We start from the raw sequence: 106,670 nt of genomic DNA, 5'->3' as shown, positions 1-106,670 counted from the left end.
GGTTTGTTCAAAGTTATTAGGTATCATAAAGTTCTCTGTTGAAGTTGGTTTATTATCTGCCTGTTTACTACAATTCAGCACCTGTATTCATCATTTTCTCTCCATCTCAAAGTTTAGTAGAAGATTTTTCATGAATACAATGCTTCCTCTATCACACCTGGCTTGCAGGGTAAAAGTGGACAGTTCACTTAAAGCCACATCACATCTAGTGGTGTGTTCTGGATTGGATGACTTGAACTCCAACCAGAGAGAGCACTTGTAAAATGGAAATGCACTGTAGAGTGAATGGTATGCCACGCCCTGTGCCAGCCACAGCCCAAAGGCAAGGCACACAGGGCTAGGAGCCTGGGAGCTAAGAGTGGGTGCTCACTAAGTTGAGTCAAGAGGCACTTCTGCCCTCTCTTGGGTGGAGGCTAGGGTTTCCAATGGGAATCATTTAGCAATCATTGTGTAGTGCTGTTGGATTGAGAGTGGATGACTTAACTCAGGCGATCTGATTCTCCATGAGGGCTCTGGACAAGTTGCCTGGCTTCCATGTCTCCATCAACTATGGGTTTGGGATGAACAGGGCAGACCTCATGCAGCTTCCATGGGAGTCATTCAAGTCCTTGCATCCAGGTCTTCTGGGGCCATTCATTTTTCCACACTGAGTTAGCATCAGAAACCTGGAGTAGCAATGACTGGCAGTGTATATTGTATTGTCAGTTCAGTTCAGTGCAGTTGCTTAGTCATGTCCAACTTTGTGACCACATGGACTGCTGCATGCCAGGCTTCCCTCTCCATCACCAACTTCTGGAGCTTGCTCAAACTTATGTGCATCAAGTTGGTGATGCCATCCAACCATCTCATCCTTTGTTGTCCCCTTCTCCTCCTGCCTTCAATCTTTCCTAACATCAGGGTCTTTTCCAATGAGTCAGTTCTTCGCATCAGGTGGCCAAAGTATCGGAGCTTTAGCTTTAGCATCAGTTCTTCCAATGAATATTCAAGACTGATTTCCTTTGGGATTGACTGGTTTGATCTCCTTGCAGTCCAAGGGACTCTCAAGAGTCTTCTCCAACACCACAGTTCAAAAGCATCAATTCTTTGGCACTCAGCCTTCTTCACAGTCCAACTCTCACATCCATACATGACCACTGGAAAAATCACAGCTTTGAGTAGATGGACCTTTGTTGGCAAAGTAATGTCTCTGCTTTTTGTTATACTGTCTAGTTTGGTCATAGTTTTTCTTCTAAGGAGAAAGTGTCTTTTAATTTCATGGCTGCAGTCACCATATTCAGTGATTTTGGAGCCCAAGAAAATAGTCTGTCACTGTTTCTATTGTTTCCCCATCTATTTGCCATGAAGTGATGGGGCCAGATGCCATGATCTTTGTTTTTTGAATGTTGAGTCTTAAGCCAACTTTTTCACTTTCCTCTTTCACATTCATCAAGAGATTCGTTAGCTCCTCTTCATTTTCTGCCAGGGTGTCATCTGCATATCTGAGGTTATTGATATTTCTCCGGGAGATCTGTACCACCACCCTGTGGCTTCCCATACCTCTTCAGTTCAGTTCAGTCACTCAGTCGTGTCCGACTCTTTTCGACCCCATGAATTGCAGCACCCCAGGCCTCCCTGTCCATCAACAACTCCCGGAGTTCACTCAGACTCACATCCATAGAGTTGGTGATGCCATCCAGCCATCCCATCCTCTGTCGTCCCCTTCTCCTCCTGCCCCCAATCCCTCCCAGCATCAGAGTCTTTTCCAATGAGTCAACTCTTCGCATGAGGTGGCCAAAGTACTGGAGTTTCAGCTTTATCATCTTTCCTTCCAAAGAACAGCCAGGACTGATCTCCTTTAGAATGGACTGGTTGGATCTCCTTGCAGTCCAAGGGACTCTCAAGAGTCTTCTCCAACACCATGGTTCAAAAGCATCAGTTCTTCGGCACTCAGCTTTCTTCACAGTCCAACTCTCACATCCATACTTGACTACTGGAAAAACCACAGCCTTGACTAGACGGACCTTTGTTGGCAAAGTCCAAGGAGCGATGACTGCGTGGGCACAGGAGGGCCAAGAGGAGCTACTCCACGTTCAAGGTCAAGAGGGGCGGCAGTGAGGAGGCAACCCTCGTCCAAAGTAAGGAGCAGCAGCTGCGCTTTGCTGGAGCATCCATGAAGAGATACCCTATGTCCAAGGTAAGAGAAACCCAAGTAAGACAGTAGGTGTTGCAAGAGGGCATCAGAGGGCAGACACACTGAAACTATAATCACAGAAAACTAGTCAATCAGACCACACAGACCACAGCTTTGTCTAAGTCAATGAAACTAAGCCATGCCGTGTCGGGCCACCCAAGACGGGCGGGTCATGGTGGAGAGGTCTGACAGAATGTGGTCCACTGGAGAAGGGAATGGCAAACCACTCCAGTATTCTTGCCTTGAGAACGCCATGAACAGTATGAAAAGGCAAAATGATAGGATACTGAAAGAGCAACTCCCCAGGTCTGTAGGTGCCCAATATGCTACTGGAGATCAGTGGGGAAATAACTCCCATACCTCTTAGGACCCTGAATAAGGCCCTGCATGGTCTGGCATCATCTCCTGTCTTTCTCCTCCCTTCCTGTGCTCCTGTTCCTCAAACCGACTGTGTTTCCTCCTATCACAGGGCCTTTGCAAATGCTAGTCCCCATGCCGGGTCGTTCTCTGTGATGAACAGACTTTAAGGTGACCCCCTCCAACCCCACCCCACGATCCTTAACTCCTGGTGTTCACACCTTTGAGTGTGGGTGGGACCTCTGACTTGCCTGTAACCAATAGAATATGGCAAAGGTGACAGAATGTTACTTTTGTGATTATATTACGTAAGATTCCATCTTGCTAGAGCCTCTGACCTTTCTCTAGTCAGGTCTCCATGTCAGAACACAGCCCTGCCTCACCCCCAGAGAAACTGTGAGATAGCAAAAGTATTCTTTTGGGGGGGGGGGGGGCGGGCACTGCACAGCTTGCAGGATCTTAATTTCCTAACCAGGAATTGAACCTGGGCCCTCAGCAGTGAGAACGCTGAGTCCTAACCACTGGACCGTTGAGGGAACTCCCTCAAAGGTATTCTTTTAAGTTATGTTTGTTGTTTAAAAAGAAAAAGCTGGGTAAATGCATTACTATTTTCTATATGCAGCACAGAAAACCAATATATTCTCTAATATTCACCTAGTTTATGCCTACTCATCCCTCACCATTCCCACCCCACTGAGATTTCTCATCAGCCAAGATGCTAAGGCTGGTCTTCTTATTAGAGGTTCTCAGGCCATTGTGTGCCTCGCCACTGCATGACTTACATAGTTAGAAGTGTGTGATTATTTAATAGCTTCCCCTCTCCTCCAGATTGTGAGTGCCAGGAAAGCAGCCTGTCATGGTCTCTGTATTTCCCAAGAGACAAGCACGGTGCCTAGCACAGGTAGGTGCTCAGTAGATATCTGTTGAATAAATAAGTGATTTGTAGAACATTCAGGGTCAGGGTATAGACAGGGGCTGGATTGTTCAGTGGCTAGAGGTTAAAATGACTTGGGTAGAAAATGGATTTTGTAGTACTAAAAACTCACTTTGGGGATTTCCCTAGTGATCTAGTGGCTAAGACTCCAAACTCCCAATCCAGAGGGCTGGGGTTCTATCCTGGTTCAGGGAAAGAGACCCCACTGCAACTAAAAAACTGGCATGCTGCAACAAAGATTGAAGATCCAATGTGCCAATACTAAGAAGCGGCCCAGTCAAGTGAATAAACACACGTATTTTTTAAAAATCTTGATTCTATTGTGACGGAGCTAGACAACTGAAGCTAAAAATGCATTTGGGGGGCATCTTTGATGGAAATAATATGTGTCCATACAATAGTCAGATGAGCCACCCCATGGCTTGGCATAAGGATGTTTCTCTTCAAAGCTCCAGACTCCTTTCTCCTTCCAGAAGAATATCTTGTATTTTGATCACCAAGCAACTCTCTTGACAGTGTCCTTCCTATGAGTTTCCACCTTCATGGTCAGAGAAGGGACAATGCAGGGGGAGGAGAAAACGGTGTGGCACTCTGGCTGATCACATCTAATTCACAGATATTATTATTTGGCTCACATATCATTCAAAATCACCTAATGAGTTTCCCACATTAAAAACCTGGAGATCCCTGTGCAGAACAGCCAGGCTCCTTGAGGGGGGCGGGATCACGCAGGACTCTCCAGCTCTGTTTCCCAGAGCGTCAAGGAGCAAGGAGGCTGCCTTCTGAGGCCAAATTGTCAGGGTCGGAGGGGAGCTGTGGGGGGTGCCCTCTGCCTGTGCTCCACCCCACTTCACCAGCGTGCACGCCTCTTCCCTAGACAGACTGTAGTAAAACAGTACATGAATCAATAAAGAAGTGATGCAAGACGCTAGCCTAAGAAAAAAAAACAAAAACCTGGAGATTTCAACATGAAAAGTGGATTTCTGGCTCTTCCTGAAAAATGAGATTTAATAATTCTTGACCCAGAGCAAGAGCATATAGATTGGATGCTGATTTACAGCTGCCCCACGTGGTGGGCCATTTTCCAGTCTTCCCCTGCCTGCTTCAATCACTCATGCTGCTGCCTGGACCCCAGAAGCATCTGAGTTTGCTATACTTAAACTAGATATTCTCAAATTTTCATCCAGCCTGGGATTTTTACATCACTGTATGTACGGAGCAGAGGAAATTCCCTTGGGACTTCCTCTAGGTTCCCCTCTCTGACTGATCCCAGTAAATCCACCTTCCCAAGTCTCCTCAGAAAGAAGCGTTACTAAACCCATCTGCTTTTTGCCTCTTTTCTCACTTCCCTGTCTCATCTACTCTGTCCACCCCATCATTATTGTGTTTCTAATACTCCTCTGCTTCTGCCTTTAGCTTTAAGGCCCCCGGCATTCCAATAGCAGGGCTCCTCAAAGCCCAGCCTTTTCAGGCATTTCCGTAAAGACTGTGTGTGACTGTGCCTTGCTGTTGCTCTGGAGGTGACATGAGCTTTAAAACACCAGAAGACAGATGAGTGGGATGTTCTTCTATAAGATTCGGAAGGTCCCCTAACAAATGCAGATGACCTAAAGAGAGTCCAGGGAGATGGCAGTCCAGTTAGAAATTCATTACAGCATTCACACCTGCAGATATGCTGCTAAGTTGTTTCAGTCGTGTCCACCTCTGTGCAACCCCATAGACGGCAACCCACCAGGCTCCCCCGTCCCTGGGATTCTCCAGGCAAGAACACTGGAGTGGGTTGCCATTTCCTTCTCCAATGCATGAAAGTGAAAAGTGAAAGTGAAGTCGCTCAGTTGTGTCCGACTCCCAGAGACCCCATGGACTGCAGCCTACCAGGCTCCTCCATCCATGGGATTTTCCAGGCAGGAGTACTGGAGTGGGGTGCCATTGCCTTCTCCACCTGAAAATATTGGGCTGGCTAAAAAGTTCATTCAGGTTTTTTCTGTAACATCTTATGGAATCATTAAAAAAAAAAACAACTCTCTTTAAAAGCCATGTAATAAGAAGTCCAAGGAGTTCTCTGGTGGTCCAGTGGTTAAGAATCAACCTTCCAATACAAGGGACGCAAGTTCAATGCCAGGTTGGGGAACTAAAATCCCACATACCATGGGGAAAGCCCGTGTACCACAACTAAGACCCAACACAGTTAAATAAATATTTTTTTTAGAAAAGTCCAGAGCTCTGAGGTTGTTGGAGTTGATTCAGGGCCTCTCATGGTCAGAACATGGTACTCAAGGCTGCAGCTCTTATATTTACATTTAAGGCAGAAAGAAAGTTTGTCTTATTATATCAGGAAAGTGAACATTTGCAAAATACCCCCAGCTGACTTCTGTTTTTCTTTCATTAGTGTTAGGGGTTCAATTATGGCCTTCCCCAAAAAAGGTATGTTGGAGCCCAAACTTCCAGTACCCATATATATATATATATATATATATATATTTTTTTTTTTTTTTTTGCCACACCTGACCAGGGATCAAAACCAAGCACTTGGCAATGAAAGCTTGGAGTCAGGGCCACCAGGGAATTCCCTGAAGACTGTATCTTTAAAGAGTTAAGCAAGTTAAAATGAGGTCATTAGAGTGGGTTCTAATCCAATAGGGTGTCTGTGTAAAAAGGAGAAACTTGGACACAAAGGGAAGACGATGTAAAGAGACATTTGGAAAGACTATTCCCTGGTGGTCCAGTGGCTAAGACTCTGCCCTCCCAATGGAGGGGGCCCGGGTTTGATCCCTGATCAGGGAACTAGATTCCTCAGCCCACAACTAAGACCCGGTGCAGCCAAGTAAATAAATAATAATTTTTTTAAAGACAGAGAGAGAGACATTGGGAGAAGACGGTCATCTGCAGGCCAAGGAGAGACACTGGAGTAGATCCTTCACTCCCAGTGTACTAAAATTGCCCTCCAAAAGAAATTGCCCTGCTGACACCTTGATTTCAGACTTGTAGTTTCCAGAACCTCGAGACAGTTCATTTCCATTGTTTAAGCCATACAGTCTTTGGTACCTTGTTATGGCAGCTCTAGGAAACTGTTACAATTGACCAGACCACAACACGAGCTTTCCCCTAGTTTCAAGAGAGAGCAGGGAAAATGAGCGTATAGTTGGTCTGTTGTTGTTCAGTTGTTAAGTTTTGTCTGACTATTTGCAACCCCAAGGACTGCAGCACACCAGTCTTCTGTCCCTCACCATCTCCCAGAGTTCACCCAAGTTCATGTCCATTGAATCAGTAATGCCATCCAACCATGTCATACTCTGCTGTGCTCTTCTTTCAATCTTTCCCAGCTTCGGGATCTTTTCCAACGAATCGGCTGTTTGCATCTGGTGACCAAACTATTGGAGCTTTAGCTTCAGCATCAGTCCTTCCCGAGACTATTCAGAGTTGATTTCCCTTAGAATTGACTGGTTTGATCACCTTGCTGTCCAAGGGACTCTCAAGATTCTTCTCCAGCACCACAATTTGAAAGCATCAATTCTTTGGCATTCAGCCTTCTTTATGGTCCAGCTCTCACATCTGTACATGACTACTGGAAAAACCATAGCTTTGACTATACAGACCTTTGTCAGCAAAGTGATGTCTTTACTTTTTACCCTGGTGCCCCAAACAAAAGTGAATTCTACTGATGAGAAAAAAAGAAGGTGGTGGATGTTGGAATAACAATCGATAGCATCAGCCAAAGTCCTGGGGAGTCAGAGGCGAGAAAAGCCGATCTCCAAGAAGGTGTGAAATGAATGGATGAACGACTGATTTCCTGGCCTGCTGATAAATGAACGATTGATCAATAAACAGTTACTAAGCATGTAGGGTCTCAGTCCTGTGCCATGCAGAGGATACTTGCACAGTCAGTCTTGACTCTTCCCTCAGTCAGTTCATAATTAGACTGTAAACATAAAATCTTCATTTATAAACCGTATTTTCCTGGACCCCAGCAGTTTGAGCATGAAAGCGACTTAGCACACATGCACACCTACATTTTGATAGGTGGAGACTAAGCTAAAGAAATAAATCTTGTTTTTCTTGCTCAAACTGCCGGTGCCCAGGAAAATATGGTTTATAAAATGTAGGCACTTCTACCCTAAATCCCTCCTTTGGGCAGAGATCACTAATTGCTCCCCAGTATCCATTTTCCCCTTCTTTATAGTTATAAAATTCACAAGTGTTAGCTGGGCACAAGAACACTCAGCCATGGACTACATTTCCCAGCCTCCCTTGTAGTTAGGGGTGGTCACATGACTAAGACCCAGCCACAGGATGTAAAAGAGTGCTCATGTGGGTCAGCTCCTTAAAGGCAAAGTGGCTTGCTCCAGACACTTTGTTTTCCTCTCCCTGACAGCTTAGAAATAGTAGCCTTGGACCCAGAGAAAGAAGGAACATTTTGAAGGTGACAGAGTAACTGGCCATCTTGATTTTTAGACGATCTTTTGGAGCAGAGTTTGCCTAGACCACCTTTTTCATAGGAGAGAAACTATCTTATCTAAGCTGATGTGGAGGTATTTTTTTACAGCCACCTAGGTGAACCCTAAGTGATATATTCCATGAGAATACAGTAGGGGTGACTCATGTGTATTTTCAGACGTACTTGTCCTTCCGCACTGCTAGATGGGATACTCTCCACTCTGGCGTATCCTGCGTGTGATTTGATTCCAAACCAGTCCTGTCTCTAGTTTTCGGTTTCTCACTGAGACCCAGAAGCTAGGGGCAGGGTTTGGGTGGGGCAAGATCTAAAGAGGCGCTTTCAGACCTGTGTAGGATTGGCAGCGGCGAGTAAGCGTGAAACCGAGTCCCCCTAAAACTGAGTCCCCTTCCTGAGTTTTATGATTAATACCTCTATCCAAAACTTTACGCTCTTGCTTGCCTCCTCTGAACTCAATCCCTTTCCTGTCCCCTTTGACTTCAGTCCTGTGGTAACTGAACACCCATTAACTAGAGTCAGATGACTAAGACTGCTGTTGTTGATAATATCGTTAATGTACTAAAATTGCTGTTGTAGAAATCATTAGCGTACAAATTCAGGCTGTTTCTCCAGGGCAAGATGAGCTCACAGACCTCTTAGCCATGGGCCAATTGGCTGAGAACTGTAAACTAGAGACATCCTGACTCTTGAAACCGTGATTAAGAAATGTCACAAGACGATGATTAATCCCAGCTTCTTTGTTCTTCCCCCTTAAAGCATCCCTCGCTCAAAGACCGAGTTGAAGTGGATCTGAGACTTGTCTCCCACTTCTTAGCTGCGCATCCTGCAAATAAACTCTGACTTTGCTGCAGATACCTGCAGTCAAGGTTTGTCTTTCTGTGGCTGTGGGCACATGAACCCTCCTTAAATTTTGCATCATTGTGTTCCTAAGTCTCCTTAGGAACCTTAGTTTTCCTAAGCCACTCTAGTCTCAGCCCTGCCAGAAGTCATAGCATTTTCATTTAAAAACTTAAATATATGCTTGTTCTTTGTCCTAATTGCTAGGAATTCTTCCTTTGGAAATAAACAGGGTTCTAAACCATATGTTCAAAACGATCATATATATAAATATAAGACAGGAAGGACATGCACCCAAATGATAACAGAGGTTATCTCTGAGAGATAGGGTTATAGATTATTTTTTCCATCATGCTTGTGGGTTTGTGTGTGTGCTTTACACATTTTCTGCACTTCACAAGTATGTTTTTGTGGCTAGGCAGAAATAACGTTATATTTAAATATGACCCATTGTGCTTAGGCTAAGCACCTTACTGCCCTCTTTCCTTCTGGACAGCACTTTCCCATGAGGCTTTCTGATCCTTCATGCAAACAGCCCCACAGAGACTCACCCCACAAGCCTCTCAGACAGGCATACACATGTCTGAATCTACAGAGAGGCTGAGACAGGCCTGTTGGGGTGCAGTCTTCTCTGAGGGCACTGTAGGACGGGATATGATGATTTAAATGCCCCTCCCCAACTTCCACCTCCTCTCCCAGGGGTTGTTCAGGGAATCCACACCCTTGTGGAAGGAGTCGGATGGACAGGAATTGAGTCCCTGACTTTGCCAGGTACAAGCCATGTGACTCTAGGCAAGTTATTTCGTCTCTCTGCTCAATCTTCACATCCCTAAAATGGAGATAACACTGGAGTTATAGCACAGTGATCTTCTGGAGCCAGTAAGAAGATGTATGTGAAGTGTGGATGCCAGTCTGGCATGAGGTGACTCAGCAAGAGGTAAGTGGTAGCATTCTTATTGATGCCCTGGTACCTGTATCTCCCTCATCTCAAACACGGTACTGGACATCCTGAACTCTTAATCACCCTCCACCCCCAATCTCTTGCTTTCCAGGCCTGGGTCATGGTAGCACCCAGGAAAGGCTTACCTCTCTTTCAATCTCTCAGTTCAATCCACCTCCATGTCCTGATGGTTCTGCCTTCTAACTATTTTAACATCCTTCTGTCTCCTGTCACCATTATCTCTCCCCTGGAAGACTGAATGCACCTCTAATTATTCTTCCCATGTCCACTCTTGGCCCCCTCCAATCCTTCTCCACATCGCAGCCACAGGAATAATAAAATAGAAATCAGCTCTTGTCACTCCCCTGTTTAAAACCCTTTTTGACTTCCAATTGCATTTAGACCATACAAGGTTACCAAGCCCAGCCCAGTCTGCCCAGTCTGCTCTCTGTACCACTCTCATCCTTTGCCCTCTCTCCCACTGCATGCCAGCCTCACAGACCTTCTCTTGGTTTCCTGAAAACACCAGTGCTTTGTAGCTTCAGAGGCTTGAGCTTTAGAACACCTGCCCCAGATACTCTTCTCCCCTTCTTAGCCTGGCCCTGCTCACCCATACTCTTTGTTCAAGCCCCAGCCTAAATGCAGTTTCCACAAAGAGCCACCCCACCCCAACACCCAGTCTAAAGCAGGCCGTCCTGTTGCTCTCTTCCCCTGTACTCTCCTTCAAAGCCCTTTTCACAAACTACCCTGATCAGGATATATTTGAATGTCCTTTTAATGTTTGTCTCTAATACCAACACTCCAGGAAAGCAGGGACCATATTTCTTTTGCTGGTTACTGTTTCCATAACACCCAGTGAAGTAACTGGGACAAAGTGTACATTAAATAAAATATTTGTTAAAAGAATTAGTTACATATCAGAATAAAAAAAATCTCTGAATGTTAATATATATGCTATATAAACTCAAAGCAGATCATATTGGAATTTGGGTCAGTGAGAATTTATTGTGGGCTAGTTTGGCCTGATGAATCATCTTGGAAGAGGACATCCCTGCTAGTCCAGTGGATAAGAATCTGGCTGCCAATGCAGGGGACATGGGTTCAATCCCTGGTCTGGAAAGACTCCACATGCCTCTGGACAACAAAGCTTGTGCGCTGCAGCCACTGAGCCATGCTCTGGAGTCTGTGCTCTGCAACAGGAGAAGCCACCATAATGAGAAGTCCTTGCACCACAGCAAAGACACAGCAAAGAGTAACCCCTGCTTACCACAACTAGAGAAAGCCCACGCACAGCAAAGAAGACCTAATGTAGTAAAAATAAATAAATGAATAAATTAAAAAAAATAATCTTGGAAGAGCAGTAAGCATCCATCTAGCTATCCATCTACCCATAAAGCGATCCACTCATAAATCCATTCATTCACTTAACCATCCACCCACTTGCCCAACTGTCCATCCATCATTTCATCCAACATTCATTGAACACCACTTAAAATGTTGAAAGGTAAGGATCTCATATAAATGTGATGATAACACTGTATTGTAAAATTACAATTTCTTAAGAGAATGTCCTCACAAAAAATAAGATAAATTTGTGAGGTAATGGATATGTTAATTAGCTAGTAGGGGGAATCCTTTCACAGTGTATATTTATGCCAAGTTACCACGATGTGCGCTTTAAATATCTCACAATTTTATATTTCAGTTATGCTTTAATAAAGCTGAAATTTTAAAAATGTTGAAAGGGGGGAGAGGGAATAAATTAAGATTTTGAGATTAACAGATACAGACTATACTATATAAAATAGATAAATACAAGGACCTACTATATGGCATAGGGAATTATATTCAATATCTCATAATAATCTATAATGGAAAAGAATCTGAAAAATTATATGTATATAATAATCACTTTGCTGTACACCTGAAAGTAACACAACATTGTAAATCAACTATTCTTCAATTTAAAAAATGAAGAAAGAGCTGAGCCATCATCTAGGACAGTGGCTGATGAGCATTTTTGATTTACAGTTAAAAAGTCCCACACTCATTATCGTGACTTGGTACATTCATTCATTTATATAAAACTGAAACAAAAGTTTTGTTAAATAATACCCTTATCACATGTGAACCTCCCTGTTGTATTCCATCCTGTTCCATTCCATTCTGTTCCATTCACAAGACATGTTAGTATTACCCACTACGGCTGGCAGTTTCTGAAATGGCTCCCAGTGATTCCAACCTCCTGATATTCATACCCTATGTAATCCCTTCCCTTTGAGTGTGGGCTGGACCTACTGACCTGCATCTAATCAACAGAACACAGCAGACATGGTGAGGTGTCAAGTGACAGGAAGTCCTGGATTAGGTTACAGAATTAGGTTACTGTGACTTGTGTACTGACAGCACTCTGTCTTGCTGACGCTCCCTCTTGCCCTCTTCCTTGCTTGCTTAAATAAAGCAAGTTTCCATGTTGAGGGATGCTCTGTGGAAAGGCCCACATGGCAAAGAACCGAGGGAGGTTCTTGCCAACAATTCATGAGGATTTGAGGTCTTAGTCCAACAGCCCATGGGAAGTGGATCCTGCCAGCAACCCTGTGAGTGAGGCAGGAAGAGGGTTCTTCTCAGTTTAGCCTCCGGAGATAGTGAGAGACGCCCAGATTCTTGCCCCACAGAAACCAGGATAGAATAAACGTTATTTTACCTACTAAGTTTGGGGTAATTGGTTATGCAGCAATAGATAACTAATACAGTCACTAAACTGGCTTCCCAACTTGCTGATGAGTACTGACTTATAAATGAAAAAACACTGATCTAGTTCTAGATGCAAGTTCTGTGCTGGGGCGGGGAGGGGCATCAAAAAGAGACTGAGGATGAATAAGTCCCGGTCAGTGCCTTCAAAGAGCTTTAAGTGTTTTTTGAGGATCCATAATTTAATAGGATGCATGTATTTGTGGGGCAGAGTTCAAAGACAGAAGAAGTAAGTAAGAGGTTTGCCCAGGCTGAGACAGACCACCGTGATGAGCACAGAGATATCTTGTTTGGGGATTCTTTACAGGGAGAAATACAGCCTTCACAGGAGGATGCAGAAGGATTCTTCCACACTCAGAAATGCTTGGGAGAGGAGGATGTGACCACGAAGAACTCTACTCAGGGGAAGGATCAAAGCGACCACAAACCATGTCTTAAGTCTACTGTGGTTAGAGTCTGAGGATTACTCAGGAGTCTCAGAGGAGGGAAGGCGGGAGGATGACAAAGACGTTATAAGGCGTACATACAAAAATATGTGTAAAATGCCAAGAATGGTGCCTGATGCATACTAAGTGCTATGTGTTGTTATTCCTGTGGTTTTGTTATAGTCATCTGGTCCTGCTCCTAGCAGTGTTCATCGGCAACGTCGAAATGATCAAACTCAGTGACTTTTCTCAGCTCTTCCCTCCTCGCCTCCCTGCAGCGTCTGGTTTCTCTGCTGCCCAAGTTTCCGCTGAAGCTCTCCAGACCCGCACCTTTTATGAGCCCTTTCTGCCCTCTCTGCCGGCTGACTTCTCCTCTCTCACACCCAGCATCCATCTTCAGATGTTGCTCTAGTGTCCGTTCTCAGACCTTGCCAGTTCTCACCGTGCCCTCCCCTCTCTTCTCTCTGAGGATCCTTCTTGCACAGCTTTCAGCCAGGGCCTCTGACCTATGAGACTGCAGCCCTGACCTCCAGCCCTGGTCTCTCTCTGCACCTCCTGACCTCACCTTCCAAGACTTTGTTGGACAGCTCCAAACGGACATCTCCTTAACATCCTTCTCGGCATATTCTACATCCTTCTCCTCTTTATTCACCCTACACCAGCAAGATCTCCAGGTACCTTAATACTGTGCAAGGCACAGCCTAGACCCCTACACCTGACACCTCCCCCATAAGTTTTGTTGTTACTGTTTAGCTGCCAAGTCGTGTCTGATTCTTTGTGACCCTGTGAACTGCAGCACACCAGGATTTCCTGTCCTTCACCATCTCCCAGAGTTTGTTCAAATTCATGTGCGTTGAGTCAGTGATGCCATCCAACGATCTTATCCTCTGTTGCCCCCTTCTCCTCTTGCCCTCAATCTTTCCCAGCATCAGGGTCCCTTCCAATGAATTGGCTCTTCGCATCAGGTAGCCAAACTATTTGAGCTTCAGCATCAGTCCTTCCAATGAGTATTCAGGGTTGATTTCCCTTAGGATTGGCTGGTTTGATCTCCTTGCAGTCCAAGGGACTCTCAAGAGTCTTCTCCAGCACCACAGTTCGAAAGCATCAATTCTTTGGCATTCAGCTTTCTTCATTGTCCAGCTCTCACATCCCATACATTTCCCCCCACATCAGTTTCCAAGTGCTGTAGGGTCTATCTCAGAATTATCTGTTGAATCTGTCCTTTTTTTTTTTTTTTGTCCCCTCTACACCTACCCTCAATTTGGCCCTTCTCTTCCTCACATCGACCATCAAAAGGGTTTTCTCATGAGTCCTTCCATAGTTTTGAGAACTAAACTGTTGTGGGCTGTATCAGTAAACAAAGGATATTACAGCCACCAAGCCATCACATTACGGCCGCCTGGATGGTGAGCCCTGAGGGAGCTCAGGATGGAGACAAACGGGCAGCCCACTGCCAAGCCCATCCAGCAGTCACCCCCATCACCACCACCCCATAGCACACCTAAGGAAATCTAGGATGGGAAAACACCAACATTGCCCCCAGATAGCTGAGACGCATATCAAAGGAATGATTTCAGTGAGCCCAGACTCTTGGATCTTCCTATACACAGAGAAGTGTTAACTTCCTTAACTTGAGATATCTAGTTTTCTTTTATTAACAATAATCTTTGGATGTTCCAACTACTTGGTTTTGCTGCAAAACCTCCTATATACCCTGGCTTCCCCTTTTCTTCTTTGGAGCAGTCTTCTCAGTGCTGTTTGAGATGCTGTCTCCTGGGCTTGAAATCCTAAGAATATCTGACAGATAAAACATAACTCACAACTTTTAGGTTCTGCATTTCTTCAGTCAATAGTCCAGTAGTTATACACGCAGAGTTATAGAGATAGGCTACCTGAAATTGAATCCTAGTGCTTCCACTTAGTAGCTCTATGACCTCTGACAAGCTCTTTTATTTCTTCATGGCTTGGTTTCCTCATCTTTAAAATGGGGCTACTAACAGGTGTGTGTGCCCGTGTAAGTATGTATGTATGCATGTTTGTAAAGACTGAGTAAAGTAACAGCTTAGTAGAAAAAGTGACATTTTAGTATAAATCATCATTGTTATTATTACCATTTCAAATCATCCCATGCGCTGTTCCGTCCTCTCAGAGTGCTTCCCTAGTCACAGCACTCCCTTGCTCAAAGGCTTCCAGAGATCTTCTGTTACCTATTATGGGAGACTGATGCCTTCACGGTGTCAAAATGCTTACTCCTCCCTCTATCCACGCCCTTGGTGCCCTTCCGCATGGACTCCAGGCTTGGCCATGTTTTGGTTAATCAGGTAATAGAAAATCTGTGCCACTAGCAGAGGTTTGAAAAGTGCTTTCACTCTGGGCTTGCTTTTCAGCCTGGGCTGACCCCCTGGGCTGAGACCACGTGGAGCAGAGGCCCATCAACCAACAGCGAGCCCTACTGACAGATGCAGTTGTGAGTCTGTCCTGGATCATCCAGCCCCAGCCAGGATTGTAGAGACCAGCTAAACCAGTTCAGATGGAACTGCCCAACTTAACTACAGATCTGAGAGAAATAATACACATTTATGGTTGTGAGCCACTCACGCTCAGTGAGGTCTGTTGCAAAGCAACAGCTAAGTGAGACCCGGTAAGTAAATCAAGTACGCCCTCGTCATTTTGGCAGTGAAGGCTCTCATGGGCAGGTCAGTGCACCCTTTCCTAGTAATCCCACTCTTTCCTTCCCTCCAACCCCCAACCCAAGCCTCCAGCAGGAATGCACTGAACTTGCTGACTTCTGAGCCTTTGCTCACACTGAACCCTCCTCCAGGAATGGTCTTCCCTCTCCTCCTCCTTTCCTACTCTCCCTGGCTTCTCACTCTTCTTCTGTGCCTATTGAAATTTAACTCACCCTAAGATTTACTTTGGCCACCTCATGCGAAGAGTTGACTCATTGGAAAAGACTGATGCTGGGAGGGATTGGGGGCAGGAGGAGAAGGGTACGACAGAGGATGAGATGGCTGGATGGCATCACTGACTCTATGGACATGAGTTTGGGTGAACTCCGGGAGTTGGTGATGGACAGGGAGGCCTGGTGTGCTGCAATTCATGGGGTCGCAAAGAGTCGGACACAACTGAGCAACAGAACTGAACTGAACTGAACTGAAGATTTATTCAAGTACCATTTTTTTTTACCCCCTGCAGTTGGTGGGCACATTAGGAGCAGCCTGTTTTTGGAACTCTTTACTTGGTACTGCTGAACTCAAATTTCTCTTTATTGCAATATGACAAGTCTTTCCCAAGGAGCTGATTCCTGGAGCTCCAAGAGCACTGATGTGAGAACTAGTCCCTTTTCAAATCTTGTTCAATCATCTTGAATTAACCAAGGCACTGGCATGCTTTACCATCTCCCTAACATTTGCTAGACTTGTTTATAAAGAGAACAAGTCTTTATAAGTCCCAGAAGCAGGCCTTTAGCAGGCAACAATAATTTTCTATAATTTAATAACATTGATTCATTGTAATTATATTTTAAAATGTTTTCTACTTCTATTGAGATACAAGTGACTTATTGTTTATTTTAATGTTACTTTCTATAGCAAATGATATGAGTTTCCATTTGTAGTAATAATACAAAGTTTCCTTTAAACTAAAATTTTTAAAAATTTGAAATATAGTTGACTTATTACTGCAGTGTTGTGTTAGGCACAAGAGTATAGGAAAGTGATTCTGATATATATGTACATACATATATATGTATTTTTTTCAGATTCTTTTCCATTATAGGTTATTATTGGACATTGAATATAGTTCTCTGTGGTATACAGTAGGTTCTTATTAGTTATCTATTTTATATATATTAGTGTATATATGTCACTCTCATCTCCTAATTCATCCCACTCCCTCTTTACCCGCTTGGTAACCATAAGTTTGTTTTCTAATCTGTGACTCTGTTTCTGCTCTGCAAATAAGTTCATTTTTCTAGATTCGACATGTAAGTGATATCACATGATATTTGTTGTTCTCTTTCTGATTTATTTCACTCTGTATGACAATCTCTGGGTTCATCCATGTTGCTGCAAATGGCATTATTTTGTTTCTTTTATAGCTGAGTAATATTCTGTTGTATTTATGTACCACATCTTCTTTATCCATTCCTCTGTTGATGGATATTTAGGTTGCGTCCATGTCCTGGCTATTGTGGATAGTGCTGCAGTGAACATCGGGGTGCATGCATCCTTTCAAATTACCATTTTCTCCAGATACATGCCCAGGAGTGGGATTGTTGGGTAGCTGTACCTATTCTGTTAATAGGGTGTATCTGTTAATCCCAAACTCCTAATTTATCCCCCCCTTCCCTTTTGGTAATCATAATTTGTTTTCTAAGTCTGTAAGTCTATTTCTGTTTTGTAAATAAGTTAATTTGTATCATTTTTTAAAGATTCCACATATAAATGATATCATAGGAAATTTGCCTTTGTCTAACTTACTTCACTTGGTATGATAATCTCTAGATCCATCCATGTTGCTGCAACTGGAATGATTTCATTCTTTTTATGTCTGAGTAGTATTCCATATACATATATCACATCTTCTTTATCCATCCATCTGTAAATGGATATTTAGGTTGCTTCCATGTCTTGGCTATAAAATAAACATTTTTTTTAAGTTAAAGGAAAACTGAATTTAACAGAGTACTCTTGCCTGGAAAATCCCACGGACAGAGGAGCCTGGTAGGCAACCGTCCATGGGGTCACGAAGAGTTGGACACGAGTGGGCAACTTCACTTTCACTTTTCACTTTCATGCGTTGGAGAAGGAAATGGCAACACACTCCAGTGTTCTTGCCTGGAGAATCCCAGGGACAGGGGAGCCTGGTGGGCTGCCATCTATGGGATCACACAGAGTTGGACACGACTGAAGCAACTTAGCAGCAGCAGCAGCATGTAAACTGTATTACCACCTCCCTCCAAAAAGTCCTGATTTGTAGTGTGTGCTGGTTTCCACACTGTAAATTTTGTTACCATGCTTATTTCCAATAACCTACATGATGCCACTAAATACAGGGTTGGAAAAAGAAGTGTGGGATGCACCCTCTGGGTCCATACAGGTGACTCAAGCTCATTGTTGAGTGGCTCAGATATTGCAAATATCCAGAAAGTGCTATGGCAATGTCTGAAGCTTGAGAAACACTTTGTTGTAGTCACTTTGTGTATTAATCTTATTCTCTATAGCAAACAGCAGGCATCTTTAGTGGACTGACTACTTCTTGGTCTTCTTTGCAAAGCCTGCACTATCTACGGGGGGGCTCATGGTGGTGCCTTTCACTAGGCTAAGCTTTCTGGAAGAGGGACTGGGGTGAACCACTCTTCTGTTTAGGATGGCAGTGACTTGGAGTGACCTTGAGCTTCTGGCTATGGTAACTTGGCTCTAGGCAGAGGTGTGGCCCCAGGTAGAAGACTTAGGGAGGCAAAGGATGATGCATGGATCTGCCTCATCCATGTCACTGAGACTTCATGTTTTGTTTCTACCCAAATGTACTTTTCCCTCAAGGGGTGTATGATAAGAACAAATGTAAGGAGAACAGAATGGAAAAGGAGAGATTGAAGGGGCCTTGGATCACTTTTATGACAGACGACCACAAACTGGATGGCTTAGCAACAGTAGTTTACTATCTCACAGCTCTGGAGACTGCAAGTCTGAAACCAGATGTTAGCTGGGTTGACAAATCAAGACGAGAGTCATAAGGAAAGGATCCGTCCCAGGTCTCAACCCTTGGCTTGATTTGTAGATGGCCCTCTTCTCCCTGTGCCCCTTCACATTGTCTTCCCTTTATGCTTCTCTGTCTGTGACCAAATTTCTCCCTTTTACAAGGGTATCAGTCTTACTGGATCAGGGTCTACGCTGCTCACCGCATTTTAATTTATTACTACAAAGACTCCATCTTGAAACAATGTCATCTAAAGCATTGGGGGTTAAGATTCCAACGTATCTTTTGGGGAGGATGCAGTTCAAACTGCAGGAGGCCTGGAGATTGATTCTAGTGATTCTCTGATGGGAAGTGTTCCCCATCAGGGCTCTCAGTCATAGGAGTTGAACTGTTGGCTCTGTTCACAGGATATGTCCCTTCCACAAGTGCCCTGAGAATTTGTCCTGCTCAGTGGAGGGGTACACCCTCCAGGAAACAGTCAGATGACAATTTTGTCATCACACAAAATTGTTTCCTATCTGGCAGGCAGCTTACTAGGCTATCAGGCTTAATAGGGACTGTTTGCGTCCCGGCTAACATCTAAATCTCTCTCTATTCACAGGTAAAGACAGATGGCTTTTAATCAGGTGACCAGGTTTGGACCAGGTCCCTTGGGGACCCAGTTCTTTAAAGATGCTCTGGATTTCTTCAGAGGAAGCTGTTTGGGGCCAACCGAACTTCTTCCCTGAGAAGCCTCAGTGGGACTTCCCCTCACACAGGCTTGTCTTCCTGATGCCCTCTTTTGCTATTCTGAAACCAAAGGTGGTAATGGATAGCTTATGAATGAGGGCTAAAATTCTGCCAATTAATTGCATTGAATGAAGTTTGTAAACATTGTGAATGGAAATTTTAGCACTGTCAACAAGTATTTACTGACTACCCACTACGTGGTAGATATTGTGGGAATATTTTTGAGTACAGCGGTAGGCTGCAAAACCAGCCCCAGCTCTCTATCCATCCCTGTATCTGTGTTCCTTGCAATGTGACTTTGCTGCTCCTGCCATCAGGAGATTGAATAAGGGTGTTGCTGTGACTTGGTTTAGTCAATACAACTATGGAAGTGACACAGTCCAGGTTCTGACTTCGGCCTTGAGAGACCTGCATGATTCCAGTCTTGCTCATGGAACCCTGCAGCTGCATGTGAACCAGCCTGGACTAGCCTGCTGATGTATGAGGAACATGTGGCCTCACGTTACCTCAGTTGATAGTCACCTGCAAGAAGCAGAGCCTCTGGCTGCCTAGCAACTACCCCAGAAGCATGAGCGGGTCCAGCTGAGTCCAGAAGAACTACCCAGACGAGCCCAACCTAAAATCCTGACCCACAAGAATCATGAAATAAACTAATATGTTTTAAAGCCACCCCTAAGTTCTGGGGTATTCTATCATGCAGGAAAAAAAAAAAAAAAACCCAAACTAAAAATATACTGATTGATACAAGCACTTAGCACACGCCAAACTCTGGCTCTGGTTTATTTGAAAGCAGGCAGAGTCTTGGGAGCAAAGACCTGTACAAATGTGCCATACTGGGTGTGATGCAGAAAGTGCTGTGGAGAGCAAACTCACCAGGAATAGAAGAGATGGCATGTGAGATGGGGAGGAATCATGTCCCTGTGGAGTAGGCTGGTCCAGGATGAAATTCCTGAGAGAGGAGAATGAGTGAACATGGGAAGAACATGGGAAATTCCAGGCTGGGGCCATTGGTGGTATTTACCGAGCACTTAGCTTGTGCATGGAAGCATTACACAGGCCACCCCAGGTCTGCATGAGGCCAAGCAGGGGAGAGAAGACAGCCATATTGCTGTAGCAGAAATTAGTAGAGGCACCCCATTACGTTAGTCCGTTTTCAGCTCTTACTCTTCTGCCCATACAATCAGTCTCCTACAGATGTTTTGTTCCCCCTCTCTTGCTTAATTGTACTCTGAAAATGATTGCTTTCTAGCCAAAGTTGTCCTATGTACCTAATGTTTACTTCTTGAAGACAACACTCCCTAACACTCCTTTTCTTTGTGAGTATTCTTCATGCCAGAAGGAAGGTCACACAATGATGACCTCAAGGACCACCAGAACCTGTTCTGGAACCACCTGCCGCCAGCCCTAATGATCTCAATGTCTCTAGGAGGAAAGAAGAATGCAAGACTACATCAGTCCCGATCCTTATCGACAGCCTGTTTTCCACTCTGAAGCTACAAGACCATTTCCTGTTTCCCAGGAAGTAAGGCACAATCTTGAGGGCCTTAGCCTGCTGTGGCCCCCTCTGCCTGACAAAATAATAAAGCTACTCTTTTCTGCTCCTCCAAAGTTCAGTCTCCACTTTTCTATTCGGCACCAGTGAACAGAGGCCAAGTTTTTGGCAACTGTATATAGAAGTTGGCCAGAAATGTCAGGCTGGTTTTAACTGAAACAGGAGAAGCAGAGTCTGCTTTGTCTAGGGTAGTGAGAATCTTGGCTTGGGCAGATGGGACTTGATCTGTTTGCTATTTATATCTGGTTCCTGGCATGTGTATAGCAGGGATGATGATGAGGGTGGGGAGAGGCCTTTGTAATCTTCCCAGGAAGGCACAAGGAGTCAGAAAACCTGGCTGCTGGCCACCCTCCCTGCAACCTCACCCCATGAGTGGCAATCTCTTGAGGGAAGAGTCTGTGTTTGATTCACATTGGTCCACCCTATGACACAGGGCCTTGCATACACTAGGCATTCAGTTTTGCAAGACTTTTTCACAGGTGTTTCTCATTCCCTTCCCTTTATTCCTACTCACCCACTGAATTAGTTTCCCATGGCTGTTGTAAGAAATTGACACAAGCTAGGTAGTTTAATAATGGAGAAGGCAATGGCAGCCCACTACTCCAGTACTCTTGCCTGGAAAATCCCATGGACAGAGGAGCCTGGTAGGCTGCAGTCCATGGAGTCGCTCAGAGTTGGACACGACTTAGCGACTTCACTTTCACGCATTAGAGAAGGAGATGGCAACCCACTCCAGTGTTCTTGCCTGGAGAATCCCAGGGACGGGGGAGCCTGGTGGGCTGCCGTCTATGGGGTCGCACAGAGTTGGACACGACTGAAGCGACTTAGCAGCAGCAGCAGCAGCAGGTAGTTTAATATGAGAGAAACTTATTCTCACAGTTCTGAAAACTAGAAGTCTGAAATCAAGGTGTCAGCAGAATTGGTTCCTTTATGGAGGCTCTGAGGGAGCACCCGTTCCTTGATTCTTCTTAGTTTCCCATCCTTGTCCACAATCCTTGGAATTCCTTGGCTTGTAGACACATCATTCTACCCTGCCTCCATCTTCACAAGGCCTTATGTGTCTATGAGTCTTTGTGTTTCTTCTCTTCTTATAAGGACATCAGTCACGCCCTATGCCAGTATGATCTCATCTTAACTAGTTATACCTGCAATGACCTTATTTCCAAATCAGGCCACATTCTCAGGTACTGGGAGTTAAGAATTCAACATATATATATATATATATATTTTTTTTTTTTTTGGTTGTGGGGAGATGCAATTTAACTGATAACATCCACCGAGACCCAGGTGAATGTGTATTCCTCCTCTAACTGCCCCAATCCCCAGGGGCAGAATTAAACATTATTCTTCAGGGTTCCCACATATTTGCACACACGCTTGTTTATTGGAGGGTTTGACTTTGACCACCATTGCTGGTTGAGTTCAGGGCCTCATCTCTTTGGTCCTCTCCACTGTGCCTAGAAAAAAATATATGGGAAGGGACTTCCCTGGTGGGCCAGTGGTTAAGAATCTGTTTTGCAAAGCAGGGGAGGTGGGTTTGATGCCTGGTCCGGTAACTTAAGATCCCACGTGTGGTGGGGCAACTACTGAGTCTGTGCCCCCACGATGAAAGATCCTGGGTGAAGCGAGGAAGATCCCTCCAGCCCCAGTAAGACCTGATGCAGCCAGGTCTTGGTTTACCTTCAAAAAAAAAAAAAAAGAATCTATGGGAAATCCTCTGTAAACTTAGGTCACTTAGGTTTATGAAGCAGCCACCGTTCCCTGAGCCATCATGCCTGGCACCCCACTAAACTTTTCATGTGTTAATCCTCACAATGACCTGTGAAGTAGATATTTATACATTTTAATTTCTATTTTATAGAGAAGAACATTGGGATCTAGAGGGGAGAAATAACTTAGCAGTAGCCAGAATTAATTGCCTCTAAAAACCTGCATGGGCGCCTTGAGGCATTACGAGAAAAGCTTCCTTGTCCCCATCTCCCTGATCTGGCTAGTTCAACTCTGCTCCCTTGAGAAAAACAAATCCGGACACTCAGTCTTATTGATCCTGGAAACTGTTGCGCATTCGGTTCTACGGCCATCCAGAGCGTTTTTGCTCCAGAAGTCGAACACAAAGCGGATCCACCCTGCGGACACGAGCGCGCGGGCAGCCTTTCCCGGCGCACCGCTGCCGGGCGCGGCGTGGGGAACGGCACACTGATTGGTTGCACAAGACAGCCTGCTCCCGCCTCGCGGCCGCGCCTGCCACAGCTATTGGCCAAGCGGCCGCGCGCTCAGAGCCCGCAGCCCCTCGAGCCCCTCCCGGCCGGTTTCAGCTAGCCGCTGTTGCATGGGGCGCCGCCGGCGGCCGAGGGAGCGTGACTGCGCTGCGCAGGGCGCTAGGAGGCATTGTCGCCGTAAGTGGAGCGGAGATCGGCCCGGAATCGGGCACCACTTTCGTGCCCCGCAAAGTAAACGTAGTCTGAGGCTAAGCGCTGGAGGGGCTGGGGGAGAGAGGGAGAGAAATGTCCTTGTTTCTGAAGAGTACCCTCCCCTCCCCCAAGTCACCCGGTGGAAGGAGCATTGGTGCACCAGTTGTGACTTCTGCAGTGCCAAGGGGCCCGGCGCCAGGCCGCTTCTGGCTTGCAGACTGCGGCTGGACCGCAGCTGGCTCGGGGGAGCCGGCGCCGCGGTACCAGGAAATAGGGAGCCTGGGGAATCCGTTCCAAGAGGGCCTCCGTTCCCCGTGGGAGGCACCCCTGTTCGAAGAGGCTATTGTAAATTTCGTTCTCAAGCCACACTTTCAGGATTTGCTTCCGCTCTGGGGAACTGCCTGTCTCAGAGCGTGCTTCTCGGCCTCGGGGTACCGCGGGAGTCCCCGGCCCTAGGCGATCACCAGCGTTCTACCCCTCTGCTGGCTTTATTCTTTCCAGTCCCCGCCTGCCGAACGAGCGGAGGGCCGGCGACGAGGAGCCATTGGCTGCGGGCGCCGGGGGGTGGGGAAGACGGTGAGGCGGGCCCCTAGAGCGAGGCTTGGGGACCCTGCCCTGGCCACCGCGCTCAGTCCTGGGAGGTGCGGCCCGAGGACTCTTAGATGCCCACACTGAAGCGTGCACCGGGATCGGCGAACTCCGTGGCTCAAAAACAGGGCGGCCAGCCCGTCGCGTTCTCGCCCCAGCGGGCTTCTTCCCTTGGGTGGAGAAATGGGTCAACTCTGTCTGGCCTCGACAGACAGAGGCGCGCTCCCCCGGGCCTTCGGGTCTACTTGGGTCCAATCCAGCCGAATGCTTCTCACTTCTCCAGTGGCTCCTTAACTTGGCGAGGTCCAGAGGACCCGCTGCAGCCAGCGGTGGGGGGAGCTTGCACACATGGCGCAAGAGGCTCCAGTTGCCCTTCGGGGCGGCTGCCAGGCTCTAAAGTTCCCAAGTGACCACACCAGTAACTAAATATAGGAGCAGCTGGTGCGCACGGGGTGTTGCAGCAGCTCCTTAGCACAGATCTCGGGGCTTCAGATAAGGTAGAATTCTCATTGATGAGGGCAGGAGCCCTGTCGGAGGGCTGTGGTCAGTGTTTAAGCAAAAATCATCTCTCCTAGCATGATCTTCCTTTCATGGAACTGAATGAGAATGGGCAGCCAGAGTGGTGGTGCTGACACGAAGATTTTGGTTGACTCAAATTGTTTGTTTAGTCAGAGGCCCCTCACATTCTAGGGCAGCTCTGCCTAAGGGGCTTCACACTTAGTGAAGAGTGGGCTCATACCTCTCTCCATCACTCATGTGTAACTCAGACAATTCTCTATTTTTCTTTAAAACAATTTAAAACCAAAAAGAAAAGAAGTGCAATTTGGTGTATTCCACCCACAGCCCCCCAACCCCTGGCCCAAGCCCCTTTCTCTGTCTGCTCCCGTTATATGCTCAATAAATTCTTGCTACTTTTTGGTCAAAGAGGTCCAGTGTTGGGTTGGTGCTGAAAGGAGCTGACAGTGAAGTTGGGCAGCCTTGTAGGATCGCTTTTGGGGGCACACTCTAGACTCTCATCATCTCAAGTTTGTTCTTCCTTCAATTCTGGGGCCCTCCTATCCCATCTTGGGCCTCATATGCATGTGGTCCTGTCACCCTCCGGTCTCAGCCCTGCCTATGCCAAAGAGTAACAGGCCTTGGTCACCTGACTTACAAGGGGGACTGTCAGCTGGACTTTATAAGGAATTCTCCCTTGGTGGAGGGGTGGTTTTGGGTGAAGGAAGCGTGGTTTCCTACCCAGAGAGTGGAGTGGTGATTTTAGGCAGTTGGAACCTCTTGGGAGTCTAGGGCATATCTGTGCTGTATGCAGAGCATCCTCTGGAATGTAAGGGCCCTCTTCTAGTCATTTGCTTTGACAGCCAGATTTTACAGGCTCTTCCTGTTCCTGCTTTGAGGTCCAATCTCTGACCCATATTATAGGATGTCTGAGCTTGCCACCACCTGGTGAGGTTTTTAATTTGACTAGTTTTTAATCAATGGGTTCTGACTCTAAGGCGCTACTGCTCCCACCTGGTGGCAGCTGATAGAAATTACAGGTATAGTGCCTGATTGAAAGTAGTCAGTAGTCAACCTAGCCAGTCCCACCAGGATTAGCACAGACCCTGGGTAAACTTGGAGATTTACCTTCCCTTTACCTTCTTTTGTGAGGCCAGGGTTGCCTTAGTGATGTTCCTTAGAAAAGCCTTCCTCATCAGAATCATAAGTCAGAGCTCTTTCTTATATTTCCTTCCTCTCTGTGCTTTTGCCCTGTACCTTGTGTATGTTAGTCGCTCAGTGGTGGAGTTGCTTTTTGTGACCCCTTAGACTGTAGCCCACCAGGCTCCTCCATCCATGGGATTTTCCAGGCAAAAATACTGGAGTGAGTTGCCATTTCTTTCTCCAGGGGATCTTCCTGACCCAGAGATTGAACCCAGGTCTCCCGCATTGCAGGCAGACTCTTTACCATCTGAGCTACCAGGGAAGCCCTAATCTATGCTCAATACATGTTTGTGATTATTGATGACGAATACTGGAGATGAGTAAAGAAGGGAGAATGGTATGTAGGAAGAAGCCTAGTCTGGGAGTTAGGAGATTTTTTTTGTTTCTGTCTAGCTGATTTACCTCTCTTCTTGGGTCCTCAGGATTCTCATTCATAAAGGCATTCAACTTAGTCCACAAGTTTCCAGCAGCATTGCTGTGAGTCAGGCTTAGGAGGATGGTCTTAAAGGTAGGAGGGGGAAGGTGTTGAGTTCAGTTTGCCGTAGTCTGAACTATTCCCTACTGTTCTACCCTGGCACATCTTATGCAAATTGCCTACCTGGCCTTGTTATGACTCATGACCCTTCTATTTAGACGGTATCTTTGTTGTAAGAGTCGGTTGACTTGTATTTAGATTTGAAACCCAAATGATGTCTGTTTATTGATGTCACCATTGGGGGATACCAACTGAGCATTTTTTCAGTATGTGGTATAAAGTGCAGGGGGAAAGCACAGTATATATCTGCTCCCTGTCTTAAGTTGCCTGCAGGCCAAATGGGGGGACAAGTATGTATATCTTTAAAAGCTCATAAATAACCCAGGTTTGTGCTAAGTCTTTTAAGTGCTACTGAAACTCAGGGAGGAGAGAGTGCTGAGGGTTGGGGCAATCTGGGAGGATTTCCTGGAGATGAAGCGATGAGAAGTTCTACTCATTCCTTAAAGATGAGTTCCACTGACTTGTTTGTTCAGAGTCATATGGATATTTAACTGGGATTAGGTGCTGGTGTCATGTCTGCATGTGTCCTGCTTCATCCTTTCAGCTAGCATTTAGGAAGTAACTTACGTGTCCTGAGCCCTGATCTAGAAAGGTATGTATTTTTTGTTCAGTCCTCATTTGAACCCAGGGTGGTAGGTATTACTAGAGCTCTTACTCAGATGAAGAAACTGGGGCTTGGAGTAGTTAAGAATCTTTCCCAAGGCTTCTCAACTAAGAAACGCCAGAGCTGGGCATTAGGCCTGTGTGTATCCTTGGCGAGATGCAAGCACACACTGAGCTCATCACTGACTCTCCCTGAGCAGCTGAGTGGGCTTGACTGGGCCTCCCTGTCCATTTGAGCTCATGTGGACTTTTCCTTTGTATCTGTTGGCAGCTCTGAGCAGGACCCTCACCCCCTTCTCTCTGCCCTTCACATTGTCCTATCTTTGACTCTCAGATGTGTTCATTAGAGCTCCTTGAGCTGTCTGTGGATCTGGGATTGGGAGTCAGGAGCAAAAAAGGGCAGTGACCTTGGCCTCAAATTCATTTTCTCCATGAGGTGCTGCTTCTGGCCATGTAGGTGACTTTTGTAAGGAAGAGAGCACTGGATATGGACTTCAGTTAGATTATTGCCATCTACTTACTTTGTTTGACTTTGGCCAGGTTCCTTGAGTCCTTCTCTCTGCCTCAGTTTCCTTCTCTGTAATAAAAAGGAGTTGGAGGCATTTTCTGAGTCCCTTATGTCTTCATTTTGATTATGTCCTCATCTTTTTTTTTTTTTTTGGCTCTGCCACACAGCATGGGGGATCTTAATTCCCAGACCAGGGATCAAACCCACACCCACTGCAGTGGAAGCATGGTGTATTAACTACTGGACCACCAGGGAAATCCCATCCTCACCCTTCTTTAAGCCTCTTCTCTCCAGTGATCCAGTCTCCTTTCTCTCATTTTCCTGCCCCTACTTTCTTTTCCCCTGGGGTCTTGCCGATAAACTCAGCATCAGGGTGACAATTAGGTCTGTGACTAAAACTGTAACCTTCCCTCCTTACTGTCTCATGGGGGAGGGAATTCTTAGAGACCACCCACTCTCCAAACGGTGAGGTCTGACCCAGCAGAGATTTTGTGTCCCCATTTCCCGGTCGCGGAAGGAGCCTGGCAAAGGTGATTGAGGAGAACTGGGAGCTGGAGAAGTGGACAGGGCTTTGAGGCTGTGGGATGGAGGGACAGGTGTCTCTCCGTGCACCTGGCTGCACCCTGCCTCCTCCCCGCTGCCCTGCCAGTTCAGTGAGTCACAGGCCAGCATACACCAGAGTCCTCACACCTGCCTGGACACGAGTTGAGGTCTTGGCGAGGTCACACATATTAACCCTCCAAGGAAGTTGGTTGGGCTGGGCTGATGGGTGGATTAGCGGCTCTGAAGGCCAAGCCTGATGTCGCCTGGGCTCTGGGCCCCTCAGGAGGAGGTGAGTGGCCTGGGGCCCTCCCTGTAGACTTCCTGGGTCCCCGGGGAAGGCAGGTCAAGGGTGGGTCCTTGGCTGATTGCGGATGGGCACTTCATGGCCCTGTGTCTTCCCAGGCGCAGGTTCCTTTGTGAGCAGCAGACCAGCCTGGTGGCTGGCGACAGAATACCCGCGTCTGCATGCTGAGGAAGATGGGTGAGGCCGTGGCCAGAGTTGCAAGGAAGGTCAACGAGACCGTGGAGAGTGGCTCCGACACCCTGGGTGAGTGAGGGCATGGCTTTTCCAGCTGCAGGGCCCTCTCTCCGTGGTTTATTTAATCAGGCTGGAAATGAGATAGAAGGGGAAGGTGAAAGACACCGAATCAGTATGCACCCTTCGGCATAAAGGGCAGTGTTCCATGGACTTTATTGTAGTTGTGCTCAGTTTGTATATATGGGGTCCCAGCATAAGACATGTTTCTTGGTATGGGTCATAATCAAAGAGGTTTGGAATGCCCTGAGTAGGGGTGTCATCTGCTGGGAGCCTGTCTGCTTCCTCAGACTATTGACAGCTGCAAATATGTATGTGCCCTTGGACCAGGTGATGGTAGACAACGCTCCAAGTAGCCCCAGGACGTGCACAGGTGCCTCATGAGTGTGACCTTGCTGAATCTTCACAGCCTCCCCGTGATGGATGTTACCCACCAGGCATGACTAGCCACAGATTTCAGATGAGGAGATGGAGGGGGGAAGGACAAGTGGGCTTTTTCCAGGTCACCCAGCCAAGAGGCCCCTTTTCACTCCACTTTTTTAATTGAATCATGTCATATATTGTTGAACTGGTCATAGCATTTTAGCCCATGTAGCTACCCTAGGGCTGTAAGCATATAGACAAACCATCCCATTTAGTTGAATTCAGTAGACATTTATTGGGGATTCTCTGGTGGCTCAGATGGTAAAGAATCTGCCTGTAATGCAGGAGACTTAGGTTTGATCCCTGGGTCAGGAAGACCCCCTGGAGAAGGGAATGGCAATCTACTCCAGTACTCTTGGCTGGAGAATCCCATGGACAGAGGAGCCTGGTGGGCTACAGTCCATGGTGTTGCGAAGAGTCGGACACGACTGAGTGACTAACACATTCACTTTCAGATATTTATTTATTTTCCACCATATATAAGAGTGTGTGTGTGTGATCTGTGTGTGTGACCCTCTGGGACGTAAGTGCCCGCTTAGAGTCACAGGTGTGTGGCAGGAACACAGAGGAGGTGAGTGTAGACCTGCCCAGGGGATGATTGTACAAGTAGTTGGATTGGGATTTGATTTGGGCCTTTGGCACACAGAGAGGAATTTCACCAGCAGGTAGGCATGTGTGTTCTTGTGTCTGTCTGTCTGTGTCACGGAGGAGCATTTCCAAGAGAGTTACTGCCTGAGAGATTGGGAAGGTGGAGTGTTTCTGCTAGCAGCCTTTGGCCGGGTGTCTCTGAGGGTCTTAGGGCAGGGGGTGGTGGCCCAGAAAGTAGAGGGATACTCAGCCTTCAAGATGTGCTTGGTCACCACCTCCCCAGGAAGCCCTCAGCCCTACCTGATCCACCCCTTGCTCCCTTCCTCCTCTGGAGCACTCATTCAGTGTCCCTGGAGGGCAGAGATCCTGTGTCTTTTGTCCCCCACCTGCCAAGAGCCAGAGCAGTGTCTAGCACTTTGTAAGCACATAGTGGTGTTGGCTGAACTGAACAATAGTGAGAGAAACATCTCCGCCAGCAAACAGACTTGAAGATAGCCATTGGCTTTTTAAAAAAAATATTCACTTATTATTAAAGTTTATTTATGTATTTGTTTATTTGGCTGTGTCAGCTTTTAGTTGGGATCTTCGGTCTTCACTGTGGCATGTGGATTCATGTGGCATGTGGGATATAGCTCAGTGACCAGGGATCAAACCCAGGCCCCTGGCATAGGGCGTGTGGAGTCTTAGCCCCTGGACTGCCTTTGGTTTGGGAGGGAGGCCTGGCAGAGAGCCGCGTGGGGTGGGGGAGGGGAGAGCTTTTGCGTGGGGAGGTGAGGGCTGTGGGCCGTCAGGAGAGGAACTCTGGAATCCTGTGCTGGTCACTCATGTGGTTGCACTTACCTGAGTGCTCAAGGCTCTCCTGCACTGATACGGCCTGGGTTTGAACCCCCGCTCTGCCACCCACTAGCCTGCTCCCTTAGCAGATTGCTTTACCTCTTGGAGCCTTGGTTTCCTCATCTATAAAATGGGGGTGGTAATTGCACCTCCCTCATTAAGGTGGTAGGAGCAGTTATTAAATGCCAGGCATCGCTGTCAGCACTTTACTGGTTTTGACTCACTTAATTCTCACAACTGTAAGCCAGAGCTGATATTAATATCCCCATTTTACAGATGAAGAAACTGGAGCGTGGAACTTTTTAATGCAGTGTTTCTAAATGTTCTGTAGCACTAGGGTATTTACCTTGTCTCCTCTGCTGTATTTCTTTTGAAGTAGGAGTTTTGGGACTTCCCTGGTGGTCCAGTTATTAAGACTGTCTTCCAAAAAAGGGGGTGTGGGTTCAATTCCTTGTTGGGGAACTAAGATCCCACATGCCAAAAAGGTGAAAAAAAGAAATGAAGTAGGAGCTTCCTCTGTTTAACATGCTGGAGCTGAGGCTGGGGGTGTGAATGACCTGCTAGTGACACAGCTGTTTAGAGCTGGAGCCAGGCTCAGCACAGCTCTGAGTAGCTCAGCCCTGCCTTTCCTGTGCACCCCCGCTGCCCCCATTGTGGGGAGGGGCGGCTAGGAAGAGGAGAGCTTGAAGACCCAAGTAACCCTCCTCCCTCCTTAGGCTGCCTCTCCTCTCACACTGTTTTGGAAACACAGTCAGCCGACCTTGTCCTTTGAAAGGAGGAAAATAATGAGAGTCTAATATCTGCATGGCCATTTAAGATGTCTTAGGTGGTAAGGAGTAAGGGGCTGCCCCCATGGGCTATACCTGCTTATGTGCAAAGCGTGGACCCCACTCTAGAGCTTTCACAGTGGAATCTCAGAAGGTGGGCTTGGTGCCCTACATGTTAACATAAACTCTGTATGATTCTTCCCTGCCTTGAATTTTGGGAACCACTGGCATAATATTTACGATCTGGAACTTTCTTTTCCTGGCGTGTTGTAGGGGACTGGCTGGAGGTTGGAAGTATTATCTGGGTAGGTCTCTAGATATGTGTGTGTGTGTATGTGTGTGTGTGTGTGTGTGTGTGTGTGTGTGTGTGAGACAGAGAGTGAATATGAACATGGAATTGATCCATCTCCAGGGAACTGAGGGGCTAGGCTGGCTTCTGTGAGATAACCAAGTGAGGAGACCAAGACCCTTCTCCCCCTTCCCCTCCAGCCCTCCCTCTCTCCTCCCAGGCTCACTCACACTTGCGCCACTTTTCTCCTGTCTCACCAGCAGATGGCACCCTTTTACCAGCCAACCTGGTGACAGGCCGCTGAGCCCGGGACTTGGCCAGGCTGTCTCTGGGTGTGAGCGCCTGGTGAGCGCCGCCCAGGCCAGCTCACACTCTGTGTCTCCAGTCCTAGCTGACTCCGTGGCCAGCTGATTTGGCAGCTCCTTTCTTGAGCAAGGGTGCTGGGGAAGTGCAGTGTCAGGAAGCACTCCGTACGTACTCACTAGATCGGAATAACATCTTCCTTTGGGTCAGACACTGCCACCGGCTCCTTTGTCAACACACAACGAGCACGTACTATATGTGCCTTCCCCGGAGGACTCAAGTGCCCCAGAAGTGCCCAGTCAAGAGGAGGAGGCAGACACACACACACACACCCCCGCCCCGAGGGAGGGGGGCAGCCGGGGTTTGTGGTGGGAGCAGTCTGTCTTGCCCCAGGAGGGGCTTATGGGACACCTAGAGCCCAGGAGGCTGGTGCTGTTCGTGGGGGAGGGGGGTGTGTTTTGTGTTTCGCTGCTGTGTCACCTGGCCTGGAGAGTCCTGAGGGTCAGCTCTGAAGGCGTGGAGTGGGGAGCCGGCTTTCACAGGGCAGCCCTCAGCCTGGCCGGGACTGCCTGTCTGTTTATCATGAAGGCTGGAAGCTTCAAACCTGCCATCCTCTACTTCTTGCCTCTCAGCTGGGGAAGCAGGCTGGCGGGGGGTGGGGGTGTTTGCCAGGGGAGGAGGGCATAGCCCCTGTTTCTCTCCCCTCTCTCTTTCCTAGACAATGTGATGTGAGGGGTGACCCGAAGCCTTCTGCCTAAAACTCCCCCTCTAGACTTGATCTCTCTGGACAGGGGGTCCTGGGAGGCTGAGAACTGGCCTTGATCCTCCCCTCCCCTTTACACCCCTGAGCAGGGGGCTTTTCTCCCTTCAGGGCTCAGCACTTATTTGAAATGAAGGCTTTATATCCCTCAGTGGGTGTTTCTCAGTCTCGGCACTGTAGACTCTGGGGGCTGCATGATTCTTGGTGGGGGGCTGACCTGTGCATTGTAGGGTGTTCCGCAGCTTTCCTGGTCTCTACCCACTGTATGCTAGCAGTCCCCTCTGCTGCTCCCCCCAAGTTGTGACAGCCGTGTCTCCAGGCCCTACCAAGTGTCCCCTGGCAGCAGAACTCCACTCCACTGAGTACCACTGCTCTAGGAGCTCATGCATGTAAGTTGTTGAGCCTGATGGCCCGTACAGTCAGCTCTGCTGTGGCAGGACTGGAACCAAGTGGAGTGTGGTTGGTGAGCTGAGAAGAAGATGGGAGCTCTGTTTTATGGGAAGGGCTCTGATCCAGAAATCAGGAAGCTGGGGTTCTGGATCTCACCCTAACCCCAACTATGGGCCAGTCTCCTGTCTGTAAAGGTGAGGCTCCAGCCCTGAGCTTTTGTAATTCTCTCTCTTTTAAACCCTCATTGGCTTCCACGTGCACAGAGAGTAAAACCCAAGCTGGTACTTCAAACCTGGGGGTGACTGACACCTGCCAATTTCTCCCACTGCACTTTGGGCCCCTCAGGATTCCTCTCATTATATCCGGCAAGATTGGCCACCTTTCAGTTCCTTGAACTGCTAAACTCCTTCCAGCCTCAGGGTCTTTGTACATGCTGCTTTCTTTGTTGGGATGCTGTTTCTTGTTCTTCATGGCTGGGCCCTTCTCATACCTTAAGGTTCAAACTAAATGTTTCTTGTTTAGAGAGGTCACCCTGGCTTTCTTTTCTAAGTGGCCTTCACCCAATCATTTTTCTTAAAAAAAAAAAAAGCTGTGAAAAGGTATACACAAGTAGCGAAGTTCATAAGATCATATATGCTTAGTTTAGCAGACATTTATAAATCCATACTCATGTAACTGCCACCCAAGTCTAGACATGGAATATTGCCAGACCTCCAGAAGGCCCTCCCACCTGAGAGGTAACCAGTCTCCCAACTGTTGTGATGAGCTTTCCCTTCCTTTCTTTAGTTTGATCTCACTCTTGAGTTTTTGGCCCTTGGGTTCTGGAGAGAGCAGGATGTGGGTGCCGGTGGGGGGCGGGATCAGGGGCTCTTGTGTCAACAGGATGTGCTAGTGCTGAGAAAGGGGTGGAGGTGAGACCCTGCTGGGGAGTTGCTGTGTGAGGGTATCATTCAGGGGTAAATAATCAGTATGGAAAGGAAGGCCAGTAGAGCTTTCAGAGCGCTTACGGGTTTCATTGGCACTGCATTGGCACAAGGCAGAAGCCTGTGGTGCAGAAATGCAGGGCCTGGGCCTGGGCTGCCCTTCTCATTTCAGAGACGATTGAGTGACGTCAGGCCAGCCCAGCATGCCTGTGGCATTTTGGCTGCTTCTGAACTGACCCAGAGAGGTGGACAGAGAGGGCCATGTCCAGGTGGGCAGGACTGAGCCCACTGTTCAGGCGAGGAGGGGCTCGGGTAGGGGTTTCTGGCTATCCTTTTGCACCATGCCACGGTCTGGCATTGCCTATGTGTTCAGATTGGCATGGACTCATTGGGGGCCTTTCTGGAGCTCCAGCCTTGCGTATAAAAGGGGCTGTGGAGGGAAAGAAACAGCTTAGTCTTGGAAGGCAGCTCTTAAGATGGAGAGAGAAATGTGTTCTGTGGCTCCAGCCTGGGTGTTTGCACTCTGAGAAATACTTTAAAAACTGTATATGTTTAACTTGGTGGAGGGGAGGGGATGGGCTTCCCTGCTGGCTCAGACGGTAAAGAATTCTGCCTGCAATTCAGGAGACATGAGTTTGATCCCTGAGTCAGGAAAATCCCCTGGAGGAAGGCTTGGCAGCCCACACCAGTATTCTTGCCTGGAGAATCCCATGGGCAGAGGAGCCTGACAGGTGATAGTTCATGGGGTTGCAAAAGAGTTGGACACAACTGAGTGACTAACACTTTCACTTCACTTAAGAGGGGTGGGAGGAAGGCTCAAGAAGGAGAGATATATATGTATACACACAGCTGATTCACACTGTACAGCAGAAACTAACACAGCATTGTAAAGCAATTATACTCCAGTTTAAAAAATCTATGTATGTTTAACTAAAACAATAAGTATGACATGTATCTAGTGCGCAAAGCACAAGGCCCAAAGAGTAAACAGAGAGAATAGGCTTCTTCCCATCCTGTGCTCTGGTCTGCAGGTCCCCCAGCACAGCGTCTTGTGGAGCTAGAGGGACTGTTATGATGTTACCCTGGCTGGCTCTAGAGCTAGAGATGAGGATGGGTCCTGAGGTTGTTTCAGTGTATAGCAGTGGTGGGACAGGATCCCAAAGCCCTTTAGTTGTGGCTCAAGTCTCTCTACTGGGGGGTCCCAGAGTCCCCATCTCAGGGGAAGCAGCTCTAATGGCCAGAGCCCCACCCCTTCCCTCCCAGCTGTGCTGTAGACCTCAGACTTCTAGAAGGAGGGAGAATAAGGATTGCGGGGGGTGGGGGTCTGTGGTGGACATTCTCAAGCATAGCCCACCTGTTCCTTGAGTCCCTGTTTGCTGTGATGCTGCCCTGACGCAGTGTAGATGTGCAGAAGACATGCATTGAAGGGATGGAGGAATTCCTTCATCCTGTGGGTGCAAATCGCTTAGTCTTCTCCCCTTAGTTTTCTGTTCATTGCTCAGTCTACAGAAACCACCCCAGCTATGAGAGCCAGTCCAGCCATGAGGGGCCTCCAGGGAAGCCTGGTGGGAGGTGGAGGTCTCATCATAGTGGGGACACTGGGACCTAGGTTGTGTGGTGACCTGTGGAGATGCTGCAAGTCCTGGAGATGGCCGCCGAGCAGCCAGCCAATTGCATGCCGTGTCAAACACTTGCAGAACCTAAAGTGAACTAAATAAGGACGAGTTCCCCTTCTCCTGTCTGAGATGGGTACACACTGGACGATGGTTTAGCATACGTGCTGAGGGGGTTGCACCGAAAAGGTGGCATTTCAGCTGCACCTAAAGGATGGAGCAGGTTTAGGGATGTAGGTGTGGGACAGGAGTGAGGAGAGGGGTGGTTTCAGTGAGTGTGTCTGAGCAAAGGTGGAGCAGCATGCAGGTAGGTGCTGGTGATGAGAATAGGAAGACTGAGATACGGGAGAGCCAAGGGAGCTGAGCGGGGAGGGGAGGCAGAGGGTGGCTCAGATCTCAGAAGGCCTCGAATGCCACCTTGAGTATTCCTCCAGTGATGTTTCTATCTTACACAGGGCTTAAGTTCTAAAGAGAGCCTAAAAAGTGATCTTCAGAGTCAAAATGACTCATGACAAATAACAGCAAGCTTCTTTGTTTTTTTTTTTTTTTTCTGGTTGCATGGTGGTGCATGCCAGATTTTAGTTCTCTAACCAGGGATTGAACCCATGCTCCCTGCAGTGAAAGCGTGGAGTCTTCACGGACCACCGGGGAACCCCTGAGCTTACAAGAATTTAATACCACAGCTCATTCAGTCCTCACAGCCGCCCTGTGATTTAATTGTCACTCAGCCTTAGGAGGTAACTGCTATTATTGTCCCCATTTTCCACAGGAGGAAACTGAGGCACAGAAAAGCTAAGCAACTTCTGCAAGTCTGGGGAATTGCGCCAGGCGCTGAGACTGCAGAGCCCACATTCTTACCCTTGTGTTCACTTGCAGCCTGGGGCAGACTATTTTGATGGTTGGGGACCAGGTAATGTTGCTGGCTTGTGGAGAACACACCCTGATTGAGGGAAACATGTCCCTTCAAAAACACTAGAGTCACACTCAGCATCTGAGCTCAGTAAGTTAGATGGGGGCTCCATCTGCTGGCCTGAGCAGCAGTGGGGGGCCCCTGGCAGGTTCTGAGCAGGGAGTGGCATGAGGTGATCCGGGCTGGGTTCCGGCAGAGCACCGCAGGGCATAGGATGGATGTGAGATCGTGGAAGGGATAGCAAGGAAGAGGCATTCTCCATGGCTGGGCCTGTGCTGGTGTGGTCTTGACCTGAGAGAGGGAACTGGCAGGAGGGTGTAAGGAAGGAGAGGCTGTGAATGGGGCTGGGCAGCCGACTGGTTGTGGAGGGCATAGATGGTCATGATGTAACTGAAACAGGGACACCCGGGCCGTTTGGGTGGATAAGGGGATTCTGATGAGTCGAGGTCCCCAAGGGACACCCCTGGAGAAGCGTATAGCAGGAAGTGAGGGCAGAAGTGCTGCTGCCCCAGAGAGGCCCTACTTCTGATGTCCCTGACAGCCCCACTGTATCTGTCATCCCTCCCACCAGGACAGACCAGCAGGCATCCTGAGAAGCAGGTGGTTAAATAGGCTACCTGGCTGCCCTGTGTCCTTGGCACTGGGAAATGCATTTTTTTTTTTGAAGACAAAGAGGAATATCCTTTGACACCACATGGATAATTATGCAGCTTTTAAAAATGCATGTTGGTAAAAAAACGAAAATGTTCTGCTCAGAAGGATAATCAAATAGATAATTTTGTGGCATCAAAAGCTTGTGTTACTCAATTTATAGACTTGGGGAGGTGATTTAGCAAGGTTGAGAAGGTTATTAAAATGAAATGCGTTCAGAGATGCAAGCATGGCTTTGGCTGACAAGACAGCTGGGGATCGGGGGAGGTGAGGCAGGGGCCTGGCAAAGCCAGTCCCGTTGGAATGGAGCCCTGACACAGCCCGAGCTGTAAGTGTGGTGACCCAGGCTGAAATGAGTGGTCTGTGTTTGCCTTTATATGTTAGGAAATTGTTCATAAACAGTTCATTCAGAGCTGTTTAATCATGAGCTCCCTAATTGGCATTTGCCTCATCATGCTTGACTGTGTTTTGTTAGGATGCATATTTTTGTCACGCTCCAGTTGGTCCCCAGAATTTTATAATTCTGTCAAGTTCATTTTGGCCACATGTATTCATTGTGTATCTGTCTGTGTAACGCTCTGCAGAGGATGGAAAGGTGAGAGGAAGAGGAGGGGGCTGATTTCTGAGCTATAGCAGATGTAGCATTATTCTATACACTTGCTGGTCTTGCTACCTGGATCATCCTTTGCCCAGATCTTTGCATGGCCTGCTCCTTCTTTTTAATTCTTATCTCAGCTAAATGCCACTTCCTCCAAGAAGCCCTCCTTGACCACCCTAATGAGGTTGCTGCCCTTGCCTCTGTCTCAGTTACCTGCTCTCCCACTACACCAGTTTATTATTTTTTTTGAGAGCAGTGTCACTGCCTGATATTCTTTCAGTATTTGCCACTGTATTTAGCCCTCTTCTCCCCAGACTGGCGTGTAAGCTCCTTGAGGCCAGGGACTCTGTCTTGCTCACCACTGTATTTTCCCTAGCATGTGCTAGATACACAGGAGATCTTTGTCACATAAATGATTGCATCTGATATTCTCAACGACTCTGGACGGGTGGTGGTTTCACATCACTCATAGAAAGGGGAAACTGAGGCTCGGAGAGCTGCAGTGGTTTTACCTGGATTCTCACAGCCAGCAAGTCTTACGCTGGAGTTTGAACTTGAGTCTGTTGGCCTCTCCTGCCTCAGTGGGATCTCATTAATTCTTGCTCTCAAGGAGCTCTCCACCCAGCCAGGAAGAGTAAGCCATACATGTTAGTCATTCCCACAAAAGACACACAGGCGAGATGCCCTGACAGAAGCTCACACACACAATGGGAACTTAAGGGCAGGAGCAGTTCCATCACGTGAGGACGTGGGCAGAGGCTTCTTGGAGAAGTGACATTTAGACAAGACCTTGTAACATGGTGTTGATGGGAAAGAAGGATTTTGAGGATAGGGGAGCACATTCTATTTAATGGGAACAAAAGCAGCGGAAATCCAGAGATGGGAAAATAAAGGGAGTTTTCCAAAAACAGTTTGGGTCAGGTGGAGGGTGGCAGTAGAGTCTCAAGCAGGGTACCTGAGAGGGGAGGTTGGACCCGGATCCCTTGGTGGGAATGCCAGGCTGCAGAGATTGGGTTCATCCTGTGTGGCTGGGGAGGCCTGCTGGTTCTTGAATGGAGAGAGGTATTCGGGTGATGAGGGCGGAGGGCCAGGGGCGGGGTGTGGAGGCAGGGAGAGAGATTCCTCAGTGAGAAGGCAGCCATGGTCATGGTCAAGATGGATTTCAGGGTTAATGAGCTGGTTTCTTTCAGCTAACTGTAAAACCATAATAGAATAATCACATCTTTGCCACTGACAGGATGGTTCTTCCCATGAGTTCAAAGCCTCAACAGATATTAGCTCATTCTTTTCTTCATTCCCTGAAAGGGTATTTGAACCCCCATTTTATAAAGGGGGATCCCATGACAAAGCTTCCTGGTGGTGAGGTGTATAGTTAGGTCCAAAAGTGTTTGCCCAGCTCTGTGCTGGGCCTGAGGGGTCGTCGGCAGGCGGACACATGCTGCTCCAGTCAAGTTCACCACTCACGGATCCTGAAGGCAAGTCTGCTGATGTTTACCAGTTGGGAGAAGATGGTCTGGCTTAAGCACTCAGGCAGTGTCGTGAGGCTGGAGATGAGGAGGCTGGGGCACCCTTCCTGGAGGAGGTGGGGCTGGGCTGGCAGGAGGATCTTTGGAGGCAGAGAGGAGAGGGAAGGGCATTCTAGACTGTGGAATGGCATGAGCTGTGTCTGGGCGATGAGTGAAGTCAAGGACTGGCAGTGGGTGGTTGTGGCGGGGTTGGAACTGGCAGCCGGCACTGGCGTTTGGCAGGGTCAGATGCTGTGCATGTGGAGGCAATTGCTGCCACTTCCTGGGTCTATTCGGTTGTCTAGCTGTGACCTCAGGAAGCCTACTTACTGCTCCAAGAAAGCATTCCTTCCAGCATTATGTCAAGCCTGAGAGATTGTTTGAGGATGAGAAAAGGCATTGTTAAAGTCTAGTCAGTCAATAACGGCTGCTGTGCCGTGCCCAGGGCACTGCCTTTGTTGGGTAAGTGCAGTCTCCCTTGCTGTCAGCTGCAGCCCTCTTGTCCTCTGCCCTGCTCAGAAGCCAGCTCCAAGCTGAGTCATCCGGCATCTCATCACCCGTGGAGACGCCCAGACCGCACACGTGAGCTCTTGCCCTGTAGCCAGCAGCTTTAGTTATAGTAAGAATACTGTCAGATCTCCTCTGCCAGTAATGCAGATCAGGGAAATATATTCTGGGACATGCACTGACTCTTCCTGTGGGCTGGGCAATGTGCTGGACACTGGGGGTGTTGAGGAGGCTGGGAGGGGAAAGGACACTGCCCCTGCCTGCAAGGAACAAGTGTTTACCTGCCTTTAAACATGTACATGTGATGGTCATGGTTTTGACCATGACAGAGGGCCAGCTGTACTCTCAGTCAAAGGTGGGGTAATGTGATTGACTCTCAAGTCAAGTTGCCTTGGTTTCAAGACTGGCTCAGCCACTCGTTAGCTGTGTGACCTCGGACACGTTACTTGATCTCTCTGATCAAGTTAAGTCTGATCTAAGTCTCAGTTTTCTTATCTTTGAAAGGTCCTTGCTTTCTAGAGTTGTGAAGATGAAAATTGTGTAATGCACATGAGTGTTTAGAATGGTGGTTAGGGTATGCTCAGTGCTGTAAGAGTATAAACTATGATTATTATTACTTAACATCTTTCTTTTTGGGGGAGGATGAAGTAGAAAAGGATAGCTTTATTGCTTTGCCAGGATTAACAGTTTTCTTTAAATAAATTTAGCTTATATATTAATTTAAAAAGAACTTAAGTCATTACTATAAATGAAAAGTCAACATAATTTTTCATTAATAGTTGATAACCATAAAAACAAATATTAAAATGCAGCACTGTTATGAAATCTTAGGTTAGGCTTGAATTTGCTCCCTCACTAAAGAGGAGGTAAAGCAAGGACTTCCAGTAATCGTGTATGGATGTGAGAGTTGGACCATAAAGAAGGCTGAATGCCAGGAATTAATGCTTTCACATTGTGGTGCTGGAGAAGACTCTTGAGAGTCCCTTGAACTGCAAGGAGATCAAACCAGTCAATCCTAAAGGAAATCAACCCTGAATATTCATTGGAAGGACTGATGCTGAAGCTGAAACTCCAATACTTTGGCCACCTGATGTGAAGAGCTGACTCATTTGAAAAGACCCTGATGCTAGAAAAGATTGAGGGCAGGAGGAGAAGGGGACAACAGAGGATGAGATGGTTGGATGGCATCACCGACTCAGTGGACGAGTTTGAGCAAACTCTGGGAGATGGTGAAGGACAGAGAGGCCTGGTGTGCTGCAGTCCATGGGGTTGCAAAGAGTCGAACACGACTTAGCGACTGAACAGCAAGGGCTGGAGGACTGAGAAATTGAAATCGGACTTTCTCGCTATGTGTCTGATTGTTATTTGCACAGTGATCACCATCCACATCCTTCTCAAAGTGTGGTCTGAGGACCAGCAGCATCAGCATCCCTGGGGGGGCTTGTTAGAGATGCATATCCTTAGGCCTCATCCCAGACCTCCTGACTCAGAACCAGCATCCTGGCCAAGATCTCCAGGTGACCCATGGGCACATTACAACTTGAGAAGTCTGTTCTTTTGTTGCCAGATTTGCATGTTCCCACCCTTGGAGAGAGATGGGCTGAGTTCATTCTCTGTATTTTATACAAAAGGATATTAAACTCCAAGAGCGGCCTGCCCAAGGTCATTTGATGACTTAAGAGCAACAGCAGATCTGAATCCAGTTCTCCAGACTCGCTCTGCAGGGCGACGTCCTTGAGAGGAAGCCAAGCTGCACTCCATTGTTACTTACTGTGTGACCTTGAGTGCATTCTTAACCTCTCTGGGCCTTAGTTTCCTTACCTGCAAAAGGGGACTGACAGTAGTGCCCTTCCTCAGAGGTTGTTGTCAGGATCAAATGAGGTAATGCTCAGTCAGTGTTGCCTGCTGTTGTTTTTGTAGAAGACCTCAGGGCCTGCCTCTCCAAAGTCTGACTCAGCACCTGACCTCCGCTCAGCCTGGCTGTGATGGCCTCAGAGCTGTTGGTGGTCATGCTGTTGGCATCAGTGTGGCTCCTGTTTCTATCCCCTTTTGTTCTGCATGTTAGCGATGAGTCATTGATTGAACAAAGTAATTTAATATCTCGAGTCAGTGACTGTGCATCACTTGGTTGTATTCTGTGTGGTATTAACTTTTGGTTTTAATTAAATACAGGATTTTTTTTTTTAAGCAATTAGCTGGTTTGCCAGGAAGAAACAGGAATTGTCTTGGCAAGTCCCAGATTCCACAATAACACACACAGTTGTCTCTTTGCTATGAGGTTTTTGGAATAAGTGACTGCCAGGGGCCTTCTTCCTCCTTCAAGGAACAACAGAGCTGAAGCATTTCCTGATAATGAATTCTCACATCAAAACAATGTCTTTGCAGCCTTGCAACAGCTTCTCTTGTTTACTGAGTACACGCTGCCTGCCATGCTGTGCTTGGCCCCTTGTGGACATTTTCTTTCATGCTCAGAACAACCCTGTTGGTTAGTTAGATCATCTTGTCCTCACGTTTTTTTTTTAAGTTGAAGGATAATTCACATATCACAAAATTCACCATTTTGAAGTGTAACATTCTGTGGCTTTTAATATATTCACAGGTTGTATAACCATCGCCTCGATCAATTTTGGAATGTATTCATCACCCAGAAAGGAACCCTGTATCACTAAGCAATTATTCCAGATTTCTCAGATCTCCCTCAGCCCCTGGCAACCCCCAGTCTCCTTTTGTCTCTGTAGATTTGCTTATCCTAGACATTTTATGTAAAGAGAGTCATCAGTATGTGGCCTCTTGTGATTGGTTTCCTTCCTTAACATAATTTTTTTTGAGGTTCATCCTTTTTGTTTTTTCTGGCTGTGCTGGGTCTTCGTTGCCATGGGCAGGATTTTCTCTAGTTGGGATGAGCGGGGACTGCTCTTGGTGGCGGCGCTTGGGCTGCTCATTGAAGTGGCTTCTCTTGTTGCAGAGCACAGGCTCTAGGTTTGCGGGCTTCAGTAGCTGCAGCACGTAGGCTTGGTGGTTGTGACTTGCGGGCTCTAGAGCACCGTCTCAGTAGAGGCGGCACACAGGCCTGGTTGCCCTGCGGCATGTGGAATCTTCCCGGACCAGGGATTGAACCCTTGTTCCCTGCATTGGCAGGCAGATTCTTACCCAATGAGCCACCAGGAAAGTCCCGAGATTCATCCTGTTGTATCAGTACTTCATTCCTTTTTAAGGCCAAGTGATATTCCAGTGTATGGAGCTACCATCTTTTGCTTATCCATTCGTCAGTTGATATACATTTGAGCTAACTTCTACTTTTTTGAGCTACTTCTACTATTGCAAGTGGTGCTGCTGTGAACATGCATGTAGAGGATTTTGTGTGAATTTTTCTTCTCACTTTATGGAAGGGGAAACTGAAGCTGGGGCTAAGTAACTTTCCTGAGACCCCATAGCACGAAAGCCTCGGCCCCAGAAAAGCCTCAGTTTGGATCTGGAGGAAGAGGGAGCTCTCAGGCACCTCTTCCTTCTTTACCTCTCTAGCTCGTCTTGTGTGGTTGAAGCATCTCCAACTGTTAGGTATGATGGCTATTGGCTGGGGGCCAGAAGCTCAGCTTTGTTTTGGGAGGCAGACACTCTGCAGTCCCATCATGTCCCAGAGAGGCTGGGACTCCTGCAGGAGGTCAAGAGAAAGCACCTCTGAGCTCCAGAGTCTCACGTGCGCCGTGTTTGTGGTTGGGCTGTCGACTGTGCTCTGCGGTAGCCCTTCTGGGCTTGGCCCTCCAGGATTTTACCCCATTCCCCCGTCCCCATCAAGAGAGATCTCCACCAACCCAGCCTCCTTAGCCTGTTCCCATGGGTAGCTGGATGTTAGGGATGTTACTTTCTTTAAACTGAGGATAGTTGTAAGAAGTAATGTAAAAATATCACATAATACAGAGATCTGTAAAGTACATAGAAGAAACAACAAGCCCATGGTTATGTTCAGGTTCAGTGGTCTCTCCCTGTCCCCAGAAGATGCTTTGCACCTTACCCCTTTCCTGAGTACCTTTCTGCCCTTCTCTAACTCCCTGCCAGGGCCCAGTATACCGCTATTGAAGTGGAATTTTCTGGACTTCTGCGATTACTCAGTGAGCTCTCCTGTGACCTTTCCTTTCCAGGTGGCATGAGACAGATGGGGAAAGGCCAGGAAAAGGCTGCTGTAGGGATTGGCAATTAAACACCAGCAAAATCCCCGAAAATGTCTAAAGTAGTTGTCTCTGGAGAATGGGGTTTGCCAGGAGGCAGTTGTCCAGGGATCCTTTTTGTCTTAAACCTTCTACAGCTAGTTAGCTCTGTCAATACTGTGTGCAGATAACAAGATACAGCCTAATTGTGTGCAGTGGTGTGTTGATGCCAGTCCTTGATGACTTGTTTCACCTGCTCTCCGCATCCCATACCTCCCAGCTTTAGAGACCAAATGGTGTTTCAGAGGCTGGCAGCCCTTTGCTTCTTATGCCAGAATGCCAGCTTCTAGCCCCAGCCCCTGATACATGCGGAGGTGCTGGAGTTTGATCTTTTGGAAGGAGTGCTGACTCTTCCTAGCAGGCCCATGTCTAAGTTTTCATTTTCATGTTTCAGAAAAATATGTTTTCTTTATAAGTTCAGTTCAGTCGCTCAGTTATGTCTGACTCTTTGCATCTCCTTGGACTGCAGCATGGCAGGCCTCCCTGTCCATCACCAACTCCCAGAGCCTACTCAAACTAATGTCCATTGAGTCAGTGATGGCATCCAACCATCTCATCCTCTGTCATCCCCTTCTCCTCCTGCCTTCAATCCCTCCCAGCATCGGGGTCTTTTCCAATGAGTCAGTTTTTCGCATCAGGTGGCCAAAGTATTGGAGTTTCAGCTTCAACATCAGTCCTTCCAATGAATATTCAGGACTGATCTCCTTTAGGATGGATTGGTTGGATCTCCTTGCAGTCAAAGGGACTCTCAAGAGTCTTCTCCAACACCACAGTTCAAAAGCATCAATTCTTTGGTGCTCAGCTTTCTTTATAGTCCAACTCTCATATCCATACAGGACTACTGGAAAAACCACAACTTTGACTAGACGGACCTTTGTTGGCAAAGTAACGTCTCTACTTTTTAATATAGTTTTCTCTATACCAGCCTCCTGAATCAGAGTCTGCTGCCACCGAGGGCCTCTGATTTGAGTGCCTCACATCATCCCATGTGTTGTTCTGCTAAACTGAGCTCTCTCAGGGTAGACTGCCTGGGGTCACATTGCGGCTCTTCTGTTTAGCCCCTGTTTCTACAATGATGTCTGGAGGAGGAAATGACAACCCACTCCAGTATTCTTGCCTGGAGAATCCCATGGACAGAGCATCCTGACAGGTTACAGTCCATGGGGTTACAAAGAGTCGGACATGACTGGGCGACTAACACACACTCTACAATGATGAAATGAGAATGAACTTAATACTTAATACATGGGGTTGTTGTGAAGATTAAAGTGGACAAATTGTGTCAACTATTTAAAGTCTCAAGCATATAGGTGTGCCACATAAGGGTAAGCTATTATTATATTACTTTTGGTTTTTGGTTTTTTTTGGCCATACCATGAGGCATGTGGAATCTTAGTTCCCTGACCAGGGTTTGTACCCGTGCCTCCTGCAATGGAAGTGTGGAGTCTTAACCACTGGACCACCAGGGAAATCCCTATGTTACCTTTTTTAGGACTGTCTTCTGACCGTGGTAGGAGAGAGGGTGGTGTGGTGTACCCTGATGTGATGTAATGTTGTGAAAAGACCATGGGCTTTTGGAGTTGGGTTTCTTGGTTCAAATCCCAGCTCTCTACTCATGGGCCTGGGTGACTTGAACCTCAGATCCCCCTGTTATAGTACATGTTCCAGCATGTTCTAAGGCACGGACAATTCTGGAACACTTAGCTGCAGCTTGCAGCCTCTCCTCTTTGACAGGAGCACTGGCCAAAAGTCTTTGTTCAGTAGACTCATAGAATCACAGAATCTCCAGCCTGGTTGAGAGTCCCCAGATCCCATGGTCTAAACCCTCATTTACAGAAGAGAAAACAAGGCCCCTGGAGAAACCTTTACCATGAGACCCCACGACTAATAGCAGGGGGCGCTGGGACGAGAATGTGGGCCTCCTGAGCCCAGCCCAGCTGCTTCTACACCAGAGGTCACCTGTGCCTCTGTCAGAATCAGAAACATGAACAAGCAAGAGAGAAGGATGAAGAGACAGTGGCTCTGTCTTGAAATCCCCCAATCTGATGAGAAGTGGGAGGCACCCAGGGCAAAATAACGTTCCCCATGTGAGCAAACTCAAAGCCCCTGCACAGGCAGAGACCAGGCAGCCCTTAGTGATTGTGAGTTGCTTTCGTTGTCACCTTCATCACCATCCATCAGGGCCAGGAAACAACAGCTGGGGGCAGCCCAGTCTCTCTAAGCCAGGGTGATTCTCAAACTCAAGTTGGAGAGCTTGTTAAAACACAGATGGGTCTTCCCGGTGTGGCTCAGTGGTAAAGAATCCGCCTACCAATGCAGGAGACATAGGTTTGATCCCCTATCTGGGAAGATCCCACATGGTGCCGAGCAGCTAAGCTCTTGCCCTGCACCTGTTAAGCCCATGCTCTAGAGCCTGGGAACCATAACTACTGTGCACCGCAATTACTGAAGCCTGTGCTCTGCCACAAGAGAAGCCACCTCAATGAGAAGCTGGCACACTGCAAGGGGAGAGTAGCCCCCGCTTGTCGCAACTATAGTAAAGACCCAGCACAACCAAAAATAAAGAAAATTAAAAAACCGCCAGTAGGTGATCAGTGATAATAATAATAGTAAATAAACATCTTAAAACACACACAAACACAGATGGCCGGGCCCTGCCCGGAGAGCTTCTGATTCTGTAGGTCTGGAATGGGGACTGAGAATGTGTATTCACAATGGATTCTGGGGAGATGCTGTGGTCTAGGGGCCCCACTTTGAGAACCACTGCATTGGACTAGTCCTTGCTACTGAGAGTGGTCCTTGGACCTGCCTGGTAGAAATACAGGATCTCAGGTCCCAACACAGACCTCACCATCAGAAGCCTTATCCTAATAGAAACCCTGGGTAATCTGTCAGCACAGTAAAGTTTGAGAGATAATGGTGTAGTGCAGAGTTCTCTACCCTGGCTGTGTGTTAGGATCACCAGGGGAGCTTGAGAACCCCTGATTCCCAAGCCCCAGCTCACACTGTTTAAGTTAAAATCTCTGCGAGTGTGACTAAGATATCAAGAGTCTGTAAAGCTCCCCTGGTGACTGGCTCAGTGTGTCGCCAAGTCTGACAACTACCAGCTAGATTTCACAATGGCAGCCGTGAGGGGTCTCAGAGTTGATCAGCTCCAACCTCAGCATGTACCTGAGATGCATACCAAGGGCATAAGAACCAAAGGGTCTTGTCTGAGGTCCCAGAGCCAACTGAGTGACACATCCAGGCACTGGATAATTCTTTCACCAGCTCTTTCAACTCTAAGCCTCCTTAATATAGCTCCATGGTAACTGTAATATACCAATGTCCATAGCAATCCATTGTAAATCTTGTAAGATCTGTCTGCTCATTGGAGCTCAAAATCTCTTGTTTCTGAGCAGCTGACCATCCTAAGTGACAGTTACATATCCTGGGGAGGCTGTGTACATAGCGGTGTACTAGCTCAGGGCCGGCTATGCCACGTACTAACCAAGGCCGCAGGCGTGTGTCTCAGATTCTTCTTCTGAAAACAGAGATGGTGATAATAGTTCCTATCTCATGGAGCTGTTGTGAGGATTGAGTTAATATGGGACATGGGGCAGGGGAAGGGGAGAGTGGGACCAATTGGGAGATTGGGACTGACATGTATGCCCTACTATGTGTAAAATAGCGAGTGGGAAGCTGCTGCATAGCACAGGGTGCTCATCATCAGTGCTCTGGGATGACCTAGATGGGTAGGATGGGGCTGGGGAGGGAGGCCCAAGAGGCAGGGGATACATGTATACATATAGCTGGTTCAAATCATTGTACAACAGAGACTAACAACTTTATAAAGCAAATATACTCCAAAAAAAAAATAATAAAAAGTAAAATGAGATGAAATACTGAAAAAAAAAATGAGTAGATAGAAACAACCATCTCCCCCAGATAGTTAATATAATACCACTTAACCATAAAAGAGGATGAAATTTTGCCATTTGCAACATGGATAGTCTTGGAGAGTATTATGCTTTGTGAAATAAGTCAGAGAAAGACATGCTTTTGTATGATACTGCTTATATGTGGAATCAAAAAAAAAATCAATAAAATAAACTAATGAATATATGGGCTTCCCTGATAGCTCAGTTGGTAGAGAATCCGCCTGCAGTGCAGGAGACCCCAGTTCAATTCCTGGATTGGGAAGATCCGCTGGAGAAGGAATAGGCTACCCACTCCAGTATTCTTGGGCTTCTCTTGTGGCTCAGAGAGTAAAGAATCTGCCCGCAATGCCAGAGACCTGGGTTCAATCCCTGGGTTGGGACGATCCCCTGGAGAAGGGAAAGGCTACCCACTCCAGTATTCTGGCGTGGAGAATTCCATGGACTGTATAGTCTGGGGTTGCAGAGTCAGGCACGACTGAGTGACTTTCACTTTCTTTTTTTCAATGAATATAACAACACCAAATAAACCAGACTGACAGATACAGAGAACAAACTAGTGGTTACCAGTGGAGAATGGGAAGCTGGGAAGGAAAAGATAGGGGTAGTGAATTAAGAGGTGCAAACTACTCTGGATGAAATAAATAAGCTACAAGGATGTATTGTATAGCACAGGGAATATAGCCAATACTTTATAAATACAGATAGAATATAACCTTTAAAAATTGTGAATCACTATATTATACACTTGAAACATAAAATATTGTACATCAACTAAAACTCAATAAAAAATAAAAAAATTTAAAGGACAGTGCTAAGTGGCTTGCATGTAGTAAGCCCTTTATGAATGTTAATTATTGTTTAATTAACTGGGTGACCTTGAATAAGTCATGCAACCTTGAACAATCCAGTCTTTAACTTCTCCATGACTCTGTTTCTTCCTCTGTTAATGGGAGTAAGTATAGAACTGACCTTACAGAGTACTTGTGAGGAGTAGATGAGATTGTAGGTCTGAGGCCCTGAGAAGTTATACAGCTGGTGCCAGTGAGTGGTGGCTGTGGTCATGTGTTACAGACTGAAAGCCTGCAGGAGTCAGTTCTGGCTTTGGCAGGGTCTGAGCTGGGCCAGTCCTGACTCTGAAGGGAGCAGTGAAAACCATGGGGATTGAGGTTTCTGGCTGTTTTGTCTGGAGAAAAGCTTATCATGTCCTTCATCCTCATGTATATAACGCATTATCACTTGGGGGCAGATAGCTATATGTAATCCAAGAAGGCAGAAGGACCGCTAGGTAGTGGCAGAGTAATAGTTACCATACAGTTCATGAAAGAAGTCTCTAACAGTTAAAGCCATTCTGTGAAAGGGAGGTGAGTGCCCCATCATCAGAGGCATTCAAGAAGAACTCTGTGGAGACAGTAAGAGAAATTCAGTTCTGAGTTGGAAGGCTGCGTTACTCAGTATTTCCCAAGTTTGCTTATTGGTAACAGTCACCTAGGAATACTTGTTAAAAAACAAATTCCTTGCTGCCATTCTAGACCCACTGAGACAGAATCTCAAGGGTAGGTTTCTAGGACCCACCTCTCCAAATGGGAAGTTTGGAAAACATGGGTTAAAATGACCTTCAACCTTCTAATCCTGAAAAAAAGATTCTAGGAAAAAAGACTTTGTGAAAAGAGGTATTTTGTGAAAAAAAGATACCCTGGGTGGGACTGGTCACACTGGTGGCGGTTTTCCTTCTACAGCCTGGGGAGTCTTGTTTCTGGATCGGGCTGAGGAGCCCGTGCACCTGCCGGCCTGAGTCCCTGACACTTCCTCCTCAGGCCCTGTGACTTGGTTACCCTCTCTGCTCCCACCACGGGGTCCTGTCACCAGGCCCACCTCTCAGCAGGGACTGAGCTGGGTCAGTTCTGAGTTTCTAAGGAACAATACCAGCTTGACTCCGCCCTCCTGATTTCCCACACAGTGTTCTGTGTACTGCTAGGATTTTGCTTGTTTTGCCCAGTAGTTACTTCATTAGAATTTACAGGATAACCTTTAATGAAGGACCCACGCATTTTGAGTTAAAAAGGTTCTTTATTAACACAAAACGCTATCCTAATTAGAGATTTGGAGACATGCAGTTTGACTTTCTTCCAGGGATAGTTACAATTATGAGGCTAATTATGCCTTGTGTCTATTACAGTGCCTCCTGCCTAAAGGTCTCTGTTCTCCACTGTGGTTCAGGTATCAGTGACAAGGGTTCTGAGAACAGGCACACTTGCATCCGGCTGCCATTCAGATGTTGATGGAGGACCCCGTTGTTAGTATTCCCGAGCCCCTGATGGTGTCTGTGGGATTGTATGCACCGCTAAGGAGCCTGAAATGCTTTCGAGATGAACCTTCCTATCTCCTGAGCTCTAGGAAGTTACAGGAGGAGGCGGGGCTCAAAGGTCGAGCTCCAGAGAAATGAAGGTCTTTGCTCACGCTGGGTTACCTTCCCTGCTCCTCTCTAATTCTGGTAACCTCTCATCTGTCAGCGTGCAGCTGAATTTAGGGTGACCAGTTGTCATCTGCAATTAAGGAGGGGTCCACCAGGCTGTCAGGCTTTCGGTACTAAAACTGGCGACATCTTGGGCAAACTAAGACAAGTTGATCACCTTGCAGGAATCTTTGCTTTCCAGGTCTTTGTACTCTACATCATCTCCCTGAAATGACCTTAAACAATTCACCTATCGCCACAGACCTCATTTTCCACCTGTGAGGGTAACTTAGGGTTGTTATGGGAATGTAAGGCATTAGTACGTAAAAAGGGCCTACTACTGTGCCTGGCATATAGTTAATACAAGTAGCTCTGCTTGTTTTCTTTTGGTTGAATGAGACTTTGGAGATCACCCGGCCTCCATCTGGTTCGGGAGTCCTCTCAGTGGTAACCCTGCCTGATCTCCCCATGATGTTGCACTCACTTCCTCACCTGGAGCCTTTTCCTTATGGCTGCTGAGCTAGCCCCCATCCTGCCAGCTCTGAGCACTCATAGAGAATGGGACTCTTGGTGACCTCCTGTGCCTCCTGGAGGACGACTCGCCTGTCTCCAGCCTGGCACTTCTTTTCCCTGGTCCTCTTCCCTTAGTGGGACTTGGCCCCCAGCTGTATCCTGGCGGTGTTTTCTGGAAGTCATGCTGTATGCCCCTGTGAACACTGAACTTGACTCAACCCAGGGCTTGTCTCTACCTCACACAGGCATAGTAGGTATAAAGGGTGCCCATCCTCTGAATTAGACCTGGAGAAGAAGTTCCTGAGGACAGAAGGCTCATGAAGAAGGCTGCGAGGCCTCTATCCCTGGATTGTGGGTGCTAAGTGGGAAAGTCCTACAGGAGTGTGTAGCCAAGGCCCTGGTTTCCCACTGAGCTGCTCAGCAGGGACTCCCCTTTCTCTGGCCTAGAACCAGACACCTGGGCACACTCTTGACTCAGCAGGGCAGGATAGCAAAATGGTTAGGACCCCTGGCTGCCTGATCAAGCCGCATCCAAATCTTACACTAATTTTAGCTGAATGACCTTGGGCAAGTAGTTGTATTTTCCTCATGTGCACAGAAAGGATAGGTCTGCCAACCTAGCTTATATGAAATAGTGAGTGCTACTATTTATGGTTAATATCCCCACCCCCAGGGAATGGACATGAGGTGTTTTGCATCTTCTGTACAGATGGCAAGGTGACCAGGCAAGGCTGCGACTTGCTCCCACATATCTGGGTACCTGGATCTCCATACTCTTGTCCCAGTGACCATGGAGAGCTGTGCCCGAGATCATAGGCCTCTCCTCCCCACAGGGGAGGGGACTTCAGGGGCCATGTTAGTGGCTGGTAACATGGCCTGGAGAGGGTGTTTGCATCACATCCCAGCAGGGCTCTTTGCAGGTATTCTTGGGGGCCTTTACCATTAAAGGCAACTAGACTGTTCTGAGTAGGAGCATTGTGGTGTACCCTCCTCCCTATGCACCAAAGGATGGAGGGAAACAGACAGAGTCCCCAGGAACAAAATAATCACAGGGAAGCCACAGGGCACGCTGCGGAGTGGTGCCTGGCACACAGGACGGCCTGGATAGCTGTTTGCAGAGGATAAATGAAAGCAGCAGGTGTGGGTGCACCCAGGCCCTCGGCACCCCTCAGGGGCCAGGCCATATGCTTCTGTGACTATTCGTGGGCAAGTGAAGCTGCAGAGGTCACGTGTTGCTTGCGCTGGGGAGTGGGAGAGTAGGGTGGTGTGCGGTGGGATGTCATGTGGACAGTCCAGGTGGGAGGAACGAGGCTATGGGTTGGGCGTTTCATCTTCTTGGGAAGACAGCTGCTTTGAGCATTCTTGGGAATAAGTTGAGAGGCTTTGTGGCTTTTCTGCCTTCATTGAGAACATTTTCTGTCCCCACTTAGGAGAGCAGGGTGTCGTGTATGTTTCTTTGAGTAGTACTCAAGTCCTGAAAGCTCCATCTCATAACTTCTACTTCAGTCCAGGACAAAGAGCTACTGTCTTTTTTTCATGGGTCTGCCTTCTCTGTTTCTTGGATTTTAAAGAGCTGGCTGGCTTCAGTTTATCCTTGAATATGCCAGGTTATTTTTTCCAAAAAAAGTTATTTTTATGATGCATTTATTTTTCAATTTTAAAGGTAGAGTATCACTGTACATACTGAAAATATTTTTATGCAAATAAATAGTGGTACTTATTTTATATGAAATAAACAGCAGGACTATAAATAGTAATAAATTGCTCTAATCCTTTATAATAACTATTTAACATTCTGCTTAGATTTTCTTTCTGTCTTCTTTCCCAGGCATGTATACTTTTGCACATACTTGAAATTACTGTGTGCGCATAATTTTTATATTCTGTTTTTAAAAAAACACCTAAATGCTGTAATATGAACTATTAAATAAGAAAACCAATGCACAGATGTAGGTTGATAATATTATTTAGGGAGCTCTACTAACACCTGGAGAGGGTGTGAGGCATGTGGAATGCCAGAACTCCAAGTAGAAAAACAGCCAGAGATCCAAGCAAGATATTCCATCAAGGAAATAAAAATGGTTAATTTATCATAAAAGGTAAACAGTCTCCTTATGACAGCAAAGGATATAATTTCCACTGATTATATTAGCAAAGATTTTTTGATGGTCCTCTTATTTGTTGGCCAGGATATATGTAAATTGATGTAAATATTCTGGGAAGAAGTTTGACAGCATATATCAGGGGCTATATATTTGTTTACTAATTATATTTTCTCGCTGGTGAATGTCTACCATCTGGTGGGTTAATTTTTTAAATTGAATTATATTGAGTATTTAAAATAATCAAGATAACAACTTATTCTATTTATAGATCCTTTTACACAATCTGTTGCTTGCCTTATCTTCTTTTAAGCATCCAGGTGTGTTATATTTTTTTATCGTTAGGTTTGTTAATCTGTTTCTTTGTAGTCTTTATTGCTCCTATGTTGAAAAAGTCATTCTCAATTAAGGGGCTGTATAAATGTTAAAGTCTGTTTACTTCTGATATTTTGGTTTGATTTTTAAAAATATTTAAAATGTAATTCTGTCTAGAGTTCTATTTTCTTAGGTTAAGAGTCTCTTTCTCTCTCTTATTTTCCCAGAATTATTCATTGGCTAGGCTGACATCAGTTATTAATCCTTTTCTTCCCTAATTTATTTGTGAGGCCTCATTTAGCACTTATTAAATTATGAAAGAGATCAAATTGCCAACATCCACTGGATCATCGAAAAAGCAAGAGAGTTCCAGAAAAACATCTATTTCTGCTTTATTGACTATGCCAAAGTCTTTGACTGTGTAGATCACAAAAAACTGTGGAAAATTCTGAAAGAGATGGGAATACCAGACCACCTGACCTGCCTCTTGAGAAATCTGTATGCATGTCAGGAAGCGACAGTTAGAACTAGACATAGATCAACAGACTGATTCCAAATCAGGAAAGGAGTATGTCAAGGCTGTATATTGTCACCCTGCTTATTTAACTTATATGCAGAGTACATCATGAGAAACACTGGGCTGGAGGAAGCACAAGCTAGAGTCAAGACTGCTGGGAGAAATATCAATAACTTCAGATATGCAGATGACACCACCCTTATGGCAGAAAGTGAAGAAGAACTAAAGAGCCTCTTGATGAAAGTGAAAGAGGAGAGTGAAAAAGTTGGCTTAAAGCTCAACATTCAGAAAATTAAGATCATGGCATCTGGTCCCATCACTTCATGGCAAATAGATGGGGAAACAGTGGCTGACTTTTTTAGGGGGCTCCAAAATCACTGCAGATGGTGACTGCAGCCATGAAATTAAAAGACGCATACTCCTTGGAAGGAAAGTTATGACCAAACTAGACAGCATATTCAAAAGCAGAGACATTACTTTGCCAACAAAGGTCTGTCTAGTCAAGACTATGGTTTTTCCAGTGGTCATGTATGGATGTGAGAGTTGGACTGTGAAGAAAGCTGAGAGCTGAAGAATTGATGCTTTTGAACTGTGGTGCTGGAGAAGACTCTTGAGAGTCCCTTGGACTGCAAGGAGATCCAACCAGTCCATCCTAAAGGAGATCAGTCCTGAGTGTTCATTGGAAGGACTGATGCTGAAGCTGAAACTCCAATACTTTGGCAACCTGATTCGAAGAGCCGACTCATTTGAAAAGACCCTGATGCTGGGAAAGATTGAGGGCAGGAGGAGAAGGGGATGACAGAGGATGAGATGGCTGGATGGCATCACTGACTCCATGGACATGAGTTTGGGTAAACTCCGGGAGTTGGTGATGGACAGGGAGGCCTGGCGTGCTGTTGTCCATGGGGTCGCAAGAGTCGGACACAACTGAGCAACTGAGCTAAACTGAACTGAAATTAGGGGCTGTATTTTCTGGCCTGTAGATTTTCTTTATATGATCTTTTTTCCTATTGCCCTCTGTTTTAATCCCTGCAGCCTTATAAAATTGATTATCTCCCTACTTTTTCTCTTTTAGAGAGTTTTGCTTGCTTATTCCCTAGTTGAGATTTAAAACCATTTCATCAAGTTAAAAAAAAAAAAACTTTTGGGAATTTGAGTCAGAATTGCATTAAACAACCTATAATTTAACTTCTTAAAAAAAATCACCATTATTACAGTATTTTTACTTGTTGTCAATGAATGTTATATATCTTCAATGTACAAACCTATTTTAAAAAATATATTTGTGAACTTTCCTACTTTTCTTAATATTGGTCAAATGTATTTTCCATTATGATTAGCTCTATATTTTGTTTTATTATTTAAAATTTTTTTATTTTTCTGTATTTTTGAGCTCTATATTTTATATTACATTTCTGTTTGGAATAGGATCCTTAAAACTATATTTACTGTAGGCATTTAGGGATATTATTGAACTTTGCATGTTTAGTTTGATTAGCCATTTTGCTGAGATCTTTTTAATTTGTGTACCTTGTCAGATGACTGCTTTGTTGAGGTTATGCAGTCATTTCATATACACATAATCATCATTTTATCTGTTTCTGATGTTTATGCTTTCTATTTCTTTGGCCAGAATGTCTATGACCATATTTAGGGATACTGATGATGGGAGGCATCTTTATTTTGCTCTTTGTTTTAAAGGGAAAGCTTCTGACACTTTCCTTGTTGTTCTCAGCAGGTCTGAGATCCATTGATTTTATCCACAGGGGCTGTTATGATTTATAACTACAAGAAACCTTTCTAGACCTTTGAGCATCTGGCACAAAGTACTAGGGGGCTCATTGTTTGGAAAGGTTTGCTTTTTCTAGAATCCTCAACTTGCCCCAAAGTTTGAGCCTGCAGGGCTGATCCAGTCCTCAATCTCTTTTTACTGAAAGTCTGACCTCTGGCATTCATTCCTCCCTGTAAGACTTTGCACTCTCTTCTGCAAACCCCATCTCACTAATCTAAGAAGAGGTTCCTGACATTGGACAGCAGCCAGGCTAGGGTCACCTAGCATAGCCCTGGACCAGAGGAAACAGTAAAGGCACTTAAAAAAAATTTTTTTTTATTGAGCCTCGGGGCTTGCGGGATCTTAGTTCCTTGACCAGTGATTGAACCTGGGCCCCCAGCAGTGGAAGTGCAGAGTCCCAACCACTGGACCACCAGGGGAGTCCCTAAAGACACTTAATGGGATGTCCTACCTCTCTGGTTCCTCGGTCTTTTGGGTTTTTGCCCTTACCCCCATTCGTCCCCTTTCTTTTCTCAGACCAGCTCAGTGCGGTCACCAGTAACTCTGTCCTGCCCATTGAGCCTGGCCCACCTCTGCTGGTAATGTTCTCTGGGGGTCTTCCTACTCCACTGGGAAAGTAAGTTAATACAGTACCGGGTGAAGAGGTCTCTTTCACACCATATAAGACTCATGGACTGGAGCTTAGGGTTGTCAGGGAAGGCTTTGTGGAGGAGGTGACACTGGAGCTGCTATTAGAGTCAGAGTAGACATTCTGTGAGGCAGGTAAGGGTGAAGGGCTTCAGTTTTGATTATTTCTATCAGATATGCAGACAACACCACCCTTATGGCAGAAAGTGAAGAGGAACTAAAAAGCCTCTTGATGAAAGTGAAAGAGGAGAGTGGAAATGTTGGCTTAAAGCTCAGCATTCAGAAAACTAAGATCATGGCATCTGGTCCCATCACTTCATGGCAAATAGATAGGGAAACAGTAGAAACAGTATCAGACTTTATTTTTGGGGGCTCCCAAATCACTGCAGATGGTGATTGCAGCCACGAAATTAAAAGACGCTTACTCCTTGGAAGGAAAGTTATGACCAACCTAGATAGCATATTCATAAGCAGAGACATTACTTTGCCAACAAAAGTCTGTCTACTTTGCCAACAAAAGTCTGTCTAGACGGTTTTTCCAGTGGTCATGTATGGATGTGAGAGTTGGACTGTGAAGAAAGCTGAGCGCCGAAGAATTGATGCTTTTGAACTGTGGTGTTGGAGAAGACTCTTGAGAGTCCCTTGGACTGTAAGGAGATCCAACCAGTCCATCCTAAAGGAGATCAGTCCTGGGTGTTCATTGGAAGGACTGATGCTGAAGCTGAAACTCCAGTACTTTGGCCACCTCATGCGAAGAGTTGACTCATTGGAAAAGACCCTGTTGCTGAGAGGGATTGGGGGCAGGAGGAGAAGGGGACGACAGAGGATGAGATGGCTGGATGGCATCACCGACTTGATGGACATGAGTTTGGGTGGACTCCCGGAGTTGGTGATGGACAGGGAGGCCTGGTGTGCTGCGATTCATGGGGTTGCAGGGAGTCGGACACAACTGAGCAACTGAACTAAACTGAACTAAATAGACTTTGCATTATTGCTGCTGTTTAAAATAGGATCTTTTCTTTCTTCTTTCCTTCTTCCCTCCCTCCCTTTCTTCCTTTCTCCCTGTCTTCTCCTCTTTAGCATACTTTAAAATATGAATTAAAAAAATTTTATTGGAGTATAGTTGATTTATGATGTTGTGTTAGTTTCTGCTGTACTGCAAAGTGAGTCAGTTATGTATGAACATATATCCACTCTTTTTCAGATTCTTTCCCCATATAAGCCCTTACAGAGTACTGAGTAGAATTCTCTATGCTATTCAGTAGGTCCTTATTAATTATATGTTTTACATATAGTAGTGTGTATATGTCAATCCCAATCTCAATTTATCCCTCTTCTCCACGCCCCTCACCCCATGGCCATAAGATTGTTTTCTACATCTGTGACTCTATTTCTGTTTTGTAAATACGATTAGTTGTACCGTTTTTTAAAATTCCACATATAAGTGATATCATACTCATATAACTGAGAAAGATTTGTTCTCTGTCTGACTTTCTTCACAGAATAAGATCTTTAAAAGCTGTTTTTTATTGTTGGCATATAGGAATGTTATTGAATTTTGTGTATTAATTTTGGAACAAGCTTCAAAGGCTTAGAGTCCTGGGGAAGTCTGGCCTCTTGAGGGAAAAGACCACAGTGTGCTGAGGGATGGATCAGTGCTGTCTGAGTCAGTGAGTGCTCCTGGCACTGGGGGCAATCACCAGTAATGCGGGTCTCCAGAAAGACTTCTAGAAGAGGTGGGACCTGGCCTTGAAGCATGGAGCAGTGTGGGTAGGATGTGAAGGGGAGGGCAAAGTAGAAGGTGAGTAGGGAAACATTTGTAGTAGCCCCACTATTTGTCTGCTAGGCACTTGGTTAGTATATTGAGTACTGTATTAAAATGTCATTTTATTTATTTTTGGCTGTGCTGGGTCTTCACTGCTCCAAAGGCTTTTCTCTAGTTGCGATGAGTGGGGTCTACTCTCCAGCTGCAGTGCACAGGCCTCTTTGTGGTGCCTCTCTTGTTGCTGAGCACAGGCTCCAGGGTGCACCAGCTTCAGTAGTTGTGGCATGTGGGCTCAGCAGTTACAGCTCCCAGGCCCTAGAGTACAGTCTTGAGTTGTGGGGCACGGGCTTAGTTGCTCTGTGGCAGGTGGGATCTTCTCAGGTCAGGGATGCAACTTGTGTCTCCTGCTTTGGCAGGTGAATTCTTTACCACTGAGCCACCAGGAAAGCCCCACTGAGTACTTTCAATGATATTTACTTTTCCTGACAGCCTTACTAGGTAGACAATGATGCCCCCATTTTAAAGATGGGAAAACTGAGGCTCAGCAAAGGTAAGTGACTTAGATGAGCTGGACAACTAATTTCCGAGGCTCCATACTGTCAATGTCTCTCTGCTGCCGTATATATGAAACAGCTTTATTGAGATATAATTCACATACCATATAGTCCATCCGTTTAAGGTATACAGTTCAGTGGTTTGAGTATATTCAGTGTGAAACTCTCACCGCATTCAATTGTAGAACATACCCCTGCAAAGAAACCCCTCACCCCTCAGTACCCCCAGCCCTGGGTAACCAATAATCTACATCCCGTCTTTACATTTGCCTGTTCTGGACCTTTCATGTAAATGGCCTTATACAGCATATTGTCCTTGGTGATTGGCTTCTTTGACTTACCATTGTGTTTTTAAGGCCCATCTATGGCTTAATGGTAAAGAATCCTCCCCCACAACCAGGAGATGCGGGTTCAACCCCTGGATCAGGAATATCCCTGGAGAAGGAAATGGCAACCCACTCTAGTATTCTTGCTTGGGAAATCCCATGGACAGAGGAGCCTGGTGAGCTACAGTCCCTGGGGTCGCAAAGAGTCAGATATGATTTAGCGACTAAACAACAACAGTATATATTAGTATTTTATTCCTTTCTGTTGCCAAACAAAATGAAAGTGAAAGTGAAGTCGCTCAGTCATGTCTGACTCTTTGCGACCCCATAGACTGTAGCCTACAATAGCCCACAGGCTTCTCCATCCATGGGATTTTCCAGGCAAGAGTACTGGAGTGGGTTGCCATTTCCTTCTCCAGGGAATCTTCCCAACCCAGGGATCAAACCCGGGTCTTCCACTTTGTTGGCAGACGCTTTACCCTCTGAGCCACCAGGGAAGCCCGCCAAACACAATGAATATACCACATTTTATCTGTTCATCTGTGGATGGACACATGAGTTGTTTCCATTTTTTGGCTATTATGAATAATGCGAGGATCAGATGGTTAGATAGTATCACTGTCTCAATGGACATGAGTTTGAGCACACTGTTAGTGAAGGACAGGCGAGCCTGGTGTGATGCAGTCCCTGGGGTCGCAAAGAGTCAGACATGATTTAGCAACTGGACAACAACACCATGAGTAATGCTGCTGTGAATATGTGTACTGTTTTGTGTGGACACATGGTTTCATCTTTCCCAGATATACACCCAGGAGTGGAATTGCTGGGTCATGTGCTAACTAGGTTTAACCATTCAAAGAACTACCAGACTGTTCTTCAGAGAGGCTTCCCTGCTGCCTCTTGGACAGACCTATTTTCAGAGTGACAGGACAGGGAAGAAGGTCAAACCACAAAGTCTGTGTGAATTGCCTCTTTTCACAGAAGTAGACTGTTATAAAGCACTCTTAAGACTGTGACTTCGCTGTCGAGTCTGATGATCCCGGAGGGACATGTGGGTCCTGCAGGGCCTCAGGCACACGGCCATGTGGCCTGGTCATTGGTGTGCTGGCAGAGCTCTGCCTTCTGCGTTCTGGCTAGCAGGCTGTGCTATTAGAGAATGTGCTAGAATCAGCCCTAAGCTCAGGGCGCTATATGGGGACAAGTGTTGTGAATGGTAACGAAGGCTCTTGGAGGAAAGAGGAGAAGGTCTCGAGCCTGGCACAGGGAAGATGGGTGGGGGAGAAGGGAGGCAGTAGGAGAGACAGGGTCAGGGTCTTTGGGGTTGGGGGCAAGTCTGTGGTCAACTGTGGCTGCTAACTCTGGTCTTTGTCCTTTGACTGCAGACCTGGCCGAGTGCAAGCTGGTTTCCTTCCCCGTCGGCATCTACAAGGTCCTGCGAAATGTCACTGACCAGATTCACCTCATCACGCTGGCCAACAACGAGCTCAAGGCCCTCACCAGCAAGTTCATGACCACGTTCTGTCAGCTCCGAGGTAGGCCGGGAGGGCATTCTGGCTCTTACCCTGAAGGCTCCGACCCTCTCTGGGAACTGTCACCAGGGCTGGTCCCCTGGTCAGCTGGTCTCAGGAAACAGTTCCCAAGGAGGGCCTTTAAGGGTGGACCCGTGTCCTCCCTGCAGCCTGGATATCTCCCCTACCTCTAGCTGGCTGTGAATCAGATTGACTCATGGTTAAGGCTGTGGGTCCTGGAGTGATTCTTTTGTTTTGAATAGACCAGCAGGGTATTTGGGGTCTTGCAGCTCTGGAGTAGTTTTTTCTCGGTAGACTTGTTAACAAGCCCCCTTCTGCACCCTGCCAATCTAGCACTGTTTTCCCATGTTGCTTTTTCAGTTCAGGAGTGACATGTCAGGGATGTTGTTTTCTCTGCTGTGCACACGCAGAGCAAGTGGACTTGGGTGCTTGGCAGAGAGATGAGCAGGAGGCTGACAGGTGGGCGTTATGATGCATATGAAATTTCTCCTCCAGATGGAGGAGCAGAATGCAGTGGCCACTGCGTGTCCACTCCCTGCTCCTTCATCCTTCTGCGGGAGTTCACTGCTGCTCAGCCCAGTGACCTGTGGGGTGGAACTGCAGCCTGGGGGCTTGGTGTGTGTTTGTGAAATGGTGGGGTGGGAGAGAGAATTGGGAAGGGCACAGAAGAGGTGATTCCTGCCTTCTGGAATTCTCTATCTGTTAGGGGCATGAAAGGGGTCTTAGAGTCTGTTTAGAGAAACCAGTATGTAAAATGCTGCTGATGGAATCTGAGGGACCTGAACAGCCTATTTCCTGCAGCTTCCCTTAGGAGATGTGGACTCTGGCGGAGCCCAGAGAGGAGAGGGAAGCATGAATTGGCAAACCTGGGCCAGAGACAGAAAGCAGCTTGGACAGTGGCTCGGGAGAAAGCTACAGGCGGGACCTGGGCTGGGTGCAGACACAAGGGCCGGGAGGAGGGATTGATCTGTGTGGTCGTTTCTGACTGAAGCTCACAAAGCTCATTGCATTTGTGTTTAAAATATTAAAATGCTTATGATGAGGGGTGAGTCAAGGAATCCCAGGGCAAGACATGTTTCCCCAGGAGCATCTGTGGATGGTTTTCACCAGGACCATTTTACCATCCTTCCTTTTCTGGTGGCTGCTTCTTTACACAGGTGAGATGGGTCCTTCCAGCCAAGGGGGCCCTTGGACCAGCAACTGTCAGCCTGGCTGAAATTAGAATTGATTTGCCTCGGCTTTACCCCAAGACCCACTGAATCAGAATGTCTGGGTGTGGGTCTGGGTAGAGGCACCTGTTAAAACCTAAATCAATCGTTCTAAAGTGCTGGCAGCCAAAATTGAGACCATAGTTTAGACCAACGCAAATGCCAAACTGAACTGAACTGAAATGCCAAAGAGACTAGCATGTAAGTTATGAGTGACTCAGATTGGTAATGATCAGAAGGAGTGATGGGTACTGTGGCCAACTGGTACCTGCCCTGCTCAGCTTCTGCCAGACGTGCCACGGGAGTGTTCTTTTTTTCCTTCTTCTATTTTTTGGCCACATCAGGCAGCATGTGGGAACTTAGCTCCCCAACTGGGGATCAAACCTGTGCCTCCTGCAGTGAAAGTGTGGAGTCTTAACCTCTGGACCATCAGGAATGTCCCTGGGATTGTTCTGATTATTTTATTCAATTGAAGCTAGAAAGATGAATCTTTATGTGAAATTTATCCATTTTTACTTTAACGTAAAAACATTTTGCAAGTTAGACTTAGCCAGTTGAGAGAATCTCCCATAAAATATTAGAGCTGTTTCTGCCATCTCATCTCACAGTGGAAAAGGAAGGTCAGGGAAAGAAGTGATGTGTCCAAGGTCTTCTAGCAGGACACTCACGTCACCCACTCCGCAGGCGGGATTGCCTTTCCAGACCACCTGCGTTAGTTAGCTCAGGGGCCTCCTGGAGAGGACTTGACATTTGGCAGCACCTTGTGGAATGAGTGAGCAGGCCCTTTCCTGGGGACACAGCAGCAAGTACCAGAGAAATACACTCAGGGGCCCTACATTTGTGCCTCAGTTGTGAAAATATGCTTACCATGATACCCTTCCATGAGTCAGTCGTAAAAATGTACTTACCATGATACCCTTCCATCAGAGGTCTGTAGAAGGATGCTGTTTGCCCTCCCTCCTGTGCTCTGGTACTCCTGCCTCCCCTATACTGCCTTGGATTACAAAGAGAAGGCCCCGGTGTGCCCAGCGATTGGATTTCACAGAGGCAGCAGTGGGCCCAGGGAGGGTGACCAGGAATAGAGGGGCTGGAGCGGAGAGACTCACCTGGCTTCCACAGTGATGGCTCTGGGTCCCAACCTTTATTCTGGTTTCTCTTTCAAATAGAAAAACCTTTTCCTTTCAAGTGTGACAAGGAGGCTTGAATAGGCTTTTCTGGGCTCCTCATCTCCTGCTAGCATCCTCTTGTGGGTTCTTGACAGAGAAGGTTGGCTGCCTCAGTGTTGGGGAGAGAGCGGCCTGCTTACTCCATGCCTGTGCCTGTCAAGTGGTCTCCCGTGGGTACTCTGGACACTTCTTTTGCTGGAGTCATGGCCCGTTTGAAGTTGGATGGTCTTTTTTTTTTTTTTCACTTTATTTTTTAGCCACATCATGCAGCAGGCAGGATCTTAGTTCCCCAATCAGGAATCCAACTTGTGCCCCGCCCGCCACCCTCTTCAGTGGAAGTGCTAGGTCCTAACCACTGGGCCACCAGGGTTGTCTTTAATGGTTACATCCCCTTGACATCTTTCACCCAACTTATAGTGGGAAAAAGCAAGATCTGAGATGGACAATGGCACAGATCGTATCTGTCCAAAGGGCAAGTAGGCTCTGCTGAGAGTGGGTCCCTAAGTCTGGTTGTGGCTCCTCTGGCCTGTCTCCTCCTCCCATGTTCCCATCTCTCCACTTCCTCCCGATGCAAGTCATTCAGGTCTTTTTATTGAGTGTATCCTGAGTCTGCCAGGCCAGAGGTGTCCAAGACACACCTGCAGAAACAGACAAAGACCATCCAAGTGAGAACCAGCAGAGGCGTTTCATTCAGAGCTTGCTCTAGCCAGGGATTCAGCCACTGTCACTTGGATTTAGCAGGGAGTCAAAGGCAGACAGAGGAGTGGGAAGGATTTATAGTGGATGAAAGGGAGAAGGCTTCAGGTGTGCCTGAAGGCAGGCTGGGAGCCCAGGGAAGCTGGAGGCAGGCGGGCCAGCTGGCTGCAGGGCCTCCTGTGTGATTGCTTAGGATGTACTTCTGGCTGTCTCCTCTTGGTCCTAAATGGAATATTGGGATAAACATTAGGGAAACTCAGTAATCAAGTTCTGGCCATTTGAGGCCAACTGTTACAGAGGATGTTATTTGGCTTCCTGGATAGTTGATGGAGATGGTAGTCTGACTGCCTCCAAGTCTGACTTAACAGAAGGCTAGCTTCCTGGGTGGTTGCTTTACTAACCGGACGATTTCCTGGACAGGATGCTGCAGGTTGTGGGTCACAGATCTATTTTTATACTTGGTCTGGCCATTGTCTGTGTGTATATTCAGTCTCACAGCCTGCTCTTCAGCTCAGTTCACTGGCTTCTCCTGAGCACCTGTTCTGGGCCTGGCAAGGGCATGAACAAGTGACTAATAACACTGGACCCAAATTCCCTGGGCACTTAGCACCCCCAGCTCCACACTGAGGTACAGTGAGACCCACATTATCCTTTTCATGGGGGTGGGACAATTAGCACTTCAGTTTAGTCTGTCCCAGACTCATCAGTTAGAAGAGTTTTCTCCAAGAAGTGGATGTGGCTTTCAGAAACTTCACTCTGTTCCTCTCTGTCCCCTACAGGTAGCAATTGTCTCTGTGCGAAGCATCTTCAGTGCTGAGTATGGGCCATTTGAAGGACAATCATTGTCCCACCCAACCTGCTGACTCTGCCCTGCAGGCAGAATAGTAATTGCTCAATGATGCAGGGTCCCAGCAGCCAAGGTGCTGATTGATCCTCAGTGGGCGGGTATTTTTGGAGCTGGCACATTCCTTTTCCACCAGGCTGAGTAATTACTACAGGCTAGCCACATCTGTCCCTTAATGGAATCGGCAGGGCTTGTCTCTCCCCTGGGGTCAGTCTGAGGCCCCTGAATCAGCCCTGACAATTAAAGGATGATGCAGAAGTAATAAGAGGAGCTTGGGGGAAGGAGAGATCCATCTAGCCAACACTAGAAACCACAGTTCAGAAGAGATAGTAAATAAGGGAATGTCAGGCCTGTCTGCTCTCAGGCGGGGGACAGCCTGGGGAGTGAGATAGAGGAAGTTCTCCCAGAGCCCCTGTCTGTCCTCAGAGCCCAGGTTGTTTGACTCTGAACCCTGGCACAAAACAGCAGGAAGAAATATGCGGAGCTCCTTGAATATAGCTCCCTGGGCCAAGAGGGCATTGAGACTCTGGGCATAATTGTGAAAGTCTGATTGATTTTCCTGGAAGCCACATGTCCCAGCAGCAACCACCTTCTCTTCTTTTATCTTTTGAGTCTTGCCTTTAATGTTAGCTTTTAATTTTTTTTCCCCACAGAAAGCTCCATAATCCAGTAATTAAGTCTTGTGGATCTCATACCCCTCTAACAGAAACAGTTCCATTTATTGAGTGCTTTTACTTTTCAGAGATTATCCTTTTCATGTTCAAATACAGGACCGAGCACACAGTAGGTGCTTAATAAATGTCTATATTTTGCCACACATCCTGCTTTTCACAAGACTCACAAATCATTCTCACAGCCGTGCATGGGCAGGGAGGACCTTCTCATGGAGGCTGTTCAGGGAAAGGATGGGCCTAAGGACACATGACGAGTTAGGTCAGTACCAGCTCCTCTTGGTTTTTAGCCCGTCATTCATGCACCACTAAGTAAGCAGAGACTTGCTGAGGATCTACTCTGAGGACAAGTGCAGCAGGAACTAGGCACGCAAAACTAGAAAAAGAAGGCCCACTTCTCGTGGGGAAGCTGGCTGGGGTTTGCATCCTAGCTTGGGGGTTGGGAGAGGAGAGTCAGATTAGCTAGGGGAGAGGGTGGGGTTCTGTGTGACCTTGGACAAGTTATTTCATCTCTCAGTAAACTGGAGGTAGCAGATGATCGTAAAATGAAAATGATGATTGTGTGTAAACCCCAGAAAACTAGTGCCTGGAGCAGAGTGCTGCTCCTTAGATGTTAGCCATCATTATTCCTTTTAGTTTCAAGCCCCATATCCTGAAAGACTGGGCATCTGGCATAAGAGCTCTTGCCTGGAACCCCCTCCCCCATCCAATCCCAGCACTTCAATACTTTGTTAACCCAGCAGGAGCCTGACTCACTGGCGTGGGTTCACACTGCCTTTCTAGTGCAGATCTGGGCCCCCTTTGAAGATCAGTAATGGAAAGCTTTCCCTTCCTGGCCAGTTTCAGCACAGCCCCTCCGATTACCCTAATGCAACCAAGGAGCTGAACGCCAAGGGTGCAAACCCTGCTTTCCAGCCACAGTTCCCTCTGCGCCTTTTGCTTTTCAATGATGCTTCTGAGCTGGTGGGGAGGCTGCCTTTCAGGCCGACTCAGCTCCTCCTTCTTGCAGCTGAGCATCGCCTTAGACCCTGGAGCTGAAAAAAGGGCTGGGCTTCAGAGAGCAACCTTCCCTGGGGAACAAGAAGCTGGGCAGGGGTGTGATTTTGTAGCCCCAAGTCTCAGTCTTGACAGCAGTGATCTCTAGAGGAGGATACACCAAGCGATGATTTGGAAACCTGCCTTGGCTTTATTGAGTAAAAAAGCAGGAATCAAAAGAGCATATAGGCTATGATTCCATTTTTTAAAAATATTTATTTATTTGGGTGCACTGGGGCTTAGTGAGGCATGTGGGATCTTTAGCTGTGGCATGGAAGCTCTTAGTTATGGTATGTGGGATCTAGTTCCCTGACCAAGGATTGAATCTGGGCTACCTGCATTGGGAGCATGGAGTCTTAGCCACTGGACCACCAGGGAAGTCCTCCTCCATTTGTTTTTTTAAAATAGTATCTATCCATCCATCTATCTATTAGTATGTACATAGAAAAATATAGACTAGTGAATACCAGACAACTGTGGTTCTAGGGGTGGAAACAGGATTTTCATTTTCCGTGTTCCATGTTTTTCTGATGTCTCTATTTTTACAATGAGCACACATTGCCTTTTATCAGTAGATGCGTTTAAAGTGAAACAAACTGTATTGGTTACGACAGGCCAGTTTTGGATTAAAGTGAAAGTAAAAGTCGCTCAGTTTTGTCCAACTCTTTGCGACCCCATGGACTGTAGCCTGCCAGGCTCCTGTCTGTGGAATTCTCCAGGCAAGTATAATGGAGTGGATTGCCATTCCCTTCTCCAGGGCATCTTCCCAACCCAGGGATCAACCCGGAGTCTCCTGCATTGCAGGTGGATTCTTTACCATCTGAGCTACCAGGGAAGCCTCAGTTTTGCATTAGGAACTCAGACGGTAAAGCGTCTGCCTACAATGTGGGAAACCCGGGTTCGATTGCTGGGTCAGGAGGATCCCCTGGAGAAGGAAATGGCAACCCACTCCAGTACTCTTGCCTGGAAAACCCCATAGACAGAGGATCCTAGTAGGCTACAGCCCATGGGGTTGCAAAGAGTCGGACACGACTGAGCGATATAACTTAATTTTAAATCTCAGTGGCTTCAAACAACAAAATCTTGTATTTACAGTTGGGATAGCATTGAGTGTCTGTGATAGTTATCGGCACTGTTCACATGCCTGAGTGCTAGGTGACTTGCTGTCTTCATTGGTGATGGAGGACTAGACCTGAATCTTCTTGAGAAGATAACCCAACACAAATATGGCCCAGGAGGGCTGTGCACAGAGTGGGGAAAATATTAAAACAGTGACAACAATAATCTCCCTTGATGATAGTAAATTTCAGCAAGAACATCTAATTTTAAGTAGCACATCTTTCTGAAGCTTCTCCCGAATAAACCAACTGCAAGCGTTGTCCATGGTAGCTAGCCAGGCGACCCTGTGTGTGTCAGGAGGGTGTGGAGAGTCAGTAAGTGGCATGACTACAATTGCAGAACCTAGAGCCACACTGGCCTCAGGGCAGAACCTGGCTCTGCTGTTTTTAATGTCCCGATCTATATGATGCGATCCATTCTACACCACTTCAGTGGGTCATCGTTAAGGATTAAGTTGAGGTGAAACATGGTAACATTGAAAAGAGGGTACCAGCATGTGGTGAGTATTCAAGACGGTTTGCTCTATTGATCATTATGTAATCCGTCCCCTGTGCCGTCCTGCCCTGATCCTGTCTGCTCCTCCCAAGAGGACCTGAGGTATCCAGATAGCATGTGTCAGGAGGATCTGTTGTACTTTTGGGATGGACCACCTAATGAGCAAATAATCTGTAATTTGATAGGAGTAAAAGTTGCCCTTTTCTAGAATGGGGTTCACCCAGATGGAATCAAGCCAAAAAGTCATGAGGAGAAAAAGAGCTTAGGAAGAAGAACCTGCTGTTCAGAGTGGTTCTTGAGCAAACATTGCTGAAACAGGAATGCCTTGTTTGTCTTGGAGTTTTTTCTGAAGTTTTTATTTACTTATTTACTTATTTATTTTTGGCTGTGCTGGGTCTTCTTTCCGTGTGTGGGCTTTCTCCAGTTGTGGCGAGTGGGGGTACTCTCCAGGTGTGGTGCACAGTCTTCTCATTGTGGTGGCTTCTCTTGTTGCAGAGCATGGGCTCTGGGGCACTTGAGCTTCAGTAGCTGTGGCTCACGGGCTCCAGAGCACAGGCTCAGTAGTTGTGGTGCATGGGCTTCGTTGCCCCGAGGCATGTGGGATCACCCCAGAGAAGGAATTGAACCTGCATTGGCAGGCGTACACCTAACCAGTGGGCCACCAGGGAAGTCCTGACTTGGGCTTTTTAATTAACTTCATTGATGAGGGAGCAGTCTTGACCCTCTGACACCTGGGTTGTTGACGTTGGTTTGTAAAGCTTGGAAGAGCAAGCCTCCCACAGCTCTGAGCCTGAACAGAAGATCCCTGCCCTCCCGCTTCTCCCCCAACCCTGAGAGGAGAGGATATGATGATGCAAAAGCCTGGGGATGATGTTCATTGTAGCCACACATGATGGCAAGGAATTTAAAGAGCCTTTGAGTCATGAATGCAGCAAGACAGAGATGTGGAGAAAAGCTATTGAACAGCAAAGAAATAGAGCTGGCAGGGCATGCCGTGCTTTCATTAAAACGCTGTCAGTCAGATGAAAAGCTTTTCAGCTTCTCAACTGCGGAGATGCCCCTGGCTGATCCCAGGCACATCTCCCCAGCAGGACTCACAGACTGTGCTCCTCACGGAGGTGTCTCCAGCCTCCCCCAGAGGCTCTGCTCCCTGAAGGCTTCACTCAGCCCTGACCTGATATCAGTGCCTGGATGGACCCCTCCCGGACCCCACTTCCCTGAGGAAATGGGACTGTCATTCCATCCCTCCCTTCCTTCTCTTATCCGTGAATCTCAGGGAACGTGGGGATATAACATCTGACCACCAGTTGGGATCTGCCAAGTGTGTGTGCTTTTGGGCAGGTTATTTGACCTCTGTGATCCTCAGTGCTCTCATCCATAAATTGGGAGATATTTGTGAGATTTCATGAACAACTAATACATTGCCTAGGACATAGCATCACTCATTAAATATTCACACCTGTCTCCTGTCACCTTGGTCACGTTTATCCCATGTTTGGTGACCAGTGCCAGGACATCCAGGCCATCCCAATCCTGGCTTCTCTGCCACCTGGAGGTGTAATCTTGGCAAATTGCTTAACCTCTCTAAGTCACCATTTCTGCTTCCATCAAATGGAACAGAGTAAGACAAATCTTGCAGAGCTGTTCTGAGGATCAAATGAGACAATAAGTATGCGCTCCCGGTGGCATCTGGGACTCATAGTGAGTAACAAAGGAAAAAGGAGCTCCTGTTACCACTTCTGTAGTACCGCAGTGGAGTCCAGCAAGATGATGTTGTGTGACTTCTCCTGTGTTGTGTGAAGATCATCCCAGAGGACGTTCCAGGGCAGCCGGGGCCTGGACCCGAGTGTGAGTGCTGGACCTGCAGATCCTCAGCCTAATCATAAAGGGTCTGGGCTACCTGGGGGAGGAGGCCTTGGGGATCCACTGAAGAATTACAAGCTCAGAGCTGTGCTCATGAAGTGAAATATGTCCCACTGTGCAGCATTGATTGGAAAGAGGCTGGAGGCAAGAGTCCAGGGAGGAGGCTGCCAGAGTGGTCCAGGTGAGAGGGACTGGGAGGAACAAAATCAAGAGCCTGTTTGAGCTGCAGTAAGGAAAGCCTGTCTGGTCATTCTGGATACCTCAATGCAAGGATTCTGTAGCCCCTAAACCAGCCTCAGGAAGGACCCCAGATGTGCCATCCTGAGCAGGGGTGAGAGCCTTGCTTTCCAAAGCCAAAGCAGGGCACCCAGCTGGAATGATGGGTGGCAGTGGTTGGGGTTACCCCTCCTTTTGCATGACTATGGAATTCGCCCTTTGGGAAGACTTCTTTCGGATCTGGGTTTCCTCACTGCTTTCCTGGCCCAGGCAGTCACTGTGGTCTCTGGGTTGTTTCCACTTCCCCCCTCCTTACTCTTCCTTCCCACCTGGCAGAACTCCGCCTGGAAGGGAACTTCCTGCACCGCCTTCCCAATGAGGTCAGCACCCTGCAGCACCTCAAGGCCATTGACCTGTCCCGGAACCAGTTCCACGACTTCCCCGAGCAGCTCACCACCCTGCCTGCGCTGGAGAACATCAATCTGGAAGAGAATGAGATTGTGGGTGAGTGGACCCAGCCCATGGCCCTGCCCCTCCTCTGTCTGCAGAGCCTGTCCTGAGCTCCCTTGCCTGGATTGAGGCTCACAGGGTCTTCTAGGGCACAAGGGATGGGGCTCTGGAGGCAGAGTTTCATAGACAAGAGTGCAAGGTTGGGCTTTCTGGTCTGAGATTCCTGAGTACAGGGCATTGAGCCTAGAAAGGTAACTCTTATGAGGTCCTGCTGCCTGCCAGGGGCCAAGCTGGACACTTGCTTTCACCTGTCAGGTAGAAGGTCTTGGCTTTTCACACCGCGACCCCTGAACTAGTTGGGCCACCTTGGACCTCAAGCTCTCCTCTTGTCTCCATCTGCCAGCCTTGGCTGCCTTTACGACCCTTCAGCTCAGACCTTCTATGTGGTAACTCCTGCCTGAGCTCCTGGCTCTCCCTCCCTGGCTTCACAGGAGCTCTTTGCCATGATTAAGCAGGAGCCCCTGGGCAAACAAGTTCAGAACAGCCTCTCTGTACCTTCCAGTACAAATGCTCTCCCCCTCAGGGAAGCAGGAGGTCTCCCCCTCCGAGTTGGAGGTGTGCCTCCTGCAAACAGCAGACCCCAGCAAGCTGGGTTCCTCTGAGGTGGAAGAGGGGTTCCTTTCTTCCTTTGGTAACACTTGCATACCTCTTGGTCTCATTAGACCTCAGCATCCTCTCCAACTGCTGTCTAGCCCCTCCAAGGGAGAGCCTGGCACTCACAGGGTCCCTCAGCGCCCCTCCTCCTTGGCTCTTCCTGCTGCTGCTTTGGCAGGCTCTGGAAGCCCATCTCCAGCTCCATGTCGCCTTCTCTCACGTGGCCTCTAATGTTGATGGTTAATAATAACCCCCTTCAGTTATGCGTTCATTTTTGTAAGCTCTTTTGCAGGCATTATGCTATTAGATTAAAAGCAACAGGCCTCTGGTGGTTCGGTGCTGCCTGGTGCACTGATGAGCCTCCCTTCTATCAAGGATGCTGCCTGCAGGGTTCAAGCTCTGGCTGAGTGGGAGGGGGAACCAGCTAAGCTCTGAATTTCGGGGTCCATCCTTTTACAGGTGTGTAAACTGAGGCTCAGAGAGGTCATGACAGAGCATGGGGTTACACAGTGAGACCACAGAAATGCCAGGCTAAGAGTGCATGATTCTAAAACTCAGCCCTATGCCTGGAGAGGGCTTCCCTTGTCTGGCCTCTGGGAAGGCCCTGGGAGTGGGCTCTGGTTCAGACTTGCCATCCCAAGACCAGGATCACTGAGTTGCTGGCCCCTGGGTTGGCACCCCCCGGGCCACTTGGGCACTTGTGCTGTCTTTAAGCAGAAGCACCTGTTTACTGTAAAGCTCATGACCACCTAGGGCTTTCCTCATAGCTCAGTTGGTAAAGAATCCGCCTGCAATGCAGGAGACCCTGGTTCAATTCCTGGGTCGGGAAGATCCTCTGGAGAAGGGATAGGCTACCCACTCCAGTATTCTTGGGCTTCCCTGGTGGCTCAGCTGGTAAAGAATCGACCTGAAATGCCTGCAGTGTAGGAGACCTGGGTTCGATCCCTGGGTTGGGAAGATCCCCTGGAGAAGGGAAAGGCTACCCACTCCAATATTCTGACTTGGAGAATCCCATGGACTGTATAGACATTACTTTGCTGACAAAGGTCCATCTAGTCAAAGCTATGGTTTTTCCAGTAGTCATGTATGGATGTGAGAGTTGGACTTTACAGAAAGCTGAGCACCAAAGAATTGATGCTTTTGAACTGTGGTGTTGGAGAATACTCTTCAGAGTCCCTTGGACTGCAAAGAAATCAAACCAGTCCATCCTAAAGGAAATCAGTCCTGAATATTCATTGGAAGGACTGATGTTGAAGCTGAAACTCCAGTACTTTGGCCATTTGATGCGAAGAACTGACTCATTTGAAAGGACCCTGATGCTGGGAAAGATTGAAGGTAGGAGGAGAAGGGGATGACAGAGGATGAGATGGTTGGATAGCATCACCTACTCAATGGACATGAGTTTGAGCAATCTCCAGGAGTTGGTGATGGACAGGGAAGCCTGGAGTGCTGCAGTCCATGGGGTCGCAAAGAATTGCACACAACTAAGTGACTGAACTGAACTGTATAGTCCAGCGAGTGGCAGAGTCAGATGCGACTGAGCGACTTTGACTTTCTAGAGCACCGGGGTCTTGCCTTGAGCTCTTGATTCTTGGCCAGGCCCTCCTTGCTGGGCCCTTCCTCTGCTGCCTTTTGTTCTTCGAGGCATTCCTGATGTCTGCTGCTTTTCCAAACGGGGCAGTAACCAAGAAAGGACTACTTGTTTGGGCTAATGTCAAGACCAGAGCTGGGTGGGTAGCTGCAGGCAGGCAGGTCAGGATAAGTATTGGCCATTGGCTTCCTCACTTCCTGACTGTATCTTTCAAAGACTTGCGTCCCTTCTCTAAGCTTCTGCTGCTTCTCCACTTTCACATGGTGGTTCTCTGACCCTCCCCAAACCCCTGCCCCAGAAGGTGGCTTTTCCTCAAGCAGGAGAGCAGGGTGAGTGGGCATCTCTGCTGGCTGTAGTATAAGAAATGCCTCTCCCCAAAATGAGAAGTACAGGGTGACAGATCCCCTAGTCTTCCCCCCTCCAGCAAGGCTGACAACATTCCTTAGCAGCAACAGCTCCCAGAACCTAGATCAGCTGTTTTGACTTATTCTTTTGTACACATATCTCTTCCTTTCTACAGAGTGACAGTAATAACTCTGCACATGGAAGCATCTTGCAGTTTACCAGGAATGCTCATGTGCAGGCCCAAGACAAGAGGGTGATCATCCCATTTGATAGATGTAGAAACTGACGCACTAAGATCCCCCCGGCCTTCATGGTCAACTGTCTGTTGTACACCTGGCCAGGTAACAGAGACTTCAGCCCTGGGCTGTGTTTCCCAGTGAGTTCCTGCTGCCCAGGCTGGGGGACATGGGGAGACTGGGGAATGCCCCTGCCTCCAAGTTTTCCCCAAGTGCCCAGCAGCTCCTAGAGGTGCTTGGCTGATCCCAGGACTGCTCCACTGTGGGATGCCCTGGGCGTTCTCCCTGCACCAGGTGGAGAGAGGGGCACATGGAGGCAGTGGTGGTTCCTTGCCGGAATCTCCTCACTTCTACGTTCTACCTCTCTCCAGCCCACCCTAGTTACTTGGATGGTTTCCTGACTCCCAGACCAGCGGAAGACCAGGCCACAGCCTCTGCAGCCCAGGTTGGAGGGAGGAGGGCTGTAATCACAGTGAAGTAGGTGAGGGCTGCACACGCCTTCATTATGGAAATAGCTTTGTCCTGTTCGCTTGTTGTAGCCGATCTCCCGCAGGAGCTCACTGAGATAATTGTGGTAGGAACTTAGGATGTCTTCAGTGTGGCTTATTTTTCCCCTCAGAGCTCTCAGAGGGGATTGGAAGATTTGCAAAAAAATGTTTTCTAAAGAAATAAATTGGAGGTGCATGAATCTCCTTAAAGCTTTAATTTGGTAAGTAGAGAACAAGCAGCTCTGAAACAAGCTCCAGGTGCATCTGAAGGGACCTCCTCAATAGATGCCTCTGGCCCAGCCTCAGGAAGGCCTGGAAGCTTCCAAGAGCAGTAGCATCATCTTTTTTTTTATTTTAATATTTATTTTTTTCCATTTATTTATTTGGCTGCACCGGGTCTCACCTGCAGCACGCAGCATCTTCAATCTTCATTGCAGTGTGTGGGATCTCCAGACAAGGCATGCTGAGACTTTAGTTCCAGCTTGTGAACTCTAAGTTGCGGCATGCAGGATCTAGTCCCCTGACCAGGGATCGAACCCAGGCCCCCCTGCATTGGGAGCGCCGAGTCTTAGCACTGGACCACCAGGGAAGTCCCCAGCAGCGGCATCTCGTTTCTGAACAGTGCCACTGGCTGGCACTCTATGGGCCATGATGCGGGGAGCGGCTCGGCTCAGGTCCAGCGAGGGGAGAAGACACAGGGCCTCATCAGTGTATGCAGGCTGGGAGAGGCAGGGGCACTGCCTTCTGCTTTCTGGTCCAACTGCGGGTGGTGGGAGGATGCTCGTCCTTGGTGCTCACTGGTAGCCGGAGGCCCTCAGGTCGAGGATCTGGGTGGCACGTGGCGGCCTCATTGCTGCTGCCTCCTATGGACAGTCCTCTGGTTTGTGTGTGACTTGGCTTTTGAGTCCTGTCATCTCCAGAGCCAGCGTGAGTGCGGTGTCTGCATGCAGCCGGCTTGCAGCTGGTTGGGAGCACAGTGCAGAGCAGGAATCCCAAAGCTCGAAGGCTCTCTGAAACGACTGACACTGAATAGGGCCGATTGTTTCAAATTGCCAGCTGTGACCCACTAGTAAGCTGTGAGACCAGCATGTGCTGGAGTTCCTCACCTGTAGCATGGTACACACTGCTTTGTGACTTTATAACAGTTTTTCTATATGCCTGCATGAATATAGGTACTGGGTCATGATGTAAAATATATTTCTTTTTTTTTTTTGGCCACTCCACGAGGCTTGTGGAATCTTAGTTCCCTGACCAGGGATCAAACCCGTGCCCCACACAGTGGAAGTGTGGAGTTCTAACCCCTGGACCCCCAGGGAAGTCCTAAAATGTATTTCTTGCTGTGAGTCGCAATGAGAAAATAACAAAAGCTGCTTCTCTGAGTGGTCCCACAGCGACCTGGGGTCTGTGCTCAGCTGGCCTAGCTCCCTGTCCTTCCGCTCTCGTCCCTCAACTACACTATGTTGTTCCCTCCTCCCATCTCCAACCGCATCTATGTCCATCTTGGTCACCACCACTGCATCCTCCTGGCGACTAGTTGCTGGGGGTGGTGTAAGGATGGGCAGTGGGGCCTCAGCTGGGGAGATGATCTCAGCTCTCCTCTCACCTGAGTGTGAAGCCACGCAGATGCTAGGTTCAATGCTACCTGACTGTCTATCCCCATCTCACCTCACCTCACACACCCTGCACGGCCTGAGCTCATAGTCCAGAAGTCCTGCCTCTGTTCTTATCATTTTCTCTGCCTCGGTCCTAACCCCCCAAGTGCAGGTCCGGGCCTGGTGCAGATGAACAGGAAGTGGTGCAAGTGACAGGACTCTGCCTCCCCCACTCGCTGGCTCCCAGCACACACACCGCAAGTGACCTCATCTGGATGGGAGGCTTCCTGGGTCCTTGGAGACAAGCCTGCCAGGACATGGTTGTTTTCTCCAGGCACTCCTGAGAGAGAGAAAAGGGTTTGTAGCTTAGAGTGTTTATTCCAAAAGCAGTGCATCACAGGTTTCTGGGATATGGGATGGTTCTTGTATTTTCCAAACCAAAAAGAGATATATGGAAACTTCTGCGTGTTTATAAACAAGACTGCTTGGGGAGAGAGAGTCTCTGCAGAGGTAGGGGCTACAGAGATGAAGGAGATACAGATCCTGACCTCAAGCAGCTTGCAGACGGTAGGGGAGGTCTGAGTGGAAGTGGAGAGTAAACTGCTAGATAATACATGGTCGGGGGACTTCCCTGGTGGTCTCGTGGTTATGACTCCTTGCTTCCACTGCAGGGGGCATGAGTTCGATCCCTGGTTGGGAACTAGGATCCTGCATGTCTTTTGGCACAGCCGAAAAAAGACCAGATGTGGTCAGAAGGGCTGAGGGTAGCCATCCAACTATCCTTGTGAGGTGGGGTTCCCAAGAGAGCCCTGGGAAAGCTTCAGAGGAGGTGGAAGTGTTTAGTCTGACTGTGAATGGTGACATGAGGAGAAGATGGGTCACTCAGCCTATGAAAGCCAGGGAGTCAGTGCTTTATCCCAGCAGCTGTCATAGAGGGCTTGAAGGTGGGTGCTGAAGCAGCGTTCACGCCTAAGAACTTGGAAGTACTTGATGCTACAGAGCAATTCAACACGTTCCTGGAACATGTGGGGGTGAAGGGAAACCAAGTATTGCAGAACCTTCATTTTGCTAAGTAGGAGACTGCTTTGGCTAAGCTAGAATCTCACTTTTTGTCACCCTCAGTTCACTGTTTTTTCGTTTCGTTTTTTACCTGATGCATTCACTGTTCCAGAGAGAGCAAGAGATCATAGGAAAAGAAAATCTTGTTAAGAATTTAACAAATAGAGCAATGGTACATTTAAAAGGAAAAGTACAGATATCCTTGGCTTTTCAAAGGTTTGCTTTACATCTCTTCACTTCACTAGTCAAAGAAATCTGAAAAGGATTTTCACTTTTATGAAAAACTAGGAGAAGTGCAAACAGCATTCAGCATTCATTTTGCAGCAAGTGTTAATAGAGGACGCTCCTACCCTGAGCAGGGAGAGTGGCCCCGCCAAGCTTCTTCCCGGGATCCCCACTCAGCATCAAGCCGCCATTGCTTTGAACTGTGTCTGTGAGCATCTGTACTATATCTCCATTTATTTTATTTTTTATTTTATTTTTATTTTTTATTTTTTTTATATCTCCATTTATTTTGTGTGTCTGTTAGTAAGTGAAAGTGAAAGTCGCTCAGTCATGTCTGACTCTTTGCAACCCCATGGACTATATAGTCCATGGAATTCTCCAGGCCAGAAAACTGGAGTGGATAGCCTTTCCCTTCTCCAGGGGATTTTCCCAACCCAGGAATTGAACCTAGGTCTCCTGCATTGCAGATGGATTCTTTACCAGCTGAGCCACATGGGAAGCCCAAGAACACTGGAGTGGGTAGCCTTTCCCTTCTCCAGCAGATCTTCCCAACCCAGGAATCAAACCAGGGTCTCCTGCATTGCAGGCAGATTCTTTACCAGCTGAGCTATCAGGGAACAAGATGTGTCCTAAGGTGATCACTTCTTCACTTTATACCATTTCTGCTTTCAAAAGCTTTTATGTGAACTCTCTGCTTTTGGATAGCGGGGCACATCTGTATCTGTATTACATAGAGATGCTTTGGGCTGCATTTGCTTAATTCTGCCCAATACAGTTTCACTTCTTACTGTTGAGCCCAACAATTCTCGGAGTCAGTGGGGGCAGGGGTGGTCCCAGGACCAGCAGCATCATCTTAGAACTTGATAGAAATACATATTTTTAGGCCCCTCCCCAGACCTCCTCAATCAGAAACGGGGGAGGGAAGTGACCTCCTCAGTCAGAAACTGGGAGAGGGAAGTGGACAGCAAATGGTTTTGTTTTCTTATTTTGACCTGTGGGATCTCATTTCCCCAACCAGGGATTGAACACAGGCCATGGCAGTGAAAGTGTTAACTCCTAACCACTAGACCACCACCTGATATGAAGAGCCGACTTATTGCAAAAGACCCCAGTGCTGGGAAAGACTGAAAGCAGGAGGAGAAGGGGATGAGAGAGGATGAGATGGTTAGATGGCATCACCAATTCAATTGACATGAGTTTGAGCAAGCTCAGGGAGTTGGTGAAGGACTCACAAAGAGTCAGACATGACTGAGCACCTGAACAACAACAACAGACCACCAGGGAACTCCCTAGCAATTTATATGAATAATCACCGACCCTGCCCCCAAATGATGCAGATGCATGCTGAAGTTTGAGAACCCCCATCGGAGGCTCTGGCTTCTCCAAGTGCCACCCAGAGGCAGGGTGGGTATCACCGGTTAGAAATTCAGGACCATGGACAGAGGAGCCTGGTGGGCTACAGTCCATGGAGTCAGACATGACTGAGTGACTAACACTTTCTCTTGGTCATGGCTCAGTGTGTAAAGAATCTGCCTGCAATGCAGGAAATGTCAGAGACGTTGAGTTCAATCGAGTTCAATCCCTGGGTCAGAAAGATCCCCTGGAGGAGGGCATGGCAACACACCCCAGGATTCTTACCTGGAGAACTCCATGGACAGAGGAACCTGGTGGGCTATAGTCCGTGGGGTCACAAAGGGTTGGACACGACTGAAGTGACTGAGCACACACAGGCTTCACCTCCAACCTCCTGAGAAAGACACCCAGATGCTTCCTGCATTGCAGGACCTTTTTCCTAAAGCTCCCAGTGCCATCTCTGGGCAGCTGACTGTGCTCATTGGCCCTGCCATCCTCCCAAGCACAATGCTCCTTAAGCTTCACAGAATTCCTCAGGGTACCCGCCACAGATCCCCATTTGGATCCCTCTGGAGTGCTTGTTTAAAAGGAAGGCTCCTGGGTCTCCTCTCAGACCCACCACATCAGATTTTGTGTGGATGGGACCCAGGAATCTGCCTTTCTAACACATGCCATGGGCGAGGCAGTGGTGTGTTGATTGAGAATCTCTGTGCAACTGATGTCTATCATTCTCTCCTTTCCTCACATCTATCCAGCTAGTGCCTAGTATAGCGCACTCTGCTTCCTGAATCATCTATTGCAACTGGTTCTTCCTTTCACACTTCACAACCCCCACCCTTGACTCCCAGTCTTTCATCATTGTTTATCTGGTGCCATGGCGCCAGCCCTCAAACATAAGGTTTCCACAAAGTACAGGACCCTCATCCCCTGGGATACAAGGATGAGGGTGGGGGGCACCGTGGAGACATGGAGGGAGCACTCCTGGCCCAAGGGGACACCTACACACCTGCCATGGCCCAGGCCCTCTGTCGCAGTAACTTCTCCCTCCTCTGGGAAGGTGGTGGGGGGAAGAGGCAGATCCTTGCAGGGAACCACAGCTTCACTCTGGTCTCCATCAATAGAAGAGAGTCTCCAGAGTGTCCTCCCTTAGCCTGGGGCACAGGTGCCCACTAGGGCCTCAGGATCGCCCTCCCCCTGCATTGATGTCAGTGTGCCAGCCTCACCCCGTTTCACGGAATTAGCTGATCAGCATCACAGGAGCAGAGAGGCATGGCTTTATTTCACTTTGGGGCTCTACCAGGCTGCCCCTTGGTGGGAGGTTCTGCAGGCTCTGTTTGTTCTGGGAACTCTTGAGGGGATGGGGAGATGAGCCACAAACACTGAGTACCAAGTGCTAAGTGAGAGGCCACATAGCGGCTGAGCAGGGAAGGGCTTCCTGGGGAGCAGGAGTGAGTGGGACCCAGTCCTTTTGTTCCGAAGCACAGCCTCTCTGTGCCTCTGGGGGGACAAAAGGCGACTTCTTTCATAAGAGTCCAGGAAATAGTTTTTAAATAGAGGAAACCCTAAAAAAGCAGAAGTTGGACTAGTGTTCTATTTGATCTAAAAAGATAAAATCGCACCGATTTCAAAATCTAACAGTCATGGCTGCTTGACACTGCTCTTCTGTAATCCTCCTTTAATTTGCTCAGGCCTCTCGTCTGGATAGGAGGTGTTACCTTCACTTGATAGTTAAGAGACAGGCTCAGAGAGATTAAACAGATTGCACAGGGGTGTGGTGGAGGCAGGATCTGAGCCCAGGTCCTTGGCACTCTTGGGCCCACATTGTCTTTGGTGTTCCAGAGCTTGCCAGGTCTACATGTGATGGGTGTGGAGGGCGTGGGTGGTGCCCAGAGAAGCATGTGCAGGTCCACATGGCTGGTAGCACCAGGACGCTGTTGGCCAGGTCACAAGGGGAGAGTTTTCTTACACAGGCCTTGCTCAGCCCTGTCATGATCCCTGTGGTGGCAGAGAAAGGAGCTCTCCCTGCAAGGAGTCACACTACAAGGGCTTTTAGCTGGTATTTACAAGGGGCTAATTGGCAAGCACACTTCCTCTAGCTTCCTGCCTGCCAGAGGAGGCTGTTAACATGTGCGTGTGTGCGTGTGCGTGTGTGTGTGTGTGTGTGTGTGTGTGTGTGTGTGTTAGCCGCTTGGTTGTGTTAGACTCTTTGCGACCCCATGGACTATGGCCTGCCAGGCTTCTCTATCCGTGGAATTCTCCAGGCAAGAATACTGGAGTGGGTTGTCATTCCCTTCTCCAGAGGCTCTTTCCAACGCAGGGGTTGAACCTGGGTCTCCTGCATTGCAGGCAAATTCTTTATTGTCTGAGCCACAAGGGAAGCCCTGTTAACCCCTAAGACGTGTCAAGAAAGAGAGGGTCTGGGAAGACAATGTCAAATCCCTGACACTAGACTCCTGCACACAAATCCTCCTGCCCCTGGTTCTTGGGCTCTAAGCCTGTCTGAGGGGAAATTGAAAGAACCCTGGGCACTGGGTTTGAATTCCCCCCTCCCCTACCAGCCGAGCACACAACAGTCTGAGCCTTGCCCTACCCCTTCCACCAAGCACTGAGTGTTACAGTGCCCAGGAGAAGAGAATTCACCCTCCAAGGTGGCAGCTGTCTGTGTGGCACTGGACTCATGCCCTCTGCCCAGTATGCCCTTGTCCAGCACCAGCAGAGCACTGCCACATACCCCACGAGCAGTGAGCAGTCAGCGCACGCATTGATCGTGAAGCCATCGTTAGACACAGCGTAGGAGTGCTTGCTGGCTGTGGAGCCTCTTGAGGGAGAAGCTGGGAGTAAACAAACAGTCTTCAACATCAATTAGACTTGGCCCCCAGACGTGGAGGGGAGCGAAGCTCTTGTTGCAGCTCCTGTCCACGTGTGTCTGCCTGGAGGGAACTAGCAAGCCAAGTCTCTGCCCAAATGGCATTCCCTGTGCCAACCAGTGAGTGGTAAAACCTTGATTACCCAGAACCTCCAATTACCCAGGATGCTCGTGACGCTCTGTTGGTAGCACACAAGAGAAGAGCAAGGAAAGTTCTCTGACATTTGCTTCAGTTCATTTCAGTTCAGTTGCTCAGTCGTGTCCGACTCTTTGCCACCCCGTGAATCGCAGCACGCCAGGCCTCCCTGTCCATCACCAACTCCCAGAGTTCACTCAAACTCAAGTCCATCAAGTCGGTGATGCCATCCAGCCATCTCATCCTCTGTCTTCCCCTTCTCCTCCTGCCCCCAATCCCTCCCAGCATCAGAGTCTTTTCCAATGAGTCAACTCTTCGCATAAGGTGGCCAAAGTACTGGAGTTTCAGCTTTAGAATCAGTCCTTTCAATGAACACCCAGGACTGATCTCCTTTAGAATGGACTGGTTGGATCTCCTTGCAGTCCAAGGGACTCTCAAGAGTCTTCTCCAACACCACAGTTCAAAAGCATCAATTCTTCGGCATTCAGCTTTCTTCACAGTCCAACTCTCGCATCCATACACGACCACTGGAAAAACCATAGCTTTGACTAGATGGACCTTTGTTGGCAAAGTAATGTCTCTGCTTTTGAATATGCTATCTAGGTTGGTCATAACTTTCCTTCCAAGGAGTAAGCGTTTTTTAATTTCAGGGCTGCAGTCACCATCTGCAGTGATTTTGGAGCCCAAAAAAAATAAAGTCTGACACTGTTTCCACTGTTTCCCCATCTATTTGCCATGAAGTGATGGGACTGGATGCCATGATCTTCGTTTTCGGAATGTTGAGCTTTAAGCCAACTTTTTCACTCTCCTCTTTCACTTTCATCAAGAGGTTTTTTAGTTCCTCTTCACTTTCTGCCATAAGGGTGGTGTCATCTGCTTAAAACAAAGCAATTCCATGCTGCCTTAGACAAGCCAGTCTAAGAGATGGGCTGTCCCTGTCTCTGTCCAGAGTGCTGGATAGCAGCCCAAATTCTCTGACCTTCAGAACTCAGCCTTGCAAGGGTCTTATTCAGGGAGTAAGAGGCTCCCAGGGGCACGGACACAGATTTAGGCATTGGAGAAATGTTCATTCACCAGCTGTTTTTGATTGAGCAGCTTGCTCTGCACTAGGCACTGTGCTGGAGATAGAGATGGACAAAGCACGCTCCCTGTTCTCGCGGGGCTCGTGGCATGTCAGTTACCCTGGCTGATACTTAGTAATTGTTTACTTCACATCTGGATCTTTTCTAAGCATTTTCAAGTGTGCTTTTGTTTAACGTGGGCGACAGCCTTATGCTGTTGTTGCTTAGTTGCTAGGTCATGTCTGACTCTTTGCGACCCCATGGACTGCAGCACGCCAGTCTCCTCTGTCCTTCACTATCTCCTGGAGTTTGCTCAAATTCATGTCCGTCGAATCAGCGATGCTATTTAACCATTTCAACCTCTTCTGCACCCTTCTCCTTTTGTCTTCAATTTTTCCCTGATGAGGCAGGTACTATTATTTTCCCCAGGTGAGGAAACCAAGGCTCAGGGAAGTTAAGTAACTTGGCCAAGGTCATGCTGCCTGGACAAAACCAGGATCACAGCCCAGACAGTCTCTCTCCAGAACCCCAGCTGTTGAGGACAGTGCTTCGCATAAGAAGAGGGACTATAGGTGGAGGGAGATTGAAAGCCGCAGGAAGATTATGGCTGAAGCACATAACTTTGGTTGGAGGAAAATTCCCTTGCGGTGGAGAGACCGGGGGTAAAGTAATGAGGCAGGACTCCCTAAGCCGTGAGTTCAGGCAGTCAGCCTGGCCCTTGGCGGCTGTGCCCCACACAGTGCAGCAGATGGGCGGCGTCCTGGGATGGAAGTGCTAGATGAATGTTTTCACCAGATTCTCTCATTAAGCCTCACCGGGAAGACCAGTGGTACTCAAACTAGCTCTGCATTCAAATCACTGGGAGATTTCAGAATACCTGTGTCCCGGCCATACCCCATGCCAGTTAAGTCAGAATCTCTGATGGAGGGTTTGGGGCTTGATGATTTTTTTTTAAAGCTCCCCAATGATTCCAATGTGCAGGCAAGGTAGAATCACTGAGCTAAGCCGGAATCTTCCAACAACAAACATTCCATCCCTCAAGAAACTATAACCTCCTTCCTTCTCCTCCCTATGTCAGCTGTGTGTATGCGCACGTGTTGCTTAGCTACATCAGGATGAGAAGAGCAATTAGCCCAGCCATGAGAGCTGACAGTTGGCTGGGAGGGTGACAGAGGTGAGCTCTGAGGACTTGCCTCTTGGCTTCTGTTCCCACTGACCCTACTGGGCCCTGGGCATGGTGCTGCTGTCCCACAAACCGCCCCTCCTGATTTCCTTGTCGCACACCTAGCGTTTTCATTTATAATTGAACCAAAGGCAACTGAGAGCATGTAGACAGCAAAACTGTGGGCCAGTTCCCAAAGTTCAGGTTTATTCCAAAGAATCATAGTGTAAACAGACAGGATGGGCCTGAGCTCTGGCACCTTGTGCTCGGGAGCCTGTGGTCCTGCCTGGGTGGGCTACTTGACTTGGCTCCCCAGTACTGGACATGCTCACTCAAGTTCAATGACCTCACCGTGGTAGCTTGAAATTGACCATGGTAGGAATATTTATACCATGAAAAAATTGGCAAATTCTGGGAATTCCCTGGTGGTCCAGTGGTTAGGACTCAGGGCTTTCACTGCTGGGGGCCTGGGTTCAATCCTTAGTCAGGGAACTAAGATCCCACTGCGTGTTAGTTTCTCAGTTGTGTCTGACTCTTTGAGACTCCATGGACTGTCTATAGCCTTCCAGACTCCTCTGTCCATGGAATTCGCCAGGCAAGAACACTGGAGTGGGTTGCCATCCCACTGTGTAGTACAACCAAAAAAAAGGAAAAAGAAAGAAAACCTTGGCAAATGCCACCAATCAGGGATGTTTCTGTCCAGTAAGTGGAGTGTTAAACCTTAGCCAGCACATCACTTCCTTATTGGTGCCCTACCACCCTCCCACGTCCCCTCCACCACCACCTTTAACTCGTTTTGTTTTCTAAAAGCTGGTTTCCCTGATGAGGCCCTCCCTTACTCATTCTCACCTAGTGCTTATCTTAAGAGCGTTTCTTCTTATTTTTCCAACTTATAAAGGAGATCTTATTTCACTGACAATGATCTTAAGTCTGAGCAGAAAGAGTTGTAAAGTTGGTAGCAGTAGGCTTAGGTTCTGAGCATGGAGAGGATTTACAAAGGAGCCATTCACACATCTGCCCCAACCCAGGAGAAGAGCTTTCAGGAGGCCATTCCTTTTCTATCCCACATGTTACCCCTCACTTCTAGACTGTTGGTGTACGCACAGCAGATGAGGCGGCTCTTGTCCTCCATCCTCCAGCTGCAAGGAAGGGACCGGCAGACAATGGGAGGCCACAGCAAAACTGCCATTGTTTCCTGAGGCCCTCCCAGAGCTTCTCACTGAAACAGTTGGAGGAGCAGAGACGTGGGGGTGGGCCGGTGCAGGGACTTCAGTGGGGAAGGGGAGGGACACAGGAGAGCAAAAGGGGAAATCTGCCCTGGAAGACAAATTGCCAGGCTTGGGCCAGGCAATCTGAGTTCCTTACTTGGCTGTCTCCAGGGCAGCCAGAAATAGGACTATATTATTTCTTTATTTTTAATTTCTTGTTTATTTATTTTGGACACAGTCTCCGGCATGTGGCATCTTAGTTCCCTGACCAGGGATCGAACCCATGCCCCCTGCACTGGGAGCACAGAGTCTTGACCACCAGATCTCCAGGGAAGTCCCAACCATGTTATTTCTGAAGAGAATCGTTATGACCTGGCTTTGACTGCATATCAGATCTGGGCTGGGGAGTGCCTCTGGCAGGCAGACGCACTAGAAGCCACGGGCCCACCTTGCTGACCAGCCTGCGATGAGGAGGAGGGAATCACAGTGGGGCTTTTCTCCTTCTGTTTTTCTTTCTCCAGAACCCTGCCCTTAGGGAAACATAGCGTCTCAAGGGTCATTGGTGGATTCCTTAAAACACTGTGCTCCCCATCCTTTTGATGGGGTGCCTAGCATGCTCTCTGCATCTTCTTGGGGAGCACTGTCTGGTCCCTTCTGGGGGCCTCTGTAGCCTCATGAGGCAGAGGACAGTTTAAAGATGAGAGGTTGGGGTTCAGAGAGGTTAGGAGCCCGCCTGAGGCTGCACAAATCCAAGTGGCAGATCTGAGGTCAGGGCCCGAATCCCTGCCCCGTCCTCTCCCCCAGTGGCCTCTCTTCACCAGAGGACTTAGAACTGCCGCACACAGCCTGCCCCGCGGGACTCGGCCTGCAGGACTGTCGGGTGCAGTGTCTCCCGTGCTGCCTGAGCGCAGGGGCAGCTTCAGCTTTCTCCCTGTGCCGCGCCCGCCCCACCACCCAGGGCTCAGCCCAGTGCTCTGTGGGGTGGAGGAGGCTCAGTCATGGCCCCCACCCGGTCTTCTGAAGGGACAGCCCTGGCTGTGAGTGTACCCCAGGAGCCTCCTTGTTACAGGCACGATTCTCCGTCCCACCAGTTTACCATAGTTTGCCTGCTCATGTCCTGTGGCATTTCAGATGGGGCCGGAAGCTCAGTATCCTTGATCGTAGCTGTTGCAGGCTCCAGGTACCAGGAGCTGTGCCAGGACGGCTCTGGCTGCCAGGCCAGCCTGGATTCTTGAGCATGAATGTGCCTGCAGCGCCCCCGCCCCACCCAGGGAGACTAAGATAGCCCCCGTGTGCTGCCCACCAGGACTGGGACACTGCCCCTGCATCTTTACCCAGCATCCCAGGTCCCACTGAAGGAGGCAGCAGGCTCCCTACTCACTGCTCGGGATTCCTTGGGGATTGAGGAAGAAATGCTGAAAAATCTTGAAAATTCAGGCATTCTGGCTGGAAGGGTTATCTTCTGAATCAGAAGTGAGACTACCAGCCGTGTGTAAGCGTTGCTTACAGTGTTGATCCAGCCTGGGCAGCCCACAGGCCCCCATGATTTGTGTCTAAGCTGCCAAGAAAACTGGCAGACTGGGGCCCTAGGCCACCAGGCTGGGGAGCCTCTGATCCCAGTTCCGGAAGGGACCAGAGGGGCTCAGCTCCACCCAAAGTGGGAATCAGAAGTCCCACTGGCCTCTGCTGTGACTTCTGGAGCTCACTCAGTAACAATTGCCACTTTCCTGGGCCCAGACTCCTCCTGTCAGTGTCCTTTTAGACCAGAGGTGCCACACATATGAAGAATCATGCTGTGGAGGGATCATTTTTATCATCTTGTGTCTAGCTTGTGCCCCTGGCATGAAACAAGTTTGCCAGTCAATAGTGCCAATGATTAGTGAAGAGAATTCAAGCTAACCTTGGAGGAGTAATTTTCTCTAAATACTGTCCATTCTGATGCTGCTATTATTATTTTAAGCTTCCACAGACATAAGCAGGAGTCTGGGAGGGCTGTCTGCAGTGGAAAGAGGGTTGGAGTCATCTCTCATTTTCTGGAATAATAAAAGTTGGAAACAACCTGCATGTCTTTAACGGTAGAAACGTGAGCCAAAGCGTGATTGCTCCATTCTTTGGACCACCAAGTGGCCATGATACTGTCACTGACTTGTAACCTGAAAAGATGTTTACAATGTGTCATCAAGAAAAACTATGTTATGGCATAGAATCTAGGAGGCTATTTTTGAAACATAGTTGTGAACAAACATACGTACACACACACACACACGTGTAAAAAAGTTGGTAAGGCCATATATCTCACATTAAGTAATTGGTTCTACATGGTGAAACATGGATGATTTTATTTCTGCTCATCAATATTTTCTCATTTTCCAAATTGGATTACTGTGCTAAAGAACTAGTAACGTATCACAGCCTTGGCCCACAGAGGCCTGGCCCTGGCTAGCAAAAGTGCCCAGAGTGGGTCAGGTCAGAGGAAGGATCCCAACTCTTGAAAGTACTGAAGTTAGAGTTGTTTAATCATATGGTGTTGATGGCGGGTTCACTGTGTGCCCAGCCCAGGTTGGTTTTAACTAGGAACTTGTGATCTAGTTCAGGAGGTAAAATGTTCAGTCATTTATTCGTTCATTCACTCATCCAACAAATAGCTATTGAGCGCCTGTGGGCACTGTGCCAGCCAGGTACTGTACTTACAGCATGAGCATAGTCCCAGAGTGTGATGTAAGATATGTTCTCCTATAAAGTGGTTCAGGAGTTTGGATGGGGACCAGAGGGAATGACAGTGGAGGGGGCCTTTGAGCGGGAATGTGAGGATCCACAAGACTCAGTGAATGGGCATGAGGGCATGCCCCATGGGAGGGGTGAGCTGGGGCTCTTCTTCCTTTCCAGGTGTGCCAAGGTCCAAAGATCTGGCTTCTGTTAGCAACATGATGCCAATGTACCATGTAGCCCTGGGGAGCTTATGTAACCTCTCTAAGCCTCAGTTTTACCACCCACAAAATGCAGATCATTTCATATCCTCCCCTCCACTCTCCAGCCACGTCCCTCTCTTCTTAGGATGCTTGAAGACTGAACGTTCTCCTTTGTGCTTTATCCAGAAACTCTCCATTTGCCTCTTGGGCTTATTGTTTGATAGCTTGGCTAGGCCAGTTGTTGATTCTGCCAGCTTTAATGCAGTCTGTTGGCCCCATTGCTTCTTCCTCTAAGCTGCTCAAATGACCTCCATGGTTAAATCAGGGGAAAGAAATACACTTAATCCCACGCCATCACTCTCCTCCAGCAGAGCCGTTTGGAGAACGCCGAAGACTCTGAAGAGGCCAACTCCGTGGGTGGTACTTGGAAATGACAGGCTGAGAACTCAGGGAGTGCTGCTCTCTCTAGGCCTGGAGTCACGCAGATTTGCTCTAAGGCTGGGCTGCAGCAGGTCTTCATGCCATGCCCAGCAAACCTCGGCAGGGGCATCCCAGGGAGACCCTCCTCCCCATCTCAGGCGCACTGGCCACTTTGCAATCCTCAGGCCTCCCTAGCTGCAGGATGGAGGAGTCATATAGTTCAGAGAGAGAAAAGTCCTTAGCAACCCCTAGTTCTTGCTTGAAAGCAGGCCAGGGGGAACAGACGTCACTTAGGGGATGGTAGACAATGGGGAACCTGATTAGGTATTGAGAGTGAAACTTTCTGGCTCAACCAACTTAGCAGAATTCTTGCTAACACTGAACATGAATGATGAACACTGAAATTCAAAAGTCAGGCCTACTTGAAAAATCCAAGGGAGCTAGAGTAGAGTCAGAGAATCATTGTCAACATAGAGAATCTATGGTTCAGTTTCCTTATCTGCCAAATGGGTCAGTATGAAGGACCATCTGATGCAAGTCCTCAAAGATCAGTTCCCAGAATCAGCCTCTTTTCTGGGGCCCATTTTATTAATAACAATGTGTTAACCTCCCTGAGCCTTGATTATCTCCTGTGTCACCTGGGATTTAATGGTAACTACTCTGTGAAATGACCTGAGTTTTTAAAAAAATAATTAATTTTAATCAGAGGATAATTTCTTTACAGTATTGTGGTGATTATTGCTATACATCAACGTGAATCGTCCACGAGTGCACGTGTCTCCCCATCCTGAATGTCCCCCCCACCTCCCTCCCCACCCCATCCTTCTGTATTGTCCCAGAGCACCAGCTTTGAGGACCCTGCTTCATGCCTCGAACTTGCACTGATGACCTGACTTTTAAAAGAAAATTATTTGTTTATTTATTATTGACTGCTCCAGGTCTTTCGTTGCTGCGTGCGGCTTTCGCTAGTTGTGAGTGGGGGCTACTCGTCCTTGCAGTGTATGAGCTTCTCATTGCAACGGCTTCTCTTGTTGCAGAGCACAGGCTCTAGGGTGGGGGGACTCAGTAGTTGCAACTCGGGGGCTCTAGAACATAAGCTCAGTTGTTTTGGCGCATGGGGCTTAGTTGCTCCAAGGCATATGAAATCTTCCTGGACCAGAGATGGAACCTGTGTCCCCTACCTTGGCAGGCAGAGTCTTATCCGCTGTGCCACCAGGGCGGTCCATGAACTGACTTCTTAAGAGCCCAAGGCAAGAGGATTTTCTTATCTGGGCCATCAGGGGCAGAGGGGATGATGTCTGTCCTGCGTACCCAGCTGCCAGGTGTGCTGCCGGCCATGGCTGTTACAAAGCTGGTGTGCTAACACAGAGAAGGGAAGCTTCCAAGTCATTAGCCCTTCTCTTCCCAGCCATTGTTGGTAGGGCACTTGGGAGCTCACTGTACATGAAGAGAGACAAGGAATTCCACAGGCAGCCCCTTCCTTTGGCTCCCACTCCTGCAGCCCCACCCCCACCCCCAGTAAGGAGCATAGAGGAACAGGCTGCTAGCAGCTGGGTAACGTGACATGAGCGTGCGGATGTGCTCCAGAGAAAGCAGAAGCTGAGTGGGCATTGATAGCAGTTGATCTTGCTTTTCCTCCACTCCCAGGAACAGCGTCTGCTCACAACCTAGTGATCTGGAAATGCCTTATCTCTGCATCTTTCCCTACCTGAGCCCCCATGTTTGCCTTGGGCTCTGGGTCCCTCCCCATCACCTCCTTCATGGCTCCTGTCCTCTCATCTATCACGTAGGTTCCTGTCTGTCAAACGGAGCCCCCCTGGCAGCGCTCTAGCCAGTCTTGCTTGGGACCCAGCTCCCGGCCGTGACCCACCCTAGTAACTCCCTGCCAGCTGCCCAGAACATGTTTTTGCGCCCACCATGTCTACGTGCCACCTATGGTGTTTGGCCCTGGGGATTCAAGGACAAAGGAAAGACTCTGCTCTTAGGAGGTTAAGAATTTCTCCTGCGTCCAGCATTAGACCCTTGGTCTAATTGATAGAGCCAGTCCCCAGGGAGCTCAGAGCCAGTCACCCCAGGGTACTAAAGGGAGAGCAAACTCCTGTACCTGTGATCAGATGTTTGATGTTACCATCACAAAAAGATTGTGACTTGCTGAAGGCTCAGGTGATGGGGAACATTTTTTTTTTTAGCAATAAAGTATTTTAAAATTAAGGTACGTGTATATATTTTTAGACATAATGCTATTGCATATTTAATAGACTACAGGGTAGGGTAACAACTTTTATATGCGCTGGGAAACCAAAATATTCAGATGACTCCCTTTTTTGAGATATTCACTTTGTTGCCGTGGGCTGGAACCAAACCCGTGGTGTCTCTGAGGAATGACTGCACAGATATTCTCTTTCATCCTTAAACGACTATGTCAGGTATATACTGTTATTATCCTGATATGAAGTTCATTTTATTATTTTTTAATTAAAGTATAGTTTTAGGTATATCGTGAAGTGATTCAGCTATACATATATTAATATATACTTTTTCAGGTTTCTTACCCACATAGATTATTACAAGATAATGAAAATAGCTTCCTATGCTATACAGTAAATCCTTGTTATTTTTTTATATATAGTGGCGTGGATCTGTTAATCCCATACTCCTAATTTATTGCTCCTCTACTCTGCCTTGGGATTCCCAGGTGGCTTGGTGGTAAAGAATCCAGTGCCAGTGCAGGAGACACAGGAGACTAGGGTTCAATCCCTGGGTCAGGAAGATTCCCCTGGAGAAGGAAATGGCAACCCACTCTAGTATTCTTGACTGTAGAATCCCATGGGCAGAGGAGCCTGGCGGGCTACAGTTCACGGGGTCGCAGAGTCGAACACCACTGAGTGAACACACATGCACCCTGCCTCTCCCCTTGGATAACCATGAATGTGCTTTATATGTCTGTGAGCCTGCTTTTGTTTTGTAAATAACTTAATTTGTATTATATTTTAGATACCACACAGAAATGATATATGGTATTTGTCTGTTTCTATCTGACTTACTTCACTCAGTATATTATTCTTTAGGTCCATCTGTGTTGCTACAAATAACATTATTTCATTGTTTTTTTCATGGCTGCATAGTATTCCATCATGTCACACATGACATCTTCTTCATCCACTCTTCTGTTGATGGACACTTAGGTTGCGTCCATGTCCTGGCTATTGTAAACAGTGCTACTATGAACATTATGTTGCATATATCTTTTCAAATTAGAGTTTCTGTCTTTTCCATAAATATATGACATGAAATTTAGTAATTTGCTTTAGGCGCACAGTGGTTATGTGGCTGACCTGGGACTGGAACCAGAGACTGAGTGATTCTAAAGTTTAGGTGTGAGGAACTGTAAATGTTACCAAGTTTTAATATAGCTTTAAAGAAAATGTGATAAAATTAACCATTTTAAAATGTCCAGTTCAGTGGCATTTGATACATTGACACTGCTCTGCAACTGTCAACTCTGTCTAGTTCCAAAATACTTTATCACCCCAAAGGAGGCCCTGCACCCATTAAGTAGTCCCTCTCCAACCCTTCCTTCCCCAGTCCCTGGCAACCACTAATCTACTTTCTGTCCCTATGGTTTTGCTTATTCTGGACATTTCATAGGAAAAGAATCACGCACTCTGTGATCTCTGACGTCCGGCTTCTTTCACTCGGCATAACGTTTTTCAGGTTCATCTGTGTTGTAGCCTCTGTCAAGCTGATATTCCATGGTTTGTCTGTACTGCTTTTTGTTCATCCATTCATCATTTGTGGACACCAGCTGTCGTGAATAGCGCTGCTGTGAACACATGTACACAAGTATTTTGAGTACCTATTTGCAATTCGGTGAATTCCACTCAGGAGTGGCATGGCTGGGATAAGTGGTAATCCTGCGTTTAATAGGATGCTTTCCTGCCTGTGGTTGTATCTCCCTGGTGGGTCCCAATGGCCTCTCGCACAGGGCTGGGTACCTAGTGCTGAGCCCACATCCAGTGAGTGAATCCATCATCCTTCTTCTCTGCCCACGTGTCCCCAACCCCCTAACCTGTCCCTTTCTCCCTGACAGACGTGCCCGTGGAGAAGCTGGCTGCCATGCCTGCCTTGCACCTCATCAACCTGCGCTTCAACCCGCTGAACGCCGAGGTGCGCGTCATCGCCCCACCACTCATCAAGTTCAACATGCTCATGTCTCCAGAGGGCGCCCGGGCCCCCCCACCCTAGGCCTGCCTCCTCATGCCCACCCAGCAAGGGACAGAGGCCACCTGGCCTGGCGCCCTAGGGGAGGGAGTCCCATGGGCCTGTGTGAGGCCAAGCTTGGGGGGCTGGGGGCGGGCGGGCTGAGTAGCGCGTGGTGGGAGGGTGCGGCGGTCCGGATAGATAGGTAGAGCAGTAGTGGGCCCTGGAGTACCTGGATGGAGGAGGCAAGGAGGGGCTTGGAGCCCAGACTCCCCGCACTCACAGCTTCTGTGCAAACCTGAGCAGGTCCTCTGAGCCTTACAATTCGAGAAAGGGGGCAATGGCGGGGGCTTTTGCCTCCTTTTGGCTCCTAGAAGGCTTTTGGCAGAACACATACCTCCAAGTTACCTTCAAGTCATCAGTACCTTCTGGGCCCATGGATGAGCATTGCTGCGCATTTTCCGGGCCCTTTTGGGTTTGAGGCCTTGTTTCTAGTGCTAAGAGCCAGCAGCTGCCCTGAGAGTGACAGAAGACAACTTCCATCTATTTATTGTTTCCTGAGGACCGACCTGGATGAGGCCCTCCACTGTGCCCCGTCCTCAGCCCTCTGGGCCCCTGGATTGGCGCGAACCCGAACTAGGAGTCACGGGAAAGCTGCAGAGAGTGTGGCCCAGCGCTGCGGCACGGCTGAGAATGTTTGTGTAGGGGCCCAAGGACCGGCGGGAGCATATCAAGTAGGCTCTGTGCTTCCCCATGACTAAGAAATCAGTGGCGTTGGAAGTCCAGACTGCTCCCTCCCTCCTCCGTGGTGACCAGGTTTGCCTGGCATCAGTCCTGCTGCAGGAACGGCGACCCAGAGAGAAACATGGCCATTTGCACCTGTGCCACCCTCAGCACAGTCACCCTCAGACAGTTGGCTGACTGCCTTGTCATTGGTCCATGTGGGGGCAGAAGGCACCATGGACCACTGGATTTGTGACCAGCCAGTTCCCAGGCTGCCACCACCCAGAGCCCTGATGACCTAGTCATCTCTAGACCCTCGATCTGGAGTCTAGGGTGTGGCCAGGTAATTGTGTGACCAGCCATCTCTGTTTGCCCGGGACTGAGGGGTTTCCTGGGACGTGGGACTTTCAGTGCTAACACTGGGACAGCATCTGGCAAATGGGCAACTGGTCCCTCCATGGGGCCTGGGGCTCTGGCTTCCTGACCACACCTGTGGTTTGGACAACTACTGACCCCGTGATCCCTAGATATATCTACCTCCCACCTTCTCATCTGTGGAGCTAGCAGACTCAGAGACCAGAGCCCACCTGGCCTGAGCTACAGGAGACAGTGGAGGCCTCAGGACTTGCAGCAAGCTAGACTACCCGGATCCTACATCTGTGGACTAGTGGCCCTCTTCCCGTCCTGAGGTTAGGCTGTTCAGAGCTCAGACCGCTGCTCAGAGCACTAACCGTTTCTCAGAATGCTCCCAGGCTCACTCCCCGTCCCCGGCTCCACGTCCTGCCCCTGCCCGGGCCTTCGGTCTCGGCAGGAGGCTGACTGGTTGGCCCACTGTTGGCCCATTGCTGAGTGATCAGTGTTCGCTCTGCTCATCTTCCAAGGCCTGGTTGGTGAAGCTCTGGGGGAAAGTGTTTTCAGGTTGAGGAGGCTGAAATGGGATCTCCTAGGGCTTCGGAGTTCAGCCCTGGACGGTGGGGACAAGTGAGCAAGCCTGTGGTCCAGCCCAGGCTGGTTGGGATAACCTAGACTGTGTCCTGGAGTGGGGTTTTCCTTGTCAAAGAAGGGGTGCACTTTTCCGATATGCAGGAAGATACTGTATGGCCAGAGCCTTGCAGCTCTAGTGTGGTCTGTGGGGATGCCTGCAGAGTTGGCATCCATGGGAGCGCGATAGAAATGCAGAATCCCAGGCCCCATTCTAGACTTCTGGAACCAGAAACTGCATTTCAGAAGATCGCCAGCTGATTCCCACAAACAGGGGCCTGGGGTGATCCTGGGGACATTCTCAGAGTCGAGGGTGAAGGTTCTCGGCTCTCCCTCTGCACCATCGGTGGAGTCTGAGTCTGCTTATGTCCCCCTAAACCAGCCCTCAGAGCCCCTGGGCCCCTTTGATCTTTCCAGAGGCTGCGTGGTGCTCCCAGTGAAGGGACTGATCCAAAGCCACCAGGAGAGGAGAGCCGGCTTTGCTTGGCCTTCCTGGCTAACCTCTGCTGCTTCCCCAGGTCATCGCCTAAGGCCCTTAGACAGGGTGGCTTCTGGAAGCTGTTTTCTACTCTGCTTGGAGAGTTTGCCCATGCCTGCTGGGAAAGCTTGGGCAGTCAGAGAAGGCCCCACATCAAAGCCCACTGTGTGAGTGAGCCCTTCGCTTCAGGCTGCAATAAAGAATGCGTTGGTTTCATCTGCCTGTTGGTGTTTGATTCATTCTCATGCACAGATCTCACGTGGCCCTAGTGGTGACCCCATTCACCGGCAAAGAGGAGGGGCTGCCCCTCTGATTGAAATTATGGGGTAAAGCAGCTTGCGGCTTGGAATATTCACAGTGGGCAGAGGCACAGACAGGCAGAGTTGATGCCTGCCCTGACACTGTGTGGCTGCAGAGGTCTAAACATCAGTCTGGGGGGACCTGGTACCTGCAGAAGGATGAAGGGGCCCACTGTCCCCGCCTTGCCATTTCTCCCTGACTGATGCCAGAAATTATACCCTTAGTGGGTCATTTCTCAGGGTCTAAAGTTCTCAAGGAGGGGTCTCAGGACCAGCCAGGGAGTTGGTTAGAGATCTCACCCCAACTCCACAGCTACAGAATCAGATCCTCCGGAGGTGGAGCCCAGCACTCCACTTTAATGATCTTTAACTCCAGGTGTTCTGATGCAGGTGAGAAACTGCTCCTGGGTTCAAGGTTTAAGTCAGTTTTTGTTTTCTGAATCTGGGAGATCAACCTGAGTTTGCCTTGAGTTTTAGGCCAGCCCTGCCATCACTTTTGTTTAACAAACACATGTAGAGCTTAATGCACACCAGGCAGTGTCTAAGCATGTTATGGATATTAACTCATTTAATCTACCTAACAACTGCAGTGAGTTCTGTGCATTGGACAAATTCCTTTCCTCTCTCTGGACCCTGTTTGCTGTCTGTAAAGGGAAGGGGCTGTAAGGAGATCCCCAAGGGGCTTTCTAGAACTCACTCTGTCTGTGGTTCTGGGGGCTTCACTATGGCTGTGTCTTTGGACCAGCCTGGACTCAGGCTGCCACTCACCCCACCCCAAAGGTCGAACAGAAGACTCCCCCGACTCTGTTTTTTCTTGCTGAATGCTGGCTCACCAAAAGTATCATAGGCTGAGAGTGTTGGTCAGACAGAGCCGAGACAACTTTTCTCCAGGTCGGGGAGATCTTTACCACACCTTCCCAGCGTGCCAGCATAGGGAGGGCACAGTCACAGGAAGGAGATTTCCGAGTCTGGTTTCAGGTGGGGCTTTCTGTGCAGGGAAAGATGCCTTGACTAGGATAGCATAAAGATCGTGATAGAGTTTAGGATAGGTGGACACAAGGAGACGTTTTGAGGCGAGGGGTTCAAAGAGTCTTAAGATGTAAGCTCTTAAGTAAGAGCTTAAATGTAAGATCAGAAACTATAAAACTCTTAGAGGAAAACATAGGCAGAACACTCGATGACAAAGCAGTATCTTCTATGACCCACCTCCTAGAGTAATGGAAATAAAAACAAAAATAAACAAGTGGGACCTAATTAAACTTAAAAGCTTTTTGCACAGTAAAGGAAACTACAAACAAGGTGAAAAGACAACCCTCAGAATGGGAGACTGACAAAGACTTAATTTCCAAAATATACAAGCAGCTCATACAACTCAATACCAGAAAAACAACCCAATCAAAAAGTGGGAAAGAGACCTAAACACATTTCTCCAAAGAAGACATACAGATGGCTAACAAACACATGAAAAGATGCTCAACATCACTCATTAGAGAAATGCAAATCAAAACTACAATGAGATGTCACCCTGCACCAGTCAGAATGGCCATCATCAAAAAGTCTACAAACAATAAATGCTGGAGAGTGTGTGGAGAAAAGGAAACCCTCTTGCATTGCTGGTGGGAATGTAAATTGCTGCAAATCAATGTAAATTGATACAGCCACTATGGAAGACAGTATGGAGATTCCTTTGAAAACTAGGAATAAAATCACCATATGACCCAGCAATCCCACTCCTAGACATATACTCTTGAGAAAACCATAATTGAAAAAGACACATGTACCCCAATGTTCATTGCAGTGCTATTTGTAATAGCTAGGACAAGAAAGCAACCTAGATGTCCATCAACAGATGAATGGATAAAGAAGCTGTGGTACATATACACAATGGAATATTACTCAGCCATAAAAGGGAGCACATTTGAGTCAGTTCTGATGAGGCGGACAAACCTAGAGCCTATTAGAGTAAAGTAAGTCAGAAATGTAACTATCATATGTTCTCGCATATGTATGGAATCTAGAAAGTTGGTACTGGTGAATTAATTTTCAGGGCAGCAATGGAGAAACAGAAAACAGACCTAAGGACACGGGGAAGGGAGGAGGAAGAGGGTGAGATGTATGGAGAGAGAAACATGGACATTTACAATACCATATGCAAAATAGATAGCCAGCAGGAATTTTCTGTATGACTCAGGGAATTCAAACAGGGGCTCTGTGATAATCTAGAAGGGTGGGGTGGGGAGGGAGATGGGAGGTTTGGGAAGGAGAGGAAATGGGTGTACCTATGGCTGATTCTTGTTGATGTATGACAGAAAATCACAAATTCTGTAAAGCAATTATCCCCCAATTAAAAAAAAGTGAAAAATATTTATTAAAAGGAAAAAAAGATGTAATTTTTTTTTCTTTTTTTTTTTTTGGCTGTGCTGAGTGATATGTGGGATCTTAGTTCTCTGACCAAGGATTGAACCTGTGCCCCCTGCATTGGGAATACAGTTTCTTAACACTGGATGGCCAGTGAAGTCCCTGTAAGCTCTCTTTTGATGCTGTTTACTAAAGAGTTCGGAGAAGGCAATGGCACCCCACTCCAGTACTCTTGCCTGCAGAATCCCAGGGACGGGGGAGCCTGGTGGGATGCTGTCTATGGGGTCGCACAGAGTCGGACACGACTGAAGCGACTTAGCAGCAGCAGCAGCAACTAAAGAGTTAAGCAGTTTGATGTTCCTTTAAATGATAGTTTCAGGAATTTCCTAGAATGAACAATACAATGATTTACAACTTTTACTCTCTGGGCAAGAATTTCCTGGATTAGTACAGTTGTGTTGAATATGATAAGATACAAGGACTTATTAATGTTGACAGGAAGATGTGTGGGGCTAGAGGGCTGCTTTGTGTGAGAATACAGCTGACATATAACATTATGTTAGTTTCAGGTGTATAACAGTGATTCCCTGTGTGCATAAACTGTGAAATGACCATCACAGTAAGTCTAGTTAACGTCCATCAGCACACGTAGGGGGTTTTGGTTTTCAGTCTCCCCCAGGTTCAGTGTTGGATCCTAGGCCTGACTTTGGAGCTACACTTTACTGACTGTAAAGGATACCCTTTACTTTACTGAAACGTGCCTGTCCCTTCTCAGAAAGCTGGCCCTGGGACGGGGAGCAGTTCCTGGAAAGGTGAGCATTGGCAGGGGCCCAGAAGTTCTGGCCAGAGTGCTGGGAGAGATGCCAAGGCCAAGAAGGGCAGGCCTGGGAGTCTGCATCACTGGGCCACTGGGCAGGACATGAGCTGGGCTGGGTCCAAGAGCAGTCAGATCACTCTGTGGACATGAGCCTCAGGGATGGGTGGGCTGAACCTGTCCCTCAGAAAAGGGGCACAAGTCCAGCTGCTCTAGGTCTGAGCAGGAGCACTCATTGGGCCCCTACTGTTTATCAGCTCTGGGCAGTGCTTCTATGTCTTCTTGCTTACTATCAGCAACACGTCCTTGGTCCTCACTCTGCAGACGAGGACAGCCTTAGGCCCTAGGGGTTAATGTGTGCCTTGGAAGAAGTAGAGCTGGGGTTTGAGCTGGGAGGCTGGCTGGGATGGGAGATGCCATTGCTTTTTCCAACTCACATGTTCTTTCTCCCATCACATTCCTATGAAGACCCCCTGAGCCTTGCTTTTCTCATCCATAAAATGGGTGCTAAGACTGCCTCCCGTCATGCCTCAGGTAGTAGAGGTAAGTATCCCTTGGCGGTCAGCAGTATGCCCACTTCATACACCTAAGAGCTTCCTCATCCTTCTGCTTACACCGGTCCTAGTGTGGGCTCAACTCGAGTGCCCTGACAAGAACATGTCTCTCAGGGAAGCACAGAGCTGTTTGTCACGCACCCCTGGAGGACATCTGGATGCTGATGGGAGATTTCATCCCACAGGAAATGAGAAGACTGACAGCTCACTGCCAGCTCCACAACTCAGGAATCTAGGAGGTTCTGCATTGGGCCGCCAAGGACAACTAATAACTCGTGTAACTCAGAGCCTTGGCTAGGAGTCAGCTGAGGCTCATGCTCCTCTGTGTACACCCTCTCTCCTCTAGATGGAAAACACTTACATTAGGGTGTCTTCAGGGGTGGGCCCTGCAGAACTGCCACAGGACGCAACTCCGATGGGTGCCAGTCATGATGCATTCTAGCTCACTGGCACCAGTTACCTAGAAAATGGGTTCCCAGGTGGTTTGGTGGTAAAGAATCCACCTACCAAAGCAGGATATGCAGGTGCGATCCCTGGGTCGGGAAGATCCCCTGGACTAGGAAATGGCAGTATTCTTGCCTGGGAAATCCAACGGACAGAGGAGCTTGGTGGGCTAGTCTATGGGGGTCGCAAAACCGTCAGACACGACAGAGCATGCAGGCCACGCCTGGGAATGAACCCTTCAATGAACCTAGAAAATAACATGCATGGGCCCTGGGGGTTGGACAAGGGTGGTCCTGGATCTCCTGGCTGTATAAGAGACTAAGTCACCGGGATGTTTTAAGATGCAGATTCCAAACCCACCTGAGCCCCAGTAAACCAGACTCAAAGCAGGGCCTCCACCTCTGCACCTTAAAGAGTCTCTGTTTCTCCCCCACGCAGCACCCAGAGGATCCTTTTATTATTAAAAAAAAAAAAAAATGTTTTTAGCTGTGCTGTGTGACTTGTAAACAGGGATTGATTAGTTCCCTGACCAGGAATTGAACCTGGGCCCTGGTGGGGTAAGTGTGGAATCCTAACCACTGGACCTCCAGGGAATTCCCCAGAGGATCCTTTTAAATCCTAAGTCCCTATCTCCCCACATCCTCCAGGGTCTCCATGGCACTCCAGTGTAAAAGCCAAGTCCTTACAGTGGTCTCTAGGACCAGGTGTGAGCTTCCCTTCATTATCTCTCTGGTCCTTTTTTCCCCCTTCTTCACTGCACTTCGAGGCACACTGGCCTCCCGCTGTTCCTCCAGCACCCCAGGTGTGCGCATGCCTCAGGGCCTTTGTCATCCTAAGGACTGACAAGAGTAGGAAGTCTTTGCTTTGGTCTTTCATCCCTCACAAGTGGGGCTTCCCTGGTGGCTTAGCAGTAAAGAATCCACCTGCCAATGCAGGAGACATGAGCTCGATCCCTGGGTTGGGAAGATTGCTTGGAGAAGGGCAACCCACTCCAGTGTTCTTGCTAGGAAAATCCCTGGACAGAGAAGCCTGGTGGGCTACCGTCCATAGGGTTGCAAAGAGTCGGACACAACTGAAGCGATTGAGCGCACACACACATGCCCTCACAAGCCATGGGTCGTGGCTGGGCTTTTCCTAATAGAGTGCCGGTGGCCAGTGTGCACTAGCCTACCACTGTGACCGTTGCTTTCGGCTTAGCATCACCCTCTCCCTGTGATCCTATTCCAACCCTTGATAGGATTTCCAGAAGGATTCCTATACCCAAAGTTGAGAGGTTGGAGGGGGCTCTTGCTCTTGGTGTGGTCTTCAGATGAGCTGCATCAACAGCACCTGGGGGATGTTAGACCCAGAGGATGGGTCCCTCCCCAGACCTTCTGAATCAGAATCTGCGTGTTTTCTTTTTCAAGAAAATTCTGAAGTTTTAATTAACATTTAATCAGCATTCATTAGTCCTTCTATTCACTGATATTGAAACTTGCAAGTAAAAATGACAAGATTCATTTCATTATCTTATCTGATGGCCACTTTAAAGGATAATGATACATTTCTCATGTGATAAATTTCATACTGCTCAAGCTGCTAAAAATGACTAAAAAATTAAGTATCTGGAAAATGGAAACAGGATTATCAAGAATAGTTTAAGCCAATCGTCTTTCATCTCCTGGATTGGAAACTACTTTGACCCTTAACAAAATCAGCATTTTTCTGGCATCATAACCTTGAACAGACAACGGGCTGTCTGTGCACAAATAGGGTAGATACACGTTAGTGAATAAGGGGAGGGAGAAAAAGTGTAATTTACAAAGTATTGTCTAGTGTAAATTTTTGAGTGAATTCTCTGAGAAAAACTGGGCACACAGAGATAAGTAAGAAAGCCCTAGGTCCTGGGAGAAATGGAAGAGGAAACAGTTTGAGAAAACTGAGAAAGGGAAGTTCAAGGACTAGCTAGGCGAGGTTGTTGAGTAGTTGGGTGTTTACCCAACAGTAACTGGCACACCTCCTACCTCAAGCGCTCAGGCTCTTTTTGAGGAGGCAACACTCTCGACAGTTTCCTATTCACACCCCTAGACTCATTGATACATATTCACATTATATATCACTTGTTAATGGTTTTACCCAAACGGCAGTATATTATACACACTGACTGCTCTGCACTTCACTTTTTTCATTTGACAAAATAAATTGAAGACTTGTTCCATTTTGATACGTAATAAAGTCACTTGCTTCTTTTTAATGGGTGAAATATATTCCATTGTATCAATGTGCTGTCATTTATCCAGTCCTCAGCCAACCCTGACAGAGATACGGAGTTTAGTCTAAAAAGCCAAATATAAGTGAGAAAACGTATTCATATATATTCCCTTTTACATACAAAATAAGGATCATTTTGGATCTTATATCTGCTAAATCAAACTGGATATTCATAGGTCCAGGACTTATTTCATGATCTACTTCAGTGATGAGAAGATGCCTAGAATCACTATCCATATTTGCCATTTTTCTCAGACTCCAAGAATAGTTCTATGAAGACCTACAAGACCTTCTAGAACTAGCACCCAAAAAAGGTATCCTTTTCATTATAGGGAAGGTGAAGGTGAAGTTGCTCAGTCGTGTCCAACTCTCTGAGACCCCGTGGACTGTAGCCTACCAGGCTTCTCCGTCCATGGGATTCTGCAGGCAAGAATACTGGAGTGGTTTACCATTTCCTTCTCCAGGGGATCTTCCCAACCCAGGGATCGAACCCAGGTATCCCACATTGGAGGCAGACACTTTAACCTCTGAGCCACCAGGGAAGCCATTCATTATAGGGAACTGGAATGCAAAAGTAGGAAGTCAAGAAGCACCTGGAGTAACAGACAAATTTGGCCTTGGGGTACAGAATGAAGCAGGGCAAAGGCTAATAGAGTTCTGCCAAGAGAATGCACTGGTCATAGTAAACACCCTCTTCTAAACACAAGAGAAGACTCTACACATGGACATCACCAGATGGTTGACACTGAAGTCAGATTGATTATATTCTTTGCACCCAAAGATGGAGAAGCTCTACACAGCAAAACAAGACTGGGAGCTGACTGTGGCTCAGATCATGAACTCCTTATTGCCAAATTCAGACTGAAATGGAAGAAAGTGGAGAAAGCCACTAGACCATTCAGGTATGGCCTAAATCAAATCCCTTATGACTATACAGTGAAAGTGAGAAATAGATTTAAGGGACTAGATCTGATAGAGTGCCTGATGAACTATGGAATGAGGTTCGTGACATTGTACAGGAGATAGGAATCAAGACCATCCCCAAGAAAAAGAAATGCAAAAAAGCAAAATGGCTGTCTGAGGAGGCCTTACAAATAGCTGTGAAAAGACAGGAAGCAAAAAGCAAAGGAGAAAAGGAAAGATATAAACATCTGAATGCAGAGTTCCAAAGAATAGCAAGAAGAGATAAGAAAGCCTTCCTCAGCGATCAATGCAAAGAAATAGAGGAAAACAATAGAATGGGAAAGACTAGAGATCTCTTCAAGAAAATTAGAGATACCAAGGGAACATTTCATGCAAATATGGGCTCAATAAAGGACAGAAATGGTATGGACCTAACAGAAGCAGGAGATATTAAGAAGAGGTGGCAAGAATACACAGAAGAACTGTACAAAAAAGAGCTTCACGACCCAGATAATCACGATGGTGTGATCACTCACCTAGAGCCAGACATCCTGGAATGTGAAGTCAAGTGGGCCTTAGGAAGCATCACTATGAACAAAGCTAGTGGAGGTGATGGAATTCCAGTTCAGCTATTTCAAATTGTGAAAGAGGATGCTGTAAAAGTGCTGCACTCAATATGCCAGCAAATTTGGAAAACTCAGCAGTGGCCACAGGACTGGAAGAAGTCAGTTTTCATTCCAATCCCAAAGAAAGGCAATGCCAAAGAATGTTCAAACTACCGCACATTTGCACTCATCTCACATGCTAGTAAAGTGATGCTTAAAATTCTCCAAGCCAGGCTTCAGCAATACGTGAACCGTGAACTTCCAGATGTTCAAGCTGGTTTTAGAAAAGGCAGAGGAACCAGAGATCAAATTGTTAACATCCGCTGGATTATCAAAAAAGCAAAAGAGTTCCAGAAAAATATATATTTCTGCTTTACTGACTATGCCAAAGCCTTCGACTGTGTGGATCACAATAAACTGCGGAAAATTCTTAAAGAGATGGGAATACCAGACCTCCTGACCTGCCTCTTGAGAAATCTGTATGCAGGTCAGGAAGCAACAGTTAGAACTAGACATGGAACAACAGACTGGTTCCAAATAGGAAAAGGAGTTCGTCAAGGCTGTATATTGTCACCCTGCTTATTTAACTTATATGCAGGGTACATCATGAGAAACGCTGGGCTGGAGGAAACACAAGCTGGAATCAAGATTGCTGGGAGAAATATCAATAACCTCAGATATGCAGATGACACCACCCTTATGGCAGAAAGCAAAGAAAAACTAAAGAGCCTCTTGATGAAAATGAAAGAGGAGAGTGAAAAAGTTGGCTTAAAGCTCAACATTCAGAAAAATAAGATCATGGCATCTGGTCCCATCACTTTATGGCAAATAGATGAGGAAACAGTGGAAACAGTGGCTGACTTTATTTTTCTGGGCTCCAAAATCACTGCAGATGGTGATTGCAGCCACGAAATTAAAAGATGCTTACTCCTTGGAAGCAAAGTTATGACCAACCTAGACAGCACATTAAAAAGCAGAGACATTACTTTGTCAACCAAGGTCTGTCTAGTCAAGGCTATGGTTTTTCCAGTGGTCATGTATGGATGTGAGAGTTGGACTATAAAGAAAGCTGAGCACCAAAGAATTGATGCTTTTGAACTGTGGTGTTGGAGAAGACTCTTGAGAGTCCCTTGGACTGCAAGGAGATCCAACCAGTCCATCCTAAAGGAGATCAGTCCTGGGTATTCATTGGAAGGACTGATGCTGAAGCTGAAACTCCAATACTTTGGCCACCTCATGCGAAGAGTTGACTCATTTGAAAAGACTCTGATGCTGGGAAAGATTGAGGGCAGGAGGAGAAGGGGCGACAGAGGATGAGATGGTTGGATGGCATCACCGACTCGATGGACATGGATTTGGGTGGACTCCGGGAGTTGGTGATGGACAGGGAGGCCTGGCGTGCTGCAGTTCATGGGGTCACAAACAGGCGGACACGACTGAGTGACTGAACTGAATTAAGCACTAAAGAAGGGTGTCCTAAGCAGGCCAAGCCCAGAAACTCAGAGAGCTCAGTGGGACGGAGGACACCCTTCCCCAGTCTGCTCACCTTGCTGCAGCCCAGAATCTGTACTTTAACCACCACCACCCCGTCTCCCCCAACATGATTCACAAGGGCTTCCTTTGCGGCTCTGCTGGTAAAGAATCCACCTGAAATGCCTGAAATGTGGGAGACCTGGATTCGATCCCTGGGTTGAGAAGATCCCCTGGAGAAGGGAAAGACTACCCACTCCAGTATTCTGGCCTGGAGAATTCCATGGGGTCGCAAAGTGTCGGACACGACTGAGCGACTTTCACATAATCCATGGGCATGTTCAAGTTTGAGAAGCTTGACTTTTGATGACTCTGTGATCGCCTCTCATATTCTCAAAGTACCTGTGATAGGCAGTGCCAAAGTGTAATTTTCAGAAGCTAAAAACATGACTTTTATAAATATAGGATGATCATGTGTCAGAGATTTTATTCAGCTCATTAATGAGGGAACCAAGACAGTAAAGCTGATTCCCAGGGTGTTTGCATAATCCTGGAAGAAAAAATAATGTTGAAATATGATCACCTTTACATGCAACACTGGTCAGTGTCCTACGAGGCAATAAACAGCCAACGGTGGGGTTGACATTCTTTTCTACTGGACACAAATCCACAAATTACCATGTAACCTCTGAGCATCCATGTCCTTAAGCAATGGTAACTGACAGAGCCACAGGGGAACATTTCATGGGCAAGCCCTTCAAACAGAGCTTCACGCATACATGCAGTTACCATCTTGGCCTCATCTCTAGGTTTTGGGTACTCTTTTCTAATGACCAATTCTCCTGCAAGGATGTTAATATTCCTGGGAGCAAGCTGAACCACCTGTTCTGTGTTTTTGGTAAAGGATGGGAACCATCCACAGATGGCAGGGAGAGGAAAGAACCAGAGGTTCACAGAGGAGGTGAAAAGAAGCTAAACTAAAATCCATACCAGCAGCTCACCGCCCATATATGACTGTGCAGAGTGCTTCCCCACAGCGTGGGAGGGAGATACTCTTTTTATTTCAATTTTCCAGGTGAAACACTGAGAACTGGAGACGACAGAGAACCTGGTCAAGGTCAGACATTAATTGGTGGGCAACCAAACCAAGTCCATATTTCCAGGGATTGGTGACCAGGGCCTGGGAAATGGTTTACAAAAGGCTCTATCTTGTCTGAAGGAGGCCCTGCTGCCCTCAGAGAGCTGTCCACCTCTCCCAAAAGGCCTCAACACTTTGCCATTACTTCTCTGGTCCTGTGATGCTGACCTGACCCCACCTTGACCTAGAAGCCTTCAACCCACCCCCACTCCTCAGGGCATAGGACCCCAGCCAGAGAGCTGCAGTTTCTTGGTGTGGCCCTAGCCCCTCCTCCTGAGGGGACTCTTTAACCTGGGTTCTCAGAGAAGGTAGACCCCAGAGTGGGAAGTTCTTCTGGTCCATAGCTCTCCCACTTTACAGATGGGAACACTGAGCTCCAGAGAGAGTGTTCCAGAGGGGAAGTGGAGCCCTTACCCAACGACATGCAGCGCAGAGCCCAGAAGAATGCTCAGGCTTCTGGCTCCGGCCTTGGGTTCTTTCTGGGGTCCTTGCTGGGTCCTGAGCTCTTCTGCTTGGCACTTCTGGCCTCTTCTTCCGTCCTGGCTGTGCTGTGGGAAGTGAGTCAGCCATTAGCACCTTGGTTTGTCATTTATAAACACAAATAACTCTTCCTTGGGGAAAGCTCATTGATTAGCATTTTAAACCAGTTTGAAGGAAGTGTTGGCCGGCGAAGGAGAAAGAGGGGCACCTCCTGACTCCCAGGAAGGGAGCCCACTCTGGCCCAAACCTCGGTCTCTCTGAAGCTCCCCTGGCCTCACTCTTCACAGGGTTATTCCTGCCCCCGCCACCAAACAGATGCTGAAAATGCTGGCAGTGCCACTGCTTCCTGAGAGCCATGCTACCACCAGGCTGAGACCCCGCTTCCCCTCCTCTGTGGATTCTGATCCTTTATGAAATAGTGGCAACACCAATGGCCTTCCTCACCCCAAAGGCCTGGATGCATTTCCAGCCAGGGAGAGAGATCAAGTCTCCCACTGGAGGTGCTGACTTTCCTACCCCTGGAGAGACATCCGACAGCGCACTCTGCAGCTTCATGTCAGCCCTCTGCGTGGGCACCTCCCAATTCCCTTGGGCATCTCAGAGCACACCTCTATATGCTTAGAGGAGAGGGGGTGCCCGGGAGAGACCAGCACAGGCTTCGTGCACCCCACCCACCAAGGAAGGATGCTAGGGTATAGCAGCAAACAACCAAGGATCTCTGCTCCTGGTTGGGACAGAGAAGGAGTGGTTATAGCCTAGTTAGGGAGACAGGTGTGGGAAGGGAAATAGTACTTCAGTATCAAGACAGTGCAGAGAAGGCTATGGCACCCCACTCCAGTACTTTTGCCTAGAAAATCCCATGGACAGAGGAGCCTGGTAGGCTGCAGTCCATGGGGTCGCTAGAGTCGGACACGACTGAACAACTTCACTTTTACTTTTCACTTTCATGCATTGGAGAAGGAAATGGCAACCCACTCCAGTGTTCTTGCTTGGAGAATCCCAGGGATGGGGAAGCCTGGTGGGCTGCTGTCTATGGGGTCTCGCAGAGTTGGACATGACTGAAGCGATTTAGCAGCAGCAGCAGCAGCATCAAGACAGTGATTCTCAAACTTTGCTGTACAGTAGAATCACCTGGGGATCTTTAAAAACTATTATCTGGTGATGTAATTGGTATAGGGTGTGGCCTCAGCATGGAGTGGGTGGGGCTTAAAGTCTCCAAGGTGAGACTAACAGGGAAAGGTTGGTCTAATAGCTGCTCTAGAAATGTGGGAGCAGAGAGGATGGGACAAGGGACTGGCTGATGGGCAGGTGAGGAGAGATAAGGAGTGGTATATCAGGAGGTAGCCAGGCAGTGGGAACAGAACAGCCAAGGCATGGAGCACTTAAACAGGAAGAGCAGGGATGCTCACTGAGGGACGTTTGGGTGATCAAGAGAGAAACAGTAGGACTCGAGGCTGCAGGTTGTGGGGGGCTTGTATGGCATATGGAGGAGGTTTTGTTTTGTCTTTTGGCCTCGCAGTATGCAGGATCTTAATTCTCTGACTAGGGACTGAACCCATGACCCCTGCAGTGGAAGCAGAGAGTCCTAACCACTGGACCACTAGCGAAGTCCCTGGAGGAATTTAGGTTTACTCTGGGAGGTACCTGGACATCCACAGAAGGGGCACAATTAGATTCGTGATTTGGGAATAGTATGGGGGTGAACCACAGACAAGGGGATCATTCATTCACTCACTCACTCACTCATTCATTTCTCCCCATAGCTGATGGTGAGCTCCATGAGACCAGGACCTTTGTGGAAGGGGAAAAGCCAAGAAGGGGTTTGCAGTGGGTCTCCGCCTTGCCCACGTATTAGAATCACCCAGAAAGTTTTGAAAAAGTACTGATTCCTAGGCCCTGCCTGTCAGAAACTTGATTCAATTGGTCTGCACTAGGAGATCCAACCAGTCCATTCTAAA

At 47.8% G+C, this 106,670-nt stretch overlaps 1 protein-coding gene across 3 annotated transcripts; it reads left to right on the top strand.

The window, feature by feature from the left end:
• Nucleotides 1-23,156: 23,156 nt before the first annotated feature.
• On the top strand, nt 23,157-93,613 carry LRRC20 (leucine rich repeat containing 20). 3 transcript variants are annotated; one of them, XM_027530668.1, is made up of 6 exons: nt 23,163-23,244; nt 25,968-26,053; nt 28,137-28,281; nt 59,801-59,950; nt 69,597-69,764; nt 91,106-93,613. In XM_027530668.1, exons 3-6 carry the CDS (start codon nt 28,200-28,202, stop codon nt 91,258-91,260), a joined length of 555 nt encoding a protein of 184 aa, XP_027386469.1. In that variant the 5' UTR covers nt 23,163-23,244; nt 25,968-26,053; nt 28,137-28,199; the 3' UTR covers nt 91,261-93,613. The 3 variants fall into 3 exon arrangements, with proteins under 3 accessions (XP_027386468.1, XP_027386469.1, XP_027386470.1); XM_027530667.1 differs by lacking the exon at nt 25,968-26,053 and having other exon boundaries at nt 23,157-23,244; XM_027530669.1 differs by lacking the exons at nt 25,968-26,053; nt 28,137-28,281.
• Nucleotides 93,614-106,670: the final 13,057 nt, after the last annotated feature.

This window comes from Bos indicus x Bos taurus, chromosome 28 (assembly GCF_003369695.1).
Source record: "Bos indicus x Bos taurus breed Angus x Brahman F1 hybrid chromosome 28, Bos_hybrid_MaternalHap_v2.0, whole genome shotgun sequence".
Taxonomy (NCBI): Eukaryota; Metazoa; Chordata; class Mammalia; order Artiodactyla; family Bovidae; genus Bos; species Bos indicus x Bos taurus.
This window is presented reverse-complemented; position numbering and strand designations above follow the sequence as displayed.

Excerpts from the sequence above, each read along its gene's own strand:
- LRRC20 (XM_027530667.1), top strand. The coding sequence starts at position 28,200 with ATGCTGAGGAAGATGGGTGAGGCCGTGGCCAGAGTTGCAAGGAAGGTC. Across the intron at positions 28,282-59,800 it reads GAGTGGCTCCGACACCCTGG|ACCTGGCCGAGTGCAAGCTG; the intron begins GTGAGTGAGGGC and ends CTTTGACTGCAG. Across the intron at positions 69,765-91,105 it reads GGAAGAGAATGAGATTGTGG|ACGTGCCCGTGGAGAAGCTG; the intron begins GTGAGTGGACCC and ends TCTCCCTGACAG.